This window comes from Catharus ustulatus, chromosome 3 (genome assembly GCF_009819885.2).
Source record: "Catharus ustulatus isolate bCatUst1 chromosome 3, bCatUst1.pri.v2, whole genome shotgun sequence".
Taxonomy (NCBI): domain Eukaryota; kingdom Metazoa; phylum Chordata; class Aves; order Passeriformes; family Turdidae; genus Catharus; species Catharus ustulatus.
In genome coordinates, this window is record NC_046223.1 from 59,823,236 (window position 1) to 59,926,255 (window position 103,020).

General features: G+C 37.0%; 1 protein-coding gene across 4 annotated transcripts; it reads left to right on the plus strand.

Moving 5' to 3' along the window:
• The first annotated feature begins 5,723 nt into the window (after window positions 1-5,723).
• On the plus strand, window positions 5,724-97,606 carry AHI1 (Abelson helper integration site 1). Of its 4 annotated transcripts, none has more exons than XM_033056446.1 (25): window positions 5,724-5,787; window positions 10,234-10,305; window positions 11,144-11,265; window positions 17,838-18,448; window positions 19,012-19,154; window positions 19,453-19,666; window positions 20,568-20,754; window positions 22,218-22,313; window positions 23,811-23,996; window positions 24,961-25,101; window positions 26,167-26,299; window positions 27,297-27,420; window positions 29,594-29,823; window positions 30,812-30,915; window positions 31,635-31,753; window positions 34,747-34,877; window positions 36,165-36,305; window positions 38,161-38,348; window positions 51,103-51,220; window positions 73,010-73,068; window positions 78,528-78,593; window positions 80,900-81,062; window positions 82,474-82,574; window positions 92,849-92,928; window positions 96,437-97,606. In XM_033056446.1, exons 2-25 carry the CDS (start codon window positions 10,296-10,298, stop codon window positions 96,675-96,677), a joined length of 3,708 nt encoding a protein of 1,235 aa, XP_032912337.1. In that variant the 5' UTR covers window positions 5,724-5,787; window positions 10,234-10,295; the 3' UTR covers window positions 96,678-97,606. The 4 variants fall into 4 exon arrangements, with proteins under 4 accessions (XP_032912337.1, XP_032912338.1, XP_032912339.1 ...); XM_033056447.1 differs by lacking the exon at window positions 5,724-5,787 and adding an exon at window positions 6,194-8,176; XM_033056448.1 differs by lacking the exon at window positions 5,724-5,787 and adding an exon at window positions 6,194-7,721.
• Window positions 97,607-103,020: the final 5,414 nt, after the last annotated feature.

Here is a 103,020-nt window from a genome sequence, read left to right on the forward strand (position 1 = left end):
GTTCAACAGGAAGACTTACAAAATATAGATATCCTTGCTCAGATTTAGAGGTCTGTTTCTATTGGTCAGGTGTACATTTCTTTCATATGTAGGCCAATATATATTCTGTTTGGAAGTGGTATGTTTTTAAATGATACATAGAAAACTAGAAAATAGCTAAAAATTCTGGAATTAGTCTTGGTTAGAGACTAGGAGTCTAGGGGTCAGGTGTGTTCCTGTTGATATTTGTTGCTGTTGGAACATGCCCAAATCAATTTCCTTTGGTCACTGCAGTACTACTCGAAGGACTAACCCTGACTTTTCTGACACTTCCAGTGGCAGTCCTTTTTCACTGCTCTGGTCGGCATCCAATCCAGGCCCAATTCCATGGCTCTGGAAGGCTTGACTAACCTGTGGGTGCTTCTTTCTCCATTTCCCTGCAGAAGACTTAGCGTAGATTTATTTTGATTTGAGCTCTTTTAAACATAAGGTGTTTTGCAGACAAGCAAGATTTTGTGAAATCAAGGTTGAATTTTCCCAAAATCTAGTTTGTTTAGATCTGGTATTCTGTCATTCTGTCTCTGGTCCCCTGCCCATGCTGTTTTTGTGACCAAACTGCATTACATAGCAGGACTCTTTCCCACTGCTTAAATGCAGAAATGGTGTATTGATTTTCCCATCCTAATAGACTTCAGAAGAAATCCAGCCTATATCACTACTTTTTGCTGTGATCACCAGAAGATAGGAAGTAGCTGCCATCATGTGGCAAGCTGAACAAAAAAACAGAACATTAAAAAAAAAGAAAAGAAAAAAAAATAAAGAAAGGAAAAGAAACTGCAGGGTATAAGAGAAGAAAATGGTGAGAGGAAAAATTCTGTCTATGCTAGAGAAAAGTGCTTCTTAATAATGCTGATGATTTACACTAATATTAGAGTGACTATTCTTATATTTATTTTCATAACATCAAATTTGCTGCTAAATGACACGAGAAGGGGAAGAAAGTGCAGCAACCTCTTGAAGCTTTATGGTGAAACTCAGAGACAACAACAGGTTTTGTTCTTTTTTTTGTTGTTTTTCTTTTTGTATTCTATGGATGTACATACAAATAAGAATCCTTGGCTTGGTTTTGCAGGTGGAATTTTAAACAGGTGGGTCTGGCAAATGGGGTGGGAAGGGCATCCCTTGCATATAGCTCAGGAAAGCCAAGTGTGCTTGTGGGAATTGGGACTGAATGAGGACAGAAACCAGCATCACTGCTGGAAGCTGCAGGGATGAGGAATTGCCGTCTGCTGCAGCAAAAGCCATTCAAAGACATCTGGGTATTCTCAGCCCTCAGCACAGGTGGAGTGAGAGCTGGGCAGCAGGACACCACAGGGTTGATTTTTAATGCTGGACTGTGATCAGGATTTGTGAACACCATATTTGAAATGGAACTACTAAAGTATTCCTTCCCCAAGTTAAAAAATGGCCACTTGTTTGCTGACAATAGTGATTATTACTCAAAAAGTCAGTGGAAACAGGGAAAGAAGTGAACCTTAATAAAATACTGAAGAATAAAATATCCCAGAGAGATAAACAATAATGTTATAAAAGATAGGCTTGAAGACTTTGAAAAATGGAGTAATAAAAACTGTCAAAGGACTGCAAACTAAAGTCTCCAAGCTGACTTGATTAACAAAACCAACCCTTTAGAAGAAGGAAAAGACATCCGATGAACCACATCAACAATTACATTATGAAACAAAACAAGTACATTTCAAAGAATAAATACATTTCTGAACAAAAGGTTGTGGGAATTAGTCTACAAGTAAAATCTGTTAACCACAGGATACAACAGGGATATTCAGGAGATCTGTCACTCTTTATTAAAGCTTATTGTATAGCTAATATACAGCACAAAAGGAAAATAATTTAATTAAAACATATCCAAAGGTACACTAACAGTACAAGGGGAAAAACTGTATTTTGAAAAGTTAAGCAACAATGCTGCACTTAGTTACAAACTCTAGCTCCAATATCCGACGTTTCCAAAACACTTCGCAAAAATTAGACTTAGTGACAAGTGCGATTACAGTGCCATCCTGTGGCAGAGTACCTGAAGTTTTTTGAGAACACGAGGGTTTTCCAAATGATAACCTCCTTTTAAAAAGACTTAGCATTGTTGCTCTGAGGACAGCAAAACATCAGTAGAGATGTAGCTATGCCTCTGGAGATGTTGCTCAAGAAACACTAATACTGAAAACACAATAACATTTTTCTTCAGAGGGTTCATGACCTCTTTGTCTGGACACACAATTTGAACCTGTTTCTGAAACCTAGTTTTCTGGCAGTGAAATAAAGCATGTTTACCTTCTTTTCCTCATATTGCAAAATAAATAGACATTCTAGTACGTTGAACATATTGAAATATGATGGACTGTTCATGTGATTCTTCTAATAACTTCAGCCCATTTAAAATGAAGAACAAAATTACTTATTAAAAAACGGGAGTCTTACATTCCCTGCTAATACCAAATCCCTAGGTGTGTGCCACCTCGTAATTCCAGCCTTGCTTCAAGTCTCTGCACTAATATGATGACTAAGACTTGATTTCCTTAAAACATTTTAAAGTCTTAAACTGAAAACATGTTCAAAAAAGAAAGAAGAAACTAAATGTTTTGCTGAATTTTAATGTAAGGTTTTTTGCTTTTGGCCTACAAGCAAAAACTGTAGTAGACTGTGAAAAAACTTTCTGTATTACAGAACTTTAGCTTTGGAAGAACTGCCACCCACAAGAAAGCGAGAATACACAACGAAAATAAAACCTGTGGTCATAATCAGTCTTGTACCTACTCTGGAGAAAACCTTGGGAAGGTAAATGTGGCTCAACAAAGTCAATGAGGATAAAGAACATTCTTAAACTCTCTCCTGAGAAAGGATTGCTTACTTGCCCCCATGAACTAAGGACACCTGCTTCAGGACTAGGCAGCAAGTCAAGGACTGAACTAACAGGGAAATCTTTTCAGTCCAAAGTCTTTCAAATCTCTGAGAAGTAGCCCCAGAATTTTAGATTGCCAAATAAACACATACAGGCATTTCTACTGCCAATATGCACATATTTGGGGCACACCATCTTTCCAGCATAGTTAGTCCTTGTGAATTACTTCCAAAGCAAAGAAATTCAGCATGCAAGATGCAATAATCTCAGGATGCAGAACATTGTGCATAATTGTTCTCTAATTATTAAAGAAATTGATTGTTGACTATCAATATAATACATGTAAAATGCTTCTTTCACTCAAGCTTCAGCTTATGTCAGACAATCAGATCGTTAGCTTGGAATACCAAATACCAGAAACACGATTATGTTTTGCTGTAAAGAGAAAATAGCAATTAACTTTTGCCAAAATATCACTGCACCTTAAGCGCTCTCGGAGTTATCCAGCCCCAGATCTTGTTTCTGTTTTGTGCACTCGAGTGACACCTCGAGGTTGTCCCTGCATGCGACAGATTTTACCTTTTGTTGAAAGTCAGGCTCTGACCAGAACCTTGATCCATTCTTCATCATCCTGGAATTCCTGTGAGATTTTCTGAATGCATCTGGTACCTACAAACTGCTTACCTGTGACCTGCAATATGCCACCTTACTTAGTGTCCCTTTCTACATTCCACACATCCCAAATGTAAGATAATGGAAAGCTGTACAAGCCCCTGCAGACTGAAAAATCAGGTGAGCACAGGACATGCTTTTGAAGCAATCGAAAAACTCCATGTGTACATGCTCTATCTTTTTCCACAAGTCTTGTTTTTCTCTTTATGGCAGAATAGGAATTGCACACTTGTCTCTGCTTACAAAAAGGATGTGTTGTACTTGGAGTATGCTTTCCTTTCTTTGGTCTTTCAAAACAAGTGTTCCTGGAAACCTGACACAAGCTTTTGGAAGTAATAGAAAACCTGTTGATGTCTCATGCCAGGCTTGTTTAGGAGGCTTTCTAGCCCATTACTGCTGGTCAAATTAGACAATATCAGGTCTGCTTTCTATGTCAATGATTAAAAATGACTGGTTTTGAGTTTGCCACAAATCAGCCTCTCAGCTGCCAGGAAGTTAGCGAGGAAGAAACATTTGGATTTCTGGTCCAATCTCTTGTTCAATGCAAGGCCAACCTGAAAGTGAGACCATGTAGTTCAAGGTCTTTATTTCATGGAGTTTGGGGTACCACGAAGGACAGAGAATGGAGATGTACTAATGATAAAGAGAAGCACAAGAATGCTGAGGAGTTGGTTTTTGTTGGTGTTATGCCAAGGTAATGCAGGACACCCACCTTACAAAAAAGAAATATCCCTACCTGTCAGCTGAGTGCATGCAAGCATTTGAGAAAGCAGAGGACAGGTAAGTACAAAGAAAAAAGAGCTAGTAGCATCTGACACCAGTAATGTGTGAGGAACAGGGAAGACAGATTTCAGAAGGTGCATTCTTCTGGAAGTCTGTGTAATTCACTGCCAGAATTTGAGGGATGCAATGCTTGGGAACTCTGTCACAAACTTGGGATCACAAGCATTTGTTCAGCTCTAGTTTGTGTAAATTTTCTGCCAACTGAAGGCCAATTTTACCCAGCTTGGCTTTTGAAAAAAACTAACCACGTTCATTACAAACTTTGCACTAATTTCTCAAACCTTCTAGTGCTGAGGGACCTTTGACATCAGTTTCTCAATGAAACATCTGCTTACGTTTATTAGGTAATTACGCCTAAGGAAGGGGGGGGGGGTGGGTGGGTATGGAAATCCCCCAAAACACTGATTCAATCAGCTACTAAGTCAGGCAAAAATTTAAAGTTTCTCCAGTATCTGCATAACTCGAGGACATCCATTTGTGCTGCTACTTGCGGAAAGCTTGCGTGCGTTCCAAGCCCTTGTTGTCACTTGCATCCCAAGCCTTTGTTGTCACTTGCATCCCAAGCCCGTGTTGTCACTTGCATCCCAAGCAGTTGTCACTTGCATCCCAAGCTGTTCTCACTTGCATCCCAAGCCCTTGTTGTCACTTGCATCCCAAGCAGTTGTCACTTGCATCCCAAGCCCTTGTTGTCACTTGCATCCCAAGCAGTTGTCACTTGCATCCCAAGCCCGTGTTGTCACTTGCATCCCAAGCAGTTGTCACTTGCATCCCAAGCCCGTGTTGTCACTTGCATCCCAAGCAGTTGTCACTTGCATCCCAAGCCCTTGTTGTCACTTGCATCCCAAGCAGTTGTCACTTGCATCCCAAGCCCTTGTTGTCACTTGCATCCCAAGCAGTTGTCACTTGCATCGCAAGCCCCTGTTGTCACTTGCATCCCAAGGAATTGTCACTTGCATCCCAAGCCGTTGTTGTCACTTGCATCCCAAGCCCGTGTTGTCACTTGCATCCCAAGCCTTTGTTGTCACTTGCATCCCGAGCCCAACAGAGCCCATGACCCGGGGCCTTTATTGTTTCGCAAGCAACTTTCGTTAGCCTGAACTCTGAGAGCTACCATGTGCTTTCCACACTTTATTTTTTTCCAGTAGACCATAAGGCACCCGTGGGAGGGCTCCCGTTTCTAATGCTTTCACCGTTTTTTTATTTTTTCAATTAATTAATTAAATAATTAAATTATTTTCGCTCACCCCGCGCCTCCCTGCGCGCCTGCGCCGTTTCCTTGGGAGCCGGGATTGTTTTGGGCGGAACCACCCGCGCGGCGCTGCAGAGGGGGGAGCGGGGCGAGGAAGAGCCCACAGCGGAGGGCAGGGGGGGAGGCGGGGCGGCCGCAGCAGCCGCCGGGCCACGTCGCGGCCGCCACGGGAGAGGACGCGGCCGACGTGAGTGATGCCCTCGGCGGGGAGCGGGGCCGCGCCCCGGGCCGGGCCCCGCCGGGCGTGTGCGGCGGCTCGTCCCGGTGCGCCGGGGGCGGGTAGCGCTGGGTAACGCCTCCCCGGCGCTGTTCCCTCCCCGGCTCCCCTTCCCCCCTCGAGGCGGGGGGCTCAGCCTGGGGCTGGGCACGGCCGCAGCCGCCCGGGGGCCGCGCCGGGACCGCGGCCGTTGTCGCGCGCGGGCGGGGAGCGGGATCGGGACTGGGCTCGGGAGCGGGGGCGGCAGCGGGAGCGGCAGCGGGAGCGTGGTGGGGCCGGGCTGCGGCCAGCGCGGGCCGGGTGCGCGGGCGGGCGCGGCGCGCTCCGGGAGGGAGCGGGAGCGGGAGCGCAGCCGGCGAGCCCGGTGCCCCGAGCAGTCCCGGAGTGATTCTCTCTGTCGGGCAGGCGGAACCGGCGGCCTAGGGCGGCCGTCGCTGCCTGGTCCCGGTGCCGCGGGAAGCCCTAATCCCCAGATCGGAGTTGTTTGCCCCCCCCGCTGTTGACGAGCTCTGTGGTTGGCTGGGGTGACGTGCGTGGGCAGCTGTAGTGAACACACAGTGAGTGCTTCCCACGCCTGGCACCTCGGGCTCCAAAGCGGGGATTCCTCCCTCGCAGCGGAATGCGCATCTGGATGCGCATCGCATTCTCGCTGGATAATTCCGTCGGTTAGTCCAGTTGTGGTGTGTGGTCGGAATGTCCCTTTATATCTTTTAAATCTACCGCTGTTCTTCCAGCAAAGCAAAATGTCACATCGGAAATTAAAGTACTTAGGGTGGTCTCTTGCTGAGAACACATTTTCATAATTAGCATGTAAGATAAAGCATAAACTTAAAACTTAATAAACAATATAAGTCTTCTGTATTTCCTTACATAGAGCTGAAGTCTGTAATTTTGCCGTGAGAGTCAGTTTGAAAGTGTCTCTTGACTAAAGGTGCCAAATTTCTGGGGTAAAAACCCCAACCTGACAGTTCCTATGAAGCAAAAGCTTTCTGATATGTTACTACTAGAAAACCGTGGCTAGCAGCAGCATTTTATAGCATCTCTTTTTTCAATTATTGTGAATGTAAGTTTTCTATTGGCACATCTGAAGTGGTAGAAAACTTGTGAAAAACATGGTACTGCACTTTCATTAGTTTTTATGTAGGGGTTTGCCTGGTCTGTCAGTTTCTGTCCGTTTCTGGACTTAAATACTGAATTTTCATTAATAAAGCTAGATTGGTTTTTGATGCCAGATTTGTCAGTAGTGAAGAGGAACAGATTCATCTCAGTGTGATTTTGCTGTATATTTCTGAGCTGAAGCTCTTCCACATCTCAGAGTGATGATTCCTACATGTAGCTTAATTAAAAACCTACTTGTAAAACACAAGATTTCCCTCTATGGTCTAAAAGATGAGAAATGAATGAAGCATGATGTTCCACTTGTTTTCAGCCATTGAGGTTTATGCTCACTTATTGCAATAAAAGAAAAACAAGGTATTTAATTCAGGAAAATCCTAAGTGTGCAATTATATTTTGACTGCTCAGTCTCCTAAATGGTTATAATTAGGTAGGAAATTTTTCACTTCCCATTGTATAGAGCAAATTCTGTATGTTCTACTCATTGTAGTCTGGGTTTGAATTATATCTAATTAATGGTTAGTAAAAGTGGGTTTTGTGTATGGTGACCTCTGTGGCATGTATTAGCATCCCTGTATTACAGAGGTAGGATATAGCAACTCAAGGAGTATTGTAAAATAGCGTGAAAAGAGCAAGAGTTTAATGTAGAATTGCTTTGTAAATACAGATAGAATATTGGAGAAGAGCAAAGTAGGCTATTTTTAGGAAAGTATAGTAACTGGAAGTTTGGGCTTTATGAATTTGTTCTGCTGTTTGTTCCTGGTGGCTGGACTATGTCACTGTTCCAGGTATGTATTTTTGTCGGTCTTGGATTGTCTTGTGTTTACTAACATGGAAGAGATCCAATCTGATCAGGCAAAAATGCATTTTACAAAATTAATGATAGCTGAGCTTACTCAGATTGGGGCATGGTGGTTGCTGAACTTTGATATACAATTAAATCTCTCCTATTCTGAGGTGAGATTACGCTAAAGCCTTGTTCTTATCCTTGTTGATTAATGATCTATATTTACACAAGCCTGATGGCTGCTTTAGTGCACCATGTCAAAGACCATGAAGTTCTAAATTAGAAATACCTAATAAACAATAGCACTGTCATTAGAGGACTTTATCTCTTAGTTTTATTGCTACCACAGAGTAGACACAGAATAAATTAACATACAGTGGTGCTCTCTCTGGTGAATTTTTCTTATTCTTCCTTTTACTGAGAGTGCTTGTAGATGGAAGGCGAGCCTAATCTTTGGTAAGATGTTTCTTCCATTATAATCAAAAACTATCTGCAAAATTAGTATTTTAACCAACCCATAGTTTAGTTGGATTTTTTGATGGACTAATTTATTTAACCTTTGACCAGCAACTTATGTCCATACTTAGAATAGGTATGCACTTATTTAATTTTGCTTTTTTGTTATTGTCTCTCTTTTTTTTTTTTTGCATTAAATTTAAGAGCCCTTCAGTATTTCATGTCTTGTTTCTAATTTTTGAGGGCTTGTTGTATCATTCAGCTAATTCAAAGATACTCTCCCATGTTCCTGTGGTCCTCAGTCAATCTGCTGTATTTTTAAAAATTTCTGCTTTTCTAAATTATGTGTTTTCTAGCCAATTGTGAATTGACTACTTGGAAAGCAGCACTTGGCAACTGTAGTACTTTCAAAATGCCCATTTGGTTTAGCCAAGTATAAATTGCAAAAGTAGTTTTATTTTTCAATGGTGTTTTCTCTTTTAATTTATTGTTAGAAGTGTTGTTTTTAGCAGTTACTGATTTAGTTGTGTCAGTAAAGCTTGGCTGTCGGAGTCAACATATTTTAGATAGTGAAAATACTGCAACCTCATCAGTGTCGTTTCAAGCCCATTGCAAAACGAAACATTTTCTTACTGCCAGTGGAGTCTATTTGGCCACCCTTGCTCCTTTGAAACATCTTTAGGTAGTTGGATGCTTAGTATAAATGCTGAAGACATGAAGTAAATGAAGTACCCTTGGCATCTGACTGCTCAGTTCCTCTGTAATCCCAAACCAACCGGAACACTTTGCCTTTTTTTCCTTAATTTGCTTTAGTATGGATAGCTAGCATGCCAAAGCACTGTGAGTAATGAGTGCGAAATGAGCTGAAAGTCACAGGCCTGTGCAAGTAAGGCTGTTCAAGAGAGGAGGGAGACGGGAGGGTAGGGTGGTGCAGATGCTTGGGGCCCAAGTACAGCCACAGCTCTTTCCCGTGCTGCTGAAATGTGCGTGTCCAGGAGAGATCTTTAGTGCTGAGGCCAGGTGCTGTGTTTGCTCCCTTCACTGCTAATCAGCTCTCTCAGCCTCAAATCAGAGTAGCTGCATGCAACCTGCCTATATATAGTAATGCAAAATAACTCCTGAACTGTATCCAGACATAGCTTGGTGAGTCTTAGGTGGCTTGGACCAAAATGGTGCGAGAATAATGCAACCACACATCCTGGCAGTGTTTATTGTACGGCTTAATTTTGTAGTCTGGGTGTGCAGTGACTGTGAGTTATGGTGTCTAACAGGAGGTGTTACTTAGGGAGAACTTGGAGCTGTTCCCTGGTGGGCTGTGGGGGACATGGGGACCAGAGTTCTAAAGGGGACATCACATCTTCACAGGAGCCTACACGTCATTAGTTCCACTGTTTACAAAACAGCTCCTTGTATTAAAGCTTTTTGTAGAATAGTCTGAATTTTCTTGATGAAAAGAGAAACCTGTGTAATATTGTTATTTGCTTTGTTTGGATTGCATTTGCAGGCTTTTCCCCACAACTATGAGGGCCTAACAATATTTTCTTTAAAGGAAGGAGTTTCACGTAGTTGCTTGTCTGCTTTATACAAAAGACAAGTGCTTTATCTAAACAAAAATATTTAGAGATTTGTAATGAAGTTAGATTTGCTGGCAGATACTAACCTTTGTATTGAAAAATATCAGCTGGCTTCCTCAATGATGCTGTCAGGAGAGGAATGTGAATAGAGTGGCTTGAACATAAATGGTTTCATTATTATTTAAATAAAGTGTTGGGTTTTTTTTATAAGATTGGAGGGCTACAGTCCTGATTATTTGGCTACCTCCCAGAAATACAGCTAATTAAATTGCTGTAATGTTGTTTTTTATTTACCCTCAAGTAATAAGTATCAGAGTCGGGATTTGATAGCAGAAAACTTCTACTAATTTATAGACAAATAGGGAAATACTTATTTCTAAATAAAATGTACTCATCCCTAATATTAATTAACACAGATTTAATTATTAACTTGAAGTCTATGGACCTCTTATGTTAATGACAGTTGTTAAATACTTTAAATAGAATGGTGAATTCTGAGGAAGAAGCAGCTGTTGTGTTGAGCCACTTCTAACTGAGGACTGAAAATGCGAGCAGGTAAGGATACTTTGTGTTTGATTTCCGGTACATATTTAATAGTTAGAACAAGGTGCAAATGATAGAAATTTTTTGTGTCCTATATAAATTTTTAATGCTCCATTGGCTCCTTTTTGAGTTCATGATTATAGATGATTTTCAAAGTGGTGTTATTTTTTTATTTTAAATTCAGGGGCTTTTGTAAAAGTTTTAATGACAGTGGTAAATATACTGTAACTGTGGATTCAACAGTCTGTCACAGTGATGTGCCGGGTTGCAGTTTGAATTCGTGGTTACAAATTAAGCATTACCTGAGGGGAACTAGAACACCTACTGCTTTAAGGGTTCAAATGCTGCTGATGGCAGTATCGTGATTCATAGAAGGCAAGAGTGCCAGCTTCTGGTTCTTACAAGTCTGGCTCAGGATGATGCTGCTCTGGTTTCCAGACCCGAGTAAGAACCCAGAGTTGCTGCTTCTCCTGGAAGACAGTGTGTTACCTCTGCTCGTAAACAGGGAGGGCCGCAATCTGTCCTCTGCTATGGTTAGCCCAAGTTTTGTACTGATGCTGCTGCATGTGCTCTTCAAAATGTGCTTTTCTTCAGGAGACAGAGTAAATGGTGCTGACTTCTGCAAAAGTGAAAGACTGGTGTATCTGTGTGTGTGTACATGCGCGTGTGTGCAAAGCTGCTGAGTTATCCTTGTATGGGTTATGTTGCCAGTAAAAATTCTTAACTGAATACAAAGTGAATTCCTTGGTAAACTTTCTCATCCTTTGCAATTTTAGAGCACGATTATGAACTTTTTTAAGCAATGGTGATTAATGAGATAGCAAATCATACTCTCAATTTGTTTTTGCAGTTGAAAGTGAGGCAAAGGCGAAAACCAAAGTCCGCTTTGAGGAAATCTTCAGACACCATGCTGGCCTAGCAGACACAAAGAAATCAAAGAAAAAGAAGTTTGACTCTCAAGAGAGTATTGTGGTGAGTTATGCAGGATTTGTTTGGTTGCCTTCCTTAACAGAAAAAAGATCAGGAAAATGTATTGCAGAAAGGAGATGTAAGCATTAAAAAAAAAAAGAAGTGTAAAGTATGTTTCTGCATGTACCCCTTGGTTTTGGCGTGGCTTTTGTTTTCTGTTTTGTGTACTAGCAAAGCAGCCTTGTAACTTGGAGGTATGCCAAAATTATATAAACTATAATAATGGTGAAAAGGAAGTGGCACTTGTAGGCATGCACTCATTTAATGTCCACCAGTACTTGTTTTTCTATACCTTTTTTCCATAAAATTTTTCAATTTCAATACTGACTTTAATGGGAGTTTAATTAGATGTTTGAGGGCTAGTAGAACTACACCTGTGAAAGTATTTAATTTTGAGAGTACTAAATCTGTGAAATAGAGGTATATCTGTCTAATACAGCTGTGAATTGAGAACTGATGAGAAAGTATAATATTAGAGATAATAATTAATGATTCCATTTTTTACTTTCTTTTAAGTCTCAGTAATCAGTGAATGTGCTGAGCTTTGTGTCTTGAATGGTTCTGTGTTCACACATTGACTAAATTCTTCCACAGTTAAGTTACTTTCTTATGAAATGTGAATTTTTAATTATGTAATATATAAATATTTTTGAACACATAATTGTATGTTCATATGCAACTACATATTACTCATAAATATTTTAAATTTTCTTTGGTTTTAGAATTGGTTTCCATTCCAGAAGTCTCTGATGTAAAACACTAGTGTTTTGGAGTTATGTAGAAACATTTAAAATCACAGTGACCTGAATCAAAACTCAGTGGTGTGCATGCAAATTAAGAAGCATTTTTAGGATCAGTGTGGACACTCAAATTTCTGGCTTTGTTGAAGCTTTAAATATTACAGATCAACCCACTTAAAAATTAAGGACTTGAGGAGAGCATGTGTTGAAACCTATTACTGACCACTTGGAGTATTTCCTTAGAGTGACAAAGTTGCAGGAGCTCAGGTTGGTGTTTTCCATGCTGGTTGCATTCAAGTAGAAACTTCTGTAAAAGCTTCAGCAAATAGACAGTCATTTCTCTGTAAAAAATAAAAGTGTGTGGGAGTGGAAGAGTAGGTAGATGGAGGAGGTTGGCTGGTTTTGTTCCCGTTTTCTTCAGTTCATATGATATAACCGTACAGAGTTTCACATATCTTGAAATAATGTGAAATTTGTCAGTGATGGTTGGCTTGTGTCACGCACTTGCCATAAATGGTCCTCCAGCTTTGATCAAAAACAGGTCATGGTTCAGAGCCTATTTCCACTTGAAATGTTCCAGTCTGTTTCCTTCCTTTGTCTTTGCTCTAGCCTTTCTTAAATATTTATAAGAGTTTTTTCCTTATAGTCCACTGTTTCTTTGAAACCTGAGTTTTGGAGCTGCAGGGGGGTTGCTATGGTTTTAAATGGCAGAAGTGAGGATAAGGGGAATGCCTGCCTGCTTGCCTGCTCTGCTCTGTGTGCCTGTTGCCTGGAGAGCCTACCTGGACAGCAGGGAAGCAGTCTGCTTGGAAGAGGAAAGGTTGATGTCTGTAGGGCAGGATGAGTTTGAAGCCACAACTGATGGGAATGAAGAGCTTATACTGGAGATGGAAAATAAATCAGCCGTGGCCAGTGAAAGCTCTGCTTTGCTGTTCAATAAATAGCCACTGGGGCACTGGGTGTGAAGCTTAAAGGCATTGTGGAAAGAACAAACAATTGAGACACAGCCAGAAAATTAATTTGGTAATATCCCTTCTAGGACAGTCAGCATACTTTTTTTTTACCAATTGTGCCTCCTATTACAACTTATAGGTATATTAATCTGTCTAAAGTCATCACAAAAATGTTTGATTTTATTTGGTTCAGTCTAAATTCTGTGGTTGAAAAGAGAATGTTTAAAAATTTTCTACCACATGAAAAGGTTAGGTCCCTCTATGGAGGCAAAAACTTTTTTCTTAGACTGTAGTCTGATCAGATTGCAATACTGGGATGGAGAGGCATTGGAAACTTGGGTTTTGCGTTCAAGGCAGGACTGCAACAGATTTATCTGATACATATGCTGAAAGGCACTGAATAATTGTTGAGATCTACACTGGATTTACCCCATTGTTTCTTGTGTATAAAATAGGAGAACTGATAATAATTGACTATATAATTGATCCACACATTTTGTCAGTGTTTTCTGCTAGAATTTGGAGGAAAAATTCCAGACCCATCATCTTATCTGTAAGTTAAAGTTCTTCTAGCTTTGAATGTCTATGGTTAATAGCCTTGCACAAGCAATGGTGGTAAAATTGGTTTCCTAGTACATTTAGATTTTCTTAAACATCCCACCCAACAAGCCGTCATCACAAGTACACTCATTAACAATTCAGCGGTAGGTTAATGGTCTTTTACAACCAGTACATATCAGTGCTTCAGTGGGCTGACAGTGTCCATCCCAAATTTTTCAAGGTGTACCTGTATTATTATGGGCAGAAATTCAGGTACCTCTGTAAATCAGGTTACACAAGTTTCCAAATAACCATGACAGACTCACTGTACTTTGCCAGCTTCCACTCATGCGTATTTGAGAAGTCCTTTTGAAAAGGTGTAAGATTCTTAGGCGTTGTCCCTACTGCCTGCTCTGGAGCAGGAATGGCAGTGATGTGACCTGTGATTGACTAGTTGTGGTGTGAGCCTTAAGTGTCAGCCGATGTGTGTGCACCTTGCCTGGTGCCCATTCCCTGCTCCTCTCAAGCCAGTAACACAAGCAAGGCTGTTTTCAGGGGGGAGTTGCTTTCTCTGCCCCAGTGTAATGTGGCCACAGAGCTGTTTTGAAACAAATCCTTTTTATTTGTTCCATATTTTAAGCTGAGAAAGTCAGTTTTAGGTCAGCAACTTCTGGAGTTACTCCAGAGACAGGCCTGTCTTACTGAGCTACTTTTGCAGCCTGGCTCCTCTCTCTAATTCAGTTCAGTGTTTATGTATTGATGATTGCTCTTAGTTGATGTCTCTCAGTCCTGTGTTTCAGAGAATCTATACCAGTATTCCCACCTCTTCCAGAATCATAATCTGAAGGTTTTTATGACCCTCTTGGCTTTTACTTCATTGTTTTGTAACTTCTTTGCATCTTTCCTGTCTTTAATTATGTCATGTAATTACAGCATTTGGGAAAGGTGGCCTGAACTGAGATCATATAGACTATTTATCTGAGGCTTTGTGCTACCTGCAGTATCTATTAATGTTCCTGAAAATTGCTGTAGTTTGAGATTGTGATTTGTTTTCATTATAAGGAAATGACCTCAAGTTGTACCAGAGGAGGTTTAGATATTAGGAAAAACTTTTGCATTGAAAGGATAGTCAGACATTGGCAGCCCAAGGAATTGGTGGAGTTACCATTCCTGGAACTGTTCAAGAGGCATGTGGATGTGCACTTGGGGATATGGTTTATTGGTACTGGGTTAATGGCTGGACTTGATGGTTTTAGAAGTCTTTTCCAACCTGAGTGATTCTGTGAATCTGTGTTTTTTTGTTTGTAGGCAATAATAAATACCAAATTCTAGTAAGTGTTTCAAGCCAGTTTTTGCATCAGGTAGATCCCTTTAAGGAGATTATTCTTGAATATCAGAGCTATTTTAGAAAGTCTTGACCAGATCATAAATGAGGACTTTTTGTTCAGGATTTTCTCAAATAATTCTACTATTGAATGAAGTGGAATGATGTTTTATCAAAGACAAAAATCAGCATGACCTTAGTTATTGGCTGCTGTTGGGTTTTAATTTTCAGAATCTTCATTTCTCATACTCTACAGTTACAGTAATTTCACGATTATAAGCCACACCCGATTATAAGATGCACTCTCATTCGCAGCGAGGACCCGCATGCAACAAAGCAATGAATTATTAACTGAATTGCAGTATCACGAGGTTTACTGGCTCAGCTCGGGGCCAGGCGGAATCGGCCCGCTTGGGGCTGCTGACGGGGCCAGGTGGCCCAGCTCAGCGCTGCCGCTCGGTGGGGCTGCTCAGGGCTGGCCGCCACTGCCGCTGGCCTTGCTTGCCCCAGCCCAGCGCTGCCCCGCAGTGGCGGCGGGAGCCTGCCCGCACCTGCGGCGGCGGCAGGAGGGAAACACGGGACCCCCGCCTCCCCCTCAGGCCGCGGGACCGGCAGGAGGGAGCCCCCGCCTCCATCCCACGATGCCGGCCTAGAGCCCGCCTCCACCTGCTGCACAACAGAGTAACAAATTTGTAACAGTCGCAAAATCCCAGGTTTTACTGGCTGGTGCTCAGCTCGGCACCTCAGCTGCACTTCCAGGGTTGGAAATTTCAGAAAATTTTTCACATATTAGCCGCTCCTGAGTGTAAGCTGCATTTCCGGGTTGGGAGCAAAATTTTGGTCAGAATGGTGCGGTTTATAATTGTGAAATTACTGTATTCACAGAAATAAAGATAAAGTTAACAATCTATTAGGAACATTATTCTGGTTTGGGTTTTTTTAGTTTATACAAAGCTTGGTCTTTAAATATTTTTATTTTCCTTACTCTGTTCTGTGTTTCAAGTTGTTTATATGAATTTTCCACATCCTCTTGAATCATTGTCTTACAAATAAATGCAATATTAGTGGTTTCTTTAAGCAAGTATAAGATGAAAATGCAAAGACAGTTTTTTCGTACTTATTACACATCCCTTTTTACAAATGTTTGAGACAAATGCGATTCTGTAACTGGGAGATGCATCCTGACTAGAAGGGAACAATGTCTATGTTTATTGAGGAAGTTGGTGTTGGAAAATAAAACTTTGTAGGCAGATATGTATATTTTCTCAAAACTTTTTTGCTTTTGTTGTGTTTTAAAGCTCTTTCTAATGTTTCGTGTTGAGGCTCTAAGAGAGTTTTCTGTAAGACAATAGTGTAAATGAACCTCACTGACTTTATAGAAGTTACATCAGGGAGCAGGGAACTGTGTTGACCTTACAGAATTAGTCCTCACTTGCTGTGTTCTTTGGCATTTTCACAGAACCATAATTCAGATTGAAATGAACTTTAAAGGTGATCTAACCCAAGCACCCTGTTATGATCAGGAACATCTTGAACTAGATCAGGATACTCAGAGCCCCTTCCAACCTGATCTTGAACATATCCAAGCAGGCAGGGAAGTGGCATTATAGCCTTTAGTAACCAGAAGTAGAAAGTTGAAGGAGGGAGGAAAGTTTACAATGTATTTTTTATAAAACCATCAAGAAGTGCTTAAATAAAAGCATTAGCTGAAATTTAGTTCTCAGAAGCAACTTTCAGTATGAGACTACCAGCAACCGAGCCTCAAATATGTCTATAACTTGGATTTTCAGTGGATGAAATAATTTGTTTTTGTGGTGAGTGAAGTCTTACCATCCTCCACAGTGTAAAACACTGGCATCTGTTTATGGAGTACAGTAATTTCACGAATACAAGCCGCAGCTATTTGACCAAAATTTTGGTGGAAACCCGGAAGTGCGGCTAATACTCGGGGGCAGCTAATATATGAACAATATTCTAAAAGCTGCCAACACGAAAGTGAGAGCCCACGGCAGCCCCACCCAAGCTAGAGCCCGGCTGGTCCCGGCAGAGGTGGGAAAGCCTGGCAGAGGCGGGACCAGCAGTGCGGGGGGCGAGTGGCAGAGCCCGGACCAGCAGGGCGGGGCAGGGGGGGCGGCAGAGCCCGGGCCAGCAGGGTGGAGGAGCCCAGCAGAACCGGGGCTAGCAGTGCAGGGGAGCCCGGCTGCGCAGGGGAGGATGGCAGAAGCAGGAAGCCCGGCAGGCGGGGCTGCCTGGCGGCGTGGGGAAGCCCAGCAGAACCGGGGCTAGCAGTCCACTGGAGCCCAGGAGAACCAGGGCCAGCAGCGTGGGGGAGCCCGGCGGTGTGGGGGCCAGCAGTGCCGGCCAGGGCGAGCCAACATGGCAGCGGCGGTGCAGACGGGAGGGGGGGGCCAGCGAACCCGACAGCAGCGGCAGCACCGCCCGGCCGGCCCCGAGCGGCCCTGCCGAGCCGTAGCGCTGAGCTGGGCCACGCGGCTCCATCAGCAACCATGAGCGGGCCGAGCCTGCGTGGCCCCGCCCCGAGCCAGTAAACCCCTCTATGCCGCGATCCTGTTACTAATTGGCAAATTTGTGAAAGTTGCACATGGATTCTCGCTACGAACAAAAGTGCGGCTAATATTCGGGATGCGGCTTATGTATTGACAAAGACATCAACGTTGTCGACGCACCGGAAGTGCGGCTTATACTCTGTGCGGCTTGTATTTGTGAAACTACTGTAGATTTGTTGATTTCCTTTTTTTTTGCTGGATATATGTAAAAGTCATATGAAACCAGTGTAACATTAAGGATGAGGTGCCCAAATACCAAGTGGTTTTTTTCACTGTGAATTTTCTGTTGACTTTCAATCAGTCACTTGCCAAATTGAAGCAACAAACTAACTAGATATTTGATTTAATCTTACTTTGAATAGTGTTGCTGAGGGAACAACATGAAGTGCAGTGTTTATCCTTGGAGCATGGTTTTTAGTACGAATATGTTTTCTGTTCTTTTCATTTATAGCTTGATACCTTTAGAAATAATATTGATCTATCTAAGGAAAGTGTGAATGATGAAGCAATTATAAACAACACATATAATCCTGAAGAAGAGAGCCCACGATTTACAAAAAATAAATTGAGAGAGAAAGCGTCAATTGCAAAGAAAATAAACAATGATGTTGTTAGTGGAGAAGAGAACAAGCAACCAAAGTCAAACAGGAAGAAAAAGAAATCGCTGTTACAAGAAGAATTTAATGAGGAGGAAGATTTATATGAAACTAAATTGGGGAGTTTTGAAGAAAAGACTAATGGTTTTCCAAAGAAGAAAACAAGAAGTAAATCTCAAACAGATGTACCTCATCAAGAAGGTGATAGAAAGATCAAAAATTCCTTGACTGAAGTGAGAAATGTGACTGAATTAGAAGAGGAAGAGCAGCTAATTCAAGCCTATCAGCTGCATGTGGCTGAGGAAGAGGCAAATGCAATTAAAAAGAAAATGAGAAAGAAACTTAAAGAACAGATGTCTGAATCTACCTCTATTGTTCAAAGGCATGAAGTTGCACTGAATAATGAAGTGGGCAAAAAAAAGAAAAAGAAGAAAGAGCAAGCAGTTTTAAGTGAAGCTGAAACAAGGTAACATGACAAACTGTACAGTGTGTTGTTTGCAAATCTTAAACAAAATGTTTCATTTCAAGATAGGCAGCAGCTTTCTGATAAATTGTTCATCTTTTCTAAGTGATTACCTGGATCATTCTGTTGTGAAAAAAATACTACTAAATCCTTTCTCAAAAATTTGTCACAATTAATATTTAGTTTATGGATTCTTTTTAACTTCTCAAAAAATATTCTTCATTGCTGTTAGATGCTTGTGTAGTGTGGAACTCAACTCTTAACTAACTTAAGCTAGTTTTGTGCATTATTTTTTTGTAGTGATAAGTGATGGCCTTGATCCAGCAGAAGAGTATTTGTTTAACTTTTCGCGTAAATGGTTCTGCAGTTGTCTGGAAATTAGGCGGAAAGGAAAGGGGGAGAGCACTGAAAAAGGCAAAACGCTTATGGGGCTGGGGGCTGTTGTGTTTTCAAGATACACAGATAATGAGTTGCAGAATTTCAGGTGGATTAATAATGGCAATGATTAATTTGTATCAATATATGCAGTGGACTGCAGTTGCTGACAATGATCTGTTACCTTGCAGTGCAATGTCCCTTTCTGAGCTGCTGCATCATCATCCAGAAGAAGGTGGCAATGAAGGTCAGTCACCTGAAAGACTGTTTACATCAGAAAGAATGGATAAACAGAAACCTAAAGGCAAGAAGGTTAAGAAGAAAACCAGAAAAGGTCTGCCAAAAAATGTTATAATACTGTGCTACTTCGCTGTACTGTTTTTTTTTTGTGCTGCTGCAGAAAAAATTTTCCATAGTAGTAACACGGAAATGACTGAGCTGTTTGAGTTACTTATATTGCTTAAGTTACTCAATTGTACCTCTTTTCTTCCAATTCTGAGGCTTATTTGTGAGGATGTTGATTTGATAAATCAATCTAAAATCTTGAAAATTCATTTACTGTAAGTAGTTTTGGGTTGAGACAGAAGTTACTATGTTTGACTGATGACTGTTTACTTTGCTCCAATTTCTAGAAGAAACCATGGAAGTTGCTGCAGAAAATGATGAGGAAATGAAGAATTCAGAAGTTTCAACTCAGTCTAAATTTGGTTTTGGCGATGATCTTGTTTTGGGGGTTTATATCCATCGATCAGATCGACTTAAAATTGATCACCTGATATCTCATCCTGTGGTTAAAATTCATATTGTTGATCAGAGAAGTGGCTTATATGTGAAGAAGGATTATAGGTGACTTTTAATAAACTATTTCTAATGTCACTGATTAGAATAAATAGGTATACTCTTCCCTAGAAAAATAAATATGAAAGTTAAAACAATGGGATATTTTAAGCTTGTGTAGTTGTTTGTTAGCTTCTACATCTATGGTAATATGTATATTTATGCATACAATAAATAAGGGTGATCTTGTATTTTTGGCACTTTTAAATACTCTGCACTGCTGTATTGCTCTTGAGACTCTCCAGGCAGTGATCACAGTACAATCCTGACAGAGTTCAAGAAGTGTTTGGACAATGCTCTCAGGCACATGATACGACTCTTGGAGTGTCCTGTGCAGGGCCAGGAGTTGGACTTGATGATCCTTGTGAGTCCTTTCCAACTCAACATATTTTGTGAATCTGTGATAATTCCAACACAGTTCATTCTGTATTCTTCCTAGAGGCAAAATTTCTTAAGTTTCAAAAATATATAAAAACCAAGAATATGTAAGCAAAATTCTAGTAGTATAAATAACATCTGCTTTTTATATTAAGAACTTTTTAAATCCTGAAATGAAGTTTAGTTCTTTATATTTCTAATTACTTCAGTTACCTTTTTCCACTATCATTATCCATAATTTTCCTGAAACCAAATTTTAATGGGGCTTAAGAAGTAGACTCCACCATGGTCATTATGCATTAGTCTGCTAACAGTAACTTAATTGTTATGATTTTCAACTTCAACTTGTAGTTTTTCTATATGCATTACAAATTGTCTTAAATTTTCACTGGGTTTAGATTTTTTTTTTCTAGAATCAGACAAATAGTATCTTATATATGTTTCTTAGCTTTCAGTAATTGAAAATATTGTTTTGTTCAAGATTGTTTTTTAAATGCTCTAACAATTGCAATTCTTTGGAAATCTTAAACAGCAAGAAGGAAGATTCATCTTATGAACAAGAAATAGAGCACATTCTTCCTATAATGACACAACCATGTGACTTTAGAAAGTCTAAATCAACAATTCCAGAGTGGGAAGAGCAAGTAATATTTAATGAATGTTTTACTTATTTTATTCAAAACACTGAGGAAAACCCTCAGGTTATCCTGTTTTTTGAGGTAAGATGAAATATTTTGCATCTGATTTATGCACATTCTGTTTTTTAGTTTGTTTCTTCAACAGTATATATTTCACTGAATCAGGTATTTTATTTCAGTTAAATAGGGTTAGTAGCATAGCTTTAAGGTACAAAGTCAAGTGGAGATACCAAAAAGTGGGTTTTTTTTGTAGGAAAGGATTCTGTTTTGAAAGTAACAGGAAGCATGAAGCTTTCTTATAAAGTCAGCTCTCAAACTTCTGGGGGCCATGTTCTTCAAATGTGAAGAGAGGTTTAAGTACAAGAAACTCAAAGGTAGAATTTGTCTGTACGTAGCAGCACCTCATTGTACCAATGAGCAAACTCTTGCGTTGTTTCCATAGCATTTTACACATCTACCTCTCCTGTCCCAGTCTTCATAAAGTAACTACTAATTTGTCCTCCAATACAATTATGTTTAAAGGAAAAATCTTAGGTTATATATTCAATGCAATTTTTAGCTTAGGCATTTCAATATTTGTACAGAGAGATTCTGTAGAATTAACATAAAAATGGAAAGCCAGTACAATAAATATTTTTTGTTCCCTGTTTTTTTCCTATTTCAAATAGATTGAATTTATTAATATATTGCCATATGTTACTTAATTTTTGTGATGCTTGTAAATGAATATTTTATAGAATTAAAAATCCCGAATTGCTTAACACAAAGTTAATTACATTTGTATGTAAAAATTCTTCATGGAAATAATGTTGGAACCAAAAGTATCATTCCACTGAAAAAAGGCTGTTTGACTTCAGTGTGGTTTATGAAACATAAGTTTGAAAAATGTATTATTCTAAGGGTTTTTTGTATAGCATATAAACTTCCAGGAGTAGTGAAATATGGGAAAATTCAGGTCCCTGACAGAAAAATGAAGACTCATAGGCATCCCTGGAAGTGTTCAGGGCCAAGTTGGATGAGGCTTTGAGCAGCCTGTAGTGAAAGATGTCCAAACCCATGGCTCAGAACTCTGTGATCTTTGAAGGTTGCTTCCAACCCAGATTGTTCTATGACTGATTTGAGGACAAAACTGGCAAAGCTAGGAAAAAAACCCTAACTTTTTGACTGCCATTTCCCATCTAGATTAATGTGCAGCTGGTTTTAGCTGTCAGATTTGTGATCTAAATGATTTCTGAATTATTAAGAAAATGACACTTTTTTTTCCTCTTTTATTGAGACATAAGGGGAGCAAGAATAAGTTTTTTTAAGACTAGACTTCTGTTGTTTTTAAATGGAGGTCATAAATAGTCATCAGATAAATGCATAAGGACCTGTTATTTCTAATTTTTAACTTGTGTGGAAGAAACACTGGTTTTGTAATATCTTGAAATTTAAATCTATTTAATTTAGAGAATTGACCAAGCATATTTTCAGTAGTTTTTTTTAAATTACCATGAAGTATACATTCATTAGAACTACATTTATATTCCTGCTGATACTTCTAGGTCCTTGATTCTCCAAGTGTGCGTGAACTGAGAGCCAGCTCTGATGTAAAAATTCAGGAAGGTCATTACCGAAAAATTTGTTGGGCATTTCTAAAGGTACTGTAAATATTTAAATGTAAATATTTAAATGAAGAAACAAAATTCAGAAGTCCTTTTATCTGAAAATCTCTAACTGTACTAAGTAGGAAAGCATTTAAAAATATTTTCAGCAGCAGAGATAGAAAAAAAGCCTCCTCATTTACTTGGCTGTTGTCTCCTTTTCCTCTTCTTCCACTCCATGAAATCACAGTAACAGGCTTGACATTAAAGAATATGTGTTTTTCAAGGAAGTATAGAATGTGTAAGATTTTTTTTGTTTGTTCATAAAGTACAGGAGGTTTTTTTACGTTTATGCAATTGTGAAGAAAATGACAAATGTACTAATTTCTGCACCACAACTGTTCTGTATTGTAGTGGTATTTTCAGTTGTCCAGTCTTTGAAAAGACTCCCTAACTTAATTGTAGAATGCTTCTCATTTTCAGTTGCAGAGTTTGAAATGCTGTGGCAATTGAGATACAAATGTACCAAATGTTATGTATGGGTAATTTAGCCAGCGCATATGTACCTTTCTACCCTTTTAGGAGAGACTTGAATGTGTCAATTAGTTCTTTGAGAGCTGACAAACTTCAGTTTCTCTGAAGATTGTTTATTTACACCTATGCCTGTGTGTGATAGTAGTTGCCGACCATTGAGCAGTCCACAACATTGAGGAAATGTGAGAAATACAGGACAGGATAATGGACTGCAAATATAGGTGAAGGGACGGGAGCCTCCACAGCAATTCAGTTCAGAGATTATTCTGAGCTCTGCCCAAGTTAAAAACCAGGATCAGGGTCTGCTATCCCATGACTGTTAGCAGAGCTGGTAGGAACTGTGCCTGCAGGCATTCAGTACAGCCTACTCCTGAACAGAGCAAAGGGCGATTTTTCAGCTCATGAATATGAATAAAATTGTTACTTGTCCTTCATTCTTACTGCATCTGCCTGCATTATTGTTTCATCTGTATCAGCCAAAGCAGAAGTGTCCCGATTCAGCGCTGATCAGTGTTAATGGCAGTAGGTACTTCTGTTATTCTTCACTTCAGCAGAGAGGACTCTGTCTCTTCTGAAGTTGGAGAGGTTACTACATTGCTATATCTACTGCGCTGAACCAAAGCCTTACCAATGCCCTCCATTGCAGCATTCAGAGGACAGATTTGGAAGAAGCTGTTTGTGGATTGACAGTCCTTTGAGATATGATTAATTTTAGCAAGTAGTAGAAAAGAAAAAAGAAAAAAAAATAAAAAGGTATTGCAGAGGTCTTCCCTCTTTCATAAGATATTACTGCTGGGAAACATCTTGTGAAACTAGACTGCCATTTAATATTTAATCTTCATTGTTTGATCCTGGAGGGATTAAATACATGCTTTGTTCATTATCACTTTTAGAGTTAGTATATTTCTGCAATGGGAAATGGATTTAAAAAGTTTATACTGTTAGTTAAGATACTAAAAATTATCAATTACTTCTGTGTTAATTTTTCTTCCTCTTTCCTCTTTTTAATCACCCTTCCAGCTTGTTGGTGCAAATGGAGTTCTAAACGTTGGTGGAAAACTTCGTCTGCAGTTATATTACCCACCTTCAAGGACCAAGTCACATTTAAATGTTGTTGAGGTTTATGACTGGTGGGCAAAATATCCTAGAAATCGTTATCCGTCGACTTTATATGTAACTGTAAAAGGCCTAAAACTACCAGATCATGTAAGTTAAATACATTATGTATAAATATATTTGCAAATCTGCAGACTTTTCTGTAGGAACTAGTACCTAGGTGGAGCATGTGAGTCTGTGTTTGTGTGCATGTATATAAAAGCTGTGCTTACATGCAGTATATAAAATACATAGTAAGAATGTTACATCTCAAGATCGGTGCTTCAAACTCAACCCTTCATAGGTATCTTTGAAAAACAGGCATACTTTTCTACCTACGACTTTGAACATTTTGCCACTGACAGTCAGAAAACTTTCGGAGTACTTTCTTCAAGAATAACGTTCCTTCTTATTAGCAGAAATGCCATTTTTAAAGTCACTGAACTCACACAGGTGTATAAATTCTTTGATAAAAGATGCAAGTTACTAAACTTTGCTTCCCTGCACCCTCTAGCTGTATTGAGCGGTATTTTTTTTCACAAATGGAGGCTTCTTTAAAAATAGGTTTACACTGATATGTGCTGAGATTTGATTCAAGATAAATATGGCATTTTCTCTAATGCAAGCACAATATTTTTCTATTTTATAATTTCCCATTTGTATTTAGACCTGTAATAATACTTTCTTTTGCTCACTTTTGTACTATGAAGGGTGGTCTGTGGAAGCCTAGTGAGATGTGCACCTTCTCAGTAGTACAGTGCAATACAGTAGTGGAGTAATTCTAATTTTCACTGACCTTGAGAGCTACTAAAATAGGATATTATCGGTTATTTGAAAAAAATTGTGATACCATTTGATTGACACAACTTTGGAAGCTTGGATTACTTTCCGACTTCCTGGTCACTTTAAATGACATTGCAATGCAGTTTCCATGTATTAAACTTTGCCTATCTCTGTGTTCCAGATATAAAAATGCAAGACATTTAAATTAAAAGTACTTTTTAACCTTTTTAGAAATTACATTGATCACTTTAAAAATATTTTTTTCCTGATACTTAGTTTTGTTTGCCTTAAGGTTGGTCCTTCTTTTCACTCTATGGCAGCTGTTCAACAGGAACAAAGTAATATAGCACTGTCAGAGCTCCAGAGAGAAGGACGTGAACCTTCTTCAGAGGAGAAAAAGGAGCCATTTAAATGGTCAAGATTGCCTGGACAGGTGAATAATTTTTCTTTGAATTTTAAATAAAAAGAATTAAAATATTTAAATTATATTAAATATCTATTAAATTTAAATTTTAAATATTAATATGTAATTTAAATATTAAAATATTCGAATAAGAATTATGAAGCAAGTAATTAATTAAAATAATTAACAAAGATATTAAACAAAACATTAGAAGCTCTCATAGATAGTAGAGTAGGCTTAACCTTAGAAATATGGGTGATTTAATCAGTTTTTCACCAGAACAGTCGGGTATTTTTATCTGCAGAATTCTCTAAGAATTTGAAAGTGTAGGGTTATTTGGGTAATGGAAATAAGACAGGAGGGCAGTTCTCAGATTTCAGCTTGATTAGAAATATATTTTCTTGACTTTGTGTTTGTTGAAGACGTTTTTAAACTATGACAGAACGAACTTGCATTAAAGAATCACATAACTACTGTGGATATTGCCTTTCACCTTAAACTTAAAATTTAGTTTTGGAGAAAATGCCATTGGGTCCAAAAGAGGTAATGTGTTGGGAAAAAGGAAAGGAGTCTGTCTAAAATACCAGTTCCGTTTTTTGAGATGTTCATCTCTGGTTCTGTCTTTAAAAGTCAGATATTTAAATATAGGTGAGGAATCTTAAAGTGACTTGGTGGAAGACCAAAGGTTTGAGTGCCTGTGTTTGGGTTTCTGAGTTCACACTGCAGTCATTAGTTTACTGAAAGTTGTGCTTAGACTCCTTAAACAAGCTTGACTTACCGTCTAGCTCCACAGCTTACATCATTGATGGTAGGCATTATTAAGCATTTCTTGAGATTAAGGAATTTATTTCAATTAAATTTTTTTAAGGTTTTTTTAAACTTGCTGGTTGTTTGTAATGATGGGGCAGAGAGATACACATTCATGGAGCCTAGGTTGTGCTGCAATACTGTCTCTGTTTATAATATGTTGAATTTTACATTGGAATGCCATTAAGGTGTTACTAGCCTTTTAGAACTCCCACATGCCAGGAAGTAAGATTGTGTTCCACGCATTGGATAGTTAATATTCCTACCAATTGTTCCCTGAAAAGCCAGGCTTGCCGCATTCCCAACAAGCACCTGTTTTCCCTGCGAGGTGGAGATATGGGCTGCTTCTGTATCCGCTTCTCTCATGATGGGAGAACACTGGCAGCAGCATGTGCAGGAAGAAATGGCTATCCCATTGCTTGTAAGTTGAAATACATTTTGGCTTTTTGCTTATAATCCATGTATTTGGAAATTGAAGAGTAAGGGAAGTTAATTTTTAAGTTGTACTTCTTTAGAGTTTCTGGTTTGTAGTTGTGATTAGAAGATTGTTCTGTGCATTAAAGAGCATTGAGGGAAATGCTCTTTCTGTGTTGATAGGGCTGGAATTGGCTTTTCCTACATGGTTACATATACATAGTTCAATGGTATGAAATGACACAATTTTTGCCCAGATGCCTAATGGAAATACTAAATCAGTTTGCAAAAGGAACATAGTTTCTGATGATAATGTTTTAAGGAAAATAACATTTTAAGCCTCCACCTCATACAGTTTTCATGTAAGTTTTTCTCCTAACCTGTCTCGAAAGTTAGATACCAGAATGCTACCATCTCCAGACAGACTACTAGAAGCTGCTGTCTTCCATGGTCCAGTCCAGTCAAAGTAAAAACATTCCTTATAATTCAAATTTTTGATTGCTTCATCACAGTAGCTTCAACTACATTGTTCTTAAACCTTGCATAAAAGTTTTGAGATTTAGAGGGAGCAGTATTTTAAGTGTATGCAGAGTAAGTGTTTAAATGCAAGGAATAGTAAATCTAGATTCATTTATTACACAGCCCCAGAAAATTATCTCAGTGTTAAAATGTTTCTAAGATTAGTCAATTATTTGTCAAAATTAAAAAAAAAAACCCCAATATAATCTTAATTGGGTTCTAATAATTTAGTGCAAATAAAGTGTTTCTTAAGGGGCAAGACATTTGTGACATGTGTGAGCCACTAGATGGAAGTAGATGCTTGCTGTCTGTTCATGTCTCGCAATTATTTCATCCTGTTACCTCAAAATGAGAAGATAAAGAAAATTAGTTGATTTATGCTAGCAGAAAATCAGCCTAAGATGAGACTAAACTTTGGCTCTAGTAGCTACATCTGTTTGACTGCAAATACTTACAAAACATTTCTTTTATTTCAACTTCCCTAGTGTATGAAATTCCTTCTGGACAGTTTCTGAGAGAATTTTATGGTCACCTTAACATAGTGTATGATCTTTGTTGGTCAAAAGACAATCAGTACCTTCTTACTGCTTCCTCTGACTGCACTGTCAGGTCAGTATGATGAAATGTTCTGGCAGATACCATCAGAAGTTGAAAAGAAAGTGGTCTAATTCAGTGTTTTACTACAAACTGTGCTGTAATGTTTTAATTAAAGATTTGGTTACCATGTGACTAAAATAATATAAAAATTGTGATTGGTGAATCACTTAACTGTATTTACTGTTTATAATTTAATTCTATTTGAAACCAGAGCTTTTCCAAATACTCTAGTGTCTAAATCTACAGCACAGTAAAAAACTAAAGGAGTTTATATTTCAAGAAGACACTGAGACAGTTGTAATATTCTGTTCCTGGAGAAATTTCCCTACTATGAATGCAGTATCAACTTTGCATAGCTGAACACTAGGCAGGAAATTGAAAATTTAGGATTCAAGTTATTTGTGTAAATTTACCACACTGTATATATGTACGTTGGTGGTGTTCTTTTGGTTTTTTACACTTAGTAAAGTAATTCAGCTTAAATTGCTGTAAATTAATTTTGATACTGTTATTTCCTAAATCTAATCCTCTACAGTTAAAGTGTTCTTCCCAGCAGTATAAATGTTAAAGTATTGATCTGTTCAGATTTAAAACCCAAAACTCTCAAAGTTGTAGATACACATGGAGATATCACTGGGGCACTGTACAATTTTATTGTGAGCAATTTCATTGGTTTTTATAGAACTTTTTGGGCTTTTTTAGCCCTCCAGATCCTTGTCTATTTTTTCTGTTATGCAGCTCAGTAATGCTGCAGGCAATTGCATAATTGAAATGCCAGAAGAATTGTTAAATGATATATTGTATATGTGGAACTGTTTTAGGGGGTTTTTTGCTGCTTGTATGTAGGCATAAAATGTGTGTTGAGAGTTCAGCACATTTTTTTTAAATTTGGGAGTGGATTAAGTAAGAATTTTTTATATTGAGGTAAATATAAATTTCAGTCTTTCATATTGCCTATAAGAAGACTGAGCTGTTTCTCAGCCTTCTTGAATTTGTGGCAGTAAGTTGAAACTGCAGTGGTGTGCCTCATTCTCTGTGTCTTATGTGCAGTCGCTGTACAAGTTATTAGTTCCTGTATTTGTTGTGAGTTGCCTTCAGCTCCTTAAAAAGTCTCAGCACCCCACAGCTTTGAAGTCATTATCAGTTTATTATTTGGATTATCTCATACTGAATTCTAAGGCAACATGAAGTTAATTCATGAACTTACATGAATTCTTCTTCATATAGTGTTCTATGTTATCCTCAAGCCTTCCCAAGATTTACTCCCACATTATTTGTGAGCAATAAATTAATTTTTATTTTGTTAGATTAAAAACATTCTAAAAGATAGGCAAACTTCTCGTGACCTTTCTGCATCAGATTGCAAATTAATTGCTGTACTCAAAAGGGTTGCGATTTTGTTATTAAGTCACCTCTGAGTAAACTTAGAATTCTTCAATAGCCAGCAGAAGTGGTTGTCTCACCTGGAGGGATTCCACTAAAACAATTCAATAACATTTTGTAACTGAATACTGTGTGTAATGTGCTGCCCACCTGTATTTAGTGATCCAGGTACTGTTTATTCTTTGTGGATTCATCTTTGGGGAAGGCTCACTAATAAAATGCATACCATCAAATAGAAAACACTAAGAAAAATCTGATCTTACAGTTTATGAATGGCAAAGGATAGGGAATAGATTAATAGTAAGAAGGAAATTTATGTGATGTAATCATCCTTGAGATCATGATCACTGTGTAATTGGCAATTATTATTCTAAAATTTTCTGGGATTTTGGTTATATTTAGTGGGCCTACGTGTTCCTCCATGGCTTTTTTTGTTCTAATATTGCTTTAAAAGAATGATACCTCAGAAGAACTTAATTTGGTTGTAACTCCTGAAAGAAAGAAACTAATTCATTCCATGGAATTCTTTATGAGTATTTTAAAATGAGAAATATATCCATTAAGTGAGTAAGTAGTCACTAATTTGCCTTGAAGACCGCATAGTAAATTTTTCTTAATTCTTGTTAGAAAGTACCCTATTAAAAGACTAAATAGAGGTGGAACAATTTGCTGGAATGAACAGGTATTGTTAAGTGTTTGCAAGCATTTGCCTCTAGAACCAGTAGCACAAAATATGGCATCAGTTAAACCTGTGTATGTGACTGCTTTGTACAGTAGAAATTCTAACTTTGTTTCCGTTTAGAATGTGGAAAATAGAAATGAAGGCAGCGTCTGCAGTGAGAGTTTTCCCTCATCCTTCATTTGTCTACACTGCCAAGTACCACCCAGTTGCTGACTTGTTGGTTGTGACAGGATGTTACGACTCAGTGATTAGAATCTGGAATGCAAACGTGAAAGAAATCCATGGGCAGCTGCTGCAGGAGCTTGATGGCCATAAAAGTTTCATCAATACACTTTGTTTTGATGCACAAGGTATGTAGTTAATATTTTACAAATAGCTGTCTTTCCAGTTGAAGACCAGCTTGAGTGTTACTACTTTTCTTTACTTCATGGAGGCAGTCTGTTCTTCTTAGGAAGAAATTATTTACTGGGAGAGTGCTTAAACTGGGACAGTTTGCCCAGAGAGATTGTGGCTGTCATGTTGGTTTGAGCTTTGTTCTAGTGGAAGGTGTCCCTCCCCATTTCAGGGAGGTCAGAACTAGATGATTTTTAAGGTTCCTTTCAACCCAAATCTATTTATGACTCTGTAATAAAGAAAATGGGGCAGTAGTAGTTAGATTGTGAGAATTTTAGCACTAAATTGGAGATGTGTTTTCAATATTGACAGAGAATAGGAAACACGCAGGGAAAAGGACACAGGTTTGACCATTGTGAGACGTGTTAACTGGTAGGTTAACAGCTGAGAGGGAATGTCGTACTGATATGAACTAGTGGAGGAGTTAAAGATAGGTGAAGATTAAAGTTTGACTTTTTCTAGTTTTAGTGGCATCATTAATAAGTAGTTCAGTTTAGTCACTTGAGTAGGTACTACAAAGAGGAAAGCTATATTTTTATAAAAAATAAATATTTGTGCTTAAAGAAGAGGTGTTGGAAAACACTATTTGTTCTAGTTCAAGGTTCTCTTTGTAAATGTATAAGTAAGCATTGAGCTATCATATGAAGCTCTTTGAGCTGTAAATGCTCACTTTTTGCTGATTTTAGAATATGAATAAAAATGAAAAAAAATTAAAAATATATACTACACCTCAGTATTTAATGTATATGCTACATCCAGATTTATGGTATTAGCTTATGTCATGCAATGGGAGCAAAATGCATTTACAATGAGTATATTATGGCAAAAGAGACGGAAGAATTGGTATTTGCCTATTCAGAAAAATGAGAGAACAAAAGATTTTTTTTCTTGTTTTCTATTATTGTTTTTTGGGTGGTATTTTACTTATGAGACATTATTTCTCAGGATACCACATGTTCTCAGGAGATAGTTCAGGACTGATAATAGTTTGGGATACACCTGTCAAAGGAAGTTCTCCACAACTTTTTCAACACTGGAAGATCAATAAGGTAAACAAATTTCTTAAACTAGCATTGTAATTTTTATGTGAACTGTTCTAAATCTAGTAATCTGATTTGAATTAATTTTTTTAAATATATTACCTTTTGTTTAACTGCAAAAATTGGTATAGAAGAACTTCTACAATGTGCAGTGATTCCCTGACTTAATTTTTAAAAATTGTTTTGCAACTTAATTGGGTTGGGCACTGGAACAGGCCCCTGAGGGAATTGATCACACCACCAAGCCTGAGAAAATTCAAGAAGTGTTTGAACTCTCAAGGCATGTGGTGTGATTCTTGGTGCTGTCCTGTGTAGGGCCAAGAGTTGGTCTTTGATGTTCATAGTGGGACCCTTGCAACTAAGGATATTCTAGGATTCTGTAAATTTTTTTTTCTATATAAAACATGAAAATGCTTGAGGTTTGATAGCACTGTTTTAACAGGTAAATACTTTGTTCTCTAGAGACAAAAATAAAGTAAACCACAGGCCTTAACAAACACCTTTGTACATACCTTAGGGCCCTAATATTCAGAATCTGCCTCATGGTTGTAAAAAGCTGATGTCTAGTATATAATGTCTTAATGTAGGAACAAACTTTTTCCTTAACCAAATAAAATGAATTGAGCAAAAAAATAATAATGCAAGAGAAAAATGGGCAATAATATGTAAAAACATGAGTTTAAAAACACGAATTTATATAATTTTCTTTATTTTCCATCCTTCTGTAGGAAATAAAAGAAAATGATATTAAAGGAACACCAATAAATCATTTGGAAGTGCATCCGAATGGAAGGCATTTATTAATCCATGCCAAAGACAGTACCCTGAGAATTATGGATCTCAGAATGTTAGTATTTTTGGTGACAAATGTGTATTTCCTTTATGCTTTAAAATTTACATGGGGAAATAAAATACCACAAAGGTATTAGTTGTGTAGTTGGGGAGAAAAAAGATGTCTAATAATCAAGGATATAAGTGTTAGGGTTAGGAAATGGTTTCAAAACACTGCTGTGTTACAGACCTTTTGGCTGATACTGAGTAAGTATTTTAGAATAGAATATCTAAAAATTGCTAGATTACTTGGGAGTCTAAAGTAGCACGAAGAAGACAATGTTAGTCTTCTAAAGATTGAAATCCCTTTTAGAGTACGATCTGGGCATGAAAAGAACTTGGAAGTGGTAGCATTTGTGTGCTTTGCATTTTTAAGACTGTGAGAAGGATATTTTCATGATAAAATGGAAGATGATTGTCAACATAAATACTAAAAGATGAAATGATGTATATGTCATGGTTTATTAAACAGGCTGTAGGATAGTTTTGCAGTTTTTGATGATTTTCTCATTCTTAATTGGTATAAGCATGATCTTTTAAGGGCAAAAATAAAAAGCTAGGCGATTATAGACTCACTTAAGTTTGATGTTGGAGAATGACTGATAATCAAATCACAACAGCATGCTACTCAGAGCTTTTATACAATTTGGTTTTTAATATCTTGAAAGATGAAGATTTTATAGCTTCTGTGAACAACATGTTTTAGTGTTCATTCACCCTCAAAATCAAAGACCTTTTTCTTGTTTTAAACATAATTAGCTATGTTTCAATTTATGTCCATTCCCTCTTCTCCTTTCATTGTGTGGGAGTGAGCAGTGTCTCTCACCAATCACTTACATACGTTGATAAGATGCACTTAAACATTCTGTTCTGGAAAGTCACATTAAAGATATGAACAACTTTTCTAAAATGTTTCATACTTAATTTCATAGGTTTATTTCTGGCCCTCACCACACAGAAAATCCCTGGAGGTATTTAAAAGAGGTGTGGATGTGGCCCTTAGGTGCGTGGCTTAGTAGTGGATGGGACAGTGCTATGTAACAGTTAGACTTCATGATCTTGAAGGTCTTTTCCAAACTAAGCAATTTCTGTTATTGTACTGGACTGAATGTTTGAACTAGCTGAGGTCTCTACTGTGTTATGGTGAACTTTTCTCTTTTACTGTAAATGATAAATTATAATGACCATGCTAGAAGCTAAACTGTTCACTCAGTCGAAGCATGAAAATGATGGATTAAGAGGGAACCTGTTGTTTTTGAGGCAGTGTTCTTCTGTTGCTCCTCTTTCTGAAAGGTGCAGAGAGTTTTAATGTGAGAGGGAAAGATGGGCAAGCATATTAGTGTCTAAGAAAGAGTTTAATATGGGGTGCAATTTCACAATTATTTTAAGCAAATAGGACATACCATCTCCTGCAATCTCCCACACCTTCGGCCGTGTATTCCTAGCATTTCTTTTTTATCATCTCTAGAGATCTTTTGATGTGGGGTAAGTCAGATCAGTGAGCTGATCCAACTAAAAATTAGCCTACAAATACAAATGATTAATTTTCATTTTAATCAACTATCTGGTCAAACTCATCTGATAGCTGCCCAAACACTAGAGAAGAAATGAGGGAGAGCCTGGGAAAATAAGGGTGGAGAGGACACCACCAGACTGCTACTTTGACCACAGCCCACAGTTACATTGACTTAAATCTATCAATAAACCACAGGGTCAGATATCCAGCAATGATAATTTTACACGTCAGCATTAACTGTTCATTCCCTGCATGAGAAAAGAGGGGGTGGAGGTCACAGATGAGCACAATTCACTTTGATTGACAACTGGTTGCTCTTAACTTTCTTCTTTCAAAAACTTGCTTTTTTGATCTTCTTGGATAATGCCGCTGTCCTGTCACTTAGGTATGTGATCGGGGATTTGGTTTTGGTTCAGTCCTCACCTTAGGGTTTCGTATGAAGGTTAGTTTTACATCTTGCAGGGCTTTTCTAATGACATCTCAGAGATACTATCTTTTTTATTCATACAGCTAAAACTCTTATTTAGGCTAATGTGGTCTTGCACTGAGATCATTAAAGCTTCATTTTCTCTTACTTGCCAAATAGAATTTCATCTACAGTATATTTATTTTAAATATTGTTTAAAATTATTTTCCTGTCATATTAAATGCACTGAACTTCTCCCAGCATACCTCCATTGTTTTTTCAGTAACAAACATATTATAATGCTGTCTTCTGTCCTTGAGAGCTATGGTGGCTTATTGCTGTTCTTCTTGCATCAAATTCTGCATTGTAGTACTTCTACTGGTTTAGTTTCCATGCTGAACTTTGGTATCTTTTTCCAGGCTATGCCTCATGTTTAAAATAGCCTCTTACAAGCTGATTTATGCTTCTTTCCATCCTTTTGTGGATTCTCTCCTACGTGATGCCTACAGACTGACAGTAGATCATTATTACTTGTGCTGACCAATAGTGTTTCACTGAAAAAAGATTAGGACACCTAAGTTGCAAAATAATATTAAACATATTAATAATAAATCAACATTTATGTCTGAAATTTGTTGATTCTACTGCTAGTTTTCCAACCAAGGAGTCATTAGTCTGAAAAACTGAAGAGACTGCTGCATAAAATTAATCATTCAAGCTCAACAAGAATAATGAAAACTTTCCTGACAGAACTTGGAGTAATTGTGCCAATTTCCCTGTTTTTTGCAAAGCCCAGGATCAAGATAATGCAAATTACCGCATCTCTATCTGTTCTCTAGATCTGAGGATTTCCTTTTTCTGCTGAAAGACAAGGATGTACATTTTCATCTGTACTGTCAGGTGCATTAGGAAGGTTAGGGAAAATAAAGGGTAAATAAATACTGCACTCTGCAAAAAGTGTGTGCTTACATATCTATTTGGGATGCAAGGTGTACTGATTTTTCTGAGGAATAGAGTGGGAACCTTCGCTTAAAAAGTTACAATGTTTATGCTGAATGTATCTTTTATATTTGCAAACTTTCTTTAGCTTGGCGACCAAGAAATATGTAGGTACCACAAATTACAGAGAAAAGATTCACAGCACCTTAACACCATGTGGTACGTTCCTGTTTTCAGGAAGTGAAGATGGAAAGGCTTATGTTTGGAATCCAGAAACAGGTAACTAATTATTTTATGGGCTTAAGCCAAATTGTAAAAGCTGAGGGGGAAAGGATTTTTTCAAGTTTTATTGAAACACTTTTAATATGGAATAAAACTTCAGTGAGACCTCCTTAAATTCTGAAAGTTTAGCTCCACCTTTTAAATAGCTGTTATTAATCTCTGAGATTTAATTCTCTGGAGGAAGTTAATGGAGGTAATGTTTGTAATATCCAGAATGACTGGAGCACCTGAGGCTCAGTTTTTTGTACACTGTGACGCTATACTGTGGTGAGGATCTGAAGATGGCATGCACAAAAATTTTTTAGGTCAGGTAAGTTTTTCTGTTGAGTTGTTTAGATTTGAGAATCAGGCTTGTGTTCAGAACCACTTCATCTCTGTGGTAGGTGGTCAGAGACTGAATATTTTTGTGTGGTAGATAAGGTTTCTCTGTGAATTAGTCCCCAAGCCAAGGAGTTTCAAAATAGCTACCAAAATCTTTCAGAAAAAACGTGACAAAAATGTAGAGTAGAGTTTCTTGTACAGGAGGTAAAAGAGACAAAAAATGAGAAAGGAGCAGACTAGCATGTTGGATTTGATGACGTTATAGTCTGTCTGTAATTGTAATCTATGTAATTTTTTTAAAATAAAAAAGTAAATATTTTGAAACTGGCAGATAACTAGCAGTTCTGTTTTGAATTTCTTTCCATGTTTCCAACTACATTAGCTTGCATCTCTGCCACTACATAATTTGCCTGAAAACATTAAAAAAATAATAAAAGGAAGGAGGAACTTCATTATTAGTATGTTTTTATTGGATTTTGACTTCTGTTTACACTGTATTTGCATTTATAGTGCCATCAGCTGAAGAGCTAATTTTATTTATATTTTTTAATAATTCTCTGCTCAACTTTCACTCCTGTTATCAGTATTATATAGCTGAAATCCACAAGTAAGATGCTATCTTTATACAATGCAAGCACAAACAAATACTGTGGAACGCCACCTTTCCAGAACGTGCTTATCAGAACAAGAGAACTCATCTAACCTGGTGCATCCTTCTCTGGCATTTCCTGCAGCTATTGCAACAGCACTAACTTCTCTGACTTACTGAATAACTTAAAAGCATGCAATATTTCCTTTGTCTCATGCCAAAATACTACTTTTCAATCAGGACATTTACTGAAGAACATGTATTTACAGTGGAAAACACTGCAGTAATACAATATTTAACCAACTGTTGTTTTGCTGTATCAAATGTTTCAAATATTTTTCCATGGCATTAATAAACTTATTTCACTTCTGCAGGAGATCAGGTAGCCATATATTCTGACCTCTCCTTCACATCTCCACTTCGTGATGTTGCCTTTCATCCACATGAACATATGGTGTCTTTTTGTGCCTTTGGTCAAAACCATCCAATACTTGTATACATTTATGATTATAAAGGTACAGTACAAATTTTCTTGATACTCACTTGTAAGTACGTATTTCATTTTTAGAAGCAATTTTTTAGTATTTGTACTTTTTCTGAGAGAAAAAGAAAACACTCATTTGATGATAATCTGTATCTTTTTTTCTGGGAGATACCAAAACTGAATTGAACATGATCCTACACAATCTCTTCTATGTGATACTGCTTTAAGCAAGGGTTTTGGCCTAACCAGAATCACCAGAGGTCCCTCAAGTCTTTTTGTAGTGCTTGATCATATATAGGCAGCATCATACAAAAGCCCTTTTTGCAATATCAAGGTGGATTATGGAGCTAGAAAATACAATTATTTGGGAAACTAATTAGTAGCTTAATTGGAATCTGAGTAGTTTGTGCCAGCTATGTTGCAAAATAATGTTGAGGAGCTGTATAGAAATAAATGAGAGTGTATAGACTTCTAATAAAAAACTGTTATAGCTGTGATTTCATTATGTCAGATATATTTATTCCCCATGTTATAGAAGATAGTAATAAATGCTAACTTTGAATATTGGTATTTATACATATCTTTGAATTTTTGGTATACAGAATAAGATTCAGATTGTCCTCTGCAGGCTTTTGTGATACTTGTGTTCAATTAAGGACATTTTCATGTAGAGAGTTAATGTGTTAATATGAATGATGCAGTAATTTTTTTGTTGGAATTACGTTTGTAGATCTGTAAAGCTAATCCTGTCTTTATACACTGGCTTTTAAAGTAAAATGTAGTAATAGGATTACTCATATAAAATCTTAGTGTAGGTTATTGTTGAATTGGTTGACTTTTGCAGGAACATTAAGTGGAATAACTTTGCATTCAATATTCAGTGCTGTACTTCAATTAAGTAGCATATTGGTATTTAAAAAAATGATCAAATTTTTGGGAGGTGAAGAGTTTCTTCGGAATTTTTTAATTGTTGAGCAGACGGTGAGCATTGAAAAACTTAGTGTAGTAGTTTGAAATATATATATGTGTGCAAACACATTTAGAGATTACACAGCACAGTGGTAGTTTTTTGTCTTCTGATTTCTTAACTGCTGATAGTGAGATTTTGCATAGGTTGATGTCTTCTTTTGTGTCGTTGGTTACTATCTTTTTGTTCCTTTATGGTTAAAAGCACTCTTTCTGCTTTCAGAAAATAGTCATACTGCCACAGCATGGAAAGAGTTAAACATATAGTAATACTAATTTTAGTCACTAACACAATTTTTAAGACTCCAACATCACGCGTTTTAGATACATCAACAGTTTTATTAATATCCTGGGCAGAATTTCCACAAAGAATTCTTTTAACCTTTGTTGGCTTGAGACCATAGTACAAAAAATTGCAGAAGTCAACTTGTCAGTCATTGTGTCCTGTGCCTCTATAATATGTCTGTCAATTTATGAAATATTGTTCAGGCACCATAAACTCACTTGAACTAGGCTGGAAAAAAAGTGAAATGTCACAGACTTGAACTCAGTGCAGGCTTTATAACTTTATTGCCTTTGGAAAAATTCCTTTCTCTTCCCACTCTTTTCCCCCACCCAATGCCAGTATTACTGCATGAGGAATACTACTGTTTATAAGCAATACAAAAATACCAGTTCTGTATGAGAGATTACTGAACACAACTGACGTGAGATATTGTGCTCAGAAGAAATAGGGAGAAAATGGGGTAGTAAGGGGGAAATTTCATATCACTTACAGGTTTTCCCAATAGCACTATTGGTGCAGTTTCTGATGGTGTTTAACTGAAGATGTGGCTGGCAAAATGACTGTGATCCTTCAATTTTTTTCCCATGGCAATGTAAACCTTTACCTGAGACCTTAATACTGGTTATTTCTACAGTTGCACAACAGGAAGCTGAACTTGTAAGAGATCTCAGTTCATCACTTACCACAGCTGCACCAAGAGGGCCACACTTCTTAAGCAGTTTTTCTGAAATTCCTGTGATGTCTCCAGCAGATCAGTTTGTCAATGTTGCAAGAGCATCAATGAGAATGCAGAAGGTGAAACAAAAACTTGATTCTGTTATGGTAAGTCAAATTTAATTAATTTCAGATGCATATAGTCTTCCCATATTCTGTAACTGGTATACTTAATAAAACACATATGTGTTGTCATGGCATCTGGTGTTTAGAAATAAATACATCTCTTAGTTATACTAATTGCAGGTGTATGTAGTTCTCAAGAAAAGAGCAGTCATAAAAAACTTAATTTTGTTTTTCAGGTACTGATGACAAGGGATTTTTTGTGCTAGTGCCCATTGCTGTTTGTCCATTTATGTGAAATCAGGGATCCATAGATCATTATGGCCGAGATTCCTATCCACCTTGAAAATTGTATGTGGCGTAAATAGTAGGGGTTTTAGGGAGCTGCAGGGTTGAGAGGAGGGCATGCCCTGTGCTGGGCACAGCTGTTTCAGCTCAGTAAAGGACAATATGGACCCACTGCACAACTAAAACTGGAACCAAAAAGAGTATGGCACCTCTGAGAAGACAGACTTAAGAAAGGTCAGAGCCTACTAGAGACAGGAAACACCACAGCAGAGGAGAAATGCAAAGGAAAATGTGTCAGGGGGCACAAGTGAAGCTACAGGAGGAGGGATGTGAGGAGTCGTGAAAGAAGACACAGAGAGGGGCACGAAGGTGATGCAAGAGAGATAAAACAGGTCAGAAGTGGAAATACAGGGGAAAAAACAGAGTAGGCTTGAAGGGAAAGATGAGATACACAAGGACATTAAAAAAAACCCCACAGATGGTGGTATGCCTCCGAAGGGGTTGCAAACAATGGAAGAATCCATACTGGACAGGTACAGTCCCCAAGGGGATGTTGTCTGGTGGAGGATTGATACTAAAGCAGTTGCAAAGAGCAAAAAAAAAAAAAGAAGAGTCAAAAAGACAAGTTACTATGCACTAACCTCACTCTACTGTCTCACCCTTCCATTGCCTTTCCAAAAGGATTGAGTGTAATGTCATGTCAAAAGCAAGGAGACTGGGGATTAGAAAGGAGAAAAAAGAGGTTCCTGAAGTGGAGACAGACAAAGAGGGATGAAAAGTTTTTCGTTGGTTGGGTGTTTTACTATTTGTCTTGTTTCTCAATACCCAAATTGGTAATTAAAGCTTTTGTAATTGGCAATAAATTTAATTAAATTAAATTCCCCAACTTGAGACAATTTTGCATTCAACAAGGATACAGAATGTTCCTAAATAGCACTGTGGAGTTATAATTACTTTGCACAATGACATGAACCACATTTGAGTTTGCATTTACTGTTTTTCATTTTGAAGTGCTTTTGAGTACGTGTAGGTTTTTTTTAATGTAGCTTTAGGTTTTGTCTGCATTAATAAGTAGTGAATCACAAAAGCAGATGAGTAGATGAAAGCAGTTGTTGCTGAGGTTGCTATAACTACTGTCATCATGCTTTAGGGGTTTTACTTTGGATTAGATTTAGTCTGGTTCCTTGACTTTGGCATCTCCATTAGGCCTAAACTTTGAAACTGGAAGAAAGCTGTCCCACAGACCTTCACACAGACCACAGATTTGTGAACTTCCAGTGAACCCCTTCATGAAGTACCACATGGTAGCTGTCATGGATAACAGTAGCATGCTGTTTCTGCCTTTCAATTACAGGTGATCTGACACAAGGAGGCGAATCTTGTTTCTACTTAATGCTCATTCTGTTCCTGCTCACCTATAAAGTGAGTGCTGCTGCCTCACTTGGTATTGTTTATCAGGGAAAGGCACAACATGGAGAGAACAGAGCATGTAGCCTTCTGTCTGGGACAAGTACTCCAGGAAGATACTCCACGATAAATTTTTTTTTCTGGATGTCTGGTCATATGATGAAAAAGATGAGGTTAGAGAGTTTATGAGAGTCTTTATCATTGCAACTGTTTGCTCCCAGATTAACCAGTGGTTCTGGATTAGCAGATTTAGCATGTAGAAGTTCCATGTTACAGTGTGACTAGATGAAATAGATAAGCCTACAACTGTGTTTGACATAATAGCTTTCAGCCACTGGAGTTTTGTAACCCTAGATTTCCACTGACTAGTTTGGGATGAGTAAGTCCGCAGTGAGCAGAGTAATGACCTTTGTTTTTGACAGCATCCTCCAAGCCCTCTACCTGTGTGGAAGATGTTAAAAATTTCATCTGAGTCCTCTCACTGTGTGAGTTTCCAAACTGTACAGGATGGTGGTTGAAAGAATCCACATCCAGTTTGGTATGTGTCACATAACAGTAGTGATTGTCAACACTGAGAGTGCTTCCTTGCAGGGCTTTATGAACCACTGAGGTATTGGGGAGGAGATTACTTTGAAAGGAGTCTTGATGCTAATCTTTTCAGTGATCCAACATGAGACTCAGGGGAGAGTGGTAGATACTTTTCAAGCAGGGATAAGATCATTTTTTGCATGTGGCTGCAGTATTGCCTGCCTGATTTACCACATTTTGGACAACCCCAGAGTAAAATATAAAACATTAAAATTTAAAATTCCTACTACTTTGGAATTGGAAATTAGATTTTAATGTGTGTGTAATTCCCTTTTTCATATGAAAATTATGCATGTTTGTAAGTGCAGGCTTTTCTGGAAGGCTTATTAGAATGCACACTCACATGAATGGTTTGCTAAAGTGTTTGTCAAAGTAGAACTCTTAAGTTGCCATTCAGCCACATGTGTGAGAATGTGCTAATATTTCTGGGAACAGACAAGTGAAAATGGAGAAAGATGACTTTAGGAAACCACACAAAAGGTGGCTTGTTGCCCTGTGGTCAAGTTGGAACATTAAAAATCCAGTTGAGAACACAGGTGTTACCGTGTATGTATTTCACAGAATCAAAGAATATGTTGAATTGGAAGGAACCTCCAGAGATCAAGTCCAAGTCCTGACGCTGTACAGCACCAACCCCAAGAGTCACACCATGTGCCCAAGAGCATCGTTCACACACTTCTTGAACTCTGTCACACTGGTGCTGTCACCACTTCCCTGGGGAGCCTGTTCCAGTGCCCAGCCACCCTCTGGGTGAAAAATCTTTTGCTGATACTCAACCTAAACCTCCCCTAACACAACTTTAGACCATTCCCTCAGGTCCTGTCACCGGTCAGTCCCTGCTCCTTCCCTTCCCCTCATGAGGAAGTTGTAATGCAGTGTGGGGTCTCACTTCAGTCACCTCCTCCAGGCTGAACAGACCAAGTGACCACAGCCACTCCTCATACAGCTTCCCCTTCAGCCCCTTCACCATCTTTGTTTCTGTCCTTTGGACACTCTCTAATAGTTTAATGTCTTTCTTGTGTTGTGGCACCCAAAACTGCCCCCAGCATTTGAGGTGAGGCTGCCACAGTGCAGAGTAGTCCTGGTCTTCAGCTCATGTTTGCATGCCCTTGTCACAGACATGTAGGAAATACCATGTTGGGACAAGCATGATGGCAGCATACCTTGTAGACCTGGCCTAAGATTGCACCTGGAGTCATGTTTTATGAGACAAAGGTGCTGGAACACACAGACAGCAAATATGCCAACATGGGGTCTCTGGTTTTAACATGTGTCAACTTACAAGCTTAACCACTAGATTTAAAACTAACTTTAAAGTGTAGAGTTTGGAGTTCTGTGACTTAGATACAGGATTGGAAAATGTGACGTCAATACATTAAAATTTGGGTTAAGTTAGATAGAGAGAATACTCTTATCCTGTATTACCTTGGGTTCTTTGCCTTATAACCCGTGCCCCCTTTCCAGGTCCTGTTAGAATGAACAGTTTTTTTATTTTCCTGTTTTTCTTCTTTTTACCTAAACATGAACCTTAATGAATGATAGATTAAGTTTCTTTTCTTCTCTTCTGCAGCATTGCCATTCTAATTAGCTGAGAAATTAGGACCAGGAGTTGACTATTGTGCTAAAGCTTTAGCAGTTCACAAAAGCTAAGAACTTTTGATACAAAAGGTAAAAATTAATTTCTGTATGAAAGCAGAATGCAGAATTAGCTTCTGTACCACACAGAGTAGTGAATCTTGGCAGCAGTTATTATTTATCTCTACCTCAAGGAACAATGCTAATGTATGATTCTATTCATGGAAGTTTTTGATAGGAAAATATTTGACTCATCTCTGGCTCTTGGAAGTGCTCATAAGTGTTTTTCATTCAATGTTACTATTTATGTTTTGTAAATTTCACTTTCATCTAGCAGTGAAAAAACCCATTTATAACTATCCATAACAAGTGATATATGTTGTGTAGGTACGGAGAGAAGAGTTTTCTTTGAAGATATGGTATTCTAGCTCTGAAATGGGGCCTTTAGATGTTTGATGCCTTTGTAGCACTTAGGAATAGCATCTGTCTATACTCTGTAGTACTAGTCTTGGAATCAATTGCATGTTGACTGTTTTATCTCTCAATATATGAGTGCTTCTAAGTTAAAGTATGATTACCTTTTCCAGTCCTTACTTCATGATGTATTTCTGAAAAGCGTTATTAAAAGGTTGTCAAAGTGGTTACCAAAATGTGGATACTTAACATATTAAATGTGATGTTAGGCAAGTAGAATGTAAAATACTCTTTCCTATGTACAGAAATGCTTACAACTATTTGTTTTTTGTCCTTTGAGTATATTTATTACTGTGGCATAATTAATAAAGAAGTAAGTACTGTAAGAGAATCCAGGAGCCTGTGTCTTGGATTGCATGAAATGTACTGAACTTCCATCACTGAGCTGTATATCTGTAATATATATTCATAAATGATGCTTTGGTGTAATATACATCAAATACTATACTGTTTAGTCTTTTCAGATGGTCTCCATTTAGAATTTAGTGGACATCAAAATACGTCTTTTTGTGTTAAAGTAGAACAGAATTTAAGGCCACCGCTATTAAGAAAAAAATGTGCAATCCTTTTGGGGAACACATAAACATGATACTGAGCCATCAAGTGGAAGAAGACAAACTTGTGTTTTTGTCTTCAACAAAGACCTAGAGGCAGAGCTGGATGCCCAAGTTGTTTGTATTTTTTTTGTGCTACCATTTTCAGTCTCATAAGAATCTGTCCTCTGGTTCACCTTAGTTTTGGCAAATTCTGAAATTTCGTACTTGACTTCTGGGCTTTAGTGCAGATGTGGAAGATGAGAGTTCTAGAGTAACTTACTACAACTTCTACCTGGAGATGGAAAACCAGAGTTTATAGTACATGAGGTACTGAGGACTCTTTTTAAAACACTGCCTATTCTGTGAATATTCTTGGCCTAGTACGAGATAATGCTGCAGTGCCTCTAAAGGCTGAAATAGCTGTTTCACTTGATCATGCCTACAATACAAATTTTTTATCTACAAACTACCGGGAAAGGTACTGGTATTCTATCTTATCATATGTATAAGAAATGTGAAGTATTTTTGGAACCTCTTTTTTAGTTTTTTATCATACTAGTAGAGAACGCCATCCTGTGATATGGGCAGTCATTTTTCATATGACCTGCGCAATGCATCTCACTGGATGAGAGCTTTTAAATTAAATAGGTGGGTTTTTTAATAGTGATGTAGGCTTTTCCCTATTCCTGTATTCGTCTTTAGAATGCTAGGAAATGCTCTTACTCTAAAAAGTTTTATTGCAATTATTAGTTTACACAAAGGTACTCCCAGCTGCAGATTCTAAGGATGTATTTTATAAGCCATGATGTATCTGATACCCTGTAAACCTGTGCTTTTCATTTACTATGTAAAAATAGTTTTTATAAAGCTCTTTTGTATTTGCCATGCAGATTCTGTTGAATCACCGTGATTTCAAAAACTGATTGTTTATATGAAATGGCTGAATTATTGCTAGAAGCTTTATATAGATAAAATACTTTATAGCATATGATAGTTTTGCTAGAATTTTACTTTGTCTTTAAGAAATGTTTCATTATAAAGTAAGGTTTTAGAAATTGTGATGAATTTTTTTTGGCAATTCATTATATTTTCTAGGTTTAATAAAGTTACGTGTGTTAGAAAAAGTTGAACAAATAGCAGATTTTTTTCTGTGATGCTTTGCTTGCTTGATTTCCTCTCCCCTGCACTCTGAAAAATCTTAAAAAGCAGGCCAGGTTCTTATAATATGTTACATTTCTCTGTGTCAGTAGATTTTTTGCCTAATAAGATTTTTTAAAAATACATTCTTCATTTTTAGGAACCACCAGGTGAATTTTAACACAACACAGTTAAAATAGATGTGTGTGCTGGTTTTGCCTGGCTTAGAGTCAAACCATGACCTCTTTCAGCACTGTATGTTTCTCAGTGGGTTATGTTTTTTATAAATGGTATACCAGCCAGAAAATGAATTGTATTCATTTTAAGCACAAAAATACACCATTATGATAATTTTATCAGAGGGCAAAATAAGATGGTGTTAAGAATTTTTTACTGTGTGAGGATTTTATTGGCTGGTTCTTTAATTTTGTTTTCAGTTTTCCATATTAGCTTTCTTGCCATGAAAATCTGTACAGTTAAGGAGGAGTTACTTACTGATTAAGCATTTTTACTGTGTATGGGTTTTACTGATTGGTTCTTTAATTTTGTTTCCAGTCTTACCATATTACCTTTCTTGTCATAAATGTTGCTAAAGTTACAAAGTTTAATAACTCAGTGTTTGTTTTGTCCCTGCTGAGCAAAGTTAAACAGGGCTATCTGAGTACTGCTATATTTATTCAAATAGTATTAAAGCAGAGGAAGCTGGATTCATTCATGTTAAAACCCAGCAAATTACTTCTCCTTCTGCCAACTGGCTTGTTTCTCAACAACCAAGATGTTAAGAAAGCAGTTTTTATTAGAAACTTTTAATTAGAGAAAAATACCATAAATGGGCACTGAGTCAATTTATAACATTGTTGACAACTTTGGTAATTTTTATCGGGGCTGTGATAGAACTTCTTGCAACATGAAGAACATTCTTCCTGCCTGAAAGGAGGTTGTGGCAAGGCGGGGATTGGCCTCTTCTCCTGGGCAGCAAGTGGCAGGACAAGAGGAAAAGGCCACAAGATGCATCAGAAGAGGTTCAGGTTGGAAATCAGAACGAATTTCTTCACTGAAAGGGTGGTTAAGCATTAGAACATCTGTCCAGAGAGGTGGTGTAGTCATGATTCCTTGAAATGTTCAGGAAATGTCTGGATTTGGCACATAGTGCTGTGGCTTAGCTGACAAGGTGGTGTTTGTTCAAATTCTGGACTCAATGATCTTGGAGGTCTTTGCCAACTCAATGACTCTGTGTTGGGTGCAGAAAGGAAATGGGTCATGGATCAAACAGCAAGAGACTATAGCTGAGAGTTAAAGAATTATATACAAGATGAAGCTTAGAGTATAACCAAATACAGGGGAGACTGGAGGCAGTGTATGGTGTGTGTGGTAGGTGGGGTTAAACACCTCTGAGTGGTTGCATGATTACCAGAAGCTCTTTACTCTTTTTAGAGTCATAATGTCCTAATGTCCTTTACCAGCAGGTACAAAGGAATAGGTTTGTAAATTTATTTGACAAAATGTGAGTTAGAAGATTTTCTGGTGTCTTATTTTCCATACTAGAAAAATAAAAGGAAAACTATATTTGTATTGTTTATGAGGGACAAGTTACATCCATCTTTCATTTGCACAAAAAAGAAGCTATTTTAAAATTAACTACTGAAGTAATGGATTTTTTTTCCCTGGTCATAAGTTTGTTGGTAGCACTAACCGTAACATGAGGTCACAGTTTATGTAGTAACCTACTTGGCTATTACTGAATAATACAGATCTACTTACTGTTATTGGTGGTGACATTGCCCATTTCTGCTAGAATGTGTTTATCTAGGCATGTTCTTAGACTGAAATGCCAATTTTATCCAATCCAGGAAAGGTCGTTCTCTGTGTGTGTAATGGCTAAGTCTAGTGTATAACCAAGCCTTTATTTAACTGTTTTGTGTCTTGTGCAAAGATTTTAGTATTCCTTGTAGCTAAATCAAAGAATCTTACTATTCCAAGTGTTTATAGCAATCTTAATTTCTCCTTAACATTTTTTTTAAAGACAGAAAAAAAAAAAGGGAATAAAGTGTTTGGAATAACGTATAATTGAAGTGCAGGACTCTGGCAGACCTAAGGAACTGAATAGACATAATTACTTCGTAGTGAGATTTAACATCTGTAGACAGTGACTGAACTGTAGGATCAAGCCCCTGTTAGTGTCAGTTTTCATTTGTATGTAAATCTGGTCACTTTGGGACCTGTATAGGGAAAAACAGCTGAGCACTCAAGTTAAAAGGAAACCATATTGCCAAGATATTGCCAGGTAGACAAGTAAGAGAACTGTAGGAAGCATCAGTGGAACATACTTGCTTGATACAAGCGAAGTAAATCTGTTTCAGTTTTGCATCTGTGTGTGGATAATATCTCATTTTAGCCGTGTTTGGCTTTTCTGCTTAGTTTAGAGCTATGTAAGAGCAGAATAGATTATCTCTAAGTGATTGCAGGACCCTACCATAGTAGAATCCCAGCTTTCGTTTGAGTCTTTTTAGTGCTGCTATCAAAGAAATGATCGTACTTTTACAAAGATGTAAACTTGATTCAAACTTAGATTGCAAATTTAAAAACTGTAGTGCCATATTCCTACTTTAAGCATATTGCCTAGGTATTTTCTTCTTACTTTAAAAAAAAAAATCAGATTGTGTTGTGGGTTTTTTTTTTATTTCAGATTCACCTTTTAAATTCTGAAGAATCATAATGCTTCTAAACTGTCTTTAAAAGCAGTGTCCTAGAGACAAGCTTTCACAAGAGAAATTTGAAACTAAGAGATTCAGAAGTAATACAGAGCCAACAAATGTCATTTGGCTTGGAAGTATATGTGAAAATGTTGATTGTATTGATTGAAAGGTCATGAAATTGCATTCTTAGGAAAAGAGAAATTACTTTTGCCACCTTGTCAAATCTTAGAGTGTTCTATTTTTTGTCTCATGCAATTCGCTTTTAATGTGAAAACTAGTTGCACTGAAAATATGTATTTGCATAATTTGCATAGAGCTGTCCTAACACAAAAAAGAAAATGCAAATCATGTTTGTTTAAGCCTGGCAAAAATTATGTAGGCATCTTTATTGTGACGGAATGTTTTAACTCTTTGTTTTACTCAATCCACAGTAGTATCAAACTGTGTCTTTGATAATGCTGTGGTTTATGCATGAAGAAAGCATAGCCTGTTGTGAAAAATAAGTAAATTCATGGTTGGCTATCTTAGCCAACTTTGCTCGTTGTTGTAAAGGTATTTAGCAATGATTTCCCACAGCATGCATTTCAAAAAAAATGATTGCTTCATTGTGTTCTGTTGGTAGTCTTATGTCTGCCTGTTGTAGAATTATTTTTCATGGGATAGTGTACTTTACCTGGTAACAGTTGTGCTTGAATCACTATTCCTCACTTTTTAGCTGATTGCTTCCCATTTCTGTTACAATGTTGTGCCTTTTTTTCCTCCTTGGGCCATTTAGTGATTTAAATAATACTTGAGAGCTAGTGGCAGAAAGGTCGTTAAAACTCTGGTTTTGTCTCTACTTTGGATGGGCAATTTTTTATGGCTCACCTGAATTCAGCTTCCCTGCCATCAAGGTGAGGAATGAAACTTCCTGCTTTGACTTAAAACTTCATTTTTAATATCTCTTATTAAAAAGGTTTTTATATTGTTTTTAAGGCCTTGGACAGAAAGGAAGTGTTCTAACACTTATGCTGCATTGTAGAATGGATGATTTTCTTAAATCCTCAAGGCTGCACATTCAGTCTTCTCTTGTGTATATCTTGTTGCATTTGATTTAAAAGCGTGCTATACTCTCATGTATGGTGAGATATAGTCTGCATAATATAGCGTATATAGTCCTGCATAATACAGCAGGAAGATAAAGATAAGTGAATTAAGTGTTGGACTGGAATAATTTTCATAGAGTTCCATATCACATATAATTTGTTCAAGGACCAGAATCAAGACAAGCTTAGCTTCATAATTCTTCCTTCCAGGATGAACTGGGGAGACATTTATTAAGACTTAGTTTTCAATAGTTTGCTCTATCTTTTTTCATTTGATTTTCAAAGGCCAGTATATTCAACGTATCTTCATTTCCTGGTATTATCTGAAACCTAATTTTTGATAGCAAATTTGAAAGAGACTTCCATTAAAGTATTTGACTGGAAAACCTCCGTTTGTCTTATAGTGTAGCGTGCACTTAGCAAGAAATTCATGCAAAGGGGAGATCTTCTCATTTATCTAGGGAAAAAGGCTTTCCCTAGAGTTTACAGTAGATTAAAGAAGATGGAACATTGGGAAGCTGAGCTAAAAACATTTGCAGAACAGATTATTTTTTCTGCATTTGAGTAAATATGTAAGCTAATGGCTTTCCATCTTTTTTTTTGTATCAGAGAAAACTTTATATTAAAGAAACTTGCTTGCATATGTAAATGTAAGAAAAGCAGGTTGGTTTTGTTGTTGCAGTTGTTCAGAAAAACAGGACTCCATTCTGATAACATTTTCCAGCTACTGTTTCCTACCCTTCATTTAAATTTGTATGCTGTAGTAAAATCTAACAGGTTTAATGCTTTTTTAGGATCATGTTCAATGATTAATCTGATTTTCTTTCTTGCTTTCCTTTCAGTCAGTTTTGGAGTGTAGTCATTACAATTGTGCACTTTTGCTGCAAGATTCCTTGTTATTCTAAGATAGTTTTTACTCTAAACTTTCCTCATTAGAATTAAATCCCTATTCCTGCACAAAAACAGACACATTAAGATGAAGTTCAAGTGTAGTGGTGCAGAGCAGATGGTGGCACATGCCCTCTGACCCAGTCAAGTAATTCAACACACATTTTTGCTGCTATATGACCTGCATTTCACTAGACCTGCCAATACTCAAATATTATGCATTATTGAATTGAATAATATTTATTGAATTACAGAAATAATAGTTATATAAAATATATCATTTTTGAGATGGGTAAACCAAAGTGAATTGGTTATTGTCTCTTTTTTAAAACAGAATTTGCAAGCCAGTAGTTTGAAAATTTGCAAAATATCATTGGCCCACAGTTGAAGTTTAAGGTTCTGATCTAGAGTTTACTGAAGCCAAAGGTAGTGCTCCACTGATTGGAAGCTTTTAGTTGGATTAAGTGACCATATGCTTTTATTCAATATGATGAAATAGGCTTTTGAGAGGGTCAAGAATTATGTTGTCTTATGTAAATAACACTCAAGAATTTTAGTATATTAATGTCTTGCTTGAAGAAAGTTACAGATATTTTATTTAAGGCCTATTTTTCTTCTGTTTTGGCTGTGGTGTATTAAGGCAGTGAAAACAGATTTGACAAGCAATAAAATTCTCAATTGGATCAACCAAAAACTTAAGATCATTAAATTTTTTTCATAGACTATATTGGAAAATATGACAAGAGTAACATTTGGGAAGGGCTTTTTCTTTGTAATAGTTGTATGTACAGTAATTTCACGAATACAAGCCGCACTGTTTTGACCAAAATTTTGCTCCCATACCGTGAAAGCAGCTAATATTCAGGTGCAGCCAATATGTGAATAATTTTCTGACATTTTCAACCCTGGGAGTGCAAACCAAGTCAGTGCAAACTGCAAAGTCGAGCTCCTGCCAGTAAAACCCGGCATTTACGCGGTTGTTACAAACTGGTTACTTTGTTGCGCGGCGGGTGGAGCTGCTCTGTGCAGGCAGCACAGGGGGTGGGGAAGGCGGGGCAGCTCTCTCCTGCTTAGCCCTGCAGCTCAGGGGGAAGGCGGGGCAGCTCTCTCCTGCTTAGCCCTGCAGCTCGGGGGAAGCAGGGGCTCTCTCCTGCTTGGCCCCGCGGCTCGGGGGGCTCCCGTCCCCGCGTGCCACCGCCGCAGGAGCAGGCAGGCTACATCCCCCACTCCCATGGCCGCCGCAGGTGCCGGCAGGCTCTGTGCCCGCCCTGCCACCGAGCGGCAGTGCCGAGCTGGGCCACCCAGCCCTGTCGGCAGCCCCGAGTCCTCACAGCCCAAGCCCAGCCAGTAAACTCCGCCCTGCCGCCGTTCTGTTACTATTTGGCAACTTTGTTGCACACGGGTCCTCGCTGCGAACACAGAGCGACTTATACTCGGGTGCGGCTTATTTATGGACAAAAACCAAAATGTTTGCCAACACCCGGCCATGCGGCTTATACTCAGTGCGGCTTGTATTCGTGAATTTACTGTATTTCAGTAAAATCCACAGGAAAACAGATTTTAACTACATTATTTTTGTTGCTATGGAAATTAGGACTGAAATTATATTATGTGTAATTTACGTGTAGGAAGTGTCTGGGATTTTGGTGTTTATTGCTTTGCAGAAATCAGTTCCGTGCTAGGAGTGGTTTAAGATTTTTTTTTCTATAGTGGTGGGTATCTCTTCATGGATGTAGTGTAGTTTGAGTACTCAAAAATGAGAAATTCTTTTACATTTATACGTTTATGAACATACGTACATTTATTCTTATTTTCATACACAAAGATGCAACAAAATGCTGGTTCAAGCAATTCTGTTTAATTGTTTGCACTGCTTGAGAGTTAGTATCCATATATAAGCATACAGCTCAGTTTAGGGCTGTGACAGTGATTTTTCCAAGTCTGTATTTCCAAATACTAAGAAAAAATAAATATTGAAGTTGTTAGTCATCATCAACTTGAGTTTTAATTTTTTCCTAGAATTTAATAGTTATTTGCAGTAAGCAAATATTTCTCTTCTAGCTATTGCATCAGTAAGTCACCCAGGAAATTACACTTCACTTTCTGATTTGTCTTCCTGTTACAGGCAAACTCAAATCTCTTGCTTCCTGCACCATCATCTCTGTCACCACACTCCAAGCTAAGACTACCGGGTGCTCTGAGTATTCCACTGAATCCTCTGTATTCTTTCACTGCTGAAAGTGGTAAGATTCTTTTTTTTTCACTCTTTGTATGGAAGGGGTGATAACTTCTATGAGAATTTTTTGTTTTCTGCCTTTGCAAATTTTACTGCGGAGCTCTTTCAGCAACTAACCGAGTTTGGTTATATGCGATACTGTTTATAAAGTGCAGTGTGATACAGTCCAATGCTGATGCATGTTTCTTTGTAATATTTTGTTTTTCTTTAAGCTGTACAACTATTTATCAGTGTTGTAAGTTCATAGAAGAGGATGAGATTTTCAGCTTTTCTTAATTTAATACTTGAGTAAGCATTGAAATATTATCAAAATATCTTAAATATGGACAGTCAAAAATAATAGAATTTAAAAACATATATACTAATATAGAACCACAGTGCTTGATAGTCTATTGACTGTAGTTTTTAATCTATTTTTAGATTTTTTTTCCCTAAATTTATTTTGTATTGAAAGATTTTGAGAAAAAGGTAAGCAATGCAATGTACATTTGTGATGTTTACTTTGCTAATACCTGCTTCATTGCTAATCACAGTATTTAATAATAAAATTTAGAATTTCATGCTATTTTTTCTTTTTCTGGGCACCTGTTAAATAAGGCAGAAAATTGGCACCTTAATTTTGAAGTGTTGTTGTTTTGTATCCTTACGAAGAGTAAAAAGAATTCCATAGGGAGGGTGGAATATATAATGAAATAAAAACAGGTAATAGAGATTTAAAATGTAGATTGTAAAGATAGGAATAATCTCTATAATTATATGGAATTATCTCCTAAAGGCAGACAGTTTTTTTCACAAATGAAGTTAGATTACTTTTTCTGAGCAGCTGAGGAAATGGTCCTTAGCATGGTCTAAAAGATTGAACTCTGGTCTCAGAATCACTCTTAGTCACTAATTCACAATGCAAATGGCCGTACAACAATTAACTTCAGTATTTTACCTAAACAAAAGAGCTAGAAGCTATAATAATATTAATCTGTTGCTGAACGGATGTATGTTATTTCCATAGTGTGTAAATCTTACAGAGGCGGTAGAACACACATGCTTACATGTTTTGAATGCTTAAAATAAGTGGGCTAACCTTTTAAAGAACATTAATATATACAGTAATTTCACGATTATAAACTGCACCATTTTGACTAAAATTTTGCTCCCACCCCGGAAATGCGGCTTACACTCAGGAGCGGCTAATATGTGAAAAATTTTCTGAAATTTCCAACCCTGGAAGTGCAGCTGAGGTGCCGAGCTGAGCACCAGCCAGTAAAACCCGGGATTCCGCGATTGTTACAAATTGGTTACTCTGTTGCGCGGTGGGTGCCGGTGGGCTCTGTCCCCGCCTGCCACCGCGGGGCAATGCTGGGCCAGGGCGAGCGAGCCCGGTGGCAGCGGCGGCTGGCCCCGAGCAGCTCCGCCGAGCCGCAGCGCCGAGCTGGGCCACCCGGCCCCGTCGGTAGCCCCGAGCGGGCTGAGCCCGCGCAGCCTGAGCCAAGCCAGTAAACCCCGCGATCCCGCGATTCTGTTACTATTTGGCAACTTTGTTGCACGCGGATCCTCGCTGTGAACGACAGAGCGGCTTATACTCGGGTGCGGCTTGTGTATGGACAAAGAATGAAATGTTGCCAACACCCGGAGATGCGGCTTATAGTCAGTGCGGCTTGTAATTGTGAAATTACTGTACTTTTAAATTGTTCTACATGGCTATTCCTAGTATTGCTCAAACCAAGGAATTTAATTTTCTTGAATTTTACTTTATGAAGAAACACAGATGAAAGTGTTGATGGAAACTTCCTAAATAGCATGAGAGAACATAGGTGTATGTTACAGCTGTTCATGAACAGTCTGTGATTTTGTTTCCGAAACTGACTGATACTTCTAAGATGATCCACAGGTCTGGGATAATATTTATACAAGGGAAGCAACTAAAAAAGAAAATATATTAAGGAAGAAGCCATGAGAACAGAAAGATTTTTAAGGAAAGGCAACCATAAAAATACTAGTGGACCACAATTGAAACAGATTTTTCTGTAGGAAAATATTTTTAAAATGTGTATTACTTCTCTGTCATTTTCTGGGCCTCCAAGTTGTTCTACTGTAGACTTATTTTCAGTGAAACATGGAAAAAATTTACTAACCTATTTCGTCATTCCCCATTGGTTATAAACTGTGAAGATAAGTGCTGGTGTTCATAGTGCCTAACCGCCAGTTAAATTTTGCTTTTGAATAATAGAAAATCTGTACTTAAACACATCTATTGATTTATTGGTTGTGCTGGCAAGACAGAACCTTTATTTTCTGTGTTGGTTTTATATACTAAATATATTTTCATTTTGTACTTATGTTAATTGGGATGTTGTATTGTTAACAATTGCCTGTACTAGAGATCCAGCAGGTGGTTACATATTCCTGAAGGTTATTTTGACAGTTCAGTTCTGTCAGCTTTTGCAGTGCATCTTATAGCAAAATTCAGAATTCCCATTTACATGTGTAAACCTTTGTTAGCAATATATTTAATCATGTAACTAGTGTATGTGTATGCTCTAATAGTTTGATAGGGTGGTAGCTGATATTAGGTAGTATGGGCAGTGTAGTAGCCTGAATATATGCAGCCCATTCTTTTTAAAGGACAGTTCAATTGTCTTGGTCTTGCCTGAGGTAGGAAACCGTGGAAAAGACAGTGTTTCCATCTATGTGCTGTATAGGCAGTGGCAGTAATACAGCAGATCTTTCCTGATTTTTAAATCTTTTCATATCCAGATACATTTGCAGAATCAGATGTATGTGACTTTGTAATATGGTACTTGAAATAAAAGTAGTATTCATTGCTATGGCTTTTAAATATGTGTGTTTGTTTTGATAAATGAGTTTTGTATACCCTGACATATTATGTGTTTTGGCTTTTCTTGAAGTGCATAGTTTCACAGGTTTATAGGCTTTGACGAAGCCCCGGTCTTATTGTGCTATTTATTCTGCTATTTCCCCACTTCCCTCAAGATCAGTAAGCTCATGGATGCTGAGGCAAGGCTGCCTGTGTTTCCAACCAGTTTGCTCTAAATTAAGTAAGTAATTAATCATCTGATAGAAAGCTTCCATATCTTTCTCAAGGACAGAATATTCTTTATGTGAGATGAGTAAAGACAAGATCATGATATTATTGACTGTGGAGCCCAACCGTCCTCCTTAAAGTGGATTCTCTTAGAGCTCATGACTGTCCATTTGGGTTTTGAGTATGCCTAAGGATAGAGACTCCAAAACATCTCTGGACAACCTATTACAATATTTGGCTGTTCGCTCAGGAGAGGATTTTTAATTATCTTTAAATTATACTTTGTGTATTTCAGTCTGCATTGGTGCATGGGATTATTTCTCCCCTAGTTCAGGACTTGGCATTTCCCCTTGTTGAACTTCGAGAGATTCTTGTTGGTGCATTTGTGTGGCCTGTTATGGCACCTCTGAATGGCAACATGTCCCTCTGCTATATCAGCCCCTCCTCCCAGATTTTTATCATCTGCTGATTCATTGAGGGTACACTCAGTCCTGTCATCCAGGTCATTAATGGAGAAGTTCAAGTGTGGGCTCTTGACATCGACCTGTGGAGTGCACCACTGGTCTAAAGTCTCCGGTTAGATTTCACGTGAGTGGTTACAAACCTCTAAACTCTCCAACTCAGCCAGCTTCCAGTCTGCTGCACTGTTTGTTTTGCACAGTGCACACTTGAGCTGTTCATCTGTGAGAATGTTATGGGGGGACAGTGTTGAAAGTCTTGCCAGATTCAAGGTTAACATCTACTGCTTTCCACTTGATTCTATGCAGTGCTGGGCAAGAGATAGTTTTGTCAAGAGCATGGTTAGAAATGCTAGAAAATAGTCAAATAGTAATTTAGCAAAGAAATAGTAATTAGCAAATTACTATTTGTCAAATAGTAATTAGCAAAATAAGTGCCACAAAGCAGGTACAAGACATGGATCTACTTATTTTTATTTGTTATGTATAAAGCCCTTCATTAGAGGCATTTCATCAGATTTAACAATTATGTAACTAAAGAAAATGTGCATCATATGCCTTCCTCTCACAAGATTATTTTAAATCTGAGGGAAAGGCATGGAACTTGGTTTCCTTACCTTCTGTCATGATAGCCTGTTAGCTGAAATTTTTCATCAGGAATGTGACTCATTTTACCACATCAAGATAGTTTTTGTGTGTGTCTCAATATACTTTTAGCTGTGCTCATAGCTATTTCAATAGTTTGTAAAGTTTGCTAGATGTTTGTCTTGGGAGAAAGTCATCCCCTTTGAGTTTTATTTCTGTAATTTTGATTCATGAAGTTTTATGGGTGTTTAGTACTGTAAAGAATCTGTCCCTAAAGGTACATAATATTTAAGGTTGCTGAACTTCTTTTCTTCTTCCTTTCCTTTTTTTTTTTTGCCCTTCCTTGGCAATACAATTTGATTAAGATCTGTCTTTGATAGTCAGAATTGAGGTTCTACCTTACCTGTGCTGTATAGCTCTGGTTACACTCATGCTTAGTGCTAGTTTTATCGTACCTGGCCTGTAGTGCTGTTCTGCAGCACTGCACTGTAGTGTATCCAGGACTTTGTGTTAAACATTCAGGTCTCTTTCTTCTCATATGCTCCTCTTTCATTACTTCTTCCAGGATGACCCATTTCCTAGTTGTTATTTTTTAAACAAATAGGGAAGTAGCAAAAGCTCCAGATTTTCAATTGCTCATTCTAGCTGACAGACATTAAAATCTTCTCTGTTTTTTTTTTCTTTTGTCTTTCCTCCTTAAGACTGTGAGCATCTTTGGACAGTGAAATCACCTTCCTATGAGACACTGTTTTGCAGGTCTGTGGCATGCCATGAAAGAAATATCCGGCATCTTTGGGCTTTATTCAACAGTGACTCTTCAGTAACTACCATTATGTTCAGGACATGCTTTCTAAAATAAGTTTTAGGTTTCAAGTCATTGTAATTAACAGTGACCCTAATTGTTAGTTATGTAGGAGATTTAAGCTTGACTATAAATACTACACAGATCTGTTCACTGAAATTTGGACTTCAATAAAACCAGTTAATTAAACTTGCTCTTAAAAATTAATTACGTATGTGCTAGAAACGTGATGGTTCTTGTATCTTTAAAGAAAATCTCAAAAACAAAAAACACAACATTTTGGCAGGGTTGAGAACAATTAGAAATTTTCTCTCCATTAACACAACTGACAGTCAAAGGTGTTTTCCACCTATATAAAGGGAAAGCTTCAAAGCACTCTTTATTGCTCTCTAAAGATATTAACAAAACTGACTTCAAATTATAGGCCTCTGTTAAATTTGATAGACTATTTAAAACTGCTTCTTTCAGACTCAAGCAAATGGTGAAATAGATTTCCACATCAAAGACATCAGAAATATATATGCATCAGTTAAATGTTCTTAAAATACCATCTTTATTCTTAGGGTTCTTTTAGAATCAGAAAACAGAGATACTCAAAGTAGCAAAATTCACATTGTGCAGAGATGCTGCAGAAACGCAACAGCTGCAGTCTCATATGTATGTTAAATAATTGATTTTTTTTTCCCAGTGTTTCATACTTTCTCCCCAACTCTGTAACATCTGTCCTGCAGTATTCCAACACTGGAGGAATTGGATGGGTTTGTTTGGGTTTTTTGGCAGGTATATGCCTTTCACATAATTTTGTGCCACTCAAGGAAGAACATCTGCAGAAAGCTTGTTCAGTTGGCCTTACTCTTTTCATTTTTTACTAAGAAAATCTTAGGGGAAAGAAGACTTATACAAACTGTAATTGAAAATTTATCGAATGAACAATTGAATTAAATTTCATTATTCTAATTACTTATTCTAATTTGAGAATAATCATCAACAAAGTATTCCCAAGAGATACTTAGGCAACAGAGTATGTATTAATTGAAGGGTGTATGTATGAATATATAGTCCAAGATGAAATACAATATTTGTGGTATTTCTTGAAAGAAGTGGTTGAAAGACATAAGATGACTAAAAGAAACCATGTGATACAGGTGGCAGCATTGCCATCTTCCCTGCACTACTGTGCTGAAAATATGTAATTTTGACCTTGAGAGGCAACATTTTTGTTTGGAGGGAGTGCCAGTGGGAGTGCCCATTGGAGAAATCTGTTACTGGGATCCAGTCCATGCAGACAAATCAAATGGCACACAGATCACTGAATACATACTTCTTCTTTTTTTTTTTTTTAATACTAGCATATTAGTGTTAATACTGCATTTTAACAAATAATTTTTTAGCATAGAAGTGAAATATCTTCATATTCACATTTAAGAGAAATATCTTGAGTGTGTGTAAAAGACTTCTTGCCAAGAATATAAACTTTGTTTTGTTTTGAAAGAATCTGGGTATATCTGTTCCCTGTTGAATTGTAATGTATGCTGCCTCATTAGCCCACCCAGCAGCTTCATTTAGATTTCCTGTGATGGTGAAAGCAATTAAGCCTGCAGGGCTGCACAGATCAGAGCTATGGAAATGGTGTAGCAATTTGCCATAAAGTCTAAGTCCCATTGACATTTTTCTTTTTGTCCCTACATCTTCCTAAAATTGAGGCAGAAGCATATTATAATGAAGAGAACCAAATACATACCTAAAAGTGGTTTGGAACCCACACTGTTGGTTGGAGGTGGTTTGAGTGTAGTACAATCTGCTAGGAGGAATAGATAATGATAGGAAACTAGTTTTATTTTATTTATGAAAAAACTTAGAGAAGGCAAGTAGGTAATGTATAATAATTTCACAAAGTTTCTCAATTTCATTAGCATCGGTGAGTCTGCTAGCCTATCTTTGTGTTATTGGCCGAGAAAATAATGAAGTGATGTTATGAGGCCTGTGCAAAATGGTTTAGTTATCTTTGCATTGGTTACCTGATCTATTTATCTTTTCTGTTTATTATTCCTACTACTACTCCCTCCTTCTTCTACACAGGGAGAAATGCAAGTTTCCTGTCCTCTAAGGGATAGTCCTAATGGCCTCAATGTGATCAGGTAGTCCAGTGAACGAAATATGTTTTGATTAGCAGTCTGCTACTCATTAAGTCTGGAACTGGAGAGAAATGCAGAACATTTTTAGTATGTCCTGTAGAGGTGCTGCCAACATAGGAAGTGATACATGAGAATAAATGCTTGCGGAGAGGTTAGCTTCCTGCAAGCTGCAATCTGCTGCTAGTAGATTATGTCATGTGTTTGAAAAACGGGAATGCGCATCAAGATGAAAGAAATAAGTGCCTAGTACTTGTCTCTCACTTTTCTATGTTCTTACACAGTTTTCTGTCTTCCTGCTCTGTCACATATCCGAAGAACTAATTCCACCTGACACACTTTTCAGAAATTGAAACTTTGAAAAATTTTCAAGAGAATTGTTCTAATATTTTTATGGGAATGAATTTTTTTTAATATGACCCTTTTCATTTAATTATTCTAGTGGGACACTGATGCCAAAAAATTAAAATTTTTGCCTAGTATTTTCCTACATTCCTAAATGTAGAAATGTGAGTTGCTTTCTGTTATTACAAGAAATACCTTATTGCAACTTAGCAGAATTCTCACGTTTTCTGTAATTTGTAGGATGTAATTGATTTTAACTCTGTGGGCTGGATCAAGTATGTATGTTTTCTTTCTTCTGGAAACTGAATTACTTAAGCATCTCCACCACTATTTGGTCTGGATAACAATAATGCAGAATACTGGCACTTTTTAAGTGAGTAAACTTGACTTGGTTTAGTCTCTTGGTTTTTGAGTATATTATTCCGTTGTGAGATTTTTTTTCTCCTATTAACCAAAGACGAACACACCTTTATAAGCCTTTGCTTTAAAGATTACTGCATAGTCACTAAGAATTTATTATAATGAGTTAAGTTTTAGATCCAGTTAGCAGATTTTCTCTTTATATTTCAAAAGATGGTAGGAGAACTCAGTAGAGAGAAATCACCAGCTCAACATCACAGATCAGCTCTCAGCAAGTGTCAACTGACGTAATTATACTGATGTTTGCTAAAAGTATTTTTATCATAAGCAGAAGAGCATTAAGTCTAAAGTGCTTTTTATATGTGTCTGTTAATTTGAATGGGAACTCCCCTGGGGAAAATGATCATTCATTTTAAGATATTCATATCTCTCACTTTGACTTAAGGGAAATGTGTAAGAGAAGGGAGAAAGAAAATAAAACTTTTTTAGTGTTATTATTTGCTTATAACGCAATGGAAGAACTGAAAAATACAGCACAGCTTACAGATACTTTTCTTAAAGGTGGTTTTTTTTTAAAACAATAGGAACATCTATCACAAGATGTTTTTGTTCTTTTTCAATACCTCCTTCTTTTATAACCTATTTGGCTATACATTTTGAAGTAGCTATGACTCAGTTTCTTCAGTGCAAATAGATTGCAAAGGCTTGTGATGTTCCAGCTTACAGCTGAATTTGGCAGTAAATAAAAATTAAGAGTATCAGGACACACCTGTGGCTTCATCATGTCTTACAGGCAGCTCAGGCCATTCTGCAGGGGAAGGAACTTCCTCAGACTTCTATGACCCTACTGTGCTGCCCACATCACTGGACAGTGTCAGAGTTCTGGCTCAAGGCACAAGTGCAGGTCTCTGTTTTAAGGTAGAAGAGCTGGGTGTTTACATTTATAAAATGAATAGTAAAAATCACTTTTTAATTTGAAAACATAAGTTATATGAATAGATTCATCTAACCACAAAAATGTTCCAGAATAGTAAAGGCACAGAGACATAACCATTAACATTAATGACAGTGTAGTTCTTCTATTGTAAAAGGTTGCTTATCCAGTTTCTTCTATCTGATTGATAAGATGTTATAAATGTCAGAAGAGTTTGTATTTTCTAGTTAAACTTGCTAGAATTGTTTATACTGAGATCAAAGATACACATGTTCCTTTATTATATGTTCTTTTTCATGTTTCTTCTAGGTAGGTTAATTAAAATATTTCTCTAAAAATTACACTAAATACAGAGCACAATAACAGCAATCTTTGAAGATTCCAAAAACTTTATCTAAAGAACACCATTTATATTTACTTGAAATTGGTGTATGTTAGGGTAATTACTGCTGAGCCTTCAGGCTAAAGGAAGTACTCTCAGCCAAATTATACAAGGGTGTGGATTAAATGAAGCATTACTCTCTGTTTGGCAGCAGTGGATATAAATTGCAAAATCAGGGTGTGACGTAGTACTGTGGAAAGTCTCTGCCAAAAGTGATTTGGCCTAAGTGTGCCCTTACTTTCTCAGTTATGTGGATCCTAAAACAACTGAATCTAATTAATTCCTGAGTAGAGAGGTCCTGTTAACTGTTTTGAGTCTGAGCTTGTCTGTAATTTTGGGCTATTGAGCCATGAGACAACAACATGCTTCAATGGTCACAGAGGGGGAGACAGTCCTTCTGCCAAGGCTGTGCCATAAAGTGTCAGTTCTCTTGTCCAGCAGAAAGCTTACATAAGCAAGGATGCTGTCTGTACAGCAATAAATGTGAGTGATAAAATGGGAAAATCGATTCCTGCTTGTGTTGCCCCAATCTTTGTTTCCTGTCATTTCCAGAAGAGTGGGGAAGACTGTACAAAAACCCTACTAGCTGTGAAGGTGCACAAGAGGTGGGCATCTCCATCTCCCAAGAGGAGACCAAGGCCGATTTTGACAAGTTACCAAAATCTAAGTGCATAAAAAAATAAAAAGAATCTATGTTTTAAACATACATTATCCATCCCATTTTGATACACATGCATACTTTTTCAACTGCTTTAAAAAACCTTTGCTAATTTTGTTGATAAATTTTTATGTGTGAAGAGATTAAACTTCCATGGATTCATATGCATCTTGTTACTCTCGTTGCTGAAGCACCAATTTCAGTGAGAGCAAACTTCCCTGACGTGATTAATTCTATTAATATAACACCTTTAAAGTTAACTTTGGGTGTATGTGGTCTGTAGTATGCTCTGCGGTAGGTTGTGGTACTAATGCATTTTGGTCGTTGTAGTTTGGTACGGTTCATGCTGGTCCTGTAGCAACTAATGGTAGAGGATGGTAGCTTGGGAAAGCATTAAGAAAGCAGAAGGCAGGTACAGAGAAGTGAGGGCTTCTATGGGTGTGTAACTCAGACTTTGCTGTTGTCACACAGTAGATTGCTGTTATATACAGAGCTGGCCTCAATGCGCTGCCTTGATCCAGATGAAAGGAGAGTTTCACTGGAGCCTGAATGTTCATCGTTAGCTTGCTTTCTTAACCTTCTAGCTCGCTGGACATTGTAGGGAACAGTGACTCGTTGTTTGTTTGCCTCAAATGAAGCTATAGAATTCTCTTAAAACTCTGCTTCTGATAACTTGTATTTGGGTGTTTTCTGCAACCTTATTGTATGCAGTGAAGGAAGAGATTGCAGAGCTTCTTGTGTTTTCCTCTCACAATCAGGGCTCAATTTCTTCAGTTTTTACTTCCTCAGGCAAAGAAAAAAGATTCAAGTGGCAAACAGACAAATTCAGAAAAACTCCTTTAGTGTCTCCCCTGCTCACTTGACCCTGGGCTTTGTTCTGGCTTGCTGGACAGTCCCTTTGCAGAATTCTGGTGAGAAGTTACTGGACTATGTAACAGATAGTATTCGACCCTCTGTATGTCATCTAAAGATTGATTCCAGCATACTGCATCCCCATGTGATTCTACATATCACAACCCCTTGTCCTGTCCTGTCCTGTCAATCTGTACTCCAGCTGTCTGTCTATGCTAGTTTCTGGTGTCTCATTGATTGGGGTTTTTACAGATTAGCTGAAGGGTGTTGCAGTGGTGTATCTTGATACAGGTCTTTCTGGAATCCTTTCAGAGCCTGACTGGTCAAAGGATGCAGACTGCTGCAGCTAATATGCCACATAATAAAATACAAAAAATTGGAGCTTCTTTCCAAACATGCATTGAGCATCTTTTGGTGTGAGAAATTGTTTAGTAGCAATTTGAAATGTCGTGAGAATTCATTTGCCAAACTTCTGACTGTCACTATGCATCTGCAGAGCATAATAAGATTCACTTTGTGAGGTGTTGTATTTTCAGGTGAAGACCTTGAATAGGTTTCATTTTCCTACTCCTTGCATCTTTGAGTTTTCATTAATGGATAATCACATTTAAGCAGAGTTCACCTCTGTAGTGAAAAAGGATGAACCTGTCCTTCATGCGGGTTGGTTTTGTTTTTTTTTTTGTGGTATCCATGAGGTGTGTCACCTCTTCTACTTATTCAGGAGAATGTTGTAACAGACATGCATGTTGTTAGTTGAAGAACTTCTGTTGTGAGCCAGGCCCTAGCTAAAACCAATCTGATCTTTCTTTCCTTTAAGAACTCCGAGCATGTTCTTGGAATTTTTCATTTTTTAAATAATTTAAAACAAAAATTCTGAATATAGATATATAGATTAACTAGTGGCAACTTTTCACCTTTTGTGTCCATCAGTTCAATCTAATATAATGTATGTTCTGCCAAATTGTATTTGCTTCAGATTTGGCTGCTTCTGCATAAAAAACAGCAACAAGAAGAAATGTAATTGTTCTGCTGTTATTTGCAAGATTTGGAGTGCAGTGCCTGCCTAATGCACATCTATAATGTATCACATCCTGTGTACCTTGATAACAACAGTACTTTATTGGAAATTTGTTTTCCTTCTGGTGCAGAACATAAAGGAAACTTCCATCTTTGTTTGCTACTCACACATGTAAAGGATCTTCAGCAGTTGAAACTGTGGTTTCAATTAAGACTCTTCCTGCAAATCAGCTTTTCTTACAAAAACAATTTTCAGAGTAAGTTCCAGGAATCACTCAAAGAGAACAAGGTGTGTCCAGGGTTGTCTGTATCACCAGTTCTTGAGTTAATAATTGGCACATAAGCGTGTGCAAAAACCATCTAGGAAGGTTTACTGAATAAGGCTATTAAAACATATGCTTTGAGACTTACAAACTTAAGAGTGTTACTAGACAATTTTCTGTGGTTTTCAGTAGTTTGCTCCTTTTGAAGAAGCAAATATTTGTAGCAGTTGGCAATGAAGTTAGTTTTAAAGAAACTCATATCATTCATAATGAATAGAAAATAGGTGATTCCTTTCAGAAAAGGCTATGGAGAAGAATTTCCTGTCCTTGAATATTTAGACCTTAATTGCTGTCCTCTAACTGATGATTATGGAAACTTAGTGCTTGCCACTTTTTTCTGGGTTTTGGCTTATTGGAGATGCTGTATAAGCATAGTCAGTAGTGATTTTAGCTGCAACTGGTAGTCAAACCAGAGTGGTCATATAATTAGGCTTACATGTCAAAGTACTGGAGTTTTTAAGAGTTTGGCACTACCTATGTGATGATGTGAAAAAAGTTAGTGTGGTATTGTGTTAAGTATTAAAAATGTATTTAATGATACTTTTAAAAATATTTAGTCAAATGGTATTGCTTCATTCAGAATTTAATTTTCATTATTAGTTTTGTTTACATCTTTCAATTTGCAGTGCAAATAGTCTTGCTTGCAAAATTCCTATACAAACAAGATACTAATTCACTGGATAAGACTGTTACTTCTATTTTCTGGCTTGCCTCTGAGATAGTGAAAATTCTTACTGTGTTCTAATCCCAGCTGTAGCATTTTGTGTTCCTGATTGAACCTTGGAGAGAATTCTGTTCCCTCCAGGATAATCCAGAGTTTTAGAAATGTGGTCTTAGCCTAGAGCTGGGCACAGCCACTCTTTATGAATCTGCCTGTCCTGATTTGCCTTCTTTTACCTCTCTTCAGGTACCACTGTTGTAAATTGAAGGGAGTATTGCCTCCTAATTATGTTCATTGGAAACATTTTCCGTGCTTATTTATTTTGTGTATCCCCACCTAAGACCCAAACATTCTAAAAATCCACTGCTGTAAAAGCAGCAACAGATTACTGTTGCATTCTAAAAAAATTTGCAGACCTTGTAGGTAAAGGAAACTGAAAATCAGTATCATTAAAATCTGTTCCCAACTGGATCTCCAATGTGTTGCTTTAATGTTGGACATAACATTTCAGTATCTTTCCCTATATAGCAAATTATACCAATATTAGTCTCAAGTGCTTTTTCATATGTTATTTACAAGGAATTATTTTCAGGTTTTTGTACCAAAGTGGATGCAGGCTATTATTTTATTTTCCTATACAATTGGATACTAATTAGAAAGGGCATGTTCTAATCACTGGTATGTAGAAAAACTCTTTCTAAAAGTAATTTGTTCATAAATTTTCTGATAATTCAAAAAGTGTGCATGTGGGAAAACTCTCATGGAGTAGTTTGGTTTCACCACACTCATATTTCCATGAAATATCTAACCAGTCTAATTTCTGAAATACAAAATGGAAAGTAAACGTGGAGATGTATTTAAAAGATACGATCTTCTATTTCTGAATATAGAACTATGTTTGCCATGAGCTTTATTCCTTACTCTTTTGATTTGAGCCCAAACTAAAAATCTTATATAATGGTTTCCTGAAATAGTGTCTGCCAATGGTCCTGGTTTGATAATCTATGAATTCTTTGGCTCTTTCATGTAATTTTCTGGTAACACTTTGTCAAAAATAACATTCAGTACTGGCTGAAAGTGCTAATGTCGTAGAGAAAGTAGTGGCTATTCTGGTAATGATAAAGACCTGAAATATCAAGCTGACTTATTTTTTCCAGCATACTGTACCTGATGCTGGTGATACTATTTTACCTTGAATATAAATGTTAGAAAAATGCTATGTAAGTTCTTCAAGCATTTGCAAGATTTGAATTTTTTTTTCTGTTTTTTTCCAATCAAGATGTAATTTGACGTTGTGAGGCTTACTGGGTAATATAGAAATTCAGTAGTTTATGCAGTAACTGGTTGTTTTTACTTAGCTGACAAGACTTTGCATTGCAAAGATGTGTTAATGGCTGATTTGGAAAGCTGTATGTCATATTTTAAGTACATTTTCTTACAACTTTCCACTTGTATAATGGCAAGCTAATTTGATTTAAGTAACTGAGTAACTATTGCTGAATTCCTGTTGTGGGAAGACCATGTGAAAAAAATTACTTTGTTTTCCGTCCTTGCATAATTTTCCTTTTTTGTCTTTTATCTGTAGTTAAGTACGTTTTTTTAAAGACACAAGTAGAGTCATAAAGTCATAAGGTACTTGAATATGAGAGTTGCAAATAGAGTTAAATTCTATTTAACTGTATTACATAGGAATTACCTCTATTAATAAATAAAATTTAATTGTTCTACATATTTTTAGAAAACAGATAATAATAAATCCTGCTTATGAGCTCCATTTCTTCTGATTCAGGGAGGATAACTTAAAGTAGAAGCAAAAATATTACTAAACCCAAAAGTGAAGGTTGCTACTGGAGTGTTGGGCATTTACAACTCCAAGGGACTGCAGTTTTTATGTTTCATAAGGTATTTGTCGATAGGGAGCACCACAAACTACATGTAATAGAATACAAAATAAATTTCTATTTTATTTTAGTTTGTTTGCTTTTAACTAGTCCAGGTGAGCTTAGCAAAACAAATAATGACTTTCTCGGGATATCTGCAGCACTAGAAGAAAAATAACTCTTATTAATACAAAGAATGCGTCACAGTCTGCATTTTCCTTACATCTTTATCTGCTATCTAAAACTTGTAAATAATGCTGCCAATCTGATTTCAGAATGCTGATGGTGTCTGTGCAGGTTTATTGATGTTAGCTGTAAAATCATTTTCTGTTCTCCAGGTTGTAGAAAGAAACAACTGGATATTATAACCTCTGCTCATTTTCAGTGATATCTACTGCCATTGTGATGTAATGTTAGAAGTTGTCGTAAATTAGCACGTTCCTGATTAGCAAGAACTCAATAAGTGTTCTTTACTTCAAAAGAATGCTTGGGACACGTGCTACTACTTGCATTGTTTATATATGGTACTGTAGAAACTTAACATTTGCAAGAAAAATGTGAGATGATGGTTTGATAAGATTACTCAGAAATAATTAAGTGGGTGTGTAGGCTGCTAAATGTATTTGATTTTAATCTCTAATTAAAAAGTTGGATTTTTTAATTGTTTTTGTGATGCAATAGTTTTTACTTCATTATGCTTCTTGTAAATAGAGGCCAAATTCTGCCTTTCACTTAGTGCCTAAGTACAGAATAAATGTTTTCAAATGAAACCCAAAGCCAGTGACAGACAGACTATCTCTATAGTCCTTCTTGTGGAGGGTTATTTGCAGAGCAAACACACGTATGTGCCCTTGTATACCTTGAACCAGGAATGAAAATGATGGCTAACCTTGAATGAATATCTCTATGCATTCTTTTGGCTGATGGGAGATATAATTATGTTGTGGGATCTGACACTGCCAGAAGCATAGTGTTTTCATGTTGGTGCTGTCTGATTCTGAGGTCTCTTATATGAGGATTGGAATTGGCTGATGTTACAGCAAAGGTATCTCTCTGTGAATCTACAGGTGTGAATTTAAGCCTTGCTCTGTTCCACTGCTCCAGCGTTCACTTAACTCTGCTGCAAGGACAAGCTACCTGGTCACCTGAGCTGTGGAATCACACAACCAGATGCATTAGCTAGAGATAGCTGCATCAATCCTTGGATAAGGAAGTTTCTGTGTTAAAGCACACTAGAGCAATTTCTCTCTCACTTCATGAAAACTGTGACTTACTCATAGTTTGGGAGCCCAGGGTTCTCCTAGTAGCTGCAGCTGGGGCATCCACTGGGAAATCACATGCTGTATTAAAGAAGCTGTAGCACAATGTATGGAACTGCATGGTCCTGAATTGTGTAACTCCCTAGAGTTATTTCTCTAGATAACTCTTTTTCATACCAGCATTTAGTAAACAATTGATTGAAAAGGTAAACATTAGTTACTTTTTCGTTGAAAGCTTCTGTATAGACCTTTCTATATAGTGTAGTATTTTGAATGGCAAACAAAGACTGATCTATTGGCCTAATTTCCCAAGATTATTTTGTTAGTCTACAAGTTTTCATTGTATTAATAGGCATGGGGAAGGGAAATAAAAATAGGTTATGCTTTCCCACCTCTCAGCACAGCCATTTCAGCTGAATTTGGAAAGGGTAAGGTGGGGTGGATTTGTTTTTTTTTTATTCCTGTCATCTAGATCAATCTTCACTAACTGGAGGAGTGATGTCTGTCAGCAGTAGAGCTGCCAGACTTTTTTTCTCACTCATTTTACTGAGATAATTCTCTATATAACTTACAAAAAGTGAGACAGTAAACAGAGACAGATTCTATTTGTCATATAGATTTGGGGTTTTGGTTTTAAGTGGATAGATTTAGGTTAATAAATTTCAACCTCACTTAGAAAATGAGAATGACATTGAGGAGATAGTTCAATCTTTTCTGGATGCTTTGATAGAAGAAAAAGGAGGAAGAGCAAGGAGAGTGCTAGTAATGGCATGGGCTGACACAGAGTAGACTTCTGTCAGTGCAGAATAAACTGCAAGAATCTTACGGGTAGAAGGCCGTTCAGTAATGTTGCCATCACAGCACCTTTGTATATACAGCATGTGAGAACTGCCTGTTTTAAGCACATATATTTTAAGTGGTTTGCAAGATCACAGAATCACACCATTGTTAGGTTGGAAAAGGCCTACAAGATCACTGAGTTCAAGCTTTGCCAAGAGTTGCCTTTTCAACTAGACCGTGGCACTAAGTGTCACATCATTGTTTCTTGAACACTTTCATGGAAGGTGACTCCACCACCTCCCTGGGCAGCCCATTCCCAAACTTAAAAACCCCTTCCATGGAGAAATTTTTCCTGATATCTAACCTGAACCTCCCCTGATGCAGTTTGAGACCATTTCTTCTTGTCCTGTCACCATGCTACGGATTTCACTTCACTAAAACAGTTTTCAGTACACCTTTATCAATTCTCCTGTTCAGTCTGGGACAACTTCAAAATCATAGATGCTAGACTAAGTTATGTAGAACAGAGTTTCAAGTGGGTTTCCACCAAAGCAATGGATATTAGTGAAACATCTATTTTGCTGGTAAAACAAAAAGGTATGCTTGTGTTAAGTAAGTGCATCCACTCCTTTCATTTTGTGTGAACTCCATCTGAAAATGTTTGTGGTGAGTTTTAAATGCATTTCTGATCCTATGTTTAAATAAAGGAAAACAGATTCTTACCCAATATATAAATAATTTTTTTAATATAATGGATTCTGTTTGATCTATTAGAGCATAATTGGTTTGAGGATAAAGTCTTCAAGGGAAGATTAATATATATATATAGATAATTACAAAATTATCTTCATTCTCTCACATTACGCATATTTTGAAAAATGAAATAGCTCAAAGCTTGTACTTTACAAAACACAAAACTTTCCTTTGAAACCTTTGGAACCTAAAGTAGAGATTATATTGAATACTGAAAGATCCTTTGGTCACAGAGGTCATACTTTTGGTCATACCCTAGATGACTGTGCTGGAAATATTATTCTCTTTACTGGAAACAATTTTAAAGCCCCAGAAGGTGAGTAGGAAGAGGAATGAGCTGATCTACACATACTCATCTCATATCTCACTTGACTTTTTTTCCAGTGTTTATTATTTAATTGGGTGTATTTTAACTACTCTGTGTTGCAAGAGACCATGATATAATTCATAACAATGTCTGCAATAAAAATACCATTTCCTAGAGGCATTGGTTATTTTCATGTCTTCCAGGATTTTTTGTGGCTTTTGAGACAGTAGCAATTAGTATCAACCTAAAGTAAAACTCAGTTAAAAACAGAATAATGTGCAACTAGAATAGGTAAGATTTTTTTCTCTCTCTGCATGCTTTAAAGGTATTTGTCGCAGACATGTCTGAATATTAACATATTTCAATTTTCTTAGATATATATTTTTCCTTTACTCTGTGATCTTCTGAGAATTTTCCAGGATGAACTTTTGGATGATTTCATTAGCTGTAGAATCTTTGTGACTGGGATCCTTAGAAATTCATTATGCTCAATTACCTATAGTAATTTAAAAATGAATTTATCAAAAATGTTTCAGAAAGTGAGAAAAAACCTTCTTTTGAAAAGTTCATTTAAACAGGAGTTCTTCTGTGATGAATGTTCTCTTAGCCCTTTTTAACAGAGCGTCTTTGCACAAAAGCATTTAACTATGAGTGGTTATAGACAATCCAGTAGGATAGTGATGGAATTGTGACTGCCTCAAAAGACTTCTTTCCCTATTCTGCATCTTATGCTATTAGTTTAAAACAAAATCATTAAAGATGGTGTTATTTAAAAGACAGTGTTTTTAATTATTACAAGTACTATTCTGGGGCACTGTTGCTGCTGTCATATTAATTTCTATGTAAGTCAAGTCTATTTGGTAGTGAACTCATCTACTTCGTGCATTTCAGTCCAACTACTTAGAGTTGGATCACCTCACACAGATGTGTTTATCTAGAGCAGAGGGTAGTGAAAGCATGCAGTAAAACTGGAGACTTGGTATTGCAGACACATTTTGGACAGGACAACTGCTTGGCTTCTGTCTTCTTTCCTCTCAGGTTGCAGTTACACTGGTAAAGAATAAATTGCCAAAAGTGACTGGAGGGGAACTGAGTTCTCATTGTATAGGAAACTACCAAACTTTCAGACTCCTCTCAAGGCAGACAGATAGAACTGTTTTTCAAAGCAGTTCCTTGGTAGGCTCAGGACATAATTGTAACAATAGGATTAAGTTACCCTAAGGAAGAGCTGTCCTGCTGTTAAATTGTGTCAATATGAAAATTCCAATCATTTGAAGTAAAGGATTAGCAATTATAGTTTTGGGTTGCCTGATGTGCAGCTGTTAGCTATTACATTAGCAGTACATTATACTAGGAGTAATATGTTCTTCTCATGTAAAATTCTATGTAAAGGAAACCATTGTAGAATCAATGCATAATAATAGGAAATGCAGTAATTCAAATGTTGATACTTTCATAGGGAAGATTAGCGTCTCAAGATGTAGATAATTTCGAAGGTGAAGACAGCAGATAAGAAAGAAGATTCTTGGAAAGTACAAGTAAAACATCCACATTAGTAAAAATGCTTCTCCGTTAGTAATTCTGAAGCATCCTTAAGATAGGACTATCTAGATTACCCTGGGTGTTGGGGGTATTTCGGGCTTGATCTTACGAGGGATTTAATAATCTTTCTATAATCTCAGACTAAGCGAGAGTCCCAGCAGGTCACAGTGTCCTGTAAATCTAGTTTTTAGATTAAGTGGAAATGTCCTTCTGGAATCCAGACCTCATTTCAATATAGTAGTTGAAAAGCGTGTACAGCCTGAGTGAGAGAGAACCAAAGCAAGTACTGCTGAGGCTGTTAGTCACACCTGCTTGATGTCATTTACATGCTTCATCAAGCATGGAACCATATCAAGCCCATAGCTCTGGAACATTGCTTTAAAATTCTACTGCTTCATTTGGGGAAGAAAGGATGGATTTTCCCTTGCTTGCTGAATGGAGCTTGTTTTGTGAATGAGGAAGGTTTGAACAGGTTTTTTTGTTGGTTTGGGTTTTTGTTTGCTTGGCATTTTTTAATATGACCGTTTTGAATGTAGGGGCTACTAAAGGAATGCTTGATAATTAAAGAGAAGTAACAGATAACGCTAAAGTCTACTTTGGGATAACCAATAGACATGATCATAGAGTATTTGTGCCCAGGTGTGCTGTGGCCTGTTTATACCTCAAGCAAAGTAATAAGAATATTCTGCTTGTTTTGTCTCTAGTCATGGAAAACACTGAGTTTGAACCAGTACCAGCTTCTAGAATTCTGTTCAGCACTCCTTATATCTTTGAGTTGCACGTCTGTCTCTGTCCCAAGCTTGTAGCATAGCAGGTCTGTGCTGTCCTTTATTGGGCTTAATTGGGAATATTGGTCTAACCATACAATTTTCATCTGATGAACGGCTGAATATAGAGGCTGCACAGGAGTACTGACATGCATAAACATACAGTCCAGGAGCACTTGGAAGTTATGAGTGTTTTCCTTTGAAAAATAGGAAGGTCAGTGGTGTTTCTGATAAAAATGCAGATTAATGTTGTTTTTAATTAAAACTTGAATATTTTTCCAGACAAATAATTGTTTTTATAAAATATTTTATGTATCTTTTATCTTAGTATTGGTTTCTGTGAGTTGGCATGACACTCCCATGCTCAAATTGGCTGTCTAAAGAAAAAATTTTATCATGCAGACATTTTATTGGTTTTAAGTTTGTTTTTTATTCAGACTTGATACAATGTGTATGTGACAGTATATCCATCCATATGTAATATCATCTCTGTAGCATCTGGTTTTCTGACATTGTGTGTAGATAATAATATTAATAGGAGTAATATTCCCACTGACTTTTGGTTAGACTTGAACAAATGTTTTAGCAAATAGCTTTTTTGGAAAAAAGTTGCCTTCAGGACTGCTGTCTTTAAGTATGGATTGAATTCAGAGAATGGTTTACATTCTCATCTCTTTCTTCTTCTTAAAAGAGGTGGAGAAAAGTAGTAAAAGCAAAGTAAGCCTTTCAAAATAAAATATTTCAGAATTTTTACAAGATTTTTTTGAAATTATTAAGATCAAAATGTTTTTTTTTTAATTCATACCTGAAGCTGAATAATCCATTATTGCATGTATTTAGGATTTCTCACAAGTAGATTAGTCACATGCAGATTTGCAGGAGGGTGGTTTAACTACAATTGAGTGTGCAACTTTTAGTCTAGTTAGAAATATCTAAATATCTCAATGATTAAACATTTATGAGTAAATCTCCTGTGAAAGTCAAAACCACTAGGCTTTAGAAAGTATACTGTAGGTGGAGTTGTGCAAGTTTCCTTGTGGAGCTCTGCCAGTAGATGGGAATCTGAATCTGAAAAGTCCTCTTTATTCAGATACTGGACTCCTCAAAAGCAGATTTTTGGTGTGGCAAATAAAAATGCATTTTCAGAACTTATTTTTCTTTAAAACAAAACTTTTTTCAAAGCTAGTGTCTCACAGAGAAAGTCCAGTGAGCTTAACTCTGTGTTGCCTGGCATTTCTGTACTTGAGAAACTGTTCTCCAGTGAAGCGGTAGCATTTTTCACTGTCATGTTCAACGATTTTCAGATTTTTTTTGTATCTTTTCTTTTTAAGATGTTTTCTTAAGTGTACAGCTGAGGAGACCAATAAAAGATAAATCCATAGATGATAAAAGGATTTTCCTGAGCTTAGTAGTTAACATAATAGTCTGAAAAGAAAAGAATTTACAAGTACTTGTTCAAGTGTGCTATGTAGAGAGTGAATAAAATAAACAGCAAGATGTGTTGTGATAGGAACTCAGATGATCAAAGGAACTACTGAATAGGAATAGTTATTCTTTCAGATAAAATAAGGAAGTAATTCCTTTGTGAGTTTTTGTGATCATTTCTGTTAGAAAACTTTGTATGCATTACTTGGAAATTCAATGAAGAGAAAAGCAATACAGCCTAGATAATAGTGTCAGCTTTGAGCACGAGATGGCATGTGGACATAGCTTGAGCTACTTCTCTAAATCATTTGAATGGAAATATTGGATTAGTTAACCTTGTGTCAGGTCTGTTAGTTAAATAAACCCTCCAACTGTTCCTGACTGAAGGATGCATAGTTGTGACTCAAAGATGCTGCTGCTTTTCATTAGAATTTTGTCAAACATACCCTGCTAACATAATGATTTTAAAATAAAATGGTTTATTCGATGGAAAAGGATAACAAGCAGAAAATTCACAGCCTTTTCTTTTCACAGGGTGCTTCAGCCCAGTAGGAAATCCTCTTAGTCGAACACTATTGGGTAGACTACAGAAGGTAAGGAATTCTCTGCATTTTTTTAAAATTACTGTTTAACTATAAAATGTCATTATTCACAAGTTCTCGTTGTAGAAAGGTGTTTTTTTATCCTGTCTTTATTCAAAAAAGAGGTATCTTCAAACCAATTGTCTACATGGCCAAATTAGCTTATGCTGTGGCCAGCTGGTAGTGAAATCAGATCTCTGCAAATCAAAAGCTTTCTATTTTTTCATTATTTAATTTTTGTTGTTTAGAAAGAAATAAAATAAAATCAAACTCCTGTATTTTTTGTTTTTATTAAGAAAAGAGGTGTTGATGAGTAGCTGAAAGAAAAGCTAAGACAATAATCTGGAATGAAACTCTCATTGCAGCACCATGTTTTCATTGTTCACTCATACTTCATCTTTTTTGTCACACACAAAAGATGTTAAATCACATCTATCTTCTGTTTGGTTAATTGCTTATCTGTTAAATATTCATTGTAAGCTTTTCCTAATTATTTTTGTTCTTTTCTTTATTTCTGGTTTCCTGATCACCATAATAAAGTCCAACAGAATCTGTAAATGTCATTAATTGCAACTATATGTTTGATGAACCTGTATTAAACAAAAAATGTATGGAGAAACTAGTGAGGATAGAACAAGTGGTGCTTCTGAATACTGAAGGCACTTTTGTCTCCATGATGCTGGGCCTGTTGTGCTGGAGATGATAATCCTCCTGCTCCCATGGACAAAATGCCATGGTTTAATATTCTGTTGTAATTTCACTAATTTTAATTCTTGACAGAAATGTTATAAATGGACATAAATTAACTTGGATCATTTATATCTGTTTTGCAGTTTCAGTTTGGGGTTTTATTTGTATTGCTTTAGGATTTTTTGGACATACCTTTTTTAACTGGTTCTGTTAAGAGAATTGTGGAAAGTTTGTGAGATACATAGGATTCACCAAGAAATTTTGAAAGCATGATCTTATGTTTGTGTTGTGTTGGTTACTAAATGATTCCCATGTTCGTGTTTTCAAATTTTTGACCATCAATATGTAATTTTTTTAGGGAAAAATATTTATTGTTCAGCCAGTTACTGTAGTGTCTCCGCCACAGCAAGCTTAATAAGCATTTGCAGGACCAACTGTTTTGTGAAATGCTAGGGAGCAACTACTTTAAAATAGTTTTTTCTGAGAGGGGTAAATTAACGTTTTGAATATATTTTTTAATTCTTCTATTATAAACACATTAATATATATATGTGCAGATTAACAGAGTAATTAATAGCAAAACCTAGCATTTTAGAAATGGCAAAATAGTTGTAGACATTTTTGAATCATTTCAGGAGCTGGAGTATTTTACATGCTTTTAAATTGATCTTCTCCCCTTTTTTCTTTTTCTTTTCTCTTTTTTTTAAAAATTTTTTTTAATCCTTGTAGATTTTACTGCAACAGCTGTGTTTGCATTTCTGATTTCTGTTTGTACATTGCAGGTTTCAATAAAGTGCAGCCTGATTTTGGTCCTTTCTTCCTCTAGGCAAATTATAGATTCCCATGCTTATTAAATATTGAAGGGCTGTAATCAAATCAGGATTGTAGTCATCTGAAGTCTAAGGAAGTAACTTTACAGTGTCTATAGACATATTAATTATGAGTGAAGAAGAGTTTATCATTCTTACCAATTGATACTTTTAACATGATTTTAATTTAGCTATTAATACTAGTACTTGTGTTTCTGTTTCCCATAGACTAAATTTGTAGTTAGTTGTCCTGAGCTAGGACCAGAGAACAAGAACAGAACACAAAAGTGCTAAGAGTATGCAGCTGTTTTCTTCTAAGTCTCATCTTACATAGCATTTAATTTAAAACTTCACTTACTGGAGTAAAGAGATTGCATAACGTTCTTAGGGGAGGAGACAATTAAATAAATCTCTAACCTTTAGGATTGTAAGGAAAAAGAAATACAGTGTAGCAACAGAAAAATCTCAGATTTATTCTGTAGAATATTTGAATGTTTTGCATATTAACTTTTAAACCAACCAGGGGTTTTCAATCAGGCTCTATAAGTTAATTTCTTATACTTTCTCCTTTAAAAAAACAAATCAAAAAAACATTAAAAACCAAAAACAGCAACAAAAGAAATCCAGGAAAGGTAACAGCTTCAGAATGTTGGCTATTTCACACTGAGGCACAGATTTACTGGACAGACAAGAGAAGCTGTAACATACATTCATTGTGTATTTTCTGGAGTATTTGCTTAAGTAATATTCCCAGTTTCTCTTACACTGTGTCACACAACAGGTATGGGGGGGTGGATGGAAGCAGTGCTACTGTGAAGCATCCAGGAAACAGATGTTTGTTCTTCTTCATGTTCCTGAGTCTGTCACTGATGGGAAAAGAAGGGAGGGTGGCTTTGGCCCTGAGTGCATGCATACACACTAGGGTTCACCCTGGTGTGTGTAGGGTCTGCCTAAAATTAACCTTAGAAAAGCTGATTTTCCTAGTGTTGTTATTAAGGGTTAATGGCTAATTAGAAGTGGCTTAATCTGTATGTTTGTTATGTTACAATGAAGAATATGTTTACATATAAGGAAGCAGCAAATCAAACTCTATGAATCATTAGACTGTAAATTTTGTCTTTAAAATTTGATATTGTGATAATTGAAGTATATTGATTCAATAGTAGAAAATGAAATGCCAAGATTTTTACAGAAAAGGAAACAATAAAATAACACTTGTTCTTTCTTAGTACTCCTTTTCCTAAGGGAATGAGTTCTATCTATTGCCCAAGTCGTGTGGGCTAGTCTATACTATACATACATCTATGTTATACATATACTATACTGTACATCTGCATCACACCACCAAAACCTCCATTTGAGCAATCACTGAAACTGACCCACTAAAAAGAAGTCATAAACATTTTAATTAGGGCTATTGTTAGGAATCAATAAAACTTGATACAATAATGTATCAGGTTACTCTCGCATACAGCGTTCTCATCAGCATCTTGAAACATTTTTGTTTGGTTTTGAGTTAGAAATGTCAAGGGTATCTAAGTGGGTTAGTCATGGATAACCAGTGTGATACTTCATGGTCTAGAATTCTGCATCAACTGATTTATCTTCCTCTGAGGATGTTCCTTAATGCTGAAAGCTGCTAACAGCTTTGTTCAACCGCAAGCAGTGTGACATGGCACACTTTTCCAGCAAGCATTTTGTTTCTGTTTCTCATGATGGTGTGCCTCCCAAAAAGACCAACTCCTCAGAACGTAACTATAGCCCCACAACTATTCCAATGCAAGAAAAGGATTAATTAGTTTCCATCCTGCATGAAAAAAGGAGACATTAATATTGTATTGAGAATTATGTATACTCATGATGTATTCAGCATGCCTGTTGCTTTTTTTGAAATCCTGAAAACATGCCTTAATCTTGTGACACAGCATTTTAAAAATTGTGTTTCTGAGCGGAAAGGCCGCTAGTTTGTGTTGGATGTTCCTTGTGGTGTAACTTGGCACTATTTGAGGAATGGCTGGGCAGTACTTGAGGGTGGCACTGCACACCAGAGGCAGCCTTGCAGTTGCTGTGTGTGTGGTAGGCAGCCGTAGCAATTACCCTGGACAGCTGGAGGTAGAGGTGTGTGCAGCCAGTGACGTACTCGGAGTACTTCTTTCAGAAGCACCTCTTTGGATTGTTGTTGCCTTAAAAGTTTAAGGCAGTGTCTGAGAACATTCAGCATAGTCTCAGGGTGACTCATAGATGTTAGCTTGTTATTTCCACACGGCTTGCTCTCTTCAAGCTGTTCTCGAGTGTTTGAGAGCCGCATAAATACTTTATTAAAAAAAGAGAGACAGACAGATTGAGACACAATAATGGGGCAATATGAGTACCCTGAACTAGATACCTAAATAATACTGCTAATAATTCTGATGAATCATTTTTGAGCAACAGGAGGCACTCCCATCCCACAGGCTAAGCACATTGCCTGCATAGTTCTCTTAACCTTGAGAATGGAAAATGAGAATTAGCTGAAACCTGTACAGCAGTGCTGACTATCAATAGACCACTGAACAAGCAGTGTACTCTGAACTGCAACTCCACCAGACTTTGTTCAAAATTTGTTTATCAAATCAGGCAGTTACACCTTTTTTTTTTTCCTTCTGTGCATGTACATAATTATTCAGAACTCTTTAGGTGGTAGGCTTAGATGTTCTGGTAGATGATAAGAACTGAGTGCAAGTGTTCGCTTTTATACTGAGTTCATCTGTAACTGCTGTGTGTGTCTGTAACTACTGTGGCAGTACCAAAACAATCTGGAGACTGGATGGAGTTCAGGATAGTCAGTGATTTCTTTCCCATGTGGGATAAGCCCAGCTAAATCATGAAAACAACACTGAGGGCAAGAATCCCTATTCTCAAGAATGGCATTTATTCTACTGAGGATTTGCAAGGATTTTCTCTGCAACTTGTAATGATTTTCCTTGGATCACCATAATAAAAAATTTAAAAACCCCCCAAACATTGAAAATAAAAAGAACAATACATCTTAGATATACTTTTTAAAAGCAGAATAAGAGAAATAAATTAGTGCAAAAGATATATAGAGGAGTGGCGGTAAAATATGAGAGAGATTAAGTATGTTGGATTAAAATTTTCAGATTTAAATGGGTATAATGCAGTGTATCTGTTAAAGGTAGAAATGTTTACTTCACAAAGCACACATTTGACACTTCTAAAATATTTTAATTCCTGTGTAATATTTCTATTCTGTGTGGTAGTGTGTATCCTTTGATGCACCCAAAATTGAGGGGAAATTAGTTTCCCCTTTGTGAAGATAGACCATTGGAAAAAAATAAGTAACACCAGCAAAGGATTTCCAGCTCTTTCTTTTTTTCCCCTAGTTTGTTGTTCCTCTTCTAATTTTCATAAATTTTCTATTCTAAATCTTCTTTCAGCTTAAGCGTTCAATTATTTTACAGAAATGTAATTTTTTTAAGGTACAGGCTTATTCTGATTATTGCAATATATACCTACTGTTCTTTTGAATTTATTGAAAGTCTGAAGAGCAAGTGGTAAGAATAGAACAATTAGAATTAAAGTATTTGTTGGTTATTAAGACCAACCTAAAATTCTCCATTATATGGAAGTGACATCTTTTGCATACTGGTTCATAGATAAAAGTCACTGTAAGAACTTCTGAAATATCTGGTGTAGTGTTTGCAATGCAAACAATCTTGGACTGCATAGTTATCAGTCCAGTTCTGTCTTTAGTGCAGTGTACATAGTTGAAAAATTTAATATCTTTTTCTAAACATCTGCCAGCCAATAGCCAATATTACTCAGTGTTGCTTAACATCACTTCTGCTTTTTCTTTTTTGAAAAAAGCATTTTGTTGCAGATAATTCTTACTGTCTTACTGGAGAAATGAAAACACAATTATAGTTCAGCAAAATGCTTCATATTAAAATTTAAAACAACTTATTCTTCTAGAATGATGACAGCCTGACTGCACTGGGAGTGGGAGAAGGAAACAGTTGTCCACCCGGGCAAGAGACAGTAAGTATTACGTAATTTTTTGCAATATCTTCTGTACCTGTTATAGTATAGCTGCTTTTGAAAGCATGCCATTTTTTAGCATGATTCCAAGGATTTTTTTTCTACTGTAGATTTTGTAATTCTTACAACAATGTTCATAAGTGTATAATTACATTACTTCTGGGTTTATGTCAATCTTGAAAAACAGTTTAGTAAAATTTTTTTGAATGTAGATTTTTAAATTTTTTTTTTGCTTAGACTTTGACCCAAATAGAACTTGACAAATCTTTAAATTTCACACCAGAAGAAAGTCCACTACTTGTAGGTGTAACTTGAGTGGTTTACATTCTTCTTTGGTTCTGAGGTGCATTTCTTATATCCTGTTATGGTCATTTTTCTGATCGTATGTTGACAAAGAATATAATGGCAATTTCCACATTTTATTTAAATTGTCAGGCTTACTAAACCAGTTGTGTTACAGGACACATTGATATATTAATTTCTTATTTCTGAGCAACAGACAGTGGGACTTGCTTGATTGTTTTGAACTGTTTGTGGCAGTTTCCATGTGTGACTGAATTTTTGTATTTTTTTCCAAAAATCCACAACATTTGCACCAGAAGTATCTTGCAAAAGACACTGCAAAACAAAATAGTTGTTGCTCTGCCTTCCGTTGTTTTTCATGCTGCCAAGTAATTAGTGTTGTATTCCTGCATTTCTTTTTGGGTTTTGGATTTTTTTACCTAAAGTGTCCTCATGGTTTTCATGAGATTGTCACTTAACTGAAGTGGGCACTGTTAGAGCACCTCTTACTGGACATGGTCATGGTGCTCATTAGTGCGGTTTTGTTTGGTTCCGTTCTGCAGTTCATATTTCTGTACTGCCAACATCACCTATAATTACCATTTGCTTTCCTAAGGCAGGGAGGCGAGTTATGATAACACACGTTTCATGGTTTAGCTTCTTTATGTAAATTCAGGACTACTGAATGCATATTTCAGTAAATTTCCTGTCTACTGAAAACTATGCCAATACTAATTCTTTGGTGCTGACCAGCTCACAAATTGCTACATAAAATTTACAATGGTAGAATCATTTCCATCTTTTCCCATTCATAACTAATTTAATCTGTTTAATTGGTGACATGGAATTATGAAAATATGAGTGACTTTGGCTATATTTTTACACACACGACTCACAGGTGATCTTGTTCAGAGCAGAAACACAAATATAAAAAGCACTGTGGAATTCAGCAGTCTTAAAATTTAAATGTATGCATGAATAATAAAAAGAAGGATTTTTTAAATCCGTATCACCATAACTTTTCTGTCTCCTTCAATCCAATTAACCCTCCTATTGCTCCTAATGATTCCTGTTTCTGACCTCTATTAACAATTTTGTAGAGTAATATGAGGTGAAGACTGTAGGTAGGGAAGCAGCATTCTGTGTGTAAAATAGGTCATAATTTTGCTCTTCACTTATGAGGAGGGAAGTGAGCAATTCCCGTGTTCTTTCAGTTCATTTGTTTTTCTTTCATGCTTTTCTGCTCAGAGTTCTCTAGGACAGTGTTTTGTTCATAGGGCATAGGAAATAAATAAGAAATTGTACTTGATGTTTTCATATTCAGGGTAGAAAGCAGACTTCTAGTAGTTTATTGTATGTAGTATGCATGGTCCTGATGACTGTTAGTACTCTTTTTCATAAAAGTATAACTGCACTGAATTTCGCTGTCAAATAGATTTATTATGTGAAATGAAACATAAATGTATTTCTGCAGATATTTATAAAATTGTATGTCCAAATGCTCATTGCCAAACAAAACAAAACAAATGAAAAATAAAAAAAGAAAAAAGAAGAAATGGAGTGATCAAAGCAAAACTTTGCAATGTCTTTTTGTATTAAATTTTTTCCTTGGATAAAGCTGTCATACTGTTGAAGTATTTATTCAAACACATATGCTTCATGAGCACACAGAGAATGGGATCTGAAGGTGGTGTAACAATTCTGAGAAAGTGACTGTATGAAGTTTTTTTTTCTCTTTTGCTTCACAAGCAAATTGCTTATAAAACTAACAGCTGCTGTTTTGAAGCTAATCTTAGTGAATTGAATGTTCTTAACCATTTCTGCAATCCCACAGTCCTTTATCTTGCCTCTCCTGCTGCTTTCCCACCACCCCTGATCCCATTAGCAAAACTTGAGGCAGCCTCAGCTTTTACCAAAGTGCAGCTTTGGTTTCAGCTGCTTTTCTGCAAGAGGAAGTGAATGTTGCGCTTTTTTCTCTGTGGCATGGTTGTGATAAAGCTGTGGTGTTCTTATCTCTCTTTTAGGTAGTGGCTCTTTATGACTACACAGCGCATCGATCAGATGAGCTAACCATCCATCGCAGTGACATTATCCAAGTGTTATACAAAGATAATGATAACTGGTGGTTTGGCAGCCTAGCAAATGGACAGCAAGGCTATTTTCCAGCTAATTATGTGGCTGGTGAAAGTAAGTTTACTGCTGTCTTCCTGGTATACCGGTGTGGGTTTAACTGATGCTCCAAGATTTTACCATGCTGTTCTGCTTATTGTTCTGAAGATAGGAATTTATGTAGTACACACGTGGCATAATGATGACTTATTGTGGTGCAAAAATTGTATAAAGTCAGCTAACCATTGCACTTTGTTAAACATTTCAGCTTATGGAATAAGTCAGCTTATTACTGACTTAATTATCTGTCAGCTGTATTGATCCCTTGTCTCTTAACACAGAGCCACCTAATTCAGGCCCCAACTTGGCAATGTTTTAGGACACGTCAGAGCATTTCGCAAATATCTTGGGGTTTTTTCTTAGGCAATTTCTATTAAATCTAGCTTTTGTACAAACTCTAAATTTTCCCCCAGCTCTAATGGAGAATGTTCAGTTCCCAATATCTGGATTTCAGTGTGAAGTTTTAAAAGAACAGTAATGGTTAAATCTCACATCTGAGCATTGAACTTACTACCAGGTCTTTTTCATTAAAACAGTTTTGATTAAACTGATACAGACAAACCTAGAGGAATTTGAATAAATAATATAGGATGCATCTAACTTAGTCCACTGCTGTAAAGATGCTCAGTGTGTTGGCAGTTGTAAATATTCAACTTCTGGTTGCACACTACAAGAAATTAATTTGCCTTCCTAAACTATCAAACTATCGGTTATACTGGTGTTTAGAAATCTTTTAACCCAACATTTCTCAAGATGGTTTCCCCCATTTTTTAGTTCCTCCCTGTGTCTTTGAAGTGAAATCTAGTATTTAAACCTCTTTCCTAAAAAAATATTTGTACATAACACTATGCTCACTTGATGAGGTTAATTAAAGTTAGATTTACTATGCCCTTCCCTATTTTTCTCTCCTTGTTCATCCTGTGCATTTTGCCCTAACTTTCCTCCTTGCAAGATAACCCAGAGAGGAGTATGAGGGAAGAGTCTTCAGTGAGGGCCTTAAGAAAATAATCTGAAAAACAATGACAAAAGAAACCTAAAGAAAATTTTTGAGACAGTTGTCCAACTGTGAAAAAAAATCTCTGGTAAATAATTTGCTGTTGCAGTTGATGATCATCTTATTGAATCAAAAGAAATGTGTAAGATACATTTGTTAAGTATCAACTACTTCCTAACAGTATGGACTTTGTTCTTAGGTAAATGTTTGAATGCTTTTATGTAATAACCAATATATAAATCATATTTAAATCTAAACTTGCTAGTATAAATAAAGGATTATGGGAGAAATTTTAATAAATTCTCATACATTTGCCTTCAAACAGTTTTCACCTGTTTTCATTCACATCCTGTTTTTGGCTAGATTGTAATGTCATGGTGGTTCACAAATTCTTTCATAGCTCTAATAATGGCGAATTATGGTTCCTCTTTTCAGAAGAATATGAAGAACAGCCTTCAGGATTAGTACCAGATTCTGCTCCTCTCCTACCAGAAGGACCAACGGAAGCAGAGGAAGGTTCTCTGGCACTACATAAGGTAATAATTTGAGAAGCAAGGATTCTGTAAGTAGCGGTAGGTTGTCTTTTGTGTGCCGCATGGACTGTATTAATTTTTGATCTTTTATGTAAAAAATTCTTATGTGTAGATCTCATTCCAGGCAAGCAGGTATATTTTCAGCAGAAGTTTAATATTTATGTTGTGAGCTGTTCCATCATGTGGCAATTAATACCCTGCTTTAGTTCCACTGTTGTAATGGGTGGCAAGTCTCCCATTGACTTCATGTTTGCAGAATTATGTGTGTAAGAATTCCAGTTTCTGTGATTTTTGTTAGTCATTTTTCAGTTAGTGCATATATGGTATGTACAGAAGAGCAAAGAAACAGGACCTGGTTTTTAGTCCAGGAAAAAATAGACGTTTGATTTTTATGGACTTGGAGTTTTTTAAAGATTCCACTATATGCAAAGCAGGCCAGTTGACTCTCACTTCTCCAGGGGATTAGAAACTTTGCATGCTTATGTTTCCCTTCTATGAAATAAGACTGCTGATTGTCTTAAAATGTGGGATATCTTCTAGGAAAAAAAAAAAGTAATAAAAATAAATTCAACAACTGATAGAACTTAAGATTTTTTTATTTCTAAATGTTTGTATCCTTAATAAGTATACTTTCCACAATTGTTCATTTACTGAAATGGTACGATCACTACTTTAAAAGTGTTGTTCAGATTTCTTTCAAATTATTTGACTCTTCCATGTGCTTTTCTAAAATTGAATCTAATATTTTGTGTCTGATTTGCAAAACTCTAAGCATATTCTGTGTTGCTTAGTTACAACTTCTGGGGTCTTCTCAGCTGATTCATCTAATCTTTGCTTCATAGTGTATACAATCATAGAATTATTTAGGCTGGAAAAAGACATTCCAATGTTCAAGGTGAAAACACTCGAGACTATTTATATTGACCTTTTTTGTGCAGCTTCAGTTTTTAGTAGGTGAATATAGAGCAGTAGCATTTAATAAATTATTGAGTACAGATTACTCACTTGGCAGTCTTGTTGAAGCCAGCTGTCTCTTGAAGCCAACTGCTATGAATTGAATTACTATGTGTTTTGTTCCTAACTATCCTTGAAAAATGGAATTAATCACTACACTGAGTAGTAGTAATTAATCTGAAGTATCCTTTACCTCTTTGTAGCTGTGAAATTCCTAGCCAAACCATTGTCCAGGAAAGACAAGGGTGCACTACTTCCATACACAAGGGTGCTCATACTTCTGTAAAGGCAGACTTTGAAATAAATATAGGAAAAGTTACATTACTGAAGATTAATTTGTTGTCTACATGGCTAGAGGCAATGAGGGTATCCCAGAGGATGTTGCTGTAATCACCCAGTTTCAGTCATACCTGGATTAGAAGAGAGAGAAGTGCTGAGATACCTATTGTTATTAGACTCGGTCATTGTTATCCACATTATTTTTTCTGGTTTAATCTGGTAGGAATCCAGTCAATTTACTGTATCACAATACTTTTATGTACAGAAACTACTGTTACTAACATTTGCAACCCATATTTGTTGTTCAGCTTTGTGAGAAGCAGCATTTGATTAGTTTTGATTGCTTAGGATTTCTGAAGTGTCTATGGTTGACGTATTTTTCTAACACTAGTTTTTGTATTGCTAGTAGTAATTGTTTTAGTAACACTCAGTTTTAATAATACTTAGTTAAGATACTCTTTACTTGAATTCTGCTTGTACTTTGAGTTAAATTAGCTACATATTTAATAATATGTTGGAATTTTGTAGTAGTCTACATAGTACCTACAGACATAAGAAAGACATAATCAAATGTACAGTAACAGTCCAAAACCAAGCAAATACATTGCTTTTCATCTTGCACAACAGCCAAGGGCAGTACAAACTCATACTGAGTCTAGAGGAAAGTTATAAAACAAGTCTTGGAAGAAATTATATAAGGGGATATACATACAAGATTAAACTAGCAAAGAATGAGCAGTGGAGACAGTGTACAAAGTAGCACCTTTTGTGAAGTAAATGCATTCTTCTTTCTTTTACTTTTCTTCTGCTGCTAAATGAGATCAGGGAGCATTGAGCTGGAATAGAACACATCTGCTATCAGTAGAAGGAAATTTTGTTTATGCCATGCTTAGTTACCCTGGTGAACTCAACTAATACAAGACACTCTTGAATGTGCGTTCTTAGGGATTAATTGCTTTAATAACATGTTTTAGGCTGAGGTAAGGGCTGAGATTTCAGAAGTGTTGGAATGACTGGGAAACACAATGTGGAGGATTTTTTTAAATTTCAAGTCTCATCAGCACCATATAAACCATCAAGAAGATAGTGAGTTTAACAAATGATGAATCACATCTCTGTAAGACTTAAGATGCCTTGAAGTGTAATAGGTTTACAAAAGCTGCAGAGTACTGCATAGAAGAAGCAACTTGTCATTCAGCTGTTTGCCAGAATGAATGAAAGTCGTACAGGGCTTTGGTTTTAGGCAATGCCAGAGACTCCTGAGACAAAACTGCTAAGATGACCACTGAGGGGGCTCATCGGTTATGGCAGTTCCTGTCTTGCAGCAGTGACACAGCAACTTTTCTTCCTATTCCTTTCATTTTTTTTCAGTATAAGACCTGATGAAGGGAAATGCCAATTTCCTTTATATGACTAATAAGAAAAACCATTACTTTATAAAACCCTGTGTTTTGTTGGGGTTTTGTTGTTTTTTGGTTTTGTGTGTGTTTTTGTTTGGGTTTTTTTGTTGGTTTTTTTTTTTTCTTCAGCAGAAAGGCTTTTATTTTTTCAATCCAAAAATATTTATTGAGTAATTAGGTTGTTACTTAAGTTGTTGACACAAGCAGGAAAATATAAATTAATATTTTAGTTGTTTGTTTTTTGAACACAAGCATGTTTTCCCAAACACTTAGTTATACATAGGTCTGCTATATCTGCTGTTCTTTCTGAGGTTTTTTTGGTGATTACTCATGTTTAAATGTTTAGCACTGTTAAGATTGCAAAACAGTTACTGTGAAAATCATCCTAGCAATTGTGAGATTTTGCTACCATTCAAGACTAAATAAGGCACTTAAAATGTTTGCTGTGACTGTGGTTTTAATTACTGAGAATACCAGATAGTCTAATTAAGAATAGTTTTCCAACTGCAGATATTACACGTACATATCTAGCTAATTGTCCGAGCTTTATGAATGAATAAAGTGGAATTATTAACATTAGAAGAGGGTGTAATACTTAAGATCCAATGTTAATCTTTGCAAATAATTTTTAGAAAAGCTTTAGTTCAAAGAACTTTCTTTCAAAATACTTTCTACCATCAGTTTTGCATTCATAACATAATAATTTTATGCAAACCTTGTTTTCCTGCCTTGTGAGTTACTTAACTCCTGGGCCACAAAATTAGGTCATAATCATCTTTAATTACAACATGCATGTAAACTGCCAATAGAAATTTCATGGAGTGAAGTTCTCACTGCACTGATGAAGAATTCCAAGAAATCAAGATGAACTTACCATCTGGTGCTCCAGTTAATGTGTTGTTTTCAGGTTCCTTAAGATGAAGGTGGAAAGGACAGGAATTCAGATAGGGTTCTATTAGAAACCAGAATGTGAGTTTTGCAAAATTTTTGCCAATCAGAAACATTTCAAAGTCAATAGAGTGTTTTTTTTGTTTTTTGCCCCCAGAAATTTTCTGCTGGCTGTAAGATCTTGTGAACATGTTTCATAGTTCAATGGCCTACCACTCACTACATGAAATACATGTAACTGGATTCTGAAAATTAAATATGCAATGCCGTGTTACATGAGAATAGTAGAAATCAGTAATAGACAAAACAGTAAATTTTAAACTTCAATTAAAATTATAAGAAAGTATTCTTTCTGGTATATTTATCTTTGGAAAATGATGCCAAAATGTAAAACAGAAAAAAAGAAAAGGCTTACTGGCAAGAACCACATTATTATTGCACAATTTAAATAATCTACCCAAAGGTCATCAAAACTTGATTCCATGTATATTTAAACAAAGTTAGGCATTATCACTATTCGCATAAATAATTCATGGTCTCACTCTTCTTCCCCTAGAGGAGGTTTTGTCAGACCTTGTGAATACTTAGACCACTGTGGCTGAAACTAACCTGCCAAGCAATTGATGCTTTTCCCTTGAGCTTGAGCTGTTTACATGTGGTTGTTTTTGTGGGCTTAAAATTAATTTATTTAATCAAAAAATTTTAAAAGCATGGAAAACTTGTTCCATATTTCAAAAATAATAGCTAGAAATTTGTCTATTAGTTTCATCAAAAACTTTTATTGTATAGTTTGTGCTGTTTCTATTTTCTCCATTAATGGTACCTTTCTTCAGGTTGCTGAGGAACACTTCAGAGACTGATTATCTTTTAGGAAGAGGAGGAGGAAATAGGAAGATGTGATTATGCTAATGAGGGAAACACTAAGGAATAAATATAATGAAACTCTTGCAGTGAATAGAACTGAAGACTTTTGACACATCATGAACTATGTTCATTTTCAAGGTTCAGAGATATAGCAGATACGAAAAAAAGCGATTTTCTATTGAAATAGAATGTATTGTAGTGAAGTTCATAATTCTGAGCTTCATTCCTACCTAATATGATTACACACCTCTGAAGGTATTGACATCTGGACTGAAAGAAACTATGCTTTCCTAGAATCAATCTGCAAAGCTGCTGTATAGTCTTCCACATAAATCGTTAAATAGCGTTATAAAATAGATATATTTTTAAAAATCCTACCTTTGAAGTAGTAATGACTTTGGTTATTCTTGAAGAAACCATTCATCTGAAGGAAGTGTTACTATGGCACAATCTATGAGGAATGGGCCATTTTTCTTAATCCTTACCCAACATTAACATATTTTAGCTTTTGAGTTGTTTAGTTTCCTATTTCTTGGTACTCCATTTTTCCTTTAAAATGCAGTTTGTACTGTTTAAGTTAGAATCACAGAATCTGAAGGGGTTGGAATGGACCTAGAAGATCATCTGGTCCCAACTCCCTCTGTCATGGGCAGGGACACCTCCCACTAAACCAGGTTGCTCAAGGCTTTAACTGACCTGACTTTGAACACTGGCAGGGCATCCACAACTTTCTTGGGCAACTTTTGGTGTTTCTCCACCCTCATAGTAAAAAATTTCCTCCTGATATGTAACCTAAATTTCCTCTCTCTCAATTTGTACCCATTATTCCTTGTCCTGTCATTACAGGCTGTTGTAGGAATGGTACTTCCCAATTCAGTGCCCCCACTGAGGCTCTCCCAATCCACACACCACTCTCTTGCTCCCACTTCCTCTCCCCCTTTCCACTGCACAGGGATGTAGTTGAGAATTGGAGGCACAAAAAGTGAAGATCGCGGGTTTCGATAAAAACAATTTACTGTAAATAGCAATGAGATAAGAAAATGAACAGTAACAGCAGCAATGTTAATAACAAAAGTGTACAAAAGAGAGAGTCATTTGCACCCAAAGAGTCTCTCTGTGGAGCCTATTGCAATAAATTAGTGCCAGATGGCTTCCCCCCACTAAGTTTCTGACTGGAAGGAACAACCTTCTCCAAGAGAGTCCTTTTTCCCCCACCCCTGGCAATGATGTGAGGTCCTATCACATCTGGGTCCTGACTGTGCCCCTCCCAGCTATTGCACAAAATTTAACCTTGCCCTGGCTGAAATCAGGACACAGAAGAAGAGTCCCTCTTCAGCTTCTCGGTTCCATCAGATGCTGAAAGGTTATGAGGTCTCCACACAACCTGCTCTTCTCCAGGCTGAACATTCCCACCTTTCTCAGCCCGTCTTTGTAGGGATGATGCTCCAGTCCTCTAATCAACTTTGTGACTCTCCTCTAGACTTGCTCCAACAGTTCCGTGTCCAGAACTGGGCACAGCACTCCAGGGGCCGAATCGCCTCCTATGACCTGCTGACCACACTCCTTTGGATACAGCCCAGGATTTGTTTGGCCTGCTGAGCTGTGAGCATTCGTGGCTGGCTCATGTTGAGTTTGTCATCAATCACACCCAAATCATTCTCCACAAGGCTGCACTCAATCACTTCTCTGTCCAGCCTGTAGGTGTGTCTGGGATTTACTTTGTTGAACTTCATGAGGTTTGTATGGACCCAACTTCCAAACTTCTCTGGATGGCATCCCTTCCCTCCAGTGTGTCAGCTGCACGTGCAAATTGAATTACTCTCTCTTAAGCACATGTGGTGCTGCTTTATTTGTAAACTGGTAGTTACATATTCTGTCTCAAAATATATTTACACCTGTCTCTATAGTATTACTTGAGTAGTTGAAAGAGAAAGTATCTGGTTCATAGGCAAATTAATACCTGCTGGGGAAAAAATGAAAAGGTGAAATTTCTTGCATAGATGTTTACTGTAGGTGACCAGTCTGTTTAATGGTAGGAAGAATCAGGCTGAGCCACTGAGTTGGTCAAGCAGAACCAAAAATGCTGTTGAGTGACACATATTATCCCAGGAGTGAGCTAACTTCTCCCTTTCCCATTTTCCTTCTTGGGTCCTTATAGCTTCTTTCTGAAGAGAATTGAACTTTTTTTATGCAAATATTGATGCAAAGCTGAGATCCCTTATAAATTCCCAGAGGCCAAATCATCAACACTGAAAACAGGTGTTCTAAACTATACTGCTTCAATCTGAAGGTGTTTGTCTCCACTCTTCCTCCTCCTCCTTTTGTTACCCCTCAAAAATTTATGTGGTGGATTTGATTTCTGAGATGCAGTATTTGCTGATATTAAACCATGACTACAGTTTTCACCCAGCATTTTTCCTTTTATGCAAAAGAGAGAAATTCATGTCAATGTCTGCCTTGTATACAGAGCCATGGTTCTGCTAGATTCTCACAACTAAACTAATACTGTTAGATATAAGCCCAGAATGTGGTCAGTCTGATTTAGATAGGCTTGTTCTTTAAAAAGACTAAGGAAGGGAAAAAGCAATTGTAAGTTAATGGTATCTTAAATAGGAAGGTCATGGCAAAAGAAATGTACGTAATTCTGCTAGTAAAGGTCTCTGCCAGTTGCTCATTTAATGGGGAAATGTGTGGATGGGTGCAGAATAGCAGGGAAGAAAATGATGAGTGAGGTGTGGTGTCACATTTCTCCCAAACTTGACTTGTTAGAGCAGTTTTGACAGCAGGCATTGACATAGATTTGGGTAGTTAAATACATGGCTGTGAATCTTTTATCCATGGACTGCATAATAGAAAACAAAATATAGACTTAGTACTGAGTATAGTGTCCTAAAGACAAGTCTAAAAAGGCAGAGACATGTTCATTCTTGCCATCTGTGATCCAATGAGTTTTTAATTAGATAAAGTTCTGTAGAAACAGCTTCTATGGGACAGTTCCTCTGTAGGCTATAGAGCAAACTCATTTACTGTCATGGCTTGAATAATCTGAATGGATTTCCTGCACCACTTTATTCTGTCCATCTACCGCCTAGTCTGACAGAGAACCTCTGCAGACCAGCAGTCTTAGGGACAACTCTGCACAACCTAGAGAAAAACACACCAAAAACGTAGATTTGGGATGAAACTATGTCCCTAGCATTTCCTTTAGATGCCCTCTGCTTCAGGTTCTTTTAGAAAGTGTGTTCTGAAATACATGATTGCTCTCACAAGTTGTACAGGAAGGGTTTAGTGCTTGATTTACTGCTGTGGATTCTACAGCAGGATCAGGAACTTGATATGCTTTTGTGTATTTTACCTTTATATATATTGCCTTGATTGCTTCTTTCATGGCAGCAAGAGAGAAATGTTAAGTGCAAAATAAAAGAGCTGTAAAGCAAGCTGGCCATTTAGAAAAGGAAAATATGTACTCTATTACAGTTTTCATTTCTATGATCATAAAGAAAAAAAACACCTTTAGAAAATCCAAGCTTCTACAGTTGACATGAACTAATGTTCTCTTCTTCTGGGGGGCTATATCTCACAAGCAGGGGTAGAACTAGAGCATGGCAAAATCGAACATCATTAGTGGCACTGTACAAATTAGCTCATTTTTTATACTATCATCTGTTCTTGTGAACAGAAAAATATTCATAAGTATCTGAAACATTGGGGTATTTTTCCTTAAAGCAAACACTGCCCTAATAATGCTATATTAATATTTAAGCTCTGTGTGTGATCTGGAGCAGTGTCATGGCTCACACCATGTCTGTTCCAGCACCAACTTTACTGCATCTTAGTACAGAGGCAGTGATGACAGTGCAGAGCTGTTTGGAGCTTCCTGGGAGATCTGCCCATGCATAACAATTGGTTGAGAGGTTTAGAAGTGGACAAACATGAGATCAACAGCCTCCTCAGTTCCTCCATACTCCAGCCTTCCCTGGCTTGCTCCTTACATTTGACATGTCCTTAGTGAGTTCCTAGTGTGTATTACCACACCTCCTTTGCCAATATCTCCTGCATGTTTTCCCAGCCTACACTTCTTCCTCCTGATGCTTCATCCCCTTGTGTCACCAGCTCCTGCACTGCCTCCTTGCATCTGCCACTGATCCCCTCGTTTCTTCAGTACTGCTACTTGTTACATCACTAGGATGGGGAAAGAAGGTCAAGGAGAAGGCTGAGAGAGTGTGTGGGACAGACAAAAGGAGGTAGTGGCAGTGAGATCTGCTTCAAAAAGATCTAGTTTCTAGTTCCTCCTTTGTTACATGCTTGAAAGTTTGTAGGAATTAAGTAAGAAAGCTGTCATAAGTAGTGCTGTGGGGTGTTGGGAGTCTGTCTTCACAGACCTAGGAATTCTTATGAGTTGCCATGTCAGATGAACAACTATTCAAATGTCTCCACTTGTGTGCTCTTCTTTTCTTGGTACTCACACTAAAAAGCTGTACTTTAATATTTGAAAGGCTATGTGATGAGTTCTTTTTAAAACAGATCATAAGAACTTTCAGTTAAGCTTCCTGGATTTTGTTTTAGTGGATATTTCAATCTTCTAACTGTGAAACAAGGATAATTTTCTGTGTTTAGATATCTGAAAATATTAAAAATCTTAGTCTATTTTTTATAAGAGGTCAGTCTTCTGTAGTAGCACTTCAGGGAATTCTACTCTACCGTTCTTTGGAATGGTTCATTTTTTATTATAGTATTAGTGTAGTGAGAAGATTCTGTAATATTTACTCAAAATGGTGTATAAAAATGGTTCAACATCATTCACACAGGATTTTCTGAAAAAGATTTTGTTTTGACTACAAGCAGAATGAATTGATGATTGTGTATGGCAAGGAACCACAAGGTTATAAATGCTGAAGGAAGTATTAATTACTTGGAGTCATTCCCTTTACAACACTCCCTTGTATTTTCATATCAGTGGTATTATATTTCCTTCTTTTGTGTTTACTTTTGCCATTGACTTAGTCTCAAGTTTATTACTGTATTAACAAGGATTTTGTGTGTAAAGTAGGTGATTTTTCTTCCTAGCACTGCCAATGCTACATTATTGTATTCTAATAGGCTGTCTTTTGTCTAAACTAATCCAGCAATCTGTGTTTTTACAGCAGACTAATTCTAATGACTAATGTTTGAACATGGTTGTTGTGGGCAGTGTAAATGTATGAATTCAGTAAGTCAATGGGAGCTTGATCCTGTTTATTCTAAGTCAGCAGAAAAATAATATTAAACTAATAAAATAACCTGTCCCTGAAGACTCAGGAAGGGCATTCACATTTCCTTATGGGAATTCTTTCATTAAGTTTCAGACCTGTTTGAATTAGGTTTGTTTGTAGAGGGAGCAAGTTGTACAGAGACCCTCTAATTACTTCGGAAATGAGAGAATTTACTTTTACAGATTGGGGAATCTTTTTAGCCCTGAATTACAAAATAACCTGGAATGATTTAAACTGCTTTTGAATGAAACTTGTAGGGTTTAAAAAGACAGGTTTTTCTTGTGAATACTATGCAATAAGAAAGCTTTATAGCATTCTGCTTTTTCACTTATAGTAGCACAAATAACAGTTCTTTTAAAACAATATATGTTTTAATGTGTCTTCAAACAGATTCATAACCTCTTGTTTCTGCACATACCTGAAAACTTTTATTTGCAAGTAGCTTTTTTTTTTAATAGCAGGGCACTGTTTCCTTGTTTGTAACCACATAGGAGTTAACATTTTATGGGTGATAGACATTCTTTTTCAAACAAGGTATATTCTCTCCTTATTCAGGAAGCTGGTGGGTTTTCTATGCACATGTGTTGGCCCCATTGTCTGTCGTCTTTTTACCTTCCTGCTTTTTTTGTTCCTTTTACAGATGTCACCAATCACCAGTAAGTCAGCAGACCTGAAATTTATCTCAAAACATGACACAGATAGAGACTCACCTGCAACACAGTAAGCAAGATACGCTTTAAACAATTTGCAGTATTATTCCTACAACTGTTGTTTAAAAGCTGTGAGAAATGTTGGAAGGGTTATTTTTTTTTCAAGCAAAACCAGAAGTTAGCTTTTAGGTTGATCAGTGAGAGAGTGCTTCACACCCAAAATGTGAAGGAAATAACAGTTCATATACATATGCACATCCCCAGAAGAGCAAGGACTATACTGTACGTGACAATCAGAACTCGGAGATATGTGGTTACTCACTGGCATGCCTTAGCTATGTATTAGGATTTATTGCTGCAGACTGACAGCTATTTTTGCACCTTCTAAAAGTTAATTAATGTAAATTCCAAAAGGTTTTCACATTCTAAGAAGATGCCAGCATCACCTTTGATAGTCACACTTGCATTTCTTAAAAATTGTAGCTCTCTGTTGCATGAAAACTGTAAGCAGGTAAGATCTCAGCATTTTGAACGGGAGCTTCCACAATATCTTTAGCTTTGCAATCATTTTTACTTCAAAAATTGATGTCTGAAAATACTTCCCATGTTTGCTATTGTATCTGTCACCTAAGCAAAATTATTTCACTGATCATTTTTCAGACTGGTTCCCTCCTCATATAAATTACATTATGCTATAGATGCAGATACATTTTAGCCTGCCTTTAAATCTGAATTTTGTATCTGCAGCTGTATTTAGATTTGAAAATAAATTGTGAGTTGAAAGTTTAACCCTCAAGTATGATAAGGAATGGGCTGAGCAACTACACATTGACAGAATTCAGTGTTGAATTTTGGACACTACTATTCTAGTAGTATATACATTAAGGAAGGAAATGCCTTAAAAGCACAGTTATCGTGACGGTTGACACAGTCTGTTAGAAGTCAGTATCAAAAATTTGGGATGACTCAACTCCATTTGTAGGACTTCAGTAAACAATTATTTTGAGTGACCTCTCCAGGGCATCCACTGAAAAATGTGGAACCACAGATTTAAAATGTGGAATCACAAATGATTTAAGAAAATCCAAGAATTTTGAAATTTGAGAATATTTGAAATACAAATGTTCATTTTAATGGAAACCAGGGCTATTCTGAGAAGATATCACACTGAAGTATCAGAGCCCAAAAATCACTTCAGTTTCATCATTTCAGAAAGGCGAGAGAAGACACCTACATGCTTGAGTCATCCTGAACAGGGAGCAGGAGCACCATGGAGATTCCAGTCTGAATTCATGCATGCTCCATACCATAGCACTTCATAGTAGTGACCACATCTACCAGATTTTTTTCAGAAAAGGTTACAAGTTGTTGCGCTAGAAAAGAATCCTCTGACACTGCTGATGCTGCTAGTTTGAGAAATTGTCAGTATTCCTGTTTATAGGTATTTATACAGCACACATCAGATAATAAAACAGGTCAGAAGCAGGGCTGCCTATTTTTCATGAAAACTCTCACTTCACTGTTACCAAAAACATGGCCTGCCAGGACTCTGGTTTTCTTGCTCACCACAGTCAGTGTGTTTTAAAATATCCTTAAAAATTTACATACATGCAAGTGTTGCCATCTTAACAGGAAAAGGTTTACATTTCAGCATCTAACAGCACTATCAACATGACTGGAGATCCAGTCCAATCTGTACTTAAATAGTTGCTACACCTAAAACATGCTGTTCTTTTCCTGTTTTCTGTAAAAATGCACTTAATATTCACATCACATTGACGTATATGATACAAAATTTATTTACTGCATAATTCCTAAGAATCAAGTGGTTGCCAAGTACACACTTTCAGTATGAAGAAGTGAAATTCTAACACCTGCACAACTCACTTATCCAAATGAATGATAGCTGGTTTGCTTGTTAGAACAGTATTATACACTACAGCCACAATGCCTGCTGTAAAAGAACATGAATGGCAAGTCCTTATGAAATGTCTATTTCTTGAGAATTTCTGAGTGATAATATGGTTTTGCAATAGGAAAACAAATTTTATACAAGAAAGTAGTAGACCTTGATCTTAGCCAAGCAGTTGACATGTCTTCTGCAAACTCTGGAAGAAATAGAGAAATAATGCTAAGTGATTTTGCTCTAAATTTTGATACATCGTCACATCTGATGTTCAAATAATAAAAGGATGAAAACTGCTACTCAAAATTAGAGTAGCTTTATAGTTGAAATGGTATAGTAACCTTAGCCTTCAAATATTAATGATTAGCTGCTACTTGTCAGCAGAGCCAATATGTCCTTAGGCATGTTCCCATTGTGTGTTTTTCTGGAGCTGCCCTAGGTAGTGCTCTGCAAATTTACACAAGACCCAGCTGAACACTGGGTTTGGTTCCTTGCTACTTATAACAGTGAATAGTTGTGACTTTGTACCCTAGTTTCTTCATACAGCAGTATCCCTGAAATTGTTCTAGGGGTCCTAACACAGAGGGTCTTAAACTCCCTAACCTTTTCCTTAGGATGTTGCAGTACTAGAGCTTCAGCAATACACATATTCATAGCATACATTTTATGTTATGTATGTTACAGTATGTATATATGTATGTATACAGTTTAGCGTAAAAAAAGTTCCAACTACAGGCAAGTATTCATTAGTTCATTAGCAAGGCTGATGTGTAAATATATTCATCTATAAAATCTGATTACATTAGGACAGTATCATCAACTGTGCAGCACTTGTAACACCATTTTTGTGGAAAAGACACACATTACAGTCTCCAGTCTTGATTCATCCATTTGCCGATGTGCTTCAGCAGCATTGAACAGTTCAGGTCATAAACCAAGACCCTTTTGTGCTAGGCACAATATGAATTTTGAATAAAGACAGTACCTTTCTTTGAAAGGTTGGAGTCGAAATATTGTTACGTATTTATAGTTAAATAAAGTTACAACTTCTGCCAAGAGTGGGAATTCATGGTAGAAGTAGTGCAACATCTGCATAATCCCTGCTGGGATACAGGAGCTTGTCTGAACCTTTTGGCACTGTACGAAGGCTGATAGGCATAAATAGACATTAAAGTGATTTCTGACTCTGTCCTCGTTCAGGTAAATTAAAATGGAAAAACTAATTTTATGCACTTTGACTGCCTGTCTTATTATTGTTGCGTAAATAAATGAGGAATCTCTCCTTAATTGTAAGTATTTTAGCTGAGCTTAGGAAAGTGAAAAAATACCCAAGTGCAATTGCTTTTATGAGGGGAGGAAACTGGTAATTTGTATTTTTTAATTTCATCTGTTGTCTATTGATCAAGACGAGCAGGTTTTTAAGATCATGAGCAGTTTTTTTCAAAGCAATGCTATGATAAAAAGTAGTCTAGTGGAGTGGTCTCATATTTTGTCTTCATGGTTTTTCTGTCTTTGTTCTGCTGTGAAACAGTAGTTTTTGTAGTTGTTTCAGCATTGTGCTCAAGAGGACAGGCAGACAATTGCTCTAACACATCATCTGTAGGTGGAAAAAGCTCTAAATTTGGGCTAACTTTGTGTTTCTTTTACTCTTTTTATATCCACCTTCCTCTAGAGGTACAAAGAAAAAGAAGAAAAGGATACAAAGGAATGAGAGAGAAAATCAGCACAACTTAATGAGTGTCGATACTCCTCTGTCATCAGTTACAACTAATGGTGTTGAAAACGAACCTACATCCCGTGGTGATGTGGAATTGAAGAAGAGGAAGAAAAAGGCAGCGAGAGGCTTGAACTTAAGTACAAATGGAAGGACAAATATTGCCTTTGAGCCCGAATGCCATGACGCAGAGGCATAATTTATTTCTGAATACTGGGGCAATGTTCATTACACGCGTTAAAGGCTCTAATTATGATCTCTCTTCTAGGATTAACAACCAACAAAGAAATTAAAATACTTAAATATGCAAAATGGTACCAGTTGTGACTTATCAATGGTGCAAACCTGTTTTGGATGACTTTTGCCCTGGGTTCCTTGAAATCAACAGAACTTGGAGGCTCAGCTCCTCACTGGACTGGAAAAGAACTGAAACTGTCAAATGCAATGTTTCCTAATTTGATATCTGATTAAACTGTCACTTAGGCATTTATGTAGGCTGTAGGTCAATCCATTGGGAGCCAAGAATCAAGTGAAAAAGTGTGATCCAGAGCAAAACAAGCCCAACCACTAGGTAAGTTATTAAATTAGCATTTTTAATTGTGCTGTAAGTAAAATAGAAGACTGTTCATAATGGTAAAATACCAAAGGAGCAATGACATTAAGGCGTACCTGTAAACACAAGATTTCAAAAAATATTTTCCTGGCATCAAATACCTGTTTGGACTGCATTTTGCAGCTCTGAAGGGAATTGTGGAGTAACTACCTATGCAACTACACTGTCTTCAGTAGGACTACTTGTTCTTATCAAAATTAATTAGTGTTGCAAATTCCAGGCAGTTGTATTTTTCAAATGAGGTGTGCTGCACATGGTAAAGATTCATTGCAGTTTTGTCAGAGTTCCTGGCTGCTTTGACAGCAGGGTTGCCAAATATACTTTCTTTTGTCTGAATGAAATATTTCGTATCCAACTATGCTGTTTGTTTCATTTTTAATCCTTATTTACTTGTAAGCATCATTAATCTATTTTTTTACTTGAGTATTATTTTGTGAACTTTTACTAATAGCTTCACAAATTGTCTATGGTGTTAAATAATTTATATTTTATATTAAATAAAACACTTTCTATCAGTTAGTGTTGGTATTTTTTCTAGCTGATGATGTCCAGTTTATTTTTACTCTGTTAGGAAATTCTTTCCCCTCCCCCTCTGAAGCAATAAATAACATAAAATTAGAAAGCCCTTATTTAGTAGACAGGGCACTTGATTCCATTAAAAAAAGAAGTGAAAATAACAATGCTGGGCACTGATGCGTGAAATGCACCCAGATGCAGAGAACTAGTTGCTGTATATTGTAATATCTTCTTTGCACATGTTTTGAAGCCAGAAAAATCTATAAACTTTTTTTCTTTCCAGTAAAGCACAGCAGCAAATCCTCTCTTTTCATCCCACTGATAGTTGTTGTTTGCCAGCAGTCCTAACTTTGCTCTGCCTAGAGTATGTGCATGGAGCCCTGTCCTAAATGGGGCTTGCATATGTGTACTGGAAACTTGGTAATGTCTCTTTCCCCAGTCAGAGGTGGTGTAAAATTACCTCAGTCCTGGGGCTGCCTGATTCTGTCAAGGCTCTTCACATCATATGTTCCTGCAGTGTGTTCCAGTTCATCATCCTGTGTGACATGTGACATTTAGAGATTTTATAAAGGGGAAAAATCTTGACATCTTGCATTTCTTAAAATGTCCTGGGTCATGTTTAAAACAAGGGCAGAGTGTGACATCAGGCTCCACGTCAAGGAGAGCTGAGCAGTAGCCAAGATCTGGGAGCTCATTGGAAAGCATTGTAAAATGTTAATTTGCCATTGTCGACACTGAAGACAGAAATAACACTTCAGATAAACACCACAGAGAGATGGTAGTTCTAATCAAAGGCACAGCACCTCCTTTCATGCTTGCGAACTAGGGCTCCAATTATGTTCACTGCTCTGAAGCTGAATAGAGCTGCTTTGCCACACTTTCCAAATTGAGAGGAGAGGCTGCAGTAGTGTCTTCCAAGGCACAGTTCCAAATAACAATTAAGCAGAAGGAATCAGATAAGAGCCAAACATGAAAATGCAGGAGTTGAAAATAAACTTCTCATAATGCTTTCTTGCAATTGCAATAGTTTTTGTTTTGCTTCTATAATTTTTTTTCCTTACTACATGGTTGGTTAGAGATTTCTTTTTCTTTATACACAGTGTCACTGTGGTGCTAGTTTTCTCCATTCTTTTAACAGAAAAGAAACAAAAATATCTGAATTTTTAAAAAGTCTATGATCTCTCAGTATTAAAATTAGAGCATTCACCCTAAAATCTATTTAACAAATTATGAGCGTGGCACAATGGCAAAGACAGTTTTTTACCTTTTGTTCAGAAATACAGCTGATACATTCATTTTCAGAAGAACTGCTTTTTGGTATTAGTAGAGTCTTTATTCTTCAGACATTGCTGTTGGGATTTTAAATTTACAAGAAAAAAGGATAGAACTTTTAAACACTTTAGATTAGTGTAATGGTTTAAAAAGAAGTTTTTAATTTTACAACTTTATATAATACTTCTTGTTTCTGTTTTAATGCAATCTACATATTTTCTAAAATCACTTTACAGTGAATATTATGTACATTTGCTGAATATTGCCTAAGACCTTACAGGACTTAAATTTAAGTGGAAGAAAGAATTCCAGAAGGATTCATATTTCCTACTGAAAATTATCCTTTTTCATTAGATGAAGCATTATGAGTGTCCTGCAAAATTGCTCCCTGAGCCCTGATGTGTGAATTAAAATGCAAGAATTATAAAAGTCTCTGTGAGACTCCTTAGAAGGTGTTCATTGACTCGACTTCATTGCTGGAACAAACCAGATAAAATGTTGCTTTAAAAAGTGTGAATATTAGATATTTATAGCTGCCTCATGATAGCAGCATCATGGGTCTTTCATTGTTCTGGTGTTTGTAGGTTTTGTGTGTGTGGTTACACCATAGAGTTGCTATTATGTATTTATGATAGGGCAGAGATATTGAGAGCTGTGTGTAAATCAGCAAGGCAGAAGAAAATGTGTGGCCGTTTTTCATGTTTCCCAATAGCCATCAAATTGCATTTCATTTTTTCCTTAAAATAATTTGATAAACAGACATCATAAGGCATAATAAGTGTATTTGTAGCATCACTTAATTCAGAAGGCAGTAGGGGATGGATCACAGTCAAACAAGGGCTAATGAGAGTACAGAGGAACATGACAACCGAAAGTCTCTGTTGACTAGTGAACTAAATCTGCCGGCTGGACGCAATTGTCTGACGGAGAATTGAATGTCAGGATCATTTAGGGTTAACAATGGCCCATTGCAAGCAAAAGCAGACAGCTATGAAAAATAGCCGGCATGGTAGTCATTCTGCAGGGACCATGGATGCAAACTTGGTAATGAGGCACTTCATTCACTACATCCTTCTGCTCTAATTACTCAGGTGAATAGGAAATACTTCATTTAAGGCGGTAACAGACTAGAGCAAAAACACTTGTTTGGTAAACACAAAGAGTGATGGGTTTTTTTAATGATCCTTTTCTAGCACGTATGAAATTAGTATGTATGCAGTGCAACCTATTTTATGGATGTGGAAATTGGGAGGGGATAGAAGTATTTTCTGACTAGTGGAGGGAAGCCAGGAAGATTCCTGTTGGTACTCAAGGGTTTTTTTCTTTTGCATTCTGTCAAAAATATTTCAGACAAATTAACTTATAGATGTACACCTGCACTTGAAAAATATACTGTGTTAGTTCAAGGGGGTTTATTGATTGGAGTTTAGCTTATGTGCTTTAGGAGCAAAACTGCTGCATGTAGGGAATAGAAACAAGAGGAGGTCTGAGAGAGGGAAATAAGCAACTTGAGAAGAAAGCTGCTGGTTGGGGGAGACTTGCAAAAATGTGGCAATTAGAAATTGGAACTTAAGAAGAAGGAACAGAAGATAGCGTGTAGGTGTATTATAGCAGAGCTTTGGTTGCTTCAGTCATGTTTTTTAGACTTCAGAAATTCAGATATTTAACCACTTCACTTTTTAAAACATTTGTTTTGTGCCATTCACCGAAACTTTCTGGATGAACTCTCAGAACCTATGAATAACATTCTGTGTCTCTCCAACTCTTAGCTTTCTGGTGTTCTCTGAGCTACAGCCTATAAAGTTCCACATAGTCTGTGAATCGCAGAGCTTTTAGGACAGATGAAACTTTTATTCCCTTATTTCTGGTACAGGTTTTCAGGAGACACCTTTATAGTTGTCTGTTGCGATAGGCACCTCTGCCTTGATTCAGTCCTCTCCAACCTCTTCATCTGGTGCAAAAGAGCTGCAGCAGAGATTGGAACTTCAAGAATCAAGCTGCTCTTTCAAACATTTAATGCTCATTTCGAACATTTAATTAACATCTATGATCACTTTCTTATGTGTAGATGTGTTCTGCTCACAGTAGTTTTGACAAGAGTTTTGTCTTTTGTTCATCTGTTGTATGCAGGTTGCTTGCTGCCCTCCCCTTCAGAAGGGTTTGTTTACCAGCACTGGGATGTTCATGTAGAGTCTCAGTCCTGCGAGCTGCTCAGAGTAGATGGACTCCTGTACTCTGGCGAAATCAGCAAGGAACAGGCTTTGAACCACAACATCATAGCTGCAATTAGTGTGTGCTAACTTTAAAGGCTGGGAAAACATTTTCTCTCTTACAGTCATAGATGAAGATGTCAGCTCTGCATTTCATATAAAACTTTGTCCACCTGATTGTTTGTGAGGACTTTGTCAAGCCAAATGAATTTTCACTATGTTTGGCTGTTACAAGCAAGTTTACAAGTCCTGTGTAATGCTCAAATGCAAACAATCATCAGAAACTGTAGATGCCATTTTTAGCAGAAAAAAATGTTTCCACACCGGTGAAGCAGTATCAGTAAAATCTATGCTCTGAGCAGACTTCAAATTTTTGTTGCATTTATATCATCTACAAAGGCAGGGAGCGTAATAAACTAGTGTGTAGCAGCTGTAAATTTTCTGAGGATTTATCTAACCACAAATACATCGAAATGGGGAAATAGGTCTATATTAAACTGTGCAAGATGCTGCTGGAACTCAGCCACTTCTGCAACATCCTGTAATTAATTTATTATGACAGGTCTGGCAAACTGAAACACCCAATGCGCTTGCGACAGACTGTTATGATATAGCTGTTTGAAAACTCTGTAGTCACATAAAATGCAGGTATTAAAGGAAAAAGAAAAAAGGTAGCCCAGTATTACCATTATTTCTCTGTTATGAAGAAATTTTTCACCAGCATCCTGGAGTGCACGTGGCAGAGTCTGCCTGCACTAGCTGGGAAGGAAATTGTTGCAGAATATATTGGCTTAGATCCTACTGTTCTGGGATCAGAAGGAGAGTTAATGAAGTTCTGTGGACATGTTCAACTGAGGAACCTCTTTTCACACATTTTCTGACTCAGTGCAGGCCTAGCCATGTCTTTTGGTGATGAAGTTAATAAGTGGAGCTGAGACATTCAGTGCTGGTTTAACTTTCTTCTTAGTCAATCCATATTTGTTTTTCTGCCCATGTTTAAGACTCTTGGTTTCGTTAAATAACAGTGAAAGAGTTCCACTGAAATTGTCTGTGAGTTGCAAAGCTAATTAGTACAGATATCTCATAAATCATTTTTTTGATGTCTCTAGTTCTTACAGAGGTGACTAGAACAGGTTGTCCTTGCATTCAGCTGTTTATCCCAAGTTCATTGCCTCAGCTCTCAGGTAAAATAAATACTGAATTTCATCTTTTTCTAGGGGTTATCCTCAGTGTTGAACATCCTGCTATTAATCCACAGCTAAACATAGCTAATTCAGTGCTGGGCAACTGTATAATTTGAAGAAAATCCTCTTTCTCTCCTCCCAAATTTTTGGTAAGTAGAATAGGCTGGTTTGCTCCCTTGCTTGCACTGCATGTTTTAAGGTGCACAAGTTAAGCCTTTGCACATCCATTGCTGCAGGTGAGCTGTGCAGAGTACATGCAAGTAGTTATCATCACCAAGTGTTACTTGGCAGTGCTGGTTTTTTATGAACCATAATTATTCCCTTAGTTTCACCTTAATGTTTTTATTTTGCCATTGCATCATCTGCCTGCTTTTTTTCCAGAGTATGTCATCATTTTGACACCTTTGTATAGTCACTGTATAAAGCAACTTCATGTTATATTCCACATTCATTTTAGCACTTGATGGGGATATACAATCATGGGTGTAATGGTGACATCAGCCTGAGGCTCATTAAAATAAATGCCATCCAAAGCCAAGCTCTAGCAGCCTGCATAAGCCTATAATAAGCTTATACGGGGGTGGTTAATCCCCATTGTGGTTTGGTATAATGTCATAATAAAAAAGTGACATCAGGGAAAGGGCAGAAGGGGCAGAAAATGTGCTCTGCAGTGTGGCCAAGGGCTCCTGACATCCCTCCTCCTTAAGCAACCGCACAAGCAGAGCTGAGCAGGTCCAGGCTGCAATG

What these genes read in the sequence shown, in the direction of transcription:
- AHI1 (XM_033056446.1), top strand. An exon ending in TTAAGTGAAGCTGAAACAAG is followed by an intron (nt 18,449 to 19,011) that starts GTAACATGACAA and finishes GTTACCTTGCAG; the next exon opens with TGCAATGTCCCTTTCTGAGC. An exon ending in GGTCAAGATTGCCTGGACAG is followed by an intron (nt 25,102 to 26,166) that starts GTGAATAATTTT and finishes CTGAAAAGCCAG; the next exon opens with GCTTGCCGCATTCCCAACAA.